General features: G+C 47.4%; 5 protein-coding genes across 11 annotated transcripts in view; 2 read left to right on the top strand and 3 right to left on the bottom strand.

Annotated features, from left to right (window-relative positions):
- Positions 1–17,474, top strand: part of Gaba-b-r3 (gamma-aminobutyric acid type B receptor subunit 3) — a 231,004-nt gene extending 213,530 nt beyond the window's left edge. For all 3 annotated transcript variants that reach the window (XM_077702698.1, XM_077702697.1, XM_077702696.1), the window contains 4 exons: positions 50–208; positions 1,314–1,397; positions 2,481–2,800; positions 10,232–17,474. In XM_077702698.1, coding sequence (XP_077558824.1) covers positions 50–208; positions 1,314–1,397; positions 2,481–2,800; positions 10,232–10,874 — 1,206 coding nt within the window. In that variant the 3' untranslated portion in view covers positions 10,875–17,474. The remainder of the gene's footprint in view (positions 1–49; positions 209–1,313; positions 1,398–2,480; positions 2,801–10,231) is intronic.
- A 13,006-nt stretch (positions 17,475–30,480) lies between these two features.
- Positions 30,481–40,543, bottom strand: Tim8 (translocase of inner membrane 8). The gene is made up of 2 exons (XM_077702695.1): positions 40,314–40,543; positions 30,481–30,878 (listed from the first exon to the last, which is right to left on the bottom strand). The coding sequence occupies exons 1-2, from the start codon at positions 40,407–40,409 to the stop codon at positions 30,702–30,704; spliced, it is 273 nt and encodes a 90-aa protein (XP_077558821.1). The 5' UTR covers positions 40,410–40,543; the 3' UTR covers positions 30,481–30,701.
- Positions 40,544–40,841: 298 nt separating this feature from the next.
- LOC144174177 (uncharacterized) lies at positions 40,842–54,740 on the top strand. Its single transcript, XM_077702694.1, has 7 exons — positions 40,842–41,049; positions 43,200–43,431; positions 45,062–45,187; positions 47,584–47,662; positions 47,739–47,770; positions 49,041–49,272; positions 54,377–54,740. Exons 1-7 carry the CDS (start codon positions 40,958–40,960, stop codon positions 54,427–54,429), a joined length of 846 nt encoding a protein of 281 aa, XP_077558820.1. The 5' UTR covers positions 40,842–40,957; the 3' UTR covers positions 54,430–54,740.
- LOC144174176 (short-chain dehydrogenase/reductase family 9C member 7-like) lies at positions 54,647–127,023 on the bottom strand. 5 transcript variants are annotated; one of them, XM_077702690.1, is made up of 6 exons: positions 126,556–127,023; positions 70,259–70,531; positions 60,101–60,254; positions 58,090–58,272; positions 57,165–57,297; positions 54,647–55,745 (listed from the first exon to the last, which is right to left on the bottom strand). In XM_077702690.1, the coding sequence occupies exons 1-6, from the start codon at positions 126,580–126,582 to the stop codon at positions 55,331–55,333; spliced, it is 1,185 nt and encodes a 394-aa protein (XP_077558816.1). In that variant the 5' UTR covers positions 126,583–127,023; the 3' UTR covers positions 54,647–55,330. The 5 variants fall into 5 exon arrangements, with proteins under 5 accessions (XP_077558816.1, XP_077558818.1, XP_077558819.1 ...); XM_077702692.1 differs by lacking the exon at positions 126,556–127,023 and adding an exon at positions 92,060–92,181; XM_077702693.1 differs by lacking the exon at positions 126,556–127,023 and adding an exon at positions 70,918–71,005.
- A 5,658-nt stretch (positions 127,024–132,681) lies between these two features.
- On the bottom strand, positions 132,682–135,114 carry LOC144175179 (uncharacterized). Its single transcript, XM_077704284.1, has 5 exons — positions 134,772–135,114; positions 133,944–134,190; positions 133,145–133,318; positions 132,974–133,066; positions 132,682–132,910 (listed from the first exon to the last, which is right to left on the bottom strand). The coding sequence occupies exons 1-5, from the start codon at positions 134,920–134,922 to the stop codon at positions 132,682–132,684; spliced, it is 894 nt and encodes a 297-aa protein (XP_077560410.1). The 5' UTR covers positions 134,923–135,114.
- Between the last annotated feature and the right edge of the window lie 8,328 nt (positions 135,115–143,442).

Genomic DNA, 143,442 nt, shown 5'->3' with positions numbered 1-143,442 from the left:
ATAAAATTATGATCAGGCCAGTGAATTCTTGAACTGTGTCTCCTTGCAGATCCATGCCATTATGAACAACGCAGAAGCGGACGCAGTGGTGGCATCGTCAGGCGTGCGAGTTGAGTTCAACACGCGACGCTTTGCCATCGATGAGCGCCGTGAGCTCTACTACCGCACAGAAGTACAGAGCCGCGCCTACGCTCGCGAGATCGCTGAGGTGTGTCTTGCACATCGGTTCTATTCAATCTGTCCTATTATTCACTGCTAGAAATACAGTCCAGCCCGCTTATAACGGACACTTCAAAAAACACACTTCGTTATTTCCGGTTTTCGCTATATCTGATCACAAAAAAAATATATGTGTACACATTGTAACGGGAAACGAAGATTTGTTCTTTATAGCCAGTATTTCATTAAAACTGGGTTCGATATAAGTGGGCTTTTTTGTAGTTACATCAGTTGTATTAGATCTATGTCCTAATCACTGCTAAAAATTGTTACCCCATTGCGATGGTATACACAACATTGAGTTGTGGGTAATGCAGCCAGTGGGTTTATGCCTCTTTGATGTGGCAGGTGTGTTCGGTTCTGATTCAGCCTACAATGTCGGAAACCACTTATGGTAGGGCACTGCCCTGCACCAGCATGCAGAACCAATCAGGCACTTTTTTATGTGGTTACCTGCCTTGAGTGAAGGAAAAGCTGCGGACCACTGTGTATTCACAAGCCTAACTTGAATTGCAAATCTGCACCTGTATGTGAGGCCCGCAACTTGGATGATGTGCCACTAAATTCACTGCGCTGGAATAGCGGCTGACTGCAGGCCTTCCAAGAAATGGTTCATACAGTGCAGGTTACCCAAGTGAATCTGTTCTGCACTGCTCCAAACAATTGTCACTCTTTGTTAACTGGTGACATTAAATTATACAGCCATTCCAAGATTTTACATGCAGAAAATACTTTGGTGAACACAGCAGGATTTTGGCGCCTGCTCTCTGGCATCACTTTATTGGCCTGGCATTGTGGCCTGGCTTTCGTGAAGCCTGTTTTAGCTCCTGGAGACCATACAATTGCGAAAAAATAGAAGAAAGCCCTGCTAGAAAGTGAAGTGTCTAAGAACAACAGGTGCCTGTCTATGAACGCCGAGAGGTATATACTGCCAGGATGAGGCCGCTGTCTCAAGAATTTGCATGTGCAAAATGAGATCATGTAGTAAGCAGTCATGCCTTATCACTGCAGCTAACACTAACAATCGCATCAGCAATGCATGTGGCTCTGTGACCATTATTTTTTCATACTTTACACCTGGTGATGTGATGCAGCTCGACGCTGAAATTGCACGGCTGAAAAGGCTACTGGGAGAGCCGCTCTCAGCAGAGCAGTCGTCCGACAACAACTCAGCTAAGGTAAGCGTGTTTCGTTAAAGAGCACCATAGCGAAAACTACATCTCAGGAATTGCATAACCAGCCACAACTGATGACTGTGGTGTCTAGTTTGTGGCGTGCTCAAACAAGCAGAAAAAAATGCGAAAAAGCACAGAATTCCAGCTTTAGCTATAGCATTTGGAAGAAGAGCAAGACTGTGGACACCATTGTACTGCGGGAAGTTCTGCTTGGCGATTTTCAGTTCAGCTCTGGGTGTGCTCTCTTTCTATTCTATGGCATTCTGATTAAAATGCACGGAAGCTATCGTGCTGAAGCACAAGTGGTCGTTAAAAAAAAAGGAAGAAAAGAAAGGAAGAAGTCAGGTATCAGAAAGCCCGTTTATCACCCAAAAAGTTTGCGCAGTCTTTCTTATCCAACAGCTTATCAAAATGGGAGTAGCATTGCTGAGCGCAGTGTCTTTGCCATGAAACGTGCCTAACTCCACGGAGTAAAGCCTCGCTGGACATTCTCGGTTGGGCCAGGTCTGCATGCACCATGTTTACTAATACTGGGGAGGTGTGCAATGAGAGGAATGATGGAGGATAGGAAGGCAGCAAAACATAGAAGGATAATTCAAGCATTTGCAAAAAAAAAAAAAAAAGGAGCTGAAAAATAGCGCACATGAATAAATGTGCGCTATTTTTCAGCTCCTTTTTTTTTCTAATAAACTAATGGTCTAACAACTAATAAAATGATGGTCCAGTGAAGCTGACTTGTCTGCAGAGTCACAATGAATCAATACACAAATTATTTGAAACAGTCACGGTGATCCTGTTCCTTACTAAACTGGGAAGAAACTAGAAGGAGAAGCATGATGCTGGATGAATAAACCAACTCTTTTGGGAAGAGGGAACCATAATCCCTTGCCCACGTCACTCACTTTCCTTCAGAGGGAGGTGAGGATGGAAAAGTACTGTCACTGACAGCAACAAAGCAAAAATATCCATGTAAGCAACTCTATGTAAGCAAGCTCCTCCCCTCCGACACCCTTGATCCCACGTTAGATCACGGCTCCAAACTGCTGTAACACAGTGCTTAACGCTCTCCTGCCCACTTGGCCGCAGTCCGAGAGCCCCCTGTCGTCACTGCTGGAGCGGTTCAAGCGCAAGCGGGCCTCACTGGAGAACAGTGAGGCGGGCATTTCGGTCATCGCGAGCCCGTCCTTCCCGCTGACCGGCCGCCCGTTGCCCGGCTCAATGCGATGCTGTGGCCCAGCCCGCGTGCACGACGTGCGCTGGAGGGCCCAGCAGCACCAGGCGCCGGATTCCCCCTCGTCCAGCATAGGCGCTCAGGCCGGCAGAAGGACCTTGCTGCAGCTGCGTGCCGAAGACTTGCTGCTGCCTGGACTACGGCGCCGGCTGTCTTCCGAGGAGCAAGCGAGCAGGTGCCAAACACATGTTCTTGAATAAGAATATACCATCTGGCCGACTAGCCCACTTTTCCCTCTATATATGAGCAAAGTGTTAAGCGTGTTTGCACAGTATTATGTGTTGCCACAGACGCTGCCGCCTCGCCTGAGTGCGCAATTACGCCAGCTTGCAATGGTGCGAAATAAATATAAAAAGTGATTCGGGACCATCTTTTGAAAAGAAGAGATTCAACGTTTGAAAAAAAAAAGATTTGTCATGCTAGAACTATGGCCACACACAATAGATATCCCATCATGTGGGATTGATTAATTGTGGAGTTTAACGTGCCGACGCAGCGCAGGCAATGAGGCGCGCTGTAGTAGAGGGATCCGGATCAATTTTGGCCACCTGGGGATCTTTAACGTGCGCCGAAATCTTGTACACACGGGCGTTTTTGCTTTTCGCCTCCATCAGAAAAGCGGCCGCTGCGGCAGGGTATCGAACCCACGTCCTTGTGCTCAGCAGCGCAACGCCTTAGCCACTGAGCCACCGCGGCGGATTATCCCATGTGGGAGATAGATCGGACGGGGCATACCTGATATCTGTAAGGGCACCTGCGCTTGGGCCCATAACCACATGTGCACATACGACACATGCCCTCATTCAAACGTCGTAGCAACTGCAAAGCATTTAACTAGCAATTCAGTCAAACATTGGCCTAGCTCGGCCAATGCAACAAAATGGCCAAATTTGGTCCAGGAAGATGAGCTTTCGCACGATATTCCATGGTTGGCACAGCCAAACTCTGTCATTTCTTATTTACCCTAGCATGTCAATGTAAAGCTGTATTCGAAACATACCACTTACAGTTCCCTTTTTAAACGTTCTACTTTTAATAAGACTTTTCCATGCGACTTTGAGGCTAATGGCTCCATTCACATAAACAATAACATAAGAGATGCTGATCCACAGCCCCTTTCCGCTGCTCCAAAGCCTCACCATGCTAAAAAAAAGAGCAGAGTCGCAGGTCAAGAAGCCATGGCAGTCAGAAGCATCACTATAGTTCTAGTAATTTTTAGTCATGGAAAGAACGTCTTTTCTATGTTGCAGTAACTGGGAGCTTGTTACATCCAGTGATTGGCTTGAAGGCAAGAGAACACCAACCACGCACAAACAGGTGCACAGCCACTTTCGCACGTCGTAGCCACACATGAGTTCTCTGTTTAAAAGTTGTAAGGATAAGACCACATCTACAATATTGTCTGCATTAAAGGCCAACTGTACTCAATTTTTTCTTTGAGCAAATTAGATCCAAATAAGCAGTCTATGCTCTTAAAATCACCATGGTGAAATCCTAACCTTTGTAAGCACGTACCACAATAGTTTGCAAGGACTGAGGCTTGGGCATGTTGGTTCATGACTAAAAGAAGGGGAACAGCGCAAATTTGACAGACACGAGAAGAAGGAGACGACACGCACAGCGCTGACTTACAACAGTTTATTCTTTACCGCTCGGGCACATATATACCACCACGGTTAAAAATACAAGGAAAAGCAAGACTAACACGATAGTGTCTCTTATCACCATTGGTCGTCACACATCACCATTCGCTCTGCGCCACAAAAACACGTGCTGCACTAACCTGGGGTCAAAAAATCTAATTCTCAAAAAATCTAAACCCTCTCCCAAAAAGAATTAGATTTTTTGACCCCAGGTTAGTGCAGCACGTGTTTTTGTGGCGCAGAGCGAATGGTGATGTGTGACGACCAATGGTGATAAGAGACACTATCGTGTTAGTCTTGCTTTTCCTTGTATTTTTAACCGTGGTGGTATATATGTGCCCGAGCGGTAAAGAATAAACTGTTGTAAGTCAGCGCTGTGCGTGTCGTCTCCTTCTTCTCGTGTCTGTCAAATTTGCGCTGTTCCCCTTCTTTTAGCCACAATAGGTACCGTTGTTCAAAGTACCTCCGAGCAGACAACAGTTGCGCCTGGCGGAGAGTCGCCGAAACAAGTTCCGAGCGGCCTGTGGCGGAGGTAGGGGAACCTGTCCCTTGGAGCTCACGCTTCTCCGGCGACTTGCACGGCGCTCCGCAGGGCGCATAGATGCATTCGTCAAGGGTTTCTCTGCTACACCACCGCGCTGTACCGCCGTCGCCATCACATGCTTAAAACTAACCGCATAGGCAGCAATGTCCACCTTTTTTTTTTCAATGCAATTATTATTATTATAATTCTTCATTCGGAAGGGGAGACTCATGGTCTAGACAGGGATGGGGAAGGCGGTAAAGAAGGTGAGAGCGTCTACATTCTCTTGTGTATCCCGGTGGTACAAGCGAAAGTCCACAGGGACATAACAGTCTCTCTTGGGTGAGCCCGGCCCAGAGGAGGCGATGCCCACTCCTGGAGGGTCTTTATGTACGGCGGAAGATGGGCTCTTCTCTCTGCCGCGAGCCCCGAGCACTCCCACAGCATATGCTGCATTGTGGGCCTCGTTGGCGCGTGACACGAGGAGCAGGTCACGATGGTAGTCTCCCTGGAGTTCTCGGGGGGTTCTCTCATGTGTCTTGAGCGTCGGGGAACGTGTGCCCGCCACTTTGCGAGCACGTCCTCCGTAAGAGCAGTTCCTGCTGTTATTTTGTGTAGCAGGACTTGGGCCCCCCTGGGAAGTCCTCCTGGCAGTGGTCGTGGGTCATGGGGTGTAGCGGCACGGAGTTTCGCCCTGCTCTCTTGCTTGGCAGCGGCTCTATCGTTTGCAGGGTCTGGGTCGTGCCGTGCTGGGGGAACAGGGTCTAATGGGTCGGAGCAGATACTTCCATCGTCGCTCGCCCATGCGTGGGCGGCCTCGTTCCCGATGCCACCCGCGTGTCCTAGCACCCAGTCCACCCGCACTACCGTGCGGGTGGACTGGGTTGTGCGAAGTCTCTTGTACGAAGTTGTGCAAAGTTGTGCAAAGTGCGAAGTTGTGCGAACTTTCGTTGTGCGAAGTCTCTTCGCAATCGCCTTGATGAGGTGGCTTGTGGATCCGATGACTGGGGCGCCACCGAGTCTGGCCACCGCCTCTCTGATGTGAGTATATATGGTAAATTCCCGGCCCCGGTGCTGCTCCGCCTGGTAGCGCTCTCAGATGTGGTTCGCCGCCAGCAGTACCGCCTCCAGCTCACATCGCACTGTGCTGGGCGTGGTGTCAAACTGAAACGTCCGCCTCGCCCGCGCTGGCCCATCTGCACAAGCAACGGTAACGCGGTCGGTGGTCGCATCGACGGCGGCGTCCACGAATATGGCACCTTTCTTGCAGGTCGGCTCGCGCAGCGGCGGCGGCGCGCTCCTCTCTGTGGTGGTCCTAACTGCAGACCCACGACATGGGTTTGGGGGTGCGGATAAGCTCGTCCTCCCAAGGGGGGATTGGCTTCGGCGGTGGCAAAATCGGAGGCTCGTCGCTCGCCGTGTCGTTGATGAGACGCTGGATGTATGCCCCGGCATCGGCGGCAGCTCGTCTCGTTGTGTGCTCTTTGTACTGCTCCTCTATGATGTGGCGTAGCGGAGGAAGCCTCGCAAACCGGTAGAGCTCCTCGGTTCTGGTGTGCCTGGGCAGACCCGTGATAGCTCGCAGGGACTCGCGGTGCAGCGTTTCTGGTTGCGCGTGTTGCACTTGGGTGAGCTCGAAGCAAACCGCCCCGTAGCATGCCTTCGATGTAAGCACCGCTTGGGTCAGCGTACGTATTCGCCCCGAGATCGAACACAGTCGGCCCCTGGCGGCGGCGGCGGCGGGACGAACCGCTCCTAGTGTGGATGGCGCTCTGCCGTCATCTGCTCGTTCACGCTGTGCGCGGCGGAAGACGCGTGCTGCATACGATAAGTAAGGAATATGTGCACTTGTTTCGCAATAAGCAGTGGCATAGTTACCTCTGCTTGCGGATTTTGTCTAGAAACGCAATAATCAGCGGCCGTTGGGGATACCGCGCTAGTTTAGCTCCACAAAACATCGTCGCCGTTGTCACCGCTTGAGCGTGAAACGTGTTATAAACATTGTTTCGACACTTTCCTTATTGATGAGTGCAGTCGTCTACCGTTTCAGGAACTTCAAAGGGTGCCACGTTAAATGTGGCACGGTGGTTATTTAAAGGATAAAAGTTTAGTACACGAAACGGGTAAGAAGCGACAAGACCCGTGCATACCCGTACATTTGCCCCGCCCTTGTTAAATTCTGTGTCCTTTTAGAAAGAAGAAACAAACAAAAACAATTACACTGCACACAATCCATGCGCTATCACCCATACATTACCAGGGTCGTATTTTACACCCGCAAGCGCCTGTGTGATCGAATTCTTCCCGTACCTTTTTGAAAATAAATACCATTTTTGGACAGTCGTTGCTTATAGTGTGTTGGTAATTTAATGTATTATTTAAAATACGTTTCTGTGGATGCGCATAAGTATTTCAGGGGGATTTCTAGATAAAATTAAGGAGTTGTGAGTTTGCATGTGTCCTGTAGCATTTCGTGTGCCATTTTTAAATACCCCATTTTCAAATCACAACATGAATCACCTTGTCCAAAAATGTGTTTCACTCAGCATAACCAAATGCCTATTATGGTCAGGTCTTAACTCCTTAAGGTGGACCCAAGTTTAAAGGAGGAAAACGTGCGTAATATAATTGCCGTTGTTGCGCACAAGTGCGGAGGGTGTGTGCCACGACTCACTGGATTTTTTCCCCCACGATGCTCGCTTTAAATACCATTTTGAAAAAGGCGAGCCACAATTCTTGGACAATCTCGGGCCAAAAGGGGGGTTAAATGTATAAGCTCCACAAAACATAAGCAAGTTTTCAAAATACTGGCGTTTATTTGTTGAAGTACTGCTTTTTCACCGCTACGGAACATGACGCCTAGCGTACTTCCAATTGCAAGTAATGCTGATCGCCAACGGTTGGTTTCTCCCGTTACTTTGTTTCTCACCTTGCTGCCATTGGAATGTTGGCAGACCCCCCCCCCCCCCCCACCACCCCCCCAAAAAAAATGAAAAGCGCACAAACTTTTTATCCGTGCCTTTTCTAACCAATCCTCAAGAATCAAATGCCAAGACATAAGCGAGGTTCAATTTAGAACACAAAGCAGTTACCGGGAACCCGTTGCGCTATTTCGTAACGAGAAATAAAGAGAAATGTTTCGCTGCATCTGCAACAGGGCAACTGCCATCTTTATGGTTCGTAAGCGACATTACGCAAGAACGCAAACACATCTCTCTGTTCTAGGCATCTGTTAGATTTTAAAAGGAATGCAGATGGTCAACAGTGCAGCCGTAACAGAAAATATGTGCTCACTGTAAGGTCCCAAAAGCTTGGTTTTACACACGTACTGTAAACCTGCTTGTCACTTCGCAAAAGTCTAGCTAATTTAACGTGATATGTTGATTGTACTGCGAGCGTTAGCAATTTAATTAGCAAGTTCGAGGCTTCGAGGCTTCCTGATTTCTTTTTATTTATGTTTTTATTGAAGGCTCAAAACCATAGTCAGGAAAGGGAAAGATCGAGCTTGCTACGAGCCACGGCGGACAAGTTCATTGTCATTATTGCGGCCGTTCTGAGATTCCAGATGGGTCGCCGCTTTTTTTGGCGAAGTAATGAAAACTTGAACATTGAACGTTGATGAACCGAACTACAGCATACCACTCTTGTCTGCGCCGTTTGTGCGCACATACGGTGCGAGAAAGGCACGGAGCGCGCCCACAGTGAGCATTCTCCCGAGCCGCTCAGCGCGACGCCGTCGCCACCTACATGTCGATCTCGCGGCGCCCATCCGTCGGATATGGAGCTGTTGCCGCCATGTAACCTTCAGCTGTTGGACCCACTCGTCGGCTCCACCCTGTCCGTGCAGTGGGATCCCTAGGATCCGGATCCGACGGGAAGCAGCCCGCTCGATGCGGCGATCCGCCTAGCCTGATGTCGATGGCCTCTCTAGTCTGCCCCGCACCACCTAGAACAATGTACTGGGTCTTCTCTGAAGAAGCGCGCATGCCTGTAGCAGTGAGCCCCCGTTCAATGGCGTCCAATAAAAGACATTAGAAGAATGAGGACGCATTCACGCGCTTGCGAACGTTCTGGAGTTAGCAAAACTTCTTTCACTTGAGAATAATATTTTTACTGAAACGAAATAGGATCTTATATAAATTATTGACCACTTGCACTTCCGCATCCAATATTTGCCATATTTAGGCTGGCCCAACGCCACCTCCGACCTTGCCAAAAGTTTGACGACCTAAATAGAGTTGTTGTAACGGGGGTATAAACATTTGTGCGACTTTTGCCTCACTCGCTAAGCCAACAAAAATCAGCCTTGCTCATGTTAACAGACGCATCTGCACATATATCGGCCGTCGTCTTCGCGAAATGCGAAAGCTAACGAAACTGCTCCTCTCCTAAACAATCAACCAGATTTTTTTTTTTTTTTCAATCCCCAAGTTAAATATTTACTTTAGTAGAGCGTTATATTTCGTTTGCTTGAAAGTAAGATGTTTTCAACAGCACATGTCTCTCCTGAAAGTAGAAAACAACGGTAGATAGGTAACCTTTTTCGTGCTTTAAAGCTGTGTAAGCACGTGTATAGTTTCAGACCACTTTTATAATTCGATTCTCAATGTGCATCAAGGCGAAAAACACTAAGCTGTTTAAAAATAGTCAGTGATCTCCGCTGACGTGCAGTTTGTTCCCTTCAAAGAAAGCGATGTGATAGCCGAGGCGCCGGCTAACCAAAGCTGCTTTTCGATATCGTACGAGCAGGTAGCCTTGTAAATAAGGGCCTGCTTTTTTACTCGCAATGCTAAGGATTGCTACTCCGGCAGTTATTCTGGTGGAAAAATAACTGCCGGGCGGTCTACTTCATCTCGATTGATAGCAACGCGATGTCGGAATTGCACCTAACTCCCCTATCCAGGACAAACGTTAGTAGAAGTTCCTCAGAGAAAATACTAGTGCGAAACGCGATGCTACCATGCGCATTTGAAGGAGGCTCTGAGCGGCTGCCGGTTTTGGTGCGGCCGCTTCCGTTCCATCACGTGCGTCACGTCCGGCCGCCGGTAATGGCCAACTTTTCTATCCAGTTTTGGTTCCGAAAACGCCAATGTCGCGAGCCGTTTGCGTCGCGCGCGTTCATGTTTGGAACGCAGTATTTTGCATTTCGCACTCTTTGTATGTGTACTATTAGGTGACATTATTTTTGTGTTGCCAAAAATACTTTGTTGCTCATGATGGTGGGTTATGGGATACATAGAGTGCTAGTTTTTTACCTACCTGTCACTCTGGTTGATATTGTTTTGTGCCAGTTTTTTTTTTACATACAGCTCATAACAGGCTTTTTATACGGGCACTGAAGCATGTATGGGGGTAGAACTAAAAATGAGGAATACTATTTTAAATGTTCTCTTACAGTAGCACAGCAAGAGCTAAATGATATTTTTTGACGCTACTGCAGATCCAATGAAGAAATTCCACAAACAAGGGGCAGCCTGCCAATCATCGCAGCTACATCCGACAGTGCAGCTGGTGATGGTCAGAGGGGTGGTGATGAACAAGGCTCCGCAGTGGCGCACGCCGGCTCTTTCCCCATGCTGCCACATCACTCGCAGTCTAGACTCGACTCCAGCAGCCAAGACTGTGAAGGTAACAACGAAGAAGAAGAGTCTGTCTACCAGTCCGTCGAACTGCCAGCTGTCAATGGCAACAGTTGTGCCACCAATAATACCACCGATGAGTACCGGACGTTGTCGTCCGACGAGTACCGGACACTTTCTTCCGACGAAGACACAACATACGCTAGCTGCCGCAGCCCCATGGTTGCCGCAGCTGGCACTCTAAGCAGGGGCGCTTCACCACAGCGTATCAAGTCATGCCGGACTTTGGTTGCTCCATGCACTTACGAAGGCCCACTTGAACTGACCCTGTTGGAAGAGTCAAGCAGTGGCGAAGGTGCTGCCGAGATCGAGTCGTCGGCATCGACAACACCCGTGGCCCAAGAGCCTGCATCGTTGTCAGCCGAAGTTGACGAGGACAGCTTTCAGGCTCAGCGCGAACTCTTCCTCAAGCAGTTGGACGAAGCCGAGTCAGTAGACGTCTGACAATTGGGATACCTTAGGTCGTCTAAGTTTAAAGCTATTTAGACAGCCAAGTGGCAGACCCCATCTTGCGCTTCATTCAGTCCTAACAAGAGACAGACTTCGGTTGTGCAAGCGACAAGAATATGGGCACAGTCTCAAATTCTCGGTGCAAATGATGTTTAAGGTGCACAGAGCGGTATGCAAATGCACAACTACAGCGACATCACTGAGGTGGCATCAAATGTGACCAAAACCTTATGCGTGGATCAGAAATGTGTGCGGCGCATGAAAGGTCAGCAGTCCAACTACATTATTTTTACGGTGTACTGCTGGTGTTACGTGGTGTGCTGGAATAGGTGTTTCAGTTTGGGATTTCCGACAGTTAGCATCTCCTGGAGTCCTGACTGTGATGATGCCTGTCCAGTAGACGGCTGTGTTTTCCCTACCACATCGAAGTGCTGCAAATGTGGAAAGAGTGCACTACAGCAGTTGGTCTGGCAGAACCTTCCTACAAAAGATGTCGACATCAACTGTCTGTGGTTCACATGCTTGTGTCCATACCGTGAAAGGAGCATTGAACAGATTATACCTCAGTGCTGAGGCCAATTGCTCCACAGGGCCTATTTCCCCCCAAGGGAGAGAAAACAGGAAATGACAATTATGTGGACATTCATGCACACTGCTAAGGTGAGGGGACTTGATGACTGATATTCTTCCATCTATGCATTCCCGATAGGACATGTCACTTGATGTCTGCATAAATATTTGCCCGTCTTTTGTTTGATGGCAATGAAACAATGGCAAAAAATGTTTATAAGCACCGTGATTTCAGTGAAAGGGCATACCTTAGAGCGTGGTAGCATAGTCTTTTGACATAAAGCAGTGTTCATAGCTGGTAAATGGCAGGTTTCTCACACAACGCCACAAGAATGACCATATCACCTCTGTATAGCGAGAAGATGATCAATCACCCATTTCTCAGAGTGACAGGGTTATCACTGCAATGCGTCTTTGTCCTCACTGTGTATTTCAATGTGTTGCAACCTTTACGGCTGAATACTCGTCTACCGAAGTCAACCGTCGTTAGTTGTGTCCTCACTTATGTCGGATGCTGGACAGTCATGCCCGTTCAAATATCACACAAATGGCTATAAGTATTTTTAAGCAGTGTTCACCCTGCCGGTCTTTCTCCCATCATTTTCTTTCGTTATTTATTTGTGTATTATTCATGTACTGTATGACATCTGCCATTCGAATACCCTGTCAGCCAATAGTGCGCATACATGTTGCTTGGTTGATCCACTACAACAATCAACTTTTTTGCACTGCTAGACTCTCGTGCGGTTTTCAGTACATATGATGTGAGCGATGTCAGTGTGCAGTGCACCAACTCAATCACGAGCAGTCACACATAACATATAACATGCGAATGTCAGGTATGTAAAAAGGCCATGAATGAGATGAACCGAACTGTGGTTTAAGCGACGATTTTACTCAAAGTTGTGATTAAAGGAACGATGAAGAGAGTAACAAACATTTGCACCTCATCAGCTGGGACGCGTGAGCCACATTCTGAGTTTGTATGGCTGATTAAACTAATTTCTTTCCTGAAAAGAAAACATGTTCGCAAATGCCATTTCCCTCACACAATCCAAACTGTTTATTTGCTGATGTTGGCTCTAAGATCACAATATAAGATCTAACAGATTGCGAGAGTCTTTAACTCTAAGTTGAGCTAAAGCAATCTAAAGGTTACCTAATAAGAACCACCAAATTGGTAAAGAATATGTTTTAAGGACCGAGAAAGCATTCAACTAGGTTACAAACCTGTGACATATCCGTCGCGGTACTTTGTGAGGCGGTCAAGAAAAGCACAATGCTTTTCATGGGAGCTAAGGTTCTAATGGCCCTCTAAGTAGCCGATGGAGGATTAGACGAGTCCAACTACACAATGCAGCCACAAATAAAGGTTCAACCAGTTCACTTCTAGGTCCCTCAAAAGGCTCCAGAACAGTGATAGGGAGAATGCAGACATTTCCCTCCATTTGATTATTCACTCAAAACGCAGTGCACAAGTGGGAAAAGAGAAAAGCCAGCAAGGTTGGGGCTCACGAGACGTTTTTGGAAAACGGCCTTACCATCCTATCTGTTCTCTCTACCCAAGCGCGAGATGAGTCAATTCTTTTTCCAAAAGAGGAATGTGTGGGGATTGTGGAGTGAACGGAAATGCAGAGAAACGAATGACTAAAGTCATTTGCTCTGCTTAATGGTCTATCCATTGTGCTGCATGCACGTCGAAAGAGCCGCAAAAGAAAATTAAACGCCAAGTCAGAGAAAAATTAAATGCCAATGACTTTTTCTAAGGCCCATTATTTGCAAGTGTTCATATCAATTCAGCACATCTGCAAGCAGTTTGTTGGATTGTGCTATCTCTGACCCCTCCTTTGTACAGCCATAATGTTAGTGACCGCAAGCAATCCTGGGGAAAGTTGCAGGACACTTGAATGACTGCAAAAAATACCTTCCTCTTCGATCCTCCCATCCCTTGATGTGACAGAGCCAGCCAATTTACGGAACAAGAGCCTTGGATCTACATCCTAGAGAGGGGGAAGAATGATACCTGTCGATGTGAGCCGTTTGTACGCAAAGCTGTGTTGTAAAGCATGCAGATGCGGCAAGCTGCACATGCAGCTAGAAGCAATGTGATTTTTGCTTTTCTTACATGATGCGGCACTGCTAACATTAAACATCACCTCTGGATTCCACGCTCTAATGATGTGTCAAAACATCCACATTGTTACAACCAAATGTTTCTTCGCCATTTCTGGCATAACGCAAGAACATTATTTGGGAAAAAAGCTGCATGTTCATAACAGCATCTGCGATTTCTTTCTGCAACGATATTACTTTGCTGTAAGCATTAGATCATTATTGTGAACCATAAAGTTGACATCCTTTTCCCTTCCCCAATTGCGCAGTCATCGTTTCCACCACATGCAATGGCAAGTTCACACGTTTGGTAGCTGAGTAATGCCCAAGGGAAAAAAAAAACAACCACCTGGAATAAGAGCTTTACTCTAATACAACCGAAGAAAAAAAAACCCAGAGCTTCTTTCACCAGTTTTGCTATACATAACTGCCCTAGTCTTAAATCACTGTAACCTAATGTTAACCCCCTTCCCTCTTCAGACAAAGCAAAGGAGCATCACGTAACGACTCATGCAAGCAATGTGCACCAGACAGCAACGTGCTTATCATATCTGGTGACAACAGAGCACACAAAAATATTCATGTGGGGTCACACACACACACAAAAAAAAAATCCAAGCTTGTTGGGCATGCAACCTTGAAGGCAAGGTTGCATGCCCAATGCTACACTCTGACGCTACACTCGTCTGACGCTACACTCTGACGCTACACTCGATAAAATGCAACCCTTACCTAACCCTAAATACAAAAAAAAACAGACTGGTTTGCAGACAAATATGCATGCATTGGGCCACATACACACACGCACGCACGCACACACACACACACGCACACACACACACACACACACACACACACACACACACACACACGCAGTTATGGAGCTAGTATTAAAAGCGTTTCTGGACTCCCCCGCGACAGCGACATATTCCCACTCCCCCTGTGTAGAGGAAGGCAGACTGAGGATTAAGCGAGACGTGAATGAGCACAAGCAATGTACAAATGATGTTGCTGCACAGTGTTGACGTGTAAGCATGAACCGTGCTTAACTAACACTGCTTGCATTCCTATAGCATAGTCTCAGCCCTTCATCAGAATGCAAGGAGAGGTAAGAATGATCACGGGCATTGAAAAACGGGGGCCCTGTTTTCCACCCGTTTGTTCGTTAGCTAGCAGGTGCTTGCACAGCATGCATGGTCTCACTGGCTTTAGAAGAGGCTGGTATAAAGTGCATTTCCTAATGCACCGATGCTTGTAGTATGTACTGTTTATTTCATGTTCACTTTTCACTGCAAAAGCTACAACTTACCTAGCTGTGCAATAGAGCGGCTCTGATTGTGCAGTGCACTGCAAGCTCTGTCTCCTAGGAAGCAGCAATTGTTTATGAATAAGCAATGTGGGCTGGAAAGGCCCTGCATATAAAATGCACACACCTGGTTTGTCAGGCAAGACTAGAGAAAGACGGCATATTATAGTGTCGTCACCAATACGGCTAGACTACTTTTTAATAATTCTCTCTCTCCCCTTTCCTTCCACCTAACCCTGCTCCCTCTGCTTATTGCTGAGAGAACTTTTATAAAGCAATTGTTAGAAAATAAACCGTGTTTACCATCACTGCCAGGCGCTACATTTTTTTTTAAGCTACATTCTCGCCGATAATTCGCAAGGGTTACCTGACAAGATCTGGAAAGAGATCAACATTGTTCCATCAGTGGCTGTACACTTTAGTAAAGCTTGGTGTCCAGCTAGTTGGTGGAGCATCACTTGAAAGGGTTGCACTAGGAACTTTTCACAGAAACTGACACAAAAAAAAAAAAACGGAAACTTCCTTGTGAAGACTTCACTCACAACATTGTCCGTCTTCCCGACAAAGTGTCTGTTTCTTTGTGTTCGTTTCTGTGAAAAGTCCCTAGAGCAACTCTTTCAATATACTGAGACTGTAACACTTTCCCCTTCGCAACTATCTTAAAAAGGTATAAAACTAAACATTTCAACCTAAAGACATGAGGTCGAACCAATCACTGAAGCCTGGATGCAAGTTGGGGAAATGAGGCCTCAATGATTGCTGAAACATCCACTTGCACTCCCCGTGCCCTTGCCGTGCCGTGCCCTTGCCTTACATGAAAGACAACCAATTTGTTACAATTACCACTGCATGCTGGTTTGCTTCTGGTATTCGTTAACATTACTGTTTTATTGTTTAAGCCTCCTACCATACCCAGCCTTTCTAAATATAGATACACAGGTTACAAATTTGCCCCTCGATAAATGTTGCCACCAAATTGCACCATCAACATTTCGAGTGCGAACTTGTTGAAGTTATTAATTCTATTCCAGTGGGACCACTGAAATTTGTTCAAATTAAGTGGAAAATAAAATTGATCAAAGTTAAAATACACAGCTTTGCACCTTAACAGAACCACTAAATATATGTTTGAATTAAGTTACTGAATCAAATTAACCGTGGTTGAATCAAAAAGGGTTGACAGTAACTACAACTGGATAGGTGCAGCTTAAACAATCCTGCCAACCAGAACCTTTGCAATGCACAAGTTATGCCGCCGGTACACACCATATACTTGTAATCAACGGCGATGACAATTTTTGTATCAGTGTGCAATGGCAGCCAGTGTGTGTGAACAAGGACTTCACAGCAATAACCTGAATTTTGTTATCAGTGTTTAAATGTCACCCTGACGTTGAAGACCACAGCGGCAAACATCTACCAAACGTTAATCGTTCACGAGCAGTTAATGTCCATATGGTTAGCATTCACAACCCATTCTGCCCCCCCCCCCCCCCCCCCCCCCTGATGGTTTGCAAGTTGTTCGCAGATGCCCAGTGCACAAGAGAGGGCCTGCTCTATCAAGAACTAGTGCTAAACTTCAAGACGGTGCGATGATTGTGGCTCTCTCCAAGGCCATTTGCATGCTTGCACTAAGCAAATGCTATGTGCACAATACCTGCGACCTGTTGTGGATGCATCGCAATAAAAGGACACTGATTTTTGTAAATGCCCCATCTTTCCTCAAGTACCTGCCACAACCTGTCTTTAGAATCTGGCCAGATGCACGCAACAGGCAAGAGAGTGCAGGCCAGCCCAACTGTTTAATAACAGCTCACCGTGTTGATCCAGAGTGCCTTAACATAGATCTGCTCCTTCACAACCACACACTTATACCCTCTGTGGCTTTCCTACAACGCAGATTACGGCAAGCTTCGTTGCCGAAGCCTTTGTGGGATTCCCGCTAAGTTGGATGTTTGTTGTTGTCGAGCTTATGTTGTGCCCTCCATGTAAGCACACAGGAAGGCTGGTGTCGACAAAGGCTGTTGCAACGCAATGTGCACCTAGACACAAAAGTTAAAAAGGGTGTTGGGACGCCAAAGTGTTTGGAATGCCGTTACCATGTTGTTGATTCACCTTGAAATAGTGCAACACATATTCTAGTCCAGGGTGACTTGAGGAAACGAATTTTCGGCAAGCCCTCACACAGCAGTTATCAGGCTATTCTACATTGATGCACATTTCCCTGTTTATAGCTGTGCACGCTTACCACTACTCACATGTGTTGTGCTGAATGTTGTGAATCCTCATGCTTGCATGTTTCCCTCTGGTCGCACACTCAAGGCAGAGACAGTGCTCCCATCATCTAACGTTCACTCAGAGGGCAAGTAACAGGGTCTGGCAAACTCATGATGTGCATCTTCATAAAATGATGTTTCAGCGTGCATACTCTATGTGATGACCCCCGTTGTTGTGTCTGCCACTCCTGGGGCATTCTGAGCAGCCTCCATGGAGAGTGGCCTTGCGAGACCCACAGATGTTCTTCGTTTAGGTCGTGCGAATGTGTACCATGATACCTTGTCTCGTGCACTTCTAATAAAAGTTAGAAGTTCATTCACCAACTCCTGCGCAGCTCTGCTCGTCTGCCATTCATGTGTTCCTGCATGCGTGACGAAGCTTTGCCTTCTAGTTAGTAGTACAGTCCCGGCAGCTGGCTGGGCATAAAAGTATTTTCCCATTGAATGAAAACTGAGCTTACCACGGTCAAAATGCACAGCTTGATACCACCACAAAGTCTATATATTATTTCAGATTACGCAATAAAGCCACACTAAGGCTGGAATAACTTTTTCCTATTCATGCCCATTCAAAGCAACAACAGTTAATCGACGTTCACAGATAATGACTTCTGCCACTATCCGAGTGTGCCTGACGATTGGCACAATCTAGTGTATAATACAGACACCAGTGTCTAACTTTTGCCCATCAGTTGACTTTTTCAACCAGCCACAATTTTAAAGCTCCTCTGGAGTCATGTGACTGGCGCACATAGTTACAGAGATAGAGTTGACAGTCCCCGGATTAGAACTTTGCCACTCTCTGCCGATTAGACAGCTGGCACTATCTATTGGGTAATAGAGACATCAGTGATGGACTTTTGCTTTCAGGTTGTTTTTCTAACCAGTGGTAATTTTAAAAGCCCCTCCAAAGCGCCAACACCGCATGCCGACATCTATGAAAATATAGCGTTTCTAGGGACAGAACTGTGATGTGGAACTACAAAGAATGAAAAGTAGAGAGAAAAACCGGAGTTTTCTGCGACGCACGTGTGGTGAGCTTATGTTTTACACTTCAAAGAACTGCTTTGCCTGATGGCAAAACGCTCACTAGGGGTAACTTTTTTTCCCCATAAGTGAAGAAATACTGCAGTTAGACAGTTGGTATTTCACTTTTCAAAGATACTATGCTTAAATAATTTATATGCCGAAAAATATGCGATTCCCAGCCACGTTGTCTGCTTTTCTGATGGAGGTGAAAAGCAAAAATGCCCGTGTGTTCGAGATTTCAGAGCACGTTAAAGACCCGCAGGTGATAAAATTAATCTGGAGCCCTCCCCTACGGCACACCTCACCGCCTGTGTAGCGTCCGAAAATTTTTTGTCTTGTTTCTTGGAACATAAACATTTTTGCATATTTTTTCTTTGGTCATAACATCTTTGTGCAAATGTATTTCTAAAATAAATGGTGTTTCACATGCCATAAAGCTTACACATGTTTCACATGCCGCAAAACTACCCAGGTAGCAAAAAACGCCTTTAAAACATCGATTTGGGAGATACATAGGTCGAAGCAGATTTCCAACCAAGTTATACGCACTTAAAACAATTGTGCGGGGACCAATTGTTTTTGGCCTAGCAATTCGTCAAAAAGGCGCACTTTTGAATTCCTGTTTTATCTAAGCGCTGTTGTAGTTGTGTTGGAAATGGCACCGATTTATTTGGTCTAGACGATTCGCCAAAAAGCCCTTTTCTGAAACGGCGTTTCTGCTGTGGGGGGAACAGGTGGCACCAGTTGTAAGTCGTGGGCGAGGGGTTGGGCTGCAGCGCATGCACAGATCGCTTTGCGGGGCCCAAAGGGAAATAAGTCCTGTACCTGACCGTGCATTTGGCACAAGAGCTCTGCAAACGGCGCATCAGGGCGTGGTCCGGCTACGAGACAAATGGACCTGTCTGATGACAGCGCACTGATATTCGCTTCATTTGGCGAGGTGAGTACAAAACCCATGCGGTGTCTTCGCTTTTTGAAATTTCATTAAATGAGTAACGGTATTGAAAGGTGCAGTTGTGCTTTGCTGAGTTAATGGGTGTGTGGCAGCGCGGTGCAAGCAGGACGTGAAAAATATTTTGTGCTTGAAATTGCTCCCGCCTTATCTTTCATTTTTTCATGCCCGTTCTTTGTCATGCTGATATTTAATGAAAATAATTTAGAGTTTTTGTGCTTTGTGAGGCCGGTCACAAATGCAGGCGTCGCTTTGGATGCAGAAGGGCGGGAAAAGTCATTGGCCAGTATATATTGCTTCACAGCGAAGCTAGTACCGCTTGTTTGTTTTCAGTGCTTGCCGTGCTTGCTTTCAGTCTTTGGGGAGGTATTCGCGTTACCAGTGCTAATCATGGCAGGTTTCATGGCTGTTCTCGTGGAGACGCAATTTCTTCATTTCTTTCAAGACAGGTTTCAAGACAAGTTCTTCCCTCCCTTACACTACACAATTCATTGGTTTTGTGCATGTCTGAAAACAAAATTGTTTGGTTGACATATTGGGATTCTGCCTTGCAGAAAATTGGGCATTACATTTGAAGTTTCGTTCCAATGTGGACGTATGCACGAGGTTCTTGAGCCCCATTTGAAAATGACGCTTAGTGCTCATTCAAGAGTCACGCCTAAGCCCAAGATTGTAGGGGAACTGGCACCCTTGCCGTCAACTTGAGCGGTCAACGGTTTCTTGAAGGACTTCCCAATCATCTCACCATCATAAGTCCATGTTATATAAACGCTGAGTGTTTCCTTCGGTTCAAACGCATGCAGAGGTGAAGAATGTACATGCACGTTTAATCAGCTCGGACGCGCCCCACTTGTGCGGGCAGCCAAGGCAACCACCGCTCACTGCTCCTACATAGTGGGGGCTCAGCAGAATGCATGTCTCGACACGTACTGGCTGGAGGCAGGGAGCAGCCGTGCATCACAGACGCGGGGGCACCAAGGGACTTTCATGCGTGGACATGTCTACTGGCGGAAGTGGGCGGAGCACATACTGCACATGCGCACCCGGCGCTGGCTTGTGGGAAATTCTATGTTCTTTGGACCCAGTGGGGCTGTTTTGTATATTTCTACTTGTCTCTGGTTTTCAAACTTCTGTGTCGTATGCAAAGTTTGACGGTTGCAGGTATAATTGTTTGATTGGATGAAAAACCAGCGGTAAACAGGACACACCTAGAAGAAAATGACAGGACAAGCTGGCCTGTATCCCGCTGTGTCCTGTGTTTACCGCTGGTTTTTCATCCAATCAAACATGTGTTATCTATTATTGAGAGCCGTTGGCTTGGTTGAACTGAAATAACTCGTTTTTTTATTTAACTGATTATATTTACACGGTGGCTCGCGCGGCCCATCGGGGAGCGCTCTTCTTGCTCTCTGCGGCGGCGGTGCGCGGGTGCGGCTTCCGCTCGCCTGCTCATCGCACCTGGAGCAGCTCGGTTGGCTCGGTGGCGTCATCCCGCGGAGGCGCCGCGTACATTCGGCCATCCTGCATTAACGACCGTCCCGGTCGGAACTTTTGTCTTCGTCCGATTCTGAGCTTTCCGAGTCGATGTCCTTCGCCCAAAGCTTCAGCTTGTCGACGGGGGCTACGCTTGAATATGCCCTTCGTGTCCTCCGGGTGTGTTGGATGTCTCTGATGCGGTAGCGGTCATTGGGAAGCTTCTCGGCTATGACGTACGGTCCCTTGTATTTGACCTTAAGTTTTCGGGATTCTCCGCTCGCTGTGGGTTCTCGCTCAACTAGAACGATGTCTCCCGGTTGAAACTCAGACGGTTCAGCTCGCTTCTTGTTGTAACGTGTTTGCTGCTTATGTTGGGCCTCACGAATGTTTTCCGTTGCTGCGGCTCTCTTCTCCTCCAACTCTTTGTCGAAATGTTCTGTGAGAGCGTCCTCCACGCAGTCACCCGTAATGTTCCGTGATCTGAAGTTGAACAGAAGTCCAAACGGTGTAGTCTTCGTGGCCTGGTGCACGGTGTTATTAATACCCCACTGCACCTGAGGCAGTGTCGAGTCCCAGTCCCGGCCGTCTTCTCTTTTGGTCATGCTTGCCACCGCCGGAGTTATCATGCGGTTGTACCGTTCCACTTGACCGTTGGCTCGTGGGGTGGCAGTTGCAGTCTTGACGTGCGTGATTCGAAAGCTTTCACACATTGCCCTGAACTTCACACTAGTGAATGCAGTACCTCTATCGGTGATTACCACATTCGGTGGCCCGAAAATGCTAGCAATTTCCTGAAGAAACAGCACCGCTGGTCCAGCCGAGGTGTTACGAACAGCTCGCAACATGACGAACTTTGTAAAGCCATCAACAGCCACAATTATGTACGCGTTGCCCGACTTGCTCCGAACAAATGGGCCGAGATGATCGATGTGGATCGTATGAAATGGCTTGTTGACCTTCTCGATGCTATGCAGCTTGCCTGGTTTTCTTCCGGCGGGTGTCTTGTGGAAAAGGCATTCAACGCAAGCGGCTATGGATCGCTTAACGTAGCGCTTCATGCCTGGAAACCAGTAGTTCTCTCTTAACCTTGACAGCGTCTTGTCCACAGCGAAATGCCCGATGTCGTCGTGACAAGCCTTCACTACCCTCCAACGTGTCTGACTTGGGACGACCCAGAGAAGCCTTTCCTGTGAACCTCCGTCTTGAAACTTCTTGAACACCTTGCCGTTGTGCAACTGATATTCGCTTTGCACGCGCCGATCTTCTTTCGTGAGGCATTGTTTTTTTTCTAACCTCTCCTTCAGTGCCATTATTTTGGGATCGTTAACTTGCGCGATAGCAAGGCAGTCTTCTACTTCCACGCACGTAGCGAGGATCTGAATGCCGCCAACGACATCTGTCTTTTCGGGAGGGTCGTGTGGTGAGCGGCTGAGTGCGTCGACATGCGCCATGGTCGTGCCCTTTCGATACTCAACATCGAAGGTAAACTCTTGCAGTCGAAGCCACCACCTGCCGATCCGAGGTAGGAGTGTTCGTTTACTCATCGTTGCCCGCACGGCATTGCAGTCAGTCACCACTTTGAAGTTTAATCCTATTAGGTAGGACCGGAACTTCTCCAGCGCCCACACAACTGCCAATGTTTCCAGCTCGTAGGAGTGGTATCTCTCCTCACACTCGGTTGTCCGTCGGCTGGCGTACACGACGGGATGGAGCTGCCCGTTAGCTTGCTCTTGTAAGAGAATAGCTCCCAGCCCATCTCTGCTGGCATCTGTGTGAACTTCCGTTCTTGCGTCGAACGAGAAATGAGCCAAGATAGGCTTTTCGATTAACCTCTTTTTCAGCTCGGCGAACGCAAAGTCTTGTTCTGCAGTCCACTTCCAAGTTTCGTCCTTAGAAGTCAGTTTCGTCAAAGGCTTAGCAATAGTGGCGAACCCCTTGACAAATCGTCGGAAATAGCTTGCGAGTCCCAGGAATCGGCGGACCTCGTGCACATTTGTCGGTTTCGGAAATTCAGCTACACACTGAAGTTTGAGAGTTCCTGGTTGCACCCCTTCAGCAGAAATGTCGTATCCAAGGTAGTCGACTCGGTCGCAGAAGAAGTAGCACTTACTCAACCGTAGCGTCAGTCCCGCTCTTCGTAGAGCCTCCAAAATCTTTCGCAGGTGCTCGAGTCCCTCGTCTACAGTTGTCGTTGGGAGCAAGATGTCATCCATGTAGGCGAGTGCCACAGAGTAACGCAGAGGTCCCAGAACCGCGTTGATCATCCGCTGGAATACCGCTGGGGCGTTGGCCAACCCAAACGGCATCCGGACGAACTCGTAGTGCCCGTCAGGGGTGACGAACGCTGTCTTGTGTCTGGACTCCTTTTCCATGGGGATCTGGTAATAACCAGACGCCAAGTCGAGACTCGTGAAGAAGCACTTTCCGCGGAGGCGGTCCAGCTGATCATCAATTAGTGGCAACGGGTACCTGTCCTTTTTCGTCACACGGTTAAGTGCACGGTAGTCGACACAAATCCGCAGTTCTCCTGTCTTCTTTCGCACGAGGAGAATAGGGCTGGCGTGGTCGGAACTCGAGTCGACAACGATTCCCGCTTGCTTCAGTTCTTCGATCATCTCTTTCGTGTGAGCCCTCTCTGCGAAGGAAAGTCGGTAGGGACGGAATCTCACTGGCTCATCTGTCGTCAACTCGATCTTCATTTCCGCTGCACTGGTCTGCCCGATCTCCAAAATGTTGCGTGCGAAGCAATCACGATACTCGTCGATAAGGCATTCCAGCATTTTTCGCTGGTGTGGAGTGACGGCAGGTCCAGTTTTTATCTCTTCGCGTGGCATCGGCTGTCGCTGAGCGACGTGGACGTTTATTTCTCGCTCCGGCATGTCGTCTGGATAGCAGATTTCCGCTCGTGCTACCCGCTCGTGTTCCTTGATGTCCAAGTCATGGTTTGACATGTTCATGATGGGTAGTCGTGTCTCGTACGCCTCGTCGACAGTTACGACGCAGCGTGGTATGCAGTGCTCACGTCCTTCCTGACACCTGAATTGTGCGTCGACAACCACATCTGTGCTGGGCATGCCACCCGTGGCGTAGAGCTTGACGAATCCCACAAACTTCGGCGGAACAACGGTTGACTCCTTGGCCCACAGGCAGACTGAACGTTGGGGCAGATCGGGGATCTCAATGGAACGCAGCGTGTCGTCGGTTTCGTGGACGTTCTCGCGCTCCTCAAAAATCCTGACCGTCTGTCGCCGCCTTACAATCGTTACGTGAGGCTGTTCCGTGAACGGCTGCCCAACAAGTAGTGGTATGGACTGCGAGCTGCTTGGTACCACGTACAGATGAACGTCAGCTGTCGCTTGGTCGACCGTGATGGTAGCACTTGCTTCGCCGCAAGGCGTCACACATCCCGATCCATACTCTCCAATAGAGAGCGGTTCTTTGAGTTTCGTGTAGGAGATTTCCAGCCGTTCTGCATCTTCCTGACGTAGGGTTACGCACTGGCTCCCCAAGTCGACGTAGGCACGTATTTCATGTCCGTTCAGTTTCGCTGGCATGAAATATTTCTCGTTCACTGCTTCGGTAGCGCGGAAGTCGGATTTCACAACGTTTTGAGCGACGCGCGGCTCTCGTTCCTTCTTCGCTCTGCAGTCTCTCGTTTCGTGGCCCACTCGTCCGCAAGCGCCGCATCGCGCTTTTCGTTGGGGAGAGGGGCAATGGAGAGACAAATGGCCGTATTCGTTGCAGTTGAAGCACAGCGGTTCCCCTTTCTCGTTGGAGAGAGGCTTCTTCCTCTGTCTGCGTGAGAGGGAGTCTCGGCGATCGTCGGCCATGCTGGCTCCGGTTGCCTTGGTAAGGTGATCGGCCCCTTCGAAGAGCCCCTTTTGATAGTCGGTGAAATGCTTGGCGTTTTGGCGGGAAGCCGACGAAACTACGTTTCCTAGACGATCTTCTAGACGCTTGAGACAGTGAAGCAATTCTTCGGGAGTATCGTACGTGCGAACGCTCACTGCTCGAATTGTGTCTGGATCATTCAGGCCGGTGATGATGTACTCGACACAGCCTTTGTCACTGATATTACACCGGCGAGCCTTGGCGAGCTTGTCGTAGTAATAAGATTCGATGGGCTCACCTTGCTTGCGACAACGGGCTTCCATTTCACGGTGGAGGCGTTGCATTCCTGATGTCGACGGAAATGCACGCTTTAGTTCGTCTTTCCACTGCACCCACGTTTTGTCCACTGATGACAGGGAATCGTACCAGGTCTTGGCCGGGCCTTCCAATCTGCATAGTGCGTTGCAGGAGGTCAGCCTGTCCGACCAACCGTAAATGTCAGCCAAGTCGTCGACTCGCCGAATCCACGCGTCGACGGTCGAGCAGCCTGATGAAAGGGGATCGAACGATGGCACCAGACGCGAAGTCTCTGCCGCGGGCGTAACGGGCGTGGCAGGCGTCTGTTGCGTTTGAAGGAGCACCATACCGTTTATCGCTTCCCTCACGGCTGCCTGTACAGCTGCTTGGATGACGGCTGCCATGTCCATCGCCGGCTGTGGTGTCGTGCAGTCACTTGGGACTTCGTTTTCGGATCTGGTGTCGCTGCGCGCCCCGTCGTCACCGCTGGCCTGGTTCGCGCCATCTTCGTTCGTTGTCGCTGAAGATGCTGCGCTTCGCGTCACAGGCCCCATCATAACTGCTGGGCGGCTTCTCACGTTCGGACGTTGTGATTTGATCCCGCTTCTGAACTGTTATCTATTATTGAGAGCCGTTGGCTTGGTTGAACTGAAATAACTCGTTTTTTTATTTAACTGATTATATTTACACGGTGGCTCGCGCGGCCCATCGGGGAGCGCTCTTCTTGCTCTCTGCGGCGGCGGTGCGCGGGTGCGGCTTCCGCTCGCCTGCTCATCGCACCTGGAGCAGCTCGGTTGGCTCGGTGGCGTCATCCCGCGGAGGCGCCGCGTACACATGTACCAACTAGCCCAGTCCAATGCCTAGGTATAATTGTTCTTTTCTGGGTGCAATCACCATTGCGGAACCGTTCCGGAAGTGTTACTTTGAAAGTTTGAGTTCTTGTGTTATCACCCCGCACTGTACTGAATCTCTTTTTTTTTTTTTTATGTTCCTCTGTTTTAGTAGAACATCCGAATGAAATCATCACCGCTGCCAAGCCAGTGACAAACCAATGCAAGACGAACCGGGACCTTGTGAAGAAATTTATAATCATTTCACACTAATCATTCTGAATCAGAATCAAACCGTAAATCATACATGACAGTGTTTGCAAGTGTGTCACACTGAATTCAATAAAATGTTTGGAGTGATTGTGTTTCTATGGTTCCGAAGATTGTGTAATGCACGGACGGTGTGCAGTGTGTTGTATTTTGTCATGCACTGCACTGTTTTCATTATTTTATTCGACAATGGTGTGTAGAGTGAGAACAAAAGTTACGTGATGGTTGTCTATCGGGCTACTTAACTGCAGCTTCAACTCTTTCATTACCACACCTATTCAAAATCATTCAATTTGAACGATACCTTGGGAGCCCCTTCTACAGCATTCCAGACGTTTCTGGAACAAGCAAAGCTATTTGGGATTAGCTCAGAAAATTCCCTTTCAACATCAGTTTTGTTTACATTTTTGCAACAAAAATGTGATTTCTGACACGCGTTTGCATCCCCTGGGTGTGGAAAAGGGGAACAGCCATCGCATGTCACTGCTACCAAAGAAGAAGGTGTGCCGCCCGTAATTACTCAGCACCAGCGTTTGATTTTTGTTATCAGGGCACAAATGGTGAATCAGAAGATGATTTTCAATCATCACATTTGCACTCTGACAGTAATAACCCCTAAAATCGACTGAAGATATCAAGCAGTGCCTGTTTGCAAAGTCATTTTATGATTTTAGGCACTTTTATTGCCTTTGCGCACGTTGTTCTAAGTTGTGCTGCAGTTCTACTTACCACAGAACCATTTGCGAACAGTTTACAGCAGTTTCAGTTTCGTTTCTGCAACGCGAAGTTCATATTTGACAATACTATGCAGTTACCCAGCTTCAAGCCTATCTGCCATGGTGCCTTAGGCATCCACTACTGATACTCAAAAAAAAAAAAAAACATGCCACCCAATTTCTGCGATAACAACTCCTGATGTAGGTCAAAAGACAACACCCAGCAACCAGATATCAGTTCCGACAAGGAGAGCGCTTTAAACCAGCTTTGCACACCGCCAGCTGCTCGCCAGCCAGTTTCGTTTCCATACGACGGTACCTCCAAAGGTCTAGTGTTGCTCATTAGTAGAACTTTCTATTCGGATAAATCTCCAACAGGTGTGGTATTGTTTCAAAAATGCTAGGTGGCACTGGAATGCAGAAGGCTCGTAGTGCTGAACTCTTTCATTGTGCAACAGCTACCCAGTGAAAGATTGCAGGGCACGATTATAGTGCATCGCACTTCATTCGTGCAAGCAGGACTACAATAGCGAGTCAGAAGGTGATAACAAACTGCTAGTGTATGTTTTGAGAGATAATTGGCAGTGAAAGTCAACAAGCATCAACCACCGAGTTTTGTTTTCAGCTCCATTAAGATTTTTCCGTATCACATGCTTGTACCGAACACTTTGCTGGCCGTAAATGCAAAGTAAGGCATTGACAAGATGGTTTTACGTCTCGTGGAGACAAATTGGTGCCTCTGATAATCTCCACCCACCAGGTTTCTTCCAGGGAACCACACAAAATTGTGCAATTTGAAATGGAGGATGGGCTTCACCGCACGGTGCAGGCACCACGAGTGCTAATGTTTTTTTTTATATCTGACAAACTGTTCTGCGTGAGTCAACATTTTTTCTTAGACATATTTTTGAAATGTTTCCCTACAAAATGAATAGTACGTATTAAAAATTTTTTCTACTATCAGTGGTTTGTTATACACAACTCCTTTACTATCATTTTCTACAACTTGACAAAAATGTTGATTTTGATATTATTTTCGCAATTGTGATGTATGAAAACATTTTAAAAACTGGTGTTGTTGGAAAGGGCATTAAATTAGCTGCAGGTTACGCTGCTGCAATTAGTGCCTAACAAATATGTTTAGCCGAAAAAAAATGTTTTCTTAGACCACTAAAAATTGGTAAATTTCCTGCAGTAACAAAGGGCTTAGTAAGCCAACAAAGAGATTTTAATGGTATCCCAATGACCAGCTTTAAACAGGAATTTTTCAGGCATTTACAAGACGTCCTTTGCTCCGACTCAGTAATAGTACACCCAAAACATATTTTACACATGTTTTTTTATACCTATTTTAAAGCTGATTTTCCTCGACATTTACAAAACCAGATTCAGATCGTTGAGAAAAAAAACATCTGCAGAATGGTGGGTGTCTTTTCTGGGTTGTTTCGTAGCCCTTTAATTCATCTTGGATATACACAGCATACACGTTTCGTAACCTTTTTGTGCAACCTGGGTTCGTATCGTTAGTTATTTAGTTAGTTATTAGCTAGTTATCAAGTTAGTTAGTATCAAAAAACTATAGTTACTAGGCTTCCCAAATCACTGCTTTCCCTGCAGGCAGAGAAGTGTTAAAGGGAAACTAAAGGCTGAATGAAAGTTTGTTTCAACTGAAAGATTCTTTGTTTTGTAGCTCCCTCGGCTTTTGTTCGGCGAGAAACGATGCATTATCTGCTGAGAAATAAGCAAACAAAGCTGGCATTTCTCTCTCCTGCTTCCCTTCCATTTCTCCGTGATGTTTCCATTGAGTCACAAAACAGGAGTGGACATCCGGTGCGGTCTAGAGCGTAAATAGTAGGCACAAGGCGGCGCTAGGCACTCTCACGCTGGCAGCGGTAGCTTTCCCTCTCCAAGCCATGGCCGACCTCGACAACATCTCTCTGGCCGTGGAGGCTGGCATGGACTTCTGTGACCAGACCCTGACGAAGCGAGACTGCTCTTTGACCAACGAATGAGAGCAATAAATGTTTACACCACCACCAACACTGCGATCAAGACGTTTCGAATATCTTGCAGGTGGGCTTGCCGTAGTTGGCGATGACCAGGTGAACGCCTCCCACCTCCCCATCTGGCGATCACGGCCTTCTCATATCCTCTAAGCGAGGGGATTCGGTGTTCTCTTCTATAGCGCGAAGCAGGGGTGAAATAAACATTCGCTTGCTGGCACCCGTGTCTTGTAGTCTTTGTGCGCAAGGCTCCCCTCAGGCCCAAAGATAATGCAAAAAATATATCTAAGCGGCGTAAGATTCACGGATTGTTTATGAACAGCGGCGGATGGAAGGGCGCAAGGTTGGATCGATCAGATAACCAACCACCTGCAGTAAGTACAGTGCACATTTTAGGCGTGATAAGGTTAAATTTAAACGGCACGCTGGCACACTTTACCAAAAGCAACTTCCATGCGCGGAGAGCCGCAGATTATAAGCTCAAGTGGGTCGCTTAACCACGTCTTGTTCCTTTTCGCTTTCTGCTGATTGCTTGCACAAAAGCAAGCGTTCACCGTTGTGGGCTATTGACCCACACATCACACCAAAGATTTTACGAAACGAAACTGAAAGCATGATGGCCGACTTGAAGCGTGAAGGAAGCAGCCTGTCTCGCAAAGTATAGAGCTGTAGTCTGTGTTTTTTGAATTACTGTATTTACTCAATTCTAAGCTACCCCTCTTTTCCACGATCGCAATGCCCAAAGTTAGGTGGGGTGCTTAGATTCGGAAAACATTAATTACCCCCCCTTCTTTCCCCCCCACACTTTTCTGAGGCAGTATCTCGACGAGATGGGCGCAAGGAGTAATGTTTCATTTGGCAAACATTTAAGAGAAAAATTTGCAGACAGTGAATCCACTGCTTACGTCTGACACTATGTCACCCTCACTACCACTCGAGTGCGTCGTACCGTTTGAGCCGTTGCTTTCTGTATCCCACAGCACGTCGTCTTCTGTTCCATCGAATGGTTTGTAATTGAACACTTCATAGAAGACCTGGCCAGAACATCATCTTGGACCCACTAACACGGGCCCTAAATCACCTTGCGATGGTTGCTTAGGAAAGGGGGTGCTACAATTTGCATGCAAACTATTTTCCCAATTTGTTTTCTGACAGTAGGGGAGGGTGCTTAGAATCGCAAAAGTACGGTTGATCAACTCACCGAAAGTTTTGATTTCCATTTATTACACGTGCTCAACCACTTAGGAACTGCTTATTTGAGGAAAACATTTATAGATGTTTCTCCAATGAGCTTTTGCCGTTCAGAATTATTGTGACATCACAAACCCGTAGTAACCGAAAGCGAATGGGGCGTCATCGCCTGTTTTCATGTTTCTGGCATTTTCTGCCTTATTTAACATTTCCTGGTTGCGAGGTTGGTGTTTTTAGGTTCTCGACAACGTAATCCATCAATACAGGCCACCTTGTTTCCACCCTTTAGTGTCCTTTTAAGGAATGTCGACTTAATGCTCATCAGCAGACAAAGTGAAACAGAGAAAGGTGACCAAAAAAGCTCAGCCATGCATCACGAAGTTCAGTAGACTTAGATTTTTGGCAACAGAGTTTAGGCAACCAGGGACTTGCCCAGGCTTCAATATAAATTCACTTAGCAAAGAAAATTAATTTCAGGTGTACTTTTGCAAACCGACAAATGAAGAAGGACAAGCAACTGGCTGGAATCCAACAAAACCTTTTAAAAAATTCACCATTTTGTATACCAATTTTTCCTTTGTATACAACAAACATTACAGATATAATTTGTGGAAAGCTCTGTGCCAAACTACCTCACAGTACTCAACAGAGTAATTAGTCACAAAAGAACTGTGATGAGCCCGAAAACTGTCCTTGTGAAAAGTACACACTTTCCACATCAACGCAGTAATTTGACGTTGATACCATTTCAGGGACTGACACCCAGTCCTTCTTTTAATTATTACTTGCTTTTTTCTACGCAGAAAAAGGTAAGGTACCTTGCTCCTTCAGGAGCATAATTTTGTGTCAACAAATTTTGATGCCCAGCTGTGATGGCGGGTGGCTCAGGTGACCAGCTGCACACTATGCTCGCAGAGCACGGCGCTTGTTTCCTCCAGTGTCCTACACAGTTTCATGCACCACTACGCGTGGCCAGACGCTGACCTCTGCAGCAGCTGTGCAAAGCGGTTGGTGATGGAGAGTGAGGTGTCGATGAAGCGCTCCACGCAGTTGGTCAAGCACGTCTCTGTCCGGCCGTCCAGCTTGTTGCTCGGTTTGTCCACGCACTTGTCCCAGCAGATCTCGTTCAGTCGGTGGACCTGCCAACAGGTGCATCGTTTCTCAGCCACAGCACAGCATTGATTGCCGTCACTGTTGGCAATAGTAACAAAGAACAGCAGAGTAGTTGTTAGGGCGAATTGGTACATAGCGGCGTGTCGAAGCGCAGCACAAGACGAGGGACAAAAACACAGAAGAGACACAGTGCGCTACTGTGTGCCTTCTGTGTTTTTGTCCCTCGTCTTGTCCTGCGCTTCGACACGCCGCTATGTAAAAAAGGAGTTGCCAGGAACCGAGAAGTTACTTTTTTACAGCTGGAACTTGAACATGAATTCTGTTTTTGTTTTGTTTTGTATCACCTGTATGTCCACTCCAGCAATAGCCCTGGAAAGGGCTGCAGTATGTATAAATAAGGAAAACAGTGACACTAGCCTCCTAGGTTAAGTAGTTATTTTCTGGCAAGGAAAGAATGACTCAAACAAAACTTTTTTTGAGAAATCTGGGCAGCCTTCCATCACAGCTGCACTTCAGCACAATAATTTTAACAGCGAAGCTGTTTGACAAATCATAACTTTTCGTGTCCGCAATTAAAAATACCAAGAAATTGCCGAGCGTGAGCACGTGAGAACGGGTCTCGCGGCAACTGCCCGGCAGTCAACAAAACCAAAAGTATGCCGAGCGCTCATGCATGCGTGCCTCGCGGAGACCGCCCAGCATCCCCTGCGAACGTTTGTCAAGCCAAGCCACTTAGGGAGATTGGTCAAGATTGGCAAAAAAAAACAAACAAAAACTCCAGCGTTCGCCGTAATTGTGCCAACACTTGCTCGGAACGAGAAAGACACGTCATAGCGTACCTACACACCTCCAAGGTGATGTCGAATGATTATCACTTCCAAAAAAGTGACAGGAGCTCACACTTATAGCAACAATGATGGAGTGAAGGTCGTTGCAGCAGCGAAGAAGAAGCAAATAGGCTGCAATTCTGGATTTAAACCTTCGTGATGGTCGTGAATGCTGCGTACAGCTTCGCTGCCTTCAAGTCTTGCACATTAGTGAGTGTGAGCTTCCTTAATTTGCTTTGCAAGGACACTGTTTTATGAAGTTAATGGGCTCACAGTTTTATGAAGTTAATGGGTTCCAGAAACTGAAGTTGAAGGCTTTACTTTGGGAGCCACAAAGTTGTTGTGTTCGTGCTCCCCAGCGGAAGCGCAGTTCTGTGTCGGCGCCTCCCGACAGCGCGCCGATTAGTGTCCCTTGCAAAGGGGCCCTTTCCCTTACCGGCGCCGCCCCCGACTCCACGGGGTGATGGACAATGCACGGGGAGACGCTTTGGGACCTTGCTTCGGAGCAGTCGCAAAAGCCGTGCTCTTCTTGGGTAAATAAACCCTATTTTCAAGTGTGCACGTGCATCAGCTTGTCAATGACTGCGCGGACATAACAAAAGTAAATATACAATTTTGTTTATTCTGGAAGAACTAGCTTTTGGTAACCAACTCAACTCAGTTCCAGCCCCAAAAGAAGGTACCAAATATTGAAAAACTATCTACAGTAGACTCTCGATAAACGGAACTTCAAGGGACCGGAAAAATTAGTTCCGTTTAACAGGAGTTCCGTTTACTGAGATGTTCTAAGGTGCAAATTTATGAACGTACACACTTCTAAGGGCATTTCATGAACTCAAACCACTAGAAAGTGACTGTAGCTGATATTTTTCAGAAAGCAAGAAAACTACAAGAAGCGTAGGCACACCATTCACAAAGTTGATTTGGCAACAATGAGTCGCTGTGCACTAAAAAGTGCGTCAATTATTTTTGTTTGAGTCCTTGCAACTGTATCTTCACAGAGGCTAGAGGCCTCAACTTCGCGAGTGCTTACGGGCCACCGAATTTAGAAGACGGCAACGTGGTAATGAAGGACGAATAGCACAACGATGGTCCGAACGAGGCGACAGGAGATGAGCCCTGTAGCCTCAGTGTCTAGAATCGAGACTGAACGACTGGAACAAGAACTGCGATGTTGCATTCGTTGCGCTAACACGGCTAACCCCTTAGGAGACGAGGCTTACGAGGCCAACACGGCTAAAAAAGCATGGAGGAAGAAAAAAAAAAAACAAGAACGAAACAGCCGGAACCGTAAAAAGCTGATTCTCATGCCAGTGGATTTCACAAGAAGTTCTATTTCTGGTTCCGTTTACACAGTGATGCGGAAATTTTAGTTCCTATTACCGAGAGTTTTTTTACATTATCTGAATACAAAACCAACCAAATTCCAGGCAACTGTTCCTTTTAAGCGATTTCCGTTTATCGAGATTCTACTGTAATTTCACATTACACGATGTCAACAGTGATGCAATAGGGGGAATACTAAAAACAGAGTTATTAGTAATGAGCATTAACTGCGCGCACATCATCGTTGTCGTCTTCTGGCGACATATCAATTCTTCCCCCCTAAGAGAAAACAGTAAACAAAGTCTCCATAGCGGTCTGGAGCCGAGGTGGGTCATTCGTCCACGTGGATCTGAACTTTGTCTCACTGATAAGAGTGCAGGCTGCACCTGAGTCGACTTCGAAGGTCAACGATTTGCCATGTACACGTAGCTGCATCATGACCTTCTGGGTGCTGGATATGTCCATTAAGGTGTTGAGCTCATAAAGCGCCTTGCTTGGCGACTCTTGAGAAGTCGTGTCCTGGGCTGATGCTGTTGTCGAAATTCCTTCACATGGATATTCGATGATGTTGTTCGCCTTAGTTCTTGCTTCTTTCCGCTTTTTGATACATGCTTTTTCGATGTGTCCGCGTTTCTTGCAGTAGTTGCAGGAAGCTGCCTGGAACTTGCAAGTGTCCGGACTATGTTGTGTGTCACAACGCCAACAACGTTGGTTCTTGTTCTCGGCGTAGCTGCTGTAGTGGCCTGTCCTTCCCGTATTGCAATTACTTGTACTGGCTTTGTGGATCTCTCTCCATTCCGCCTTCACGTTTTTCTGGTCTTCAACGGCGTTTTCAGCTCTCAATGCGAAGTCAAAAGCTTTCTTGAACGTCAAGTCCTTTTCTGCAAATAGCCGTTGTTGGACCTGCTCATTCCGAAGACCACAGACAAAACGATCCCGCAACATTACGTCCAGTGGTAGCATAGACGGATTCGCAGCCATATCTGTGCTGGTGCCAAAATTACAATCCGCTGCTAGTTTTTTGAGCGCTGCCACGTAATCACTGACCGTTTCGTCGTGCCTTTGGTCCCGTCGTTGGAAGCGTGCCCTGCAGAAGACTTCAGAAGGTTGCGGATCAAAGTGAGCCTTGAGCACCTCAACGATGTAATCGTAGTCCACTTCGCTGGGCTGCTTGGGTTGAACGAGGGCACAGACGATGTCGTAAGTCTGTTCCCCGCACAGCGTTAGCAGGTGAGCGCGTTTCTTGGAAGCGTCCTTGATGTCGTTAGCTTCGAAGAAGAATTGAAGCCTTCCATACCAGGATCTCCAGGAGCCGGAGCTGCCGCTGAATTCGGGTAGCCGACCGAAGTCGCACGTCGCCATGTCGTTCCGTTTCTTGACGTCGGTGACCTGCCGGTGAAGTGCCGGTGAGTCCGCAGTCTTCCTCGTCGCCAAATTGTTGCGTCCGCACAGCCATGGATGGCTGCCGACGATTTATTACAACTCAAGAGGTTGGAACATAGGCAGTAGTTCGGGCGTTGGAGACAGCACTGGCCAGCGTTCGACGCGTGAGGCGCGCTCGTGCCACAGAACCCAGTGCCTCTCTCGCGCGCACATCATCGTTGTCGTCTTCTGGCGACATATCAAGTAATGAGCATTAACTGCACATTAGCACTCAAGTGATACAAGCAAATGGAACTAAAGGCAACACTAAAATCATACAGCTTTGGCCAGGGGGTCGCCAGTCCCATTAACAAATCCCTGTGACGTTATAAGGACCCAGTGAGAAAGTGGCTCGTCAGTTGCCACCAACGTTTTTAGAGGGGCCTTGAAACTCATTTTGAAGGCTCTTTGTAAACTCTCACAGATATAATTATGTTGCAATGATTGCCACTCTCTTCAACACTTTTTTTAAATCATTGCTATCATCTTCCCCCCATCCCCAGCCCCTCACACAGGCAGTAAGAGAGTGAGCTGACCAGTTCTTGCCTGGAAACACAGCTATTGCTTGCAGACAGGGCGAAGATGGCCGGCCGCCCCAATGAAGTCAAGGACTAAAGACCCCGACCACATACATTCTCTCACCAGATCTTATCAAAGTGTCTCTCCCTCCCTCTGATCCTTCATAAAACGTTTGCGCATAATCACTGCGTTAACGTGTGGCAAAGCAGAGATTACTGCCTTAGTCAGCCTTTTTCATGCCCTACTGGTAACGTCAAGTGTTGTCTCTGAATCGTGTGCTGTTCATTGACCCCGATACTTTCTGTAGCTTACCCTTGCCTGTAGCATGCTTGTGCTCTACGGTGCACATGTATGCTTTTTTAGGGGCGAAGCCCTGTAGTCGTCTCACGTGGTTGTAGCATCATGTAGTCACGGTACTGAAACACCAGGACACTTGTTTTCCAATGCCTCGCACTAGAACGTTTCATCTTCGTGGGGCAAACGCGTACTAAAAGAACACACCAGGACACTCGTTTTCCAATGCCTCGTGCTAGAACGCCACTTCGTGCCTCAAAGAAACGAGACTTACAGCAAAGCTGTATAGATGGTATTCACTGAAAAGTTTAACTGTCAATTTTTTTGCTTGGCAACAGATGATACATAACACCAGAAACACCCATGTTTGTGCCGCTTCGGCACAGACATGGCGCAGCTTGAGCCACAGTGCCCACACCTCGCAGAAAAAAATGACATATATGTACGCCCCTCAAACACCTTTAAAAAGGTCAATCACATACATGTACGTCATCGCTGGTACGTTTAAAAAGCACGCCTTTTTCGATCATTGTTCTCGCTTGGCATATGCTGCCCCACTGTGGAAATATGGTAAATTTTTTCTTGTGCCGATGGCTCCTCTTTATTTTTTTTCGCTTTACTACAGCAGTGCACCCGCTATCACTTGCGCATCGCGTCCCGCGTGGGTGCGCAGTGGCTGGTTTCGATTTCGTCCTCCACGCGCTTCCCGCTTCTTGTGTTCGCGAAACTTTCTTAGAATTTTTCATACGTTAGTCATGAATAAACCATGCGTATGTAACAATACAAACAATTTTTTGTCACTTTATGATCACCCTAATAAAGTTACGACAATTATTTTTCGAAATAGGTTCACCCAAAGAATTTATATCAGCAATGAAAAAAATCGACCCTGGGGGGTCGCATTTGGCAAAAAAATTTGACCCTCAAAGGGTTAAATCCAGCCCACATTGGAGCCGAGGCATTACCTTGCTCTCGGTGGGGGTCAGTTTAGAACATCAAATGCACGTCGTGTGCTTACCACGGACAAGAACCGCCATCTCGCAAAGCCCGACCTAACCAGTTGTCCACATGGTTGCCCGCATGCGTGCCATGCTAGTGAATACAACCCATACCTCTACCCTTAATGGTTTCATCTCTGTGGGCAAAAACGCCAAGGCACCAAGAAAACACTTATACACTGCACACTTGGCTTCTCCCCAGGTTTCACATTACGGTTTCATCTCCGTGGTCAAAAACGCCAAGGCACCAAGGATACACTTATACACTGCATGCTTTGTCCCTCCACAGGTTTAACGTTAGTGAAGGTGGCCCAAAATTTTTCCTTGTTTTGAAAGGTATCGCATCATACACAGTCACAAGGCATGCATGCAGTTAGTAGAAAGGAATCGTCTAAACTGCTTGGGTGTGCAACTCCTTCCTGATCACGGCTGCACATATGTACACGTTGTGCAGCGCCTGCAAGAAACCATTTGGCAAAACAAGCTTCTCACCGCTTTCTAATTGTGCTTCCCTAGCAAAGCTAAAGAACTGAATTGCACAAAATGATTAGCAAATTGCCACTGGCAGCTGATACAACATCATTATCATCGGCAAGAATCAAGGAACCATCACCATCAAGATTTGCCAAAGGGAATAAAACGGCTTCCATCTTGTTGCATCGTTCATGGCTGGTGCTCTGTTTCATCCGCTCGGGAGCGACATAGCAGTAGCTGCCCTTGTTTCCCCTCTGTCTGTCTGCAACATACTTTAGAGACAGCATATTTCATTTTGCTAATGGATGCATCAACTGCTACAACCAATTGATAGCAATGAAGTGAAGACACAGGAGCACCAATGTTCAACCCAAACGCTCAGCGTGGTTTCTCGCATTGGTTTTTGATCAATTTAATGCCATAAGCAGTTCGCGAGCACTAGCCAGAGTGATAATCTGAGGGTAGAACTTCATGCGCAGGACTGATCCCAGCACCATATTTTAACAGGAATGCGTTTACTGAAGTGCCCCAGGTCAGGACTCACTGCACTGAACCAGCACAGCTCTCCCATCCACATCGTTCTAAACTACTCAGGAGATAAAGATACAAATACCCGCTTTTATTTTGCAATACCATCTTAACACTGATCATATAAGAAATATTCTTCGAGAGGAGATTATTTGAACTGTGCTGTACAGGCCCTTTTTTGCTCCACAGTGTTGGCATGAATGACAATCAATTTTGCCCAGCAAGCCAGTCACTACAAACCGACTTGCATGTTTCAAAAGATCGAGGCTGCTTTGCTAGCCAAGATAATTGCTGTCAGGTCAAACCAAAGTCACATATCCTTCAAAGTCTGTTACAATCAAGCACGTGGTTAAATAAAAAAATGGCAGTTGATTCTGATCGTTATCTTTGAAAAGTGTCAAGCACTTCATATGCAAAAATGGTCTTTGCGACTGGCCCAGACAGCATGCAAGCAAACAAACAGGCATCTGTACTACGTGACGTGCAGCTTTTATTCGTTTTTATGCAGCTTTTATCTCACGTGTGCACTTCTCTTGATTCCAGGTGGCTATGTAGAATAATCTACCAGCGGGTCCGCCAAACCATCCTGTGCAAATCCCCCACTTGGCAGTATGGCAAATTCACGGCCAATGGCAACCAGACAGTGCTGCCACTGCTACTGATTTATCAGTAGATCTGCTGATGTTGTTCAATTTCTGCTGATTTAGTGATAAGAGTGCAAAATCTACTGATTTTTTTGCTTTCTGCACATCAGGTTACCGAAAGCTACCACTTGAAAGCTACCACAATTTTGACCTCAGCTCGAGTTAATCGGGGCGTTGCCATTTTTCCGAGGACCTATTCTGATTGGTTTTTCGTCAAGAACTGAAAGTCAACCAAAAAAAGAATTGGCTCCAATCCACGCTGGAAGGTGGTTGGAAAGCAAAGCTTTAAACGACACCCACAGCCATTGCCCATGAGAAGTCACTTGAATTCACACACGCGGCTCTACAAAGAGTGAAACCAGAGATTTTGCCAGCCATTACTTTGAAGTCGCGGGGGCGGCGGCGGCGTCCCGAACGCAACAGCATCGTCGGCCACGGCCGGGCTAAAGCGGCGGACGCCGCCGCCTCGCCGCTGTAGCACGGCCGTGAGGCGGGAGAAACAAAACGGAGAGGAGCGTCTTTCGGAGGGTGAGACAGCGAAACCTAGCCATCCTTATATGCTAGCTTGTGGCTAAACCACCGAGCGACACGAGCGCAGACACCGAAACTATTCGGCGTGTGAGTGATTCCCATTTATACTTATTTAAGCAAGTTATTTCAGTAAGTTTTAGAATTGCGAGAGAGCTGAGGGAACTTTTATAATCTCTATTTATCAGAACCAGTTTCTCCTTTTGCCTTTTGTAATACCTCTTAAAACAATAGGTATTCACCAATTTAGAAAACGGGGTCCCATTCGTGGCAAGCTGTGGGCAAAAGGTAGCATTTCTCTAGCGGTCGGATGTCCGTATGTGGTTCCCGACATGCAAACCAATCCTAAAGTATGTTTGCCGCACGGCCACTTAATCCAATGGGGTGCGGGTTACCCTGGTGGTGCTGTCGAACAAGTTAATCAAGCCGTGCAAAGGCAGCGCGCAATGGACGCGAAGCTGCGCCAAAATAGGCCCAAAAACAACCGTCGCTAAAGCAGACGACAAAGCCGTACCGCCGACGCCGCCGCCGGCGAGCAGGCACTTTCGCGCGGGGAACGCTGGGTAAATTAGCCGTGCCATCTACAGTGTGCGCCGTGGATGAACCCCCCTCCCCCCGCCGCCGCCTCCGCCGCGTTGGGAGTTTGTTGTCCCGCACGCTACGAAAGAACCGTTGGCTGGCAGAGCTAGAAAGCTTTGCTATAAAAATGTAGTTTCCGATACGATTTCATTGCGAACCCCTCAAAATTCAGTAGGAATGAAGCAAATGCGTGTTTTATTGTAACAATTTAATTAACATAAGGGGTATAAATAAAGGGTATAAGGGGTATAAGGGGTATTCGGGTCAGTTTAATGAAACTCACCGGAATTAACCTAATAAAATCCGACGACAGTACCCGCAGTACACAGTTCAGCTGTTTGCGACGGCGACACGCACAAAGCATATAGTACCCGAAAAGAAATAAAAAGAAAAGAACCATAGTTGCATTTGCGTATCTTCCCCCTACGCGGCGCCACCATACACGTGCGCGTGCACGAATTGGCTAACGAGCGTTAAAAAAGAAGCTTGAAATGGGAAGTTGCTTTTTCTTACTTGTTCTGAATAGAAAAATCTGCTGATTACTGCTGAATTTTGAGCCAAATTCTAATGATTTCTGCTGATTTTTCAAGCAAAAATCTACTACTACTTTTTTTTTGCCTGTGGCAGCACTGCAACCAGAGTATGGTGGTTGCACTCAATGTTCCTGCAAATTTATACAGCAACGACCTGTTTCTCGTTATTATTATAACTGTTTAGTTTTTAGAAAAATCTGCAAACTATGAATAAAAATTCGGCCGAGTCCTCGACCTTCCTAGCAAAGAAGCGTAGCCGAAAGGTTATCATTGCCTTCTCGAAAGCAGTTGGGTGTCGGTGCGATTACCAGAACTGACAGACTATCGAATGCATTTCATTTCTAACAATGCGGTAAGGGTGCCTCCGCACACACGCGCACGAATTTAAAAAAGGGACGAATGCGGATAAAGGCGTTCGATGCCTAAAAGTAAGCAGTGACTAAAAATGACCTTCATTGTGCAAATTCACCCCTGAAAGCTAGCACACTTGGCAACAAGTGCCACGCACACAAATTACAAAAAAAAATGATCCAAAGTGTTGATGAGCTTTTAACGACACATGGGTAGTTAACAACGCGTAAGAAATGGTAGAAAATACTAGTAATGACAAACATAAACGAAAAACAAGCTGCCCAAGAGGAAGCCTCTCTGAGCATTCTCATTCACAACTCTACGTTTTTGCACACAGAGATACGCTTTTGGGCATCGAGACATCCGACCCAATCACAGATGATCGTGAACGTACGCAACAGCAAGAAAGGACGACGCCGAAACGCACGTGTTTCTCACCTGCGCCTGAAATTGTGCTTTCTGTTGCTCGACGGCTAGGAATTGCTGCATCTCTCTGTCCAGTCCTGCGTTGGCGTCACCTGAGTCGAACGACATGATTGTGTCTCTTTCTGTATATAATATGCTGCCTGATGCAATCAAAGACCGGTGTGATCGCAAATTACGGCTTTACGACAACAGCAACGGACACGGACAGATTGCCGGTCAGCCGGTCAGCCATTCAAAGGAACCGGAAACCTAAAAAAAATGATGATAATACAATAACACAAGTAATTTAAATATTAATGCAATAGGTAATCTTTAATTTGCATTCATCCAAGTACTTTATTTAATGTTGGTAATTTTTATTTTAGTCTGCTTAAAATAAAGTTGCGCTTTAAAAATACGTATTTTCTGCCTAAAAATTATTTTTTATCCAATAATAAACTTTAAACACAATAAAGCACATACTAAAATTACATTTTTATTGATTTGTACGTTGTAGTTGGTTAACTTACAATATTTTGGTGAACTAGGTTATTTGGTGCGGGACAGACAAGGTGGTGGTGCGGGGATTTTAAAGGACAGCCGCATCTTGTTTCGGTTCGCCCACTACATTGCGCTAATCGCCCGTGGTGTTTATTTGCGCCGTTACAGCTCCGAAAATGGCTACGGGGGATATCAAGAACAATCTGAAGGTGCTCAGCGCCGAAATTCGGAGTGTGAAAACTCCATCGGCGATCGTGAACCTCGAAGGGTAAGACAAAGCTATTAACCTTTCAACAACCCTGGTTTCAGATTACACGATCGCCGATTTCCCGCGAAGCGAGCAATGTGCGTTTATCGACCATGATCGTGATGCTCTTCAGATTGCTTTTAGCACGCATAATGAGTGGCTTTAATTTAGAAAGAAATGTATGTGTATTTTGTTTTAACAATGCGACGCATGACCAGAGATGCCATGGCAAACAGTGCGTGTCGTTGCCCTCATTATGTCATGCGTCGATATTGTCGTGCGTTGCACGCGGCTTTCTCGCTTTCTGCACAACTGCAAATACGTTATCAGCTCCGGCTTTTTTTTCCTTTTGTTCAACCGACATCCTGCATTCCAGCTCTGACAATCGCTATTTTGTACGCTTCTTTAAGCGGGAAATACGGGTCAGATATATGAAACCCTTGCGTTGGCGTTTTACATCTGGGTTACCTTTGGTAAAGCTGGAATATAGCCTATTGCGCAGTTTGCGCATAACCTAACTAAATGTAAATAATTGACGCTTGCGCCATTCAGACATAAGGCGTGAAAACTGGCTTGTCTTTAAACGGTCGTACAACGCGCAAGCTGAAAAAAAAACCACTGGAAGTTCAGTTGGACTTGTAAGAAACAGTATCGGACCAACTGGAAATGCAGTTGGTTCTAGTTTTTTCAATTGTGTTTTGGACCAGCTAACCTATTTCCCCCCGTTGCGTTCCTGACCTATTTACTTGTTTACGTTGAGTTGATTCGGTGTGTTTGCAGAGATCTGGTGTTGCGAAAATTAAATACAAGAATCCCGTCCTGGGTTGATTTATTTTATTTATTGGTACCCTCGTGGTAGCTATTACAGAGGGGATTAAGTTTGAAAAAAAAAAAAAAAAGCATGAAAGCAGGGCTATTTCAGCTAAAAAAGCCAAACTGTCTCAAACCCTGTACAAGATCACCCATGATTATAAGGACTCGTGTGGTGTCTATTCAGGAATTGGTCGATCCTACAGCATCACATTACCGACCGCCTGCCCTGCGTGTTACAGGGTATGCCAGGATTCTGATCAAACATATTCTGTCTGAATTAATTAAGCTGGCTGAATCAAAGCTGTGTTTGGTTAGCTCATATTGCAGCGATGCAGAAAATAGTAAATATCGTCTTTCCACGAGCCACACTGTACAACCCTTTGCAGGTGGCAGTAAAGTTACAGCTGTCACTAAACAGTGAGGGATCACTGTTGCAGCTGACATTTTATTGGCCCAGCTAAGGGAAACATTTGAAACCTTTTTCTTGCTGCCGCTGTAGCAGCAGCAAATAAATGTACTGGGGCTCACCGGTGCATAGTAATTAGAGGTCTGTACGCCATGCGGGAATGTGAGTTGAGGACCAAGAGAATTTATTTTTGTTTATGTACGTATGCCTGAGTGCTGGCGCCCTATGCTCCTGCAGATAGATGATTGGGCTATATATATATATATATATATATATAATGTTAAAAGCTAAAACACAAGGTCCTTTATTCAGGAGTTCACTCCGTGCCCATTGCAAAGCTGTTTGTGCATGGGTGCATACATGTAGAAGTCTTGCTGCATGACAAAAGAATTCCTGCTGCCCGTATCTGTTGCACCTGTTCACTCCAGTGTCTGGCAGATTGTAGCTCATGAAGGCAAAATACTATTTTGGTTCATTCAAAAGATTGCCTATCATAAAAAGCTTCATACAATCAATATAGATAATGAGGAAAATGAATGACATGGCAACTTGCCAGCCACTTACCCCTGCAATGTCAGAGAGAGCTAGCTTGTGGTTTGTCTGACATGGTGGCTGCTAACAAAAAGGTATCGCAAAAAACAAATCGCAGTGCATGCAGTTGTATATTGTGGTGCCTCTGGATACATGTGGTCACATCTCTCGAATGCTAGTGTGCAGATAATGCACAGCTGATCGCTTAGTGGTACCTCAACATGTCACCGCTGGCATTGTGTAACTGGAACTTGGAAGTCTCTCAGTATTCGGCTCCTCCTTGTAAGGTGAAAAACACCCTTCGGGGATCAAAATTGAGTGAGGTATCAAGGGATAGTTTTTTTTTATAAAACAAGGATGTATGTCATCGTTCTGGCACCTTTAAAAGTGGTACCATTTCCTCTTTATTTCGTGTACTCAGGATGATGGCTGGTGATGCCGAGGTGTACCTGCCAATCTACGACTACCTGTTCCAGTGGTACAACACCCGGCTGGCCAACGAAATTCTACGGCGAGACCTGAAGCTGCCCCCCTACAAGCACAACCGGACCAAGTTCCTGGAGACCATGTACCTGGTGCTGCGGGAGCTCTTCCAGTGGAAACCCCCACTGAGCACCGCGCAGTTTTTCTCTTCAGGGTTCGCAGAAAAGAAGGTTGCCTGCTCTCTTTCTTGCAATGATATGTGTTCGTGTGAAGTTTCACTTTCTCAGCCACGCTGTTGATCGAAGGCTCCTTCCACCAAACATTTGAAATATTATTTGAATGAAAGAAAATTTTCATAATTATTCACCGCATCAGGTACCACTTCTCACCATGCACATGGCGTCTCATATTGGTTGAGTATAGCCCAGCACTCCCGAAGAAAAGCGTTCAGGGGCTCATATTTCCGCTGATTTCATTTATGTACTTGTCATAATGTAACAAAGAGTGTATTTGCACAAAGTGGAGAAAGGTTATAAAAAATAATTTTGTCTGCACCTTCTTGCTTCTACCTGTGTGGTGTGCAAATAAATGATAAATGCCAATTTTTCACCACATTTTATGCACTCCTTAGGGCATGGCCGAATTTTTTTCCTCAGAGCTGCAAGAACATTGCCAGAAATAAATAATTGAATTTCTCAAATGTTACTGGATATAGGCGGCTGATGGCAATACAGGCATTGTAAGGTGAAAAGCACACAAAAAAAGGATAGCATGCGACAGGTATCAGCGGGCTTTCATCCAGATGCAAATTCGGATGTGCATACTTTCTTCATGTAGAAAGGGAACATGATTGGCCATATATAATGCTTTCATGGTAAAGGGGCTGCACTCCCTCTTGCTTTGACACGAGAGGTGGGTCATTACTATGACAGACATGATAATCTGTGGTAAAAAAAAAGTTAATTTCAGGTGAGAAGAGAGACCATATGGACAAGCTTGTTGAAAAATAGGAACGTTACACTTTAATCTCCCCAGAACAGCCCCTGTGCTACGTGAACGGTCAATAAGAGTAGCAAAGGACCAGCAATGTTAGCCCTTTGAGGTGGCTAATTTAGGGAAGCTTCTTGGGGGTGCCTGCATGAAGGTGAGGAGTTGGCAAAGCACAGACAGTTTTTAATGCTGTGAACTGTTGGACATCTGGAGGAGGCACTATGGAAAGCAGGGAGATGCATACCAGAAATGGCAGCATCCCCACTCCGTGGATGATGGCGAGGGTGCGGAGTACGGGGACTCGAAATGACATCCAAGTTGCGCCCCAAGTGACATTCGATTTGAGCCGTGAGTTGCACCTTGATCATTCCCTAAATGAAACTGCAACTCAAGGCTCAAATCGAATTTCGCTTGATTTTCACTTGATGGTGGTGTGCACACGGATGGACGCGAATGGACATTGGGAGGTCCTAAGGTTCTCCGCGCCGTTACAGGCGAGGGAGTAAGCCGTCTGACTCTCGGGCACTAATTCACTCACGGTCGTAGCCCAATGGGTGAGACGACTGACACTAATTCTGTTGTCTGGTCTACCAGACACAGGCTCGAATCCTGCCGGTGCCTGTGCGATTTTTTGCGATTGTAAATGCTATGCGCACGGATGCAGACAGACATTGTGCAGTCCTAAGGTACTCCGCACCTAAAAGTCTCAAGAATGCTTGCATGGGAAAGGGCGTTGACGCCTCGTGCTGGACTTGCTAATGCACTTTGATCGAGTTCTTAGTCACTCTTTGTGGAGCTGTTGGGCTGCCACTTGTGCATTTGGAGGAAAGGCCGATCTTGTGTGCTCGGGTTCCCTTCGTGCATGTGCAGGTGATCATGTGCAGAGACATTGTGAGGCTCATAAAGGAGTACAGCAACACCCAGAAGCTGCCCGGACAGGCCCCAAGCCCTGCCAGCACAGCAGCCAGGCCCCGAATGACGCAGAGAGTGCCTCCCGTATGGACCGTTTTTCTTTTCTAAATACAGTTGAACCTCGTTGAAGTGAATTATAGGCTGTAGCGAGCTAAATACAGACTTTGGTTGGTCACGCTTCATTTTAATGGCACCTATTCTTTTGTAACGAAAGTGAAACTGTGAGAGTGGTGCGCACTACCAGATATAACGAAAAAATATCTGACCAGTAACCCGAGAAAGCTACATGGAAAAACTCCCGTCGTCCGAAACTGCAGAAGTAGAAAAGGCCCCTTTGTTCACTAGCACTGGAAAACTTCATCCTGCTCTGTGGTGTGAATAGCCACCAGACAAAGATTACATCCTTCCTAAAAAAAATAGGAAAGCAGGCCTGTTTTGCTAAACGAACTTCGTTCTGTTTGACTTTCCCGTTTCGTGTTCTGGTTCTTTGAGCTTGAAATGCCGCAAGAAGGAAGATGAGGGCTACCTCGTTTATAGTAGGTTTGAAGATTCAAATAATGCGTTTTTGTATTGAGGATTTTTGCTAAATTACTGTCCCAATACTTCTTCATTATGACGTGGTTCGTCCATACAGCATAGCTATTGTAGGCTAACTCCCATTGTAAATTTTTTTTTTTTTTGCATGCGTAGACTGAAATGAGCCACACCCCTTCTTCGCACTTTGGCACACTCTCTCCATTCAACCACGTTTTCACCTCCAGCGTTTCCAGCTCCAACTGGAAAAATGTCTTTCTAGCAGTGCATTTCTGTTCAGAATTGAAGCAGACTTTAAGGAGATCGGTGTAAGTTTTGTGTTTGTAAGCTGGCTTTCCCACATTTTTCGTTGCGCAGTGGGGCCTACTCATTAAGGAAAAATAGACTAACTCCGCACAAATGCAATTGAACGAGAACACCGGCTACGATATCGGGCCACGGGGGCCAAATGTAAGCGTAATGCCTGTTGGCACCCTGAATACCGAAAGACAGAAAACACCAGGTGCCAGCGTAGCTACAATACTGCTAAATGCTTCCCCAGCATGACAGTTTTGTTTGAGCTGGAATTTTTGGCCAAACAATAAACCCTCAGACAAGCTCTGCTGGTCACCCACCTTCATTGAGGGGAATGGCTCTGAATTTGTTTTCCCAAGCCCCTTCAGCGACTTTTCGTGCGAGTCGCCTTTGAGAAACTGAGGACGGGAGGTTTTGGCCACTACATGAGCATGGTAGTAGAACACTGAATGCATACCGCTACATGGAGATAATTTCTGCACCAATCTAACTGCACAATCATTTTTTTGTCAAGAGGTTAAGGCTACTAATTTCACATCACTGTAAAGGTGCACATTTAATACCTGACGTCATTGCTAAAAGAGTTTCTTATTAGAAGCTGACATTATATGGCGTAAATAGGGTAGGATACGAAAATAGAAGACAATTAGTGTCAGTTGGAGATGAAATGGTCAAACCAATTGTAATGTGTTTGGTTATAAATTTTGTTTTTCCCTTCAATGAGGACAAAAAAATGAGTGGCTAGATTGCATCAACTAGAGTACGTTGAACAAAAAGGAGTGCTCATTGTGCTGCCACTAGGTGCAGTATTTGACCATCCCTATATTTAACCTAGTATGTAAAAAAACAAGCTTACGCTGCCTTTTGCACTTTGTCTAATCGTTCCTTGGCTAATTGCATGTTATCTCCCTGAGGCCTGCAAATGTACTGCTGCCTCATTAGATAAGATAAAATTTCATTCTCTCTACCCTGGCTTTTTAGTGTATTGCTCCCTTCCCTGAAAAATATCACGCAGATGCCGATAACCGCACCGTTCACCCTGACCAAACCTGTTGTGCTTTTTCTCTTCGACGTGCCGTATGAATTGGATGACCACTTTTTCCTCCTGCATATTCCTTCCTTGTGTCATGTGCTTGTACAGTTGGCACTATTTGCACTGTGGCAGCTGCAAAAAAATGTGCTTGGCATGCCAGGCATTCGAACACCACTACCCACAGCATGAGCAAAACCTTTACATGGAGGCACTACTTTCATGTCATTCTACAATGCGCTTACTGATGCTTGTAAAGGCTTTTTGGAACTGTACCTGTAGAATCAACACTGTAGGCATTAGCAGCCTCAACGCTATTATCAAATGTACCTGGACTCATGTGAAGTGAAATACTAAATACTGACATTTCATCTCAAACTATTTTGTTGCTCACCTTTGAAACGGGTTCGGAATACTCTGAAGTTAGTGCTCCCAACAACCTTTCATCATTTTATTTTACAAGGTACTACCACTACTACTATGCTCCTTTCACTCAGAGCTTTGAAATGTACTTTCGGTGGTAGGCATTCGTAGGATCTAGGTGCTGTTATTTAGCACCTGGTAAGCCCACTGCTTTGCAGTTGCATTGCTTCACACTGTGTGCCTCTATCTTCCAACGCAGGCCAAGTCCAGTGCTGCGGTCACAAAGGCCAGTACACAAGCAGCGACTCCAGCCAATGGCGCGCACACCAAAGAGAAACGTATGTACAGGCATCAATTACCTCCGGGCCCTTGCTCAGTGAAGAGTCTCTTAAACCATATTTCTATTTTCTTCAGCTCCATCATCAAAGGCTGTGCTCAGTGCAAAAGTAAGAAAAACTTCACCTGTTCTGTCTGTGTATTTCTTGCATGCACACGTGTCAGTCTTTGAATAAAGGTGATTGGCAGATTCAGCAAAACGTGGAAGTTGCGAGTCATTTTGCGAACCTTGGTTGTTTTCTTAAAAAATAGGTGTATTTTCTGTCAGATGATAAGGTCGTTCTAACTTCTGTGCACTGCACAATGCTTGATGCATGTCCAAACATTGTTCGTGATGCTTCTTTTAGGGTTTGCAGCAAGCAAATCAAAATGTTCAATATTTTCCCAAGCGGAAATGAAGTCTTTATTTTGGTATCAGTCTATGTACTTGTTCGACAGGTGCCTGCATTTTGTCAGAATACTGAGTAGCAAGACAAAGTTGCAGCCAGTACGCATCCTATTTGCGCATGTGAACGATACTGTCCTCATTGTGGTGCGCCACAGTCTTTAGGAAAAAATATGGAGACGAGGCCAACCATAATTTGCGTTCAAATAAGTGCCAACCTCCTTTCCAGCCTCTTGCTACAACTAGATGGCGTAAACATATGGTCCGCCAGGTATAATACTTAAGTAGTGTAAAACACTCCTAGCAATAACTTGGTCTTGGTCATTCACAGTGCAGTAAGTACAGATGAGGGCCAAGGGTAGAACAAAACACCGCACATTCCGAACAGGTGCCACTACACAATTAAGATCTAGAAGATCATCTGAAGGTGTTTGACTGGTATGCCAGCTAATTCATTCCAGTAATAAGCTATTCATTCCAGTAATAAGCTAATTCATTGCAGTAAAATGAACATCTCAAAAGATGTTCGTTTAGCTAGAAGAACCACTTTGGACCAAAAGAGAAGCCTACCAGCCCAACAAAAATGCTTCCGCAAGCTCAATTTGCTAATTTACTCTGTGCGCCTCTAATGCCTGCGGGCCTTTTTCTGCTTTTGTTTTGAAACATCACTTAGCATGCAAGCTTAGCACAGGACACAAGAAGAGCACAGGACAAGTGCTAGTCCTGTGTTTTTGTTCCATTCTGTTCCCTTGTGCGCTAAGTAATATTGTTTCACTACCATAAACAACTAGGCCACATTGAGGCTTTGAAAAGGCAGCTTTCCTTGTTTGTTGAAACCACACCCTCGGGCACAGTGTAGCCCACTGTAGCTGCGCTTGTGCTACTGGGAAGGCCTACAGGGCAGAAAACAGGTGCTGTGCTTTGCTGTGCAGCATTATATTGCCCCCCCCCCCCCCCACTCCTAGCTAGTCGTACAGAGTTCCTGTGTTGTGCAGATTGACACGCTGCTGCACCACCTGATGGAGGTTCAGAGCAGCGTGAAGGCCCTGAAGGAGCAGATGCTGCTGGTCATGAACCAGACGGAGACCATGCTGGACCAGGTGCTGCCCGTCGTCACCGAGATCGTCGACGAACTCTACAAAAAGGAGGCAGCAGCCGCCGACACCGAGCCTGACCCCGCCCAGGGGGGCGACGGCGCCACTACCAGAAATGACAGGCCGCACTCAGGTTCGTTCTTCTGAAAGGCTGCGTCTTGTCTACAGCAGCAAGCAAGTTATTTCCAGGAGTGTGCCCAATGCAGCGCTCACTGCGTAGGCGGAAAGTTTTCATTTTTCTGGGGGGGGGGGGGGGGGGGGGGGGGGGGGTGCTCTGCCTCTCCTTGACTTGCAGCCCATGATGATGATAATAGAATATGCCCATCATCTTGTATATACATACACACATAGGTACATACATGCTTCTAGTGTGCTGGTCCTCCTATGGTAAGAATTCAAAGGCATAAATTGGAAAGTATGAAAGTAAGCTGTCCACGTCTGCATCAATTCAATGATGGAGTAAGCTTATAGCCCCAATTTTAAGCGGAAAAGTAGAGGCAGCTCTAAAGAAATGTGAACTAGTAATGACACTTGGAGGAGTAGGGACGGTGGGCAGGGATCAGCATCGTCAGGGTGGGGTGGTGGGGGGGACAGAGCCCTCTTTGGGTAACACCAGAGGGGGCTTGGGGGTAGCCTCCGCCTATAGCTAACTGCACTAGTCTCCTGAAAGATGCACCATTGGTTCTGGAACTTCATTCAATGCCGTTTTGTAGAAGCCATTTCATCAAAAGATATTTCATTGAACTTGAAAATTTACTCCCATGTGAGCTGAGACTCTAAACCATGAAATTGAGTACTATAAAAAAAAGCAAGTCGCTTCCATGCTAACCCCTTGTCAGCCTTCTATTCAAAGTAACGTCTCTTGGTCAGGTATTCTGGATTATAAACACTGTCTTAACTAAAAAATGACTCATTTGAGGACAGTTACTCCAAGGCCCCACCATTTGTATTTGATATCATTATATTTAATGTTGGGATCACTATTTGGATACGCACAAAACATTTGCGGTCTGAGCATGCACCTCCACATAATCATGATGTCTCGCCTTGCGGTACTCATCGCTAACACGAGAATTTAAATGCAACCTCACCGGCCCAGACTGCCATGTCATTCCCTTCCTGCTGAAACACCATTTGATCCTTCCGGTATTGTGACGCTGTATTTCTGGAGAGCTCGGAACAGCTTGCTAATATTTTTTAAAGCGAAGCTTGCTATGTCTCAATGATGGCGTATGCTGCACCAGAAATGCACTGCAGGAAAGCCAACTTCCTCTGATGATGATGATGATGATCGTTGGTGAAGTGAAAGAAAAAAACGCTTCCCATGGTCAGAATCGAACCTGGGTATCTCAAGTTGTGAAGTAGACGTCTATCCGATTGCCCCGTCCCAACACAGCTGAAGCAGTTTTGATTTGGAGAGGGGTGCGTACAATTAAGTGTAAAATTAGGCAGAAAAATCATGCATTTCCCCATCTAACAATGACGAGGGTTAAAGGAGCCATGAAGAGAAAATACAAGTTGGGTTTATTAGAAAGACTGCTTAGTCCCGATAACAATGATACCAATATCATCGCAATCTTCGAACAAATAATGGAGATATTAAAGAAAACGTGTGAAGCCGTGGCGACCCAATAGGCAATTTCCCGCAACTTTTCGATGACGTCACGGAACTTTGTTTGTGCGATTGGCGGCCGCCTAACTGACCTGTCGCATTGACACATGACTGGACGTCTGTAATGGGGCCTCTAGTTCCATTTGACCGCATCACTTGACTGCTAACGTGCAGTTAACGCACAGAAAATTATATTTTATTGTTGGCCCGTAGGACGTCATTCTTGCTCATAACACGTCACTGTGGCGCAAAATTTGAAAGTTTTTAAATACTTCTTGCTTTTTTTTCATTAAAAAACGTCTTTTGTGGCTCTAATGGAGCTGAGTGAGATACTTAATCCTAGTTCTTTCAAATTAAACCAACTTGTATTTTCTCTTCATGGCTCCTTTAAACACAACGCTTTATTCATGTGAAACCAAATGGCAAAGGGTCATAGTCAAAGCAGCTGCAATCAAAAGTCCAAACTGTGTGTGTCAAAGTCAAAGCTCAACAAGTCAAAGTCCAAACTGTCTAGAAAGCGTCGCGCTCAACTCATTGTTGTGAGACGGAGGGGTGCGCGATTTATTTTCCTAGATTTGCACGCGACAACAATGTGTTCCAAGCCCAGTTTTTCTTGAGTCTTCCGTTCGCGGCAAATTAACAGCCATAGTTCGCTTTCACTTCAGCCGCATGTTTATGAGAATTGCTTTTTGTAGAGTGCGTACAGCACGTTTGCTTTTAAGAAACGATGCCTAGACCATCAAACTGGCCTTCAAGCAATACTGCAAATAGATGAAAATAGGACTTCAGGCAGAAGCGTTGTGTGTGTTCCGTGGCTATAGGGACCGGGCAGCTGGACGGGTGGCGTCACCACTCAGCGCTCCCCTCGTTAGTGGAATGAGCCGGTGCATTGGACTACGCAGCCTGCCGTTGTTTTTGCAGCGTTTGCTTCAGTGCTTTGAATTTTTTGGTGGTATTGTGAGCGGATATGTGCGGTGAAACAAAGTCTAGACAGATGTGTTGGGTTGTCAGATGCAATAAGGGCTACATAAACTTGTCGGACGTTTCTGAAGTCGGGTATGGGCTACAATGACATAAGCGCTTTTGGCAGCGATCTACACTTCGCTCCACCTGATATAGATACGAATAAAACTACTATTATTAGTATTCAGTGCTTCTTAAATGCTCTAACGGCTATGTAAACTTATTTGACGCTTCTAAGTTTGGGAATGAGCTACATTGACATGAGCGATTTTTGCAGCGCTCTACACCTGTCTCTGCGTGATCCGATTAGGAATAAAACTATTACTATTGATTTCTACCACTTTACATTATCTTCACTGGTTTAAATGACTACAGTTTCCACGCCAGCCTTAACGCTGGGATACCTCGATATGTGTGCTTTGAAGAGAAGGGCACTTAAGTACGAGATCGAATACCGTGTGGCCGTGGAAAAGTGGTGGCAGTTCACACGTTCTTTCTGTAACGGTGAGCTTTGTGCCTTCGGTTTTGGTGAGCGACACTGTGACAGCATGGGAGCCTGAGAGCCGAAGCAGAACTTCCAGATTTGTAGTGGTCATTTTATCAAGAGCCAAGGTCATTCAATCACCCAATAGCCCAAGCTACACACCATCCCCCCTCCCCTTCCCGTTTTACCACCTGCGTGGAATAAAGGCTGGCACCGATAATTAAAAACCGTGGCAGTGTTAACCTCAGCCTGTGTTTTTTAATGCTTAGGTATCCTTTACTGAGTACCTAAAAAATCGTATAATGCCTTTTGAAGAAACCAAAAACGCGCGACTATAGTTGCCTCAAATAGGGGCGCATCAGCCCAAGTCCTCCAGCACAGACGCATTTTCGACACGCTGGAAGCAGTTAGGATTTGGAGAAGGGTGCATGGAAGGGCAAAATTAAACAGCAAGATCATCCAGCCTCAACGACGCTGGTTGAATGCAAAGCTTTCTTCGTGCGAAATCGAATAAGAAATGGTCAAAGATAAAGATGCTGCGATCAAAAGAGCAAACTGCGTGCTGGTTCATTTCAAAGCTAAACCAGGCAAAGTTTAAATCCAGAAGGCAACGAAGTAAACCCACACCTGAAAGTTTCGCGACAAAACCATCATCGTCATTAGACGAAGAAGTGCATGATTTTTCAAGCGTAGGTGGCAGCTTGTAAAACTCGCCCGCAGCATTCAGTTGTGAAACTGAGGGAAGGTTTTTGGCACCCTCCTGTCTCTCATCCTTGAGCCACGGAGCAATTTTTTTTCCAAAAACCATTAACCAACTAGCCACCAACCATTGCAATTCTTGTAAACCAATGCTTTTCCACAACAAGCAATAACGTTCTACTATCATGCGGTAAACAATTCCCGATGGCTGTAGTAAACGTACTTCTGTGAAATTGATTCCCGATGGCTGTAGTAAACGTATTTCTGTGAAATTAAACATGATTCTACCTTAGTTAATGAAGTTAAGGAGCATCGTCGGTCACAATTTCTGTTTTGGGGTAAATCTTAGAAGGCACCCCCAACTTTGTCTTTCGCTTGTGCACGACGCCATTTCGTCGTCAACTGCTAAAAGCCAGCCCCGCAGCATTCCTAGACCGGCTGCAAACACCGGCTTTGTAGGACCATTTAGCTGCAATATACTCCTCGATACGCCAAACTGCATGCATGCGTGAAAACTTTGTGCGAAGAAACGGACTTGCACTTCCAGCTTAGCGCATTGAGCGTCGTCTGCTATTTGTAATTACTGAGTGTGGGCTGGGCGTAAATCACGCACATGGCATGCTTCATAAAGGTCACCTCCACACTCAAGATTTACCGATCCAAAAAAAGTCCTTGCGGTTATCTCCGCTTTGCAAGCCGCACAGCAGCAGAACGAGAGAAAGCCATGCACAACAACGCTGCGCTGACCGCCACCGGCATTCCACTGACGAGTGGTTTGCCACGGGCGGCGCTGTTCGCTGAAGCGATGATAGTGCCATACAGCAGCCGCCCGGTCCCTATAGCCGGCTGTGTAATATGAATTGCTTTATTTGGAATGCCACATAAAAGTGCCGACCAGAGCACAGCAATTTGTCCAGCTTTAAATCATTTAGGTAACCTTTATTTTGAGTATGCATGCCCGGCTTTGCTCCAACCTTTCATGACCACCCTGTCATGCATTCTGAAAATTCTGAATTCTGGCAGTTTAACGGGCTCATGTACCTGTGTCATAAAGCCAGGTGGGTGCTTTTTTTTCAGGACAAGCCCGAGGAGTATTCAAGTTAAGGCAAATTGCAGGCCATGTGTTATGTATGTTCTAAAAGCCCGTTTCATTTTATCTCTTCAGTTGAAGAGCATCCACCTACGTTAAATCTATGGAATCGTATTTTATCAATTAAGCATCATTGAAACAGTGTTAAAAATTACATCCTGGAGCAGAAGTCTACAACATAGGGCAGTGGCCTGTTTTGAGCAGTTCCTCTCCCATGTGAAAACCTTTGCAGCTAACGTACACAATTTCCAGAAAATTGAGTTTATAATTTGCAGTCCCGTGGTGTCTAAAAGGTTAATCATGACTGAAAATACATTGCTTAAGAAAAATTCAAGCAATTATAACATGCCTTTTCAGCCCCTTTTTGCGTGAATTTTTTTTTATTTCAGAACTTGCTGAAACTGCCTCCATCCAGTCAAAGGGGGAAGTCCTGTTGGACTAAGAACGTGAAGCCAAAGCCCAAGAGTACATTACGCTGCTTGCCAAAGTTGCTTACCACCATGTGCTACGGGTCATATGTTCCTGGCAGAATTCAGCATTGCAAGAGGGTCACACACACGGATAAGCAGCTATACTAGAAAGATAAGCCAACTGTCAGTGACAAAGAAAGAAAGGAAGCAATTGGCAGCTGCTGCACTATACACAGAGCTCACGCAAAATACAGTCTTGTCATTTTTATTTTTCATTTATCTACATTTTTTAAACAAGTGCCTTGTGCGGAAAACGAAATAAACAGTACCTTTTACCTCCATGCTTGACGCAAGAAGTTCTTTCTGTGAACTAAAATTGTGCACGTTATTGCTTCACACAGCTTACGCAAAAGGGAACTGCACAATTTAAAAATGATCATTTAAAAAACTGGATTCATGCATGCCAGAACCTCTGCCTTTCAGCAAAAAGAAAAGAAACGGCTTTCATGTGGCACAATTCTGCACCTCACCAAGTTCCAGCCACTTCTGTGTCTTCTAAGCAGAGTGGCAGGGGCGAAATTCAATCAAGCACACATACACAAAATGATGTTCCCACTGTAGATACTCACGTACGTGCCAAGAAAGGTCAGGTACCTGTCAGTATTCAGGCTGCTTACTTTTGCACCGAAACACAATTTCACACTGAGTTCATTTTTGTACTACACGCTGTATGTATAATCTGTATTGTTCAAGCATTGAAGTCATCTCCAGGTGCTTCGACACCACCAAGTCTTGGTCTTAGTCATAGCCTGCCAAGAAGCCAAACGCACAGGGCCAAACAGACACACAGCACGTAGTAGATGTCTTGGAGCAATTATCTTGTCTTGAAACCATCAAAGTACAGCTCTGGTGAACATTTGCTAATCTTTCGGCTCACTTTGCCAACTTCCGGGGCGCTAAGGTGGCCTTCAGCCTATTCGTGATCCTCTCGACGACGCTAGGCTTCATGGCGAGCTTGCCGTCAGGGCCTACCATGTGGTAGTGAAGACACACGTAGTCTAGGAAGTCGTGGAACACACAAGGGGTGCACAGGAACGCAACCACGATGAGCCAGCGAAAGAAGCCATCGCAGCGGTACACCTGCTTTGGGTGGCGGGAGCGCACAGCCTTTTCGAGAGTGTCCACAACCTCATCGACGTCGTCACGAGCGAATGTGGTCATCACGCCGACGGAGATGTTGGCCATCTCGCTGGCGTAATCGTCACCGTACACATCCCTGACTTCTTGGGAAAGCTTGCTCTCCTTGTACTTCTTGACGATGTTCTCTGGCTTGGGCAGGATAGCCGTCCTGATCAGAAAAGGCATTGTCAGAGGGTTAATTTTCTGGTAGTGCCATTTACAATATAGCCTGATGCTGATTTCCATAGGAGAATGAAGAGAAGGTTTTTATAGTTTGCTTTGATGTGTGAGAACTAAGTTCTGTTGTCTGAGGTCTGAAGGCATCAGGGATAATTTTTTTGAGTGGTGTGGTTTGTACACATGCATTAATGAGCTGTCTAACCAGTTAAGGTTGGACTAGCCTCTTGAACAGGCCTAGCCTGGCTATCCAGTGAGTGAGTGAAGGCAGCTAATGTTTTCCCAGAAGCATTGACTGGCTCATCAGCTAAAAGTACTGACAGTCGTGGACCAATGAAAACTGAGCAAGAAAATGTGAACCAGAACAAATGGAAGAATATGGAATATGGTTCATAGAGATCACCTAATGACGTGGTTGTGGTACATTCGGGAAGTCACATCCATATCCCTACTTCGCCACTTTTATGGTGCCATATGACATTTCAGCTTGCATGGAAAGAAGTTGCACTTTTTTTGTGTTCCAGATCATATTTTCACATTCGCATTTAATTTGTCCATGGCTGCAGATAGTAGAGATTGCTGTAATTACTGCGCACTTGCAGAAAATTTGAAGGACCAGTCCTCATACAGTGTTCAATAGCCCAGCATTACTGCTTGTGCCTACAAAGCCAATTGGGAAACCATCCGAAATGGTGCTGGTCAAGTACAACGTACTGTGCAAAGCTTTCTGGCCTGCTACAGCTGTTTGTTTATTAATCCTGTACTCCCACCGAGAAGTTAGAACTCATACTTTGACAGTCAACGTTACTGTGTGTACAGTACTTAGTTATTGTTACAGCTACCACAATTGGCAAATTTTAGCGACCGTAGTGAGCCCTAGGAAACCTTTTAAAGCTGCATTTGTGTTAGAAATCAAGTAAGAACTCGTACGCTGACAGTCAACGTTACTGTGTGTACAGTACTTAGTTATCGTTACAGCTACCACAATTGGCAAGTTTTAGTGACAGTAGTTAGCCCTAGAAAACTTTTTAAAGCTGCATTTCTGTTAGAAATCTGTTTGCTGCAACGTCAAAATCGCGACAGGCGGTCAGTCGTTGCAGAAAAGATGTGCTACCTCTGCACGATTGCTAGCACTCACATTTCGCACATTCCTTGCCTTTGCATTTTCTCATCTCGTCAGGACACGAGCACAGTATTCCTTACGCTACTTGTGCTTCACATGCATCGTGTTTCAGCCTACTCCATATCTTTTGTTTGATGCCGAGTCAACCACCACAGGAGTTGTGCTTGAAAGCGAGTTAAGCACGGATCGGGAAACGGTTTCATGACCTCCGCGGCTGAGGTACTAGAAGTTCTGTTTTGTGCACCTACTGATCACTGGCCAACAACAGCATGACTGGCACATGCTCACTTGTAGTAGGTAGGCTCCACAAGAGACACCGAGATGCCCCACTTCATCATTTCGCGTCGAAGGCCATCACCAAGGGCAACGACAGCATGCTTGGTCATGCTGTACACATTGTTCCACGTAGCTGTCCCTCGACCTATAACAACAACCGTACAAGTGCACCGTTGAACGTGGCAATGTTAACTCCTGAAAAAGGCACCATTAGTACTATGCCTTCTGGCTTTGTGTGCATTAATGTTTATTTCTCTTTGATGTTGCGTAATGCTTATGACTGTTGCGTAAATTACAAACCCAATGACAATTTTTTGCAACTGAAAGATACAACACTGAAACGTATTTTCAAATATTGGTATTTCAGGTGAGTATGCACATTGAAATAACCAGCAGGAAAATAGAAAAACCCAAAAAGAACAGATACAACGCTGATACAACACTTATACAACAAGATACAACACTGAAACATATTTTCAAATATTGGTATTTCAGGTGAGTATGCACCTTGAAATAACCAGCAGGAAAATAAAAAAGCCAAAGAGAATTAGTAGAGGCGGTAAGGAAACTTTTGCTGCATGCATTGACAGCTCAAACATTTTGGTTCTTTGAAAGGCTTTAATAGATCATACCTCCTAAAGCTAACAAACATTTTGGTTCTTTGAAAGGCTTTAATAGATCATACCTCCTAAAGCCTGTTCAGTTTTTGTTCAATGGCAAGTCATGCTTCGTTCATTTCTCAGTTTTGGTTCATCTCCTTCCATTTTTTTCGAATGCAAGGGAGCCCAACACAAAGGGTGAAGAGAAAGCGTTGCAGCCGCACTGCTGCATTGTTTTTGGCACCATTTTTGTCCTTCACAGAAAGCTGTACACTCGGGTGGTTTCTCAAGTGTTTTACCGCTTCGGGCGACATCACAGACCAGTGCGGAGCGCCTACCTGCATAGCTGGCGGTGAGCACAATGCGCCCCTTGGACTGGCGCAGCAGGGGCAGGAACGTCTGGATGGTTCGCACGCAGCCGAACACGTTGATGTCGAAGTGGTGCTGCATCTCGGCAATGCTCCACCACTCCAGCTCCATGGCAGCGAACACGCCAGCGTTGGCAACCACAGCCCACAGGCCTGCAAAGGTCGCAAGTCAAAAAGGATGTACTTACGAGTGTGCGTGCTTCAGGTGCACTGTCGAGATGTGCATGTACCGTATTTTCTGGTGTATAACTCGCGGCGTTTTTCTGAAATTTTCGTTCGTTCGTCTTATCCACCGGTCCGACTTATGTATGAAATAAATCCGGTACGTGGCAGCCACGCATGGTCCACGCTCAATAATTGGTGCCTGTGTGCTGCGTTATGTCAGCGCACGTTAACAGACACAGCTGTATGGTCTAAATGAATGAATTATTTGTTAGCGAGTCAGAGGAAGAAGGTTTCGATGGTTTTGCCTGAACGATGGTTTTACCTAAATAAACCATTTTTAAGGAGTTAGTTCTGTCTAGACTTTGGACGGTAGATGCCCGTGTCTCGCACTGCTTACCGGAGGATGAGTTCAGAAACGGTGGCCACCGCAACCATGTACTTTCGCCACACTTTCTAATGAACTGATCCTCTATGAGTTTACCTGATTAAGTGCGCTTTGTACACCGGTGCATCTTATACACCAGTGCGACTTATATATGTTTTTTTTTTTTTTGAAAAACTGTCGTTTTGAGGACGATGCGACTTATGCAAAAGTGCGAATTATAGACCGGAAAATACAGTACATATCTGTACATGCACATCTCAGTATATAGGTGTGCATGGGTGTAGCCAAGCCATGCCAAATGCATAACTCCTGCACTAGGAGGTTTTTCAAAATTCCTGCAGCGTGAAATCTTACTCTGTTTATTAAAGTTCTTTCTATGGCTTCCAATATACTGGTGGTGCACCAGGGGCCGATACCGACAACTATTCTAGGTTGTTTGTAGGAACTTTGATGCGGGTGATTTATGCGTAAGCAATCTTTGGCAAATTCCTCCAGGAATCTGTACATCTGCCATCGTTTGCAACGCGTGATACAATATGCTCCGGGTATACACGAGTCGTATGGGGTAATAAATAAGAGGCCCCAGTGTATACACTCCAAAGTTTTCTTTGCTTATTTTAAGAAACACTGCTTAAGACATGCTATTTCCGCATATTTCAATGATGCACAGGACACACTTTTTTATTTCCCAGCTCCCTAACTTTCACCTCAGTGAAAGTAATGAGGGTCCGGAAAGCGTGGCGCTCACTCAAGCAGGCTGCAGCACCCTGATGGGGGAGCAAATGTCACTGTTCCACAACTGAATTGAGAACAGTTTGTTTTTATGAGTGGACAGATGGCAAAAGGTGAGGAATTATTGGTTTGGGGCAGTGGCCTGAACCGCTCTAGGGCATTTTCGTAGTCTTACGTGCCGAAAGTTGCCAAAAGTGTCATTGTTTACGAGTCTCTGCCAACAACACCGCAAGAATAACTTCAACTTCAGTTACACGAGTCAAGTGCCTCACGGACCAACATTTCGCGTGCCACGACTTATTGCGGTGCAATACTTTGGTAGTACACTTTCAGGTCAGAGATATTCCTGTCTGCCTAGTACTTCTATTTGTGTTGACTGCATCCGAGAGTGAGCATTACTTTTTGTAAACGTTCGATGTTTTTCTTCTTTGTTAGCATTATATTTGTTTCAAGTTTCTGTGCAGACAAGTTTTGCATTTTTATGTCTCCGGTTTGCTGTGCGCATTAATGCCCCTGTTATTTTGTTATATTCATTCTCCACCCATAAGCTTCAGAAATAAATGTTTTGTTGATTGCGCTAATTGACTCAAAATAATTTTTTGCTTGTATACGTGCATTGTGTCTACAACGCTGGTCCAAGTGAACTGAAATTTTTGAGGGCGAGCGTGTGTTCTGTCAGCAAGATGTTCTGCGGCTCACCGTTGCCGTCAAGGTTCCGGCACACGTAGTCGTTGGCCTTTTGGAAATCCTCATCCTTCGTGACATCCAAAGGCACTATGTGTAGCTTGTTGGATGCATTCAGCTGCAGGTTTCTTGCACCTTCGCCTTGCGGGAACAAACACCCTGCGAATACCTGTATGCACAGGACAATGTTAAACGCTCTCACATCCATAACAGCAGCCAGAACTGCCTCGCAGCAGCCCACTCAGTGTGCACACAGTCAGAGATAAGTGTCGTAAGTGTTGGTACTTTGTTCCATAAAAGTTGTACAAGGGGGCAGATATTCTTACTTCAAAAGCATCAAGTGGCTAACTGAGCAAAAGAATCCCGGGCCATCTTCACTAATGTGAAACCTGGGGAGGGGCAAAGCATGCAGACTATCAGTGTATTCAAGAATTGTAAGTCTTTCTCTCTTGCCACATGGCCCGTGCTGATTGGGCACGCGCCTGCTGAGGTGGTGGCACCCTCTCTTGCGTTGAACATGATTGAAGTTTGGTGTAGTGGCAGGGGTCAGTGCGAACGCAGTGCAATGCCCACCCTGGAGGTTCGTCTTCGGTGATCAACGAGGCCCAAGAACCAGGTAAGTGTGTTTTTCTTGCTTCGACTAATCGCCCCCGATCAGGCCTAGCATCAAAAGCCGTTAGGTACTTGAGTGCAACACAAATTAGAGCCCATTTACAAACAGCTTCTGCTTGACAATTGCTGAAGAAGACAGAGAGCATTACATAAATCTTTAAATCATGTTAGTTTATTTTGAACCGGTTTTATCCATTATACACTTATAGTATGTGTTACGTTGTAGCGCGAGGCATTGGAAAACCAGTGTCCCTGTGTTTTAGTACTGTGACCACATGAGAATACGACATGAGACGCCGAAAGCCTGAGCACCAAAGGGGCTTCACCCCTGAAAGCCACTGTCCACGAAACACGCCACCTAATTTCCCATTGGTCATAAAAACGTGGCACGAAAATTTTCATTTTCTGTGAACATGGATATGCATCGGCCTGATGACCCAATTGACCTTTTTGCAGTCACGGTCGTCCTATCAGGGCCGCCATGGGACCGCCATGGGATCCGGACAGTTTATCGAACGCCGTTTTATCGAACGCCGTTTTATCGAAGTCGTTTTATCGAACGCCGTTTTATCGAACGCCGTTTTATCGACGGACGTTTTATCGAAGCCGTTTTATCGAAAGCGTTTTTCTCGGCCTTTTCGAGTAACAGAATTTGCGATACGTTTTTTTAATTTCCTCCTCTCTATGTAATTTGCAAATCTTGTCTCCACAGCAGGCCTATTTAAAAACATTTATAGTCTGTCTTCTAGTTGACTTTTATTTCCTGCGTGTTTTTTTGTTTGTTTTTGTGATGCGCGAAATATGTCACCAGAATTTTTTGCTGTGTTCATTGCGCAACTGGTACTGCCATAACGAATCTCCTTGTGTCTCTATCCCCTCTGATCCGAAGCATATCACGGCATTGTGGCGTATTGATTAAAATGCCTCGATATGCTTCGTACCTTTTTGTATAAACCGCTTTTGTGTCGACACATAATCTAATTATTTCGCCGCGTATGTTGTACATAAGTAAAGCACTTCTTGGCGCTTGAGGGTCCAATGTCAAAAACCTAACTGGAACGCTAGCAAAAGTCTCTCCCGATTTCTGCATTCCTAATTCTTAATGGGATCTGAGTTCAGTTGCTAAGAGGTTACCAAGCCTTGTACTACTGTTCTCGTTGCCTTGCATGAACTAACGAGAAAAACGTTAGGTACAAAATTGTCACCGTACTGCAGGTTGGTTCGTTTTCATCTCCCTCTGGTTGCACCCCAGCATGTCTGCTGGGGTGCATGCTCTTGCCTTTTTATCATAAGGCATAAAAACAGTAAGATCAAAATAGTAAACACCGAAAATGGAGAAATCATGAAGGTCTACTCAAAATACAGCGTCGTGACCCGATTACCTCTAAATAAAAATGGAAAAATTAAAAAAATGAGAACGAGCAATACTATGGCCCGTGCGATTATACCTGAACAAGGCACACAAAAAACCAACAAAATGCGCTGCCTGGTGTGTTCCTCCAAGGCCACCACGAAAACGTAAGGTTGGTGAATCAAAAGAGGGGCTAAGAGTGTTGACGCAAAAGTAGAAAATTATACGAAATCCTGTATTTTTTTATTTGAGCATGATTAACAAAAAACGTAAATTGTGGTGGGATGGGCAATTGTCCAGCTGTACTAGCTTACGAGTTTCCCTAGTGCGAGATGACCTCTGACGACTTGTCCTACTTGACGAGTTCACCTATGACGAGTTGGCTGTGACAGGTTCCCTTGTGACGATTCTCCTAGACTCCACCACCTCTGTTGGGGTCTCACTATCACTGTCGGAACCCCCCTGTTCCAGTCACATAGCACTAATCTTTCAGAAGTTCTTGGCCCAACATTTCTCCAGATGCAAACAGTGTGACCCCAAGGTCCGAGTAGGAGTCGCGGGTAAACCACGTGACTAGAACAATTGTGGGGTACAAGTCTCTGGATCACGTAATGATGAACCATGGCGCAAGGGATATATTTTTGAACACTAACCTAAACACGCCGATACACATCTAAGGAATATTGCGCACGGGGTTGGGGTTGGTACTATAGGGGCAAATTCTGTAATATAAACAAGGGGGTCATACATGCTTGAGTGAAATCAATAAAGACTCAAAAAGTAAAAATAATTCAATAAAACAAAGGTTATCGAAAGCACTGTAAAGGCGCGTCAACATATATAGATAGGTTTTTTTATGTAATGCACGGCAGAGACAATGTAGGAGGAAGGTTACTGCAGGTTAGGTTAATGCGATGGCCAGTTAAACAAAATAAACCCCGAAAATTACAATGCAAGCCGCAAAACCGCACTTTCGATAAAACGGACGTAGGTGGGTCGATAAAACGGCATTCGATAAAACGGCGTTCGATAAAACGGGCATTTTTTCGATAAAACGGCGTTCGATAAAACGGCGTTCGATAAACTGTCTGGGAACCGACCGCCATGGTGGACTAAGAAATGGCAGTTAGGCACGCCCCCCAAAAGTCTCGTCGTCGGAAATCTCGTCACAAAACACTCGTCCTTCAGTCCCTTCCACACCCACCTATAGCTGTCGGGACTTTCACATGAATGACACGGAAGCAGGTGTGCATCCCCGTGACTAATCCGCACTGGGCAAAGCGCCTTTTCTTTACTTTCTTTGTTACTCCCTCACAGAGCCATGTGCTCGCAGTGTGGTCAGCTTCAAATGTCTTGGCCCGTTTCCTTTAAGCTTTTCTTTTTTTTTGTGCGCACTTGCGAACTCGCCACAAGCTGTTCAAAGATAGGATGCAAAAACATGCAGTGCTAGGAAGCATAGCCGCCATTCGTGCAGCAAGCTGAGGGTGTGCTCTTCTATTTATATTGCCCAGGTGACTGCCGAGAATGGTGTATTAGCAGCTCATGCATGCGCAGATCGCTATTGGAAAAAAGCTCCGTTGTCTGTGACATATCATGTGGCTCTATCGCGCAAGCCTTAGAAATAATATAGCCCAACTGCTGGCACGCGAGCCGAGTTGAGGGAGGGGGGGTGGAGCTAGGTGTTATGAAACGACGTTGTTAGGCCTAGCGTTACGCTTTGAGGTCCAACATCATCAGTCAATTCCCGCAGCCTGATGTACAATGAATTTAGTATTGCTTGGCATCCTGTTCCTATAACGAATTGGCGAATGGCCGAGGCAGTCACAGTCAGAGAGAATGATGAGAGGATATGCGAGATACGAGCTCTGTACGTGCCACGCCAAGTTTAAATTTGCACTCGCGCCGCAGCCTCGCGTACAGCAGACTAGCAGTATAGTGTCTAGGCACTGTAGTTACAGTAATCGGCCCGCCACCGCACCCGGCCACTGCCGCCGCTGCGGCCAACAGCTGGCTACGGCCGCCTGCTACTTTGGGTGCCGAGGAGCCACTGAGCGGCCCGTAAGAATGCACACTGTGGGCGCGCTTCGTGCCTTTTTCTCGCCGTATGTGCGCACGAAAGGTGCAAACAAGAGTGGTATGCTGTAGTTCGGTTCCTCAACGTTCAGTGTATAGCATGGAAACGGCAGTCAGTTTTCATTACTACGCCAAAAAAAGCGACTACTCATCGGGAATCTCAGAATGGCCGTAATTGTGACAATGAACTTGTACGCTGTGGCTCGTAGCAAGCTCGATCTTTCCAGACTATGGCTTTGAGCCTTCAATAAAAGCATAAATAGAAACAAATCAGGAAGCCTCGATCTCTGAAATTCAGTTTACAACGGCAATCTCAATCGCTTTCACTGGTAGCATGACGCATTCTTGCATTTGTGGGATGCCCTGAAATGGTAACACTACTGCCCCGCAATTCTTTCTAAGAGCTTACGACATTTTTGTGTGTTAAAAAGACAACACAAAATTACTGAATTTTGATCAGCGCAGAGATATAAATGTAACCGCTGCAAAGGGTCTTTTAAATGAAATTTTAGCGACTCTGAAGGAAGGTTTGATGAATAACGGTTTCAGATCACTTATTTACGGCTTTCGTCGCAAGTGAACTCGCGAATTCAATTGTAAACGCACGCATTACAATCAACATCTCATGTTAAGCTAGGTTTTCGCAAAGTGACAAGCAGGTTTACAGTGTGCAAACCAAGCTTCTAGGACCTCACAGTGAGCACAAATTTTCTGTTACGGCTGCTCTAGCTGTTGACCATTTGCGTTCCTTTTAAACTCTAACAGGTGCCTGCAACAGCGAGATATGTTTGCATTCTTGCCTATAAGGTCGCTTACGCACCCTAAAGATGGCAATAAATGAAGTTGCGCTGTTGGAGATGTAGTAAAACATTTCCTTTTTATTTCTCGTTGCGAATCAGCGCAACGGGTTCCTGGTAACTACTTTGTTTTGTAAACTGAATATAGCCTTTGTCTTGGCATTTAATTCTTAAGGATTGGTTAAAAAATGAAATTCTGTGCATTTCATTTTTTTTTTCGGGAGGGGGGGGGGGGGGGGGGGGTCCTGCCAACGTTGCAAGAGCAGCGAGAAGAGAACGCATGTAACGCGAAAAGCCAAACTATGGTTATCAGTATTACTTACAATCGAAACTACACGAGGCGTCGTGTTCTGTAGCGGTGAAAAAACAGTACTTTAACACGTATTTTCAAAACATATTAACCCCCCTTTGGTTCGAGATTGTCCAGGAATTATGGCTCGCCTTTTTCAAAATTGCATTGAAAGCAAGCATTGTGGGAAAAAATTAAAAAAAAACCCCAGCGAGTCATGGCACACACCCATCACACTTGTGGTCAACAACGTGCATTATATTACGCGTTTTCTCTTCTTTAAACTTAGGTCCACCTTAAGAGGTTAAGACGTGACCATATTGGGCATTTGGTTATGCTGAGTGAGACACGTTTCTGGACAAGGTGATTCATGTCGGATTTTAAAATGATATATATGAAAAGGACACACGAAATGCCACATGACAGACGCAAACTCTAAACTGCTTAATTTTACCGAAAATCCATAGAAACGTATTTTAAATAATACGTAAAATTAGCAACTCGATACAGCTGAATAAATGTTTATTCCTCCTCCTCAGTATAAACAACGACTGTCCAAAAATGGTATTTATTTTAGAAAAGGTACGGGAAGGACACGATCACACAGGCGCTTGCGGGTGTAAAATACGTGTCCGGTAATGTATGGGCGATAGCGCACGGGTCGTGTGCAGTGTAAATGCTTTTGGTTGTTTCTTCTTTCTATAAGGACACAGCGCAATTTTTCAAGGGTGTGGAATTTGCACGCGTATGCACAGGTCTTGTCGCTTCTTACCCGTTTCGCGTACTAAACTTTTATCCTTTAAATAATCACCACGCCACCTTCAAAAAGTACCCTTCGACGTTCCCGAAACGGCAGACGACTGCACCCAACAATAAGAAAAGTGCAATGTGTGGAAGCAGTGTTTATAAAACGTTTCACACTCAAGCGGTGACCGCGGCGAAGATGTTTCGTGGAATTAAACCAGCGCATTAACCGCAACGGCCGCTGATTATTGCGTTTCTAGAGGAAATGCGCAAGCAGAGGTAATTGCTTACTGCCAAACGAGCACACATATTGGTTGTTTTGTCGTGTGCAGCACGCGTCTTGCGCCGCACGCAACGTGAAAAAGCAGACGACGCGAGAGCGCCATCCACACTAGGAGCGGTTCGTCTCGCCGCCGCCAGGGGCCGACTGTGTTCGCGCTCGGGGCGAATATCCGTTCGGGAATTGGACACTTGCTTTGCGTTCACTGCACAAGATGGTTGCGACTAGTACTTGTCCTCGTTTTTTCTGACGTACAGGGTGTTACGGCGATAAAACAGCGTCTTTAAACATTTTCCCTGGGCAAACATCTTCTCCCGACAGGACCAGACTTCACATGAAGGTCGCATTTTGGGGTCTTGTTTTTGAAAATATTCGAAAGTCCAGTTAGACCAGGTCCAAAACACCATTGGACCAATTGAAGAGCAGTTGGTGCCAAACAGGAATTTATAAACGAACACCCCCCCCATTGAAATTCTGCATAAACCCCTGGAACTTCCAGATTGGTCCAATGCATGTGTTTTGGCCTGGTACAACTAAACTTCCAATGTTTGTTTGTTTGTTCGGTTCGGACCCACCTGCTTATTTGAAAACTAATGAAAACAACATTTTTTAAGATGGCCGCCAGTTTTCCCTTAGGCTAGAGTGTACTAGAAGGATCATATAGTAATAGATAGAATTGATACAGTCGAACATCGTTAATTCGAACTTGCTTAATTTGTACTTAATTCTCCCCCGTGAAAATGGAAAGAGCATTTCTAGCAAGAAATCGCAATTTCCGGCTTAATTTCTGACTAGATTATTAGATTCTAGCTGGAATTGACAGCTTCTAACTAGAAAAATTCTTAGTCTAGCTAGAGACGATTATTTCCAACTTACGGGGTTTTTTTTCCTTCTAGCTGGATGCTAGCTGGAAGTAAATCTCAATCCAGCTAGAAATAAACTAGAAACTGAATTTCTAGCTAGAAATTCTGCTATTTCTTGCTAGAATATTTCTACCTAGAGGAAATTTCTGGTTCAATAATCCAGCTATAAAAAACATTTAACTATAAGCATTTAACTATAAAAAAATAGACCATATGGTTTATTTGAACTGACGCTGCGGTCCCGGCAAAGTTATGTCTATTTAGATAGCTTTCGTTAAGTCGAATCCCTTCTAATTCGAACAAATTTTTGGGCCCCTTTGAGTTCGAATTAAGGGCGTTCGACTGTATTTACTTTCTAAATAAGCAGTTATATAAGTACCGTTCTTTCTGGTAATAAACAAAATAGATGACATAATGCGAACTTCGTGTAAAGTTTGAGCGCAAACGGAGAGGCTTCCGTAACGGATATGAAGTCAGTGAAACCTTTGTATATCCCGGCATAGAACACTTTCGTGTTAAAATATAAAACACGAAAACTAACAACCCGAGGTATAACGTACTTTTAAGTAAGTAATTTTTTCCCCGCAAGAAAACCCTGTGTGCAGGGGTAAACCCTTTACTGGCCGCTTGCTTCATTGTACTGGCGTCACTTCCGTGACGGATATGACGTAAGTGAAATCTTCGTGAATCCCGGAATAAAACACTCTCGTGTTAAAAAATGAAGCAAGCTCACACCAACGCGTAAGACTTAAATGTAGCGAAGTTCTACGCAACCTTCACGACCACCACGACGATTAAATTTAAGTCCACAATTGTAGCCGATTTGCTTCTTCGCTGCCGCAATGACCTTTACTCCATCATTGTTGCTGTGTTAACTCCCTTCACTAAGTTTGGTAGTGATAATCATTAGACACCAGGGGCCTATGCTATGACGTATCTTAGTCGATCCGAGCAAGTGTTGCCACAATTTCGGAGAACGCTGCATTTTTTTTTTTTTGGCTAATTTTGGCCAATCTCCCCAAGTGGGTATGTTTGGCTTGACAAATGTGCACCTGGAACGCTAGATGGTCGCCGCGTGGCACGCACACAGGAGCGCTCGGCATTCTCGGTTTATCTAACTGCCCGGCGGTCGCCGCAATTAATCTAGGCCAATCTACCTAAGTGGGCGCACGCTTAATAAAAATGCTAGTAAAAAAGTAGTAACGAGCTGTGTTTACTAATTTCTTACGAACTTTACGAGCCCCAAAACGGTACGTAGGTACCACTAAGTATGAACCCTAAATGCTATCGTATAGTCTAGACCCTGCACTTATTAACTGCTACTTGTTTGATACTGACATTCACTAGTGATAGTAACAAAACTGAGTTATTGAACATAACTACAACACTCTTCCCACTCCAAATCACGATTAAAAAGTTTTTGCAAATCCACATGCTGACTATGCTATCATTAAATGTATATTTCTAAAATTTTCGCTGAAATATTTGACTTGACAAGCCTGGCCACTGCCTCTATCAGAGGACTTTCCGCTGCTGGCTATAGAATCAAAAAGAGCCGATAACCGAGAAGAGCAGATTAGAAGGTAACTAAGACGTTATACTCGCTCTCCCCGTGCATCCCATTGGTACGTTTTCTTGCTCAATTTATTTGTGATGCAAGTGCGATATGTGCGTGTTGAATGTCGTTCTGCGCGCTCAGCCGATCCACATTGTTATGCGTAGCCTTATGCTAGGTTATGCATGACCAGTTAGTAAAATCACTAACTACGTAGTGGATACTGTGACAAGTAACTGGTTAGTGTTCTGTTAGTAAGAGCCAGGACCTATCACAGGAAGCACCTGCTGTACACTCTGCTGATTTTCGTCAGAGAAGCCGGCATTGACGACTGCTTCTAGATGCCTTTCTTTCCCTGTTCTCCCCACTCCTCACATCCTATCCCTTTTCCGACTCTTGACCGAGGCCTCCCGTCATGTCAAGGAGACTTCTCTCCCTTTCTCTTTTTTTTTCTTTCAATAAACGTGTTCATTCAGTTTTTTTAGTGTAAGCTTAGCTTGAGGCACGCACACACGAGCGCTCGGCAATTTCTTGTTATTTTCAACTGAGGTCGCGAAAAATTACCATTTGCTAAATAGCAATTCGCTCTTAAAATAGGTGCTAGCCGCTGTCACGATGGGACTGTTTATGTCGTCGCGCGTTGCTGTAACAGTTTTGACTTTTGTACACGAGGCCTACAGCAGCACGAATTCCCAGCCTCAGGTTCGGCTCCCAGCACCGGAGGCTAAAAACTCTCGACACGGCGAAGCTACACTTGGGGCGGAATTCGCACTTTTGTCCATTTCATGTCCATTTCAAAGGGTCCGTTTCGGGCGAGCTTTGATTGGCTGAAAGCAGACCATCAGGCGAGGCATCGGTAGGTAGGTGGTTCGATGGAAAAGGAAAAGAAATGGACTGGGGATATTATTGAGCCCAGCTGGGGGCTCACCGGCATACAACCCAGTCCGGGGGGTGGGGAATATAGAAGGGGATAAATAGGATATGGTAGAGAAAAGGAGATAGGTAAAGAGAGAGAAGTTGAGGCGCCGCGAGGAAAAGAAGCGTTGCCACAGTCACTGGGGGCCACCGAGCATCGGTTCCTGCGCACGTCATTGGTCCGAGACTTCGCAAGTGCACGTGTACGTCACGGCTGAAAAGGACATAACTCGCAGTTCCACCGTTCGAGAGGAATCCTGCAGCGGCATTCTGAGTTTTGACCGTTTCGAAAATGTCCATTCGCATCAATTTCAATCGTGACGTAGTTTTACTTGCGAGGGCCCTGACCAATCAGAAACCGACGCTCCGCCTTGTTGGTGCTGCGTCCCATCGGCGTCGTCTGCTTTCAGCCAAAGAGTGACAGAACACTTTGAAATGGATATGACATGGGCAAAACCGAGATCCGCGCCTGTGCTGTGAGGTGGGTCGTGGTGGAGTACTTAGTTTTGACCTGGGATCTTTGACGTGCGCCGAAATCTCGACACACGGGCGTTTTCGCTTTCGGCGTCGATCTGAAAAGCAGCCCAACGCGGCCGGGATCGAACCAGCGTCCTCGCCATCATCAGCTCAACGTCTTGGCCACTCAGCCACTGGAACACTCGAAAGTCCACGCTGGCAAAGAGACCATGCCTACCTGGAAGCCGAGCCTGTCGAGGCGCACAGCGAGCCTGTAGCCGAAGCCGGAGTCGCAGCCCGTGATAAGGACCGCCTTTCCCGTCGACGAGACTCCCGCGTCGGGCAGCAGGCTGTTCATGAAGTACCCCAGCACGAAGAAACAGAGCACCACCAGGCCGATGCAGCACGAGGCGTACATGAGGGGCGCCCACAGCGCGGGGACCAAGCGCAGCGCCACGTAGGCCACCGTTGGCGCCAGGAAGTACGCAGTCATCTCGCGGAACATCCCTGCCTGCCGGGGAACGGAAGAACGGAAGCGGGCAAACGGTCAGGAACCAATACGACACAAGGCGGCTAAGGCTCCCGCTAGTCGAAAGCCTAACACATCAGCCGCACGAAATGCGCCGGTGTAAAAACCGTGCATACAATTAATTTGCCAGGAGAAAACGTAGCTGGTCCCAGCTGGTTTATGGCTAAATTCCCTGCTGGGACCAGCTAAGACCAGCTGGGCCCAGCTAGGAATTTAACCATAAACCAGCTGGGACCAGCTACCATTTTCTCTTGGGTTGGGAGAGCGGTTGCGTCAAGCATTACAGCAACTGTACTGCGGGTATCCTTCGCAAAACGGCTTATATTTCAACGTGCACGGCCGCAGTTTTTCCGAAAACTTGCGCGCACCCGTGGGCGAAGCACGCAACAAGCGGGATGAGGATACGCGCTGAGTTGCCGCTATCAAGATACGCAGAGATACGTCACCAGCAGAGGGGAAAAATGTGCGAGTGAGTACACATTTTCACCGGCCGATAAGAGCAAACAACAATAGTATACGTCGTGAGATAAACAAACACCGGTTCAGTCGAAGGCAGCGTAGAACTATGGGGGCTTGACTGCTTCACGCATGAGTAAGTGAAGGGATTGTAGCGTAGGCCGCAGGACGTTGAGGCACACGGTAGCTAAATACGACGTTGAGTAACGACGTCGACGTCGTATACGTCGTAAATACGACGTCGCAAATACGACGTCGAATGTGCGATCAAAATTGGAGGTGGGGACAGACCACGAGGGGTAACCTACAGAAGGAGTGTTGAATCAAGTAAGTATAGTAGACGCAGACCCGGCGTAAAGAAGGACAGCTTGCGCAGGCTCCAAAATTCCGCGATGCCGGCAGACTACCGGCATCGCGGAATTTTGGAGCCTGCGCAAGCTGCGCAGTAACATGTGATGGCTGTTACGTTCAGAAACAGCACAAACTACAAGGTAGCTATGACGATTGGGCACTGTGTCCCTGCATATATCTTAGTTACAGCGAACAGAGGAGAAGGTGACGTGGTGGTGACCGCGACCTGCAGGTCCCACGCTACGGTCTTTATTTAAACGTAACAGAAATCACAGGTGGCTCACTCTTTGGTTCCTTTGCAAGTGAACAAGAACCTGTATTTGCCTAGGGGCGAAAACTCCCCCTGGGTAATATTTCCCTATGAACGCACATGTCAGAAACCCCAAAAAGCTTACTCTGGGGCCATAGGGAAATACCGACTTTTTTTTTTCGATTGCATAAAAACCAGGACAGGCGTTTCCCGCGTCACTTTATGGCGTAAGCCTGAGATCTTTATGTTTCAAGCACGCGTGTTGCGAGATATAGGAAATCGTGAGGTACAAAAAATGGAGCGCGAGCCAGAGATCGCGCACCGGGAAAGGGAAACAACAGGGGCGGGCAAGGGTGGGAACAGCGCCCGCCTGCAGACCAACACCACCTGGTTTCCAGTTGGTGTTGGCCGGACGGTATTGGGCGAACTGGAGGCTCCTGGCAATGGCGAGCTAGCAGAACGAGCTTCGGAAATTGATGTCCAGGCGGCTGGTTATGTGGGGACGGGCGCAGATGTAAAGTTCAAAAACGTCTACCGCAGATCAACAGAAGGTGCAACTAGGCTTTCGCCTCCACATTCGTAGAAAGTTCTAAACATCAAGCGTAATAAAAAAATAAATAGATTACGAAATGCAATTTCTGTACAAAATTTAAATGCAATCTGTCCACTCCCCCCCCCCCTTCCCCCCCCCCCCTTGCCACCTCTTGCAATGAAAACCTTTCAAAAGAGGTCGACTTATTGCAAGGATGTTGTACACACCTTCACTGACCTATTGTTATACCCCCCCCCCCCCCCTGTACCATGAAATTCGCGTTCCGAGGGCTCACCTTGAGGCAAATATTAATTTTCGCTTTCCGCATGTTGAACCCGCGAGAATTTGTGCAGTTCAAAAAAAATGTAAGTGTAAAGTGGAGCGTAATATTTTACTATTAAAATATAAAATTATTTAAATCATCAAATTCTCGTAAATTGGGCACGGATGAAAATATTCGGTATTACAGATTGGGGATTTAAGGTAAAGTTTTCATCAAATTCTAAGCACAGATAGATATATTCAGACTATAAATGTTGGTGTGCTTTTGGCATACAACAATGTATAATACAGTCCCATGCAGTCTTGTCAGCAGAAAAGGTAAAGCCAGAAGCCGTGACACAAATAAAACTATATTCCTTTAAAAAAAAAACCGACCACACGTTTTGAGTTCTTTCTATAGTGCCACCCCTTTCCCTCCCTCCTCCCACGTGTGCGCGCCTATGTTAGCACCAAGGACTGATTCCTTACAACAGCCACGACAAGACGACACGGCTACCTGATTTTATGAAACTTCGGATGTGTACGGCGCGCCTGTCGCCCTTCTCACTCATCGCTGCCCACATCAAGAACTGGTGGTGCGACTGACCACGTGTGCGCCAGGGGAATTGAGACGTTGAACGTCTCTCGTTACGACTCCTATTCTTCGACGCACTCGTCACTGCTTCGCTTTACGCCGATTCCCACATGTGCGTGGGATAAACCAATTGAGTCTGAAGGGCTTAGGGTTTAGACGACCCAGCGGAATCGCATTACGCGCTACGCTTCAGTGCACCACATAGCAGGATAACGCACGCAGGGCGTTACGGTTGCATTCCTATGAGCTACATATACAACGGAGTCGAGTGCAGTTGTGTATATTTGCATCGACACGCAAAATTTTCGTTACTTCTTGCATGCGTGCACCTTAATCGCCTTACTTTGCCTTGTTAATTTATATGGCGAGAATAAGGCCAGCCATGCGGTCAGAATGATAGCATAATCAACTCGGAGCATAGAGGCTTTGAATATATTTTTTTTTCAACCGCGGATTCTTGGCAAACTTGTACGGCAAACAGCCAGCAGTGGAGCAACCTGGCGCGCGAATATCGAATGTAGCTTGTCTGAAGAAACAAACAAACAACGACGACAAAAACAGAAGAAACCGGAGCACGGGGCTGTGCTGAATAGCTGTCGTTTGTAGGGGATCAAAGTGGTCCTTAGAAGGAGCATTGGAGCGCATGACGCCGTCTGTTCTCGGCGCTTACAGCGAGGCACGCCTCGGCACGCTTCCAAGATCGCCCCGCATTTCATCCATTTCGAAAATAACGATGCCCGCGCCTGAACAGCGCGCCGCTAGTTCTGCAGCTCCCGTTTCGCCAGCCTAGCCTGATCGCCTCCGAAAGCTGCTTCACTCCTCTTGGCAATCTTTTGGTGTCCGGCACTGCAGGCGAAGAGAAATGGCGGAGTGTAAGGCGTCCCTGTGTAAACTGCAGCTCGGCAGATCGCTCACCTTCTCTGTTTTGCGTTTTCTCTTTACTCACGGCTTACCTCGCTTTGTAAACCGTATAGACCGGCGGGAAAATGGATTAGCTGTACGGCGCGTTTCCTTCTTTTCGGCGCCATGTTTGTTTTCATTCCTTTCGCACAGGCGTGCCCACCCTTTTGGTCTTATTCCTCGCGCTATTTTGTCGCTCTTTCGCGGTGGCCGTGCACATATAGCGCCCACACTTGACGCAGTCGCGTAAGCAAACACTTTCTCCTCGGACGAGGGATAGAAAGGATGGGCGCCCTCCTTCGCGTTCTCTATAGCTTCCCCCTTCGCACGCGGTGTTGTTTCTCGGATTTGTTCGTCTCTCAGGCGCGCATGTCGGTCTCACGCTCGCGTCCACTGTTTGTCCCGTTCGGCGCGTTTGCACAGCCACTTTATTTTCCTTTCAGCCCGCCCTGTCGTACGTGCTCCGAGGATTCCGTAAGTGGACCTGACCTTGCAAATATCAAGGCGCCGTGTATATATCGCTTTGCCCTCTGCGGCGGGGGGAAGGAACTAATAAAAAGAGGTCACGACGAAAACAGTCGTTACTCCACAGACGACACGCGCACACACAAAACGAAGCTGTCTCTAAATTTGAAAGAAAAACGTTGATTGAAAGTAAACATTCTTAAAGCTCAAAAGCTCGACTAAGAGAAAAATGCGGCAGGGAGGCATAAATGTTACTACGAGCAACGACCGTTTGCTTTCAACGGGCCCGAAAAGTGGAACAACCTGTTGGCCTATATCGGTATATTAGAATGCCGTGAATACAAATATACCCCTCACAGAAGCAGCAGGAGCTAAATCCGGCAATCCGGCTATCGACCCCCAAATCTGGTAATCATCGTTCCCCGCTGGAAACAAAAACAAAAAAATAAAAGTTTGAGAACGAACGCACGCAATTTCGTTAAATTTCGGTCAAATTTTTTTTAATATATCTAGACACTGTTATTAGAGTGTTATAGCAGAGCGGAGAACCAGTCGCGGTACTGCGCATGCGCATAACCGTTTCTTCCATCTCCGCGCATGCGCAGTAGCGCCGGTCACCTACCGGGTACCGTACCGCGACCGGTTCTCATCTCTGCTATAACTATATTGAAGCCTGTAACACGTGACCATGGGCGGCGTAGAGCATATATACCTTGGAAATATCCGGTTTTTTTTTTTTTTTACTCTATCAATGCAAGTCGACCTTCTCGTTCTCTCTCTAGGCGACAGTTCCTCTGAATTACAAAAGGCGATACCCATCTGAACCGGGCAGTTTGGTAAGAGAAAGAAGGTTGCACAAAACGATAGCACGCCGTTCAAGGCAATCACTTCCGCAACGTATACCCACGCAGCGGAAATGCGCCCAGGGCGTTTCGACGGGAGCTCACTGCACAAAGGTAACTTTCCGTTCCATTTCCTTCCTTAGTCGGGTCCGGCGGGTGCGCCTCCTCTCTGCAGGTGGGAATCATCGTTTGCCGTAAAGTTCAGCGCCAAGCGTGCCGCACTGCCGACGCGAAACTCTTCCGTAGTCGGTGGCGAACGTATAATAAGCGCGGTCGTTGAACTCAGAGGCGTTGTCCTTGTTGCGTCAGCGGTGCGGTAAATACACACCCGGCTGCCGATATTAATGCCGCGTGCCATTCCTTCGCCATGCCTCGCATCGAATTTCAACGCGGACGAACAGATAGACCTCAGCTGTGTGTCGTCTTCACACGGTGCACGTTCAGGAGTACATATAGGAGGGAAAAGGCAGGACGCCACGATGAGTAAAAAATATACAACTGTGAAGGCCTGCTAGAGGCGGCCGCGACATATCGAGCTCGGCCAGGAGTAGTAGCGAAGACTTTATTTAAAGCCTGAGGCGAGCTCCTTAACAGAACACTTCTTGGGTGATCCCGCTGTATTCTACGTCAGCCAAGATTCGTTGGATTTTTTCATCTCCATCCATCCGGGCTGCTGTTTGGATTTCTCTCTCTCTCTCTCTCTCTCTCTCTCTCTCTCTCTCTCTCTCTCTCTCTCTCTCTCTCTCTCTCTCTCTCTCTCTCTCTCTCTCTCTCTCTCTCTCTCTCTCTCTCTCTCTCTCTCTCTCTCTCTCTCTTTTTTTTTTTTTGCAGCTGCGCCAAACTGATGTTGACTTTCTTTGTGTATGTAAGTAAGTACGTTTTCAGCGGTGATGTCACAAATGAGAGTCACTACTCGTGACTGATTTGGGACATCAGCGTTGAAAATGTCGGGGACGTAAAATACGTGCTACCGGAACCTGCAGTATACTGTCAGATAGCCTCCAACAAAACGTGCTGTTGGGCTAGTTGGTACATACTGAATGGTAGGCTTAGCGGGAAAAAAAGACGATACTGAATGGTAGGCTTAGCGGGAAAAAAGACGAGGACGGTGGCAGACGAGACAGGCGCTGATAACGAATTTATTTCTAAAAGTACAAGCATATGTATGACAGGCATGCACTGAAGAAAAAAAAAGGAAGGAAAAAAAAAGATACACCACCGGCATCTGGCACAGCGCGAACATCAGAAAAAAGTTTGAAGAAAAGCCCTTCCCATCATAGATAGCAAGCGACAGTAGACTCACGCACATGGGCCCCTTTCTTTTTATGAAAAATGCCTCGGCAATCTCACGTGCAGTCACATCTCTGCTTCTTTCGGTTATTTTTGTTTTGTCCAGGTCAGCTTTGCAATCACAATCAACATTCTTAAAATATTGCGGCACGAGTGAACCAGTTCCATTTTCCATCGACAGGGCATGTTCTCTTAGGCGGTCATTGATGCATCGGCCGGTTTGGCCGATATACACTTTACCGCAAATCGAAGGAATCTCGTACACAACACCTATCTCACACTTGATGAACGGCTTGACATGCTTCTTTTCGCATTTTTTGCGTTTCACTTCTGGCGCTATTCTTGAACACAGCGTGGAAAGTTTTAAAGGGGCACTGACACAAAATTTTGAAGGCGAGATAACTTTGGAGATAGATTGATGGGAACACATATACATCATCTGCAAAATATCAGCGGTGAATACAGCCCAGGACATATTTTAAATCAATTTTAAAGTGTGCGAAACGCAACCGAGCAGCCAGCAGAGGACCACGCGCAATCGACATCCCGAGGTTATTGTGTAAATAAACAACATCCAAACACGTCACGAGTTTGTGTTTGCCACTTCCGCACTGCCGGCGTTTTTCGCCGGCTCGCCCGGCTCGCCGCTCCAATCGGAGGGCCGGAGGGCGGAGCTTCTGCTCTCGAGAACGAACGACCCGATCGTTGGCGGCGGAGGCGCCGTGATTTCGTTAGCTAATCGGGCAGCTGGCCGCGACCAAAGTTCTACAGCGATTCCAGGCACTCTGTTTCTATTACTGTTTATTACCATTGGATGCGAAAACGCGCCGGAGGCACGAAAAGCCCACTGAGCTAGCCGCACGGTCGCTGTGCAGGCGGCGGCCACGGCCGCGAAGTGGCCCAGGCCGGCGCAGGTAGCTCGAGTGATAGCTTGTTACCGCTGCACGAAATTGTCCCCAAGTCCCGGCCATGGTGGCTTACATGAGAAAGGAGTTAATGATGCGATGGCGGGTTGCATTAAAAATTGTCATCTGCACTGCTTACGAGAGCGGCACTCGAATATCCGCCGCAGTGCTAAGCTGAATACATCTGTAGGCGGACCTGTAGGCAGACCGGCCGGCTGCTCCTAGCGCGCGTCTTGCCACCCACCGTCTCGAGCGTCGCGTGTCGTTCTTTAGCCGCGGTAGCATTTGCACTCGCAGCGCCTGCGTCACATCCACGGTCGCTTTTTAATTAAGCGCCTCACGAGATCAGTACGTGGGGGCATTCGCAGAAACTGCCGTCGATGCGGATTCGACAGTGCTACGGCGGCTCTGCTCTGTGATATCCCTCCGACGGTCACGTGGTCAGCTTTGTTCACACAAAATCCACAAAATCCATCGTTTCGCGGCTCTCGCTGAAACCGAAACTGCGACTGGCCGCATTGAAAATGCCTCTAATTAAACAACCGTCGCACGCTGAAGCAAATGAGGTTTCTACAGGTTATAAGTAGGTCATTAGCTACTTATCGCAACAAAAAAAAAAAAAAACAAGATGCAAAATTTTTGTGTCAGTGCCCCTTTAAGGGCGCTGAAAACACAACCAGTACGTTGTACCTGGAAGCGACCTTCTTAAAGGAGCCATGAAGAGAAAATACAACTTGGTTTAATTTGAAAGAACTAGGATTCAGTATCTCACTCAGCTCCATTACAGCCACAAAAGATGTTTTTTTAACGAAAAAAAGCAAGAAGTATTTAAAAACTTTCAAATTTTGCGCCGCATGACGTGTTATGAGCAAGAATGACGTCATACGGGCCAACAATAAAACATAATTTTCAGTGCGTTAACTGCACTTTAGCATTCAAGTGATGTGGTCAGACGGAACTAGAGGCCCCATTAAAGACGTCCAGTCATGTGTCGTCGCGACAGGTCAGTTAGGCGGCCGCCAATCGCCCAAACAAGGTTCCGTGACGTCATAGAAAAGTTGCTGAAAATTTTCTAGGGGGTCGCGACTGCTTCACACGTTTTCTTTAATATCTCCGTTATTTGTTCGAAGATTCCGATGATATTGGTATCATTTGTTATCGGGACTAAGCAGTCTTTCTAATAAACCCAACTTGTATTTTGTCTTCATGGCTCCTTTAAGGTTGTGCGCAACTCGGTGCGAGTACGGTATGACCGCAGGTTTTGGCTCATTTGGCAAGCGCTCAGCAGGAGCGCTTTGAGGAGCACCTTTCGTTTTCCTTAACATACCCTCTGCCACGGCAGTATACGGATTGAGCTCGGAAAGCGAGCAGCTTGAAGCCTGGCCGTTTTGTGGTCAAAGCTGCTTCTGATAGCCTGTCCCCGACTGTTTCCAAAGCGTAATCACAACCGTTGGGCCATGACACCATTTTATTTGGAGGTACGACTGTGTGTTTTATAAGCGAGCTTTTTTCTACGATTAAGGAAAACCACGAGTCGGACTACTTCCGTCGCAGTTGGCATACTTTAGCTCATTCAGTTCCCAAGGCGGATTCGTTGCGGAAGGACGGAGGCAATTGTGATCTTCGTCCTTGTGCGCGACCAGTGGTGTATCATCCTGCCTCCCTGCCGCAAGTGCACAAGAAGCAAAATCGTGAATAAATGGTCCTCGAAAGGGATGCCAACCGACAGTGGCAGGTGCAGGGCATCCTCTCCGGCTTCCAATGCGAAACTGAATTGTCCAAAGGATCACTCAACAGATGCTTTGTTTTGTAGCGTGTACTACACTTTCCGAGGTTGAGCAGTTTCGCGTGGCTCCTGGAGAGCCGTGCTGCGCATGCGCGAGGAGCAGTGACGTCACACGGCGCACAGAACGTTGCTCGCTGCCCGGCGTGTCTCACACACCCCACGCGCCCAGCGTCTTCGCCAACCTCCGTTCCGCACGTGGCGGCCCGGTCCACTTGATGATCATGCGAGGGGTGGCCAGGTGTGGAACCGATGGCTCGTGCGTCGCAGCAACACCATCGTGCGCCTGTGGAACCAGCTTAGCTCTGAGGCGATTGGTGACGCTGCGCCGGAGCCGCTTGATAAATATACATGCGTCACATAATGCGTATACCGTGTGTGGGTCATCGAAGCAGCAGTAAGCATGATGATCAAGCTAATCCTATAGACAACAAGAAAGCTAAGAATAACCAGCTGAACTTCGCTACGTATATACTGGCATATATCCGACCTAAGCCACTGCTAATTTTCTATATATACATTTCATTGAAGTGCGGATAATCTTGCTACAATCGAAAAGGTTAGGTATCGGAGGCCGAACCAGCGCCAGGGCATATCTCGTACGCAGAATGCAGTAAGGTTCCTCTGCCGCTTAGGCGAACATACAAACACTTGTTTGGATGTGTGTGGCAAAAGTTTTACATCGGCTTATCCCTACATAGGAGTTTTCTGGGAGGAGGCTTTGTATTCCTCAATGCGCAATACAAATCGAAAGAGGGCCAAATAATGTGCACGCGGAATCGTAAACACGATAACCTTCGACGTCACTGTCCTCTCAAGTCCAGCAAATCACGGCAAAAAGATGCGTAGCTGCCGAAATGTTTCAACACACACCAATGCGTGAAGTTTCCCTTTTTTGACAGGTTAGAGTACGAGTGCGCGCTTGCGCGTATAATCCCAGTTACATATATGGCTCGTTAAAATGTAACTTTGCTACTCATTAATTATACACCGACAAATCGATGAAACTGCGCACAGTGGTATAAGGACGATTGTGTATTATTTCTGTCAGGGCTCGCAATTCCAAATCGTTTAAGAATCTAAGATTTTTTTACAACCACTCGAAGACTAAGGACTACGCTTATATCGTTGTATGGTTTTTCGTTTGGTAACAGATCACGTGCGCAGCAAAATTAATTGAATCCCAAGTGCGCGCTGCCAAAGACAACTTTTTTTATCCTTTGAGAGCGAGACCGTTAAGAAAAGATAAATAAGAAACCACTCTATGACGAAATATGCCATTATCGCTATTATCCGAGCACTCAAAAAGGGCGGGGACCGCATTTAAAGATCGTCTGAAGCCGGAGCTAGCGCGCCCGCAGAGCGACCAGTCTCCGAGCGCAGCGGTGAAACACGAGAACGTAATAGAAGAAATATTGCGAGACGCAGCACGAGAGTAAGAAAATAAAAACAAGCGCGGGAAAGAGATGAGGAAATTGAAAGAGGAAATTCTTCATTCGGTTCAAGCTGGGTGCCCGCTCGTCTCGCGCCGTGCGCACGCGCCATTGTGCTGCGCCTTTTATATATACCCTGCCTAGAGAATCGAGCACTGGACACGCAATCCGGCAGGAAATTAAGAGCCCGCCCACGGCCTTTGCTCCCCCTTTTTCCTTGTGTGGCTTCGTACGGTTGCTCCGGCTTTTGCTGTCGGACAAGGCTCAATCTGCGCATCGAAACTCCGTTCGAGGGCCTTGAGTGTTCCCTTGCGTAAACGAATAGCGAGCTATTAACGACCACGCGCGAGCTTTGCCGCACTGAAGCGGCATGATGCCGATGGCAAAATAAGAGACTGATGCGCCGTAAAGCTGTACTTGAGCAAAATTCCGAGAAAAATCTTGCTTAAAGGAAAATTTCTCTGAACTGGATCGATCCGAACAACTTACGAAGAAAGTGGACTTTAAGCCTCGTGTCAGGCAATAGCGGCGCGCTTCGAGGGATGAGACGAGAAGCGGTGGATGCTCACCACAGGAAGGTGGAGTGATGAGTTGAGAAAATTCGGGTTTAAGGACGAAATGGGCGGCACGGAATGAGGAAGACTGGAAATCTTCGAAGGAGCCCTTTTCCTGCATCATCAGGTAACGGTCGATGATGACGAATGGCGATGTTAGGTGACGACGATGATGATGGTAGATAAGAATTATGAGCGGGACAAAAAGGGGGTTTATATTGAAGAGCATAGTATTTAAAAATTTGGCTGCAGGAATGAATCTAATCGACGCTATTCACGGCAGCTTTCGCGTGGCAGCTGACTACAGCATGATAAAAAGAAGAGGAATTCAGCAACAGCTTCAGCAACAACAAAAATGGCGAAGCTGGTGGAGATTCATGACAGGAGCGCGAAAAAACTACACGCGAGGAGAAATTGACGAAACAGACGCTGTTAAAAGTGCTGTTCATTAAAAAAAAGCAAGCGTTCTGTACGCTCAAATCAGGCAAAATCACACATCTCACGTCCCAGGACAAAATGCCGACGATGAGTTTTAAGTGCACAACATGGCAAATACACAACAGCCTGTATTCTCAGTTCGTAGACTGCATACAACGTATAATTGTCGCCGGCGCACCAGTTTCATTTCATCCATTTTTGTTGCTGATTTCGATGTCTGCTTTTCCGTCCCTGCACATGACGTTTTCAAGCGTGTATTTCGCTCGGCGAGCTCCCGTCTAAGTTTTCCCGGCCTTTATTCTTCCGTCGTCTTGCTCAGGGAACAATATTCGCGCGCCAAAACACCGAACTCGTTAGCCGTACGCGCAAGGACCTGACAATCTCGATAATGAGAGCTTGTTCTAAGAACGCGACGAGTATCCACAGCTCGTAGAGCCCGTTCCTCTCTTCCGACTGAAGGAGAGCAGAAGCCGACAAGGCGGGACAAAACAGGATGCCGCTCCAGCCCAGCCGAGTAATTAGTCCGCGACTAAGCCCTACACACGCACCGCCGATGCTCGGTGCCGATGCGCGCTCGGGATTAGCGAGTCCCATTTTTCGTGCGGAAAGTTAAAGACAACCAAATGCGATGTCAGTCATCGTAGGCTAAATGGTGTTTGGGCCTCACCAAAATGCACCTCTTCCGAGCGCTATACAGTGCGTCTAGGCTGGTATACCCAGACGTCTCACGGAATGCACGATCACATATGGAAGTAGCAAAACGGTAGGTCAGTGTGAAACCAAAGCCACGAGCGCAATGTGTCAAACCTTGGACAGTTATAACGGCTGCCGAGGAAATTCCAAGAAAAAAGTTGACTGTTGTGTGTACGCTTGTACGGCTCGTCTATCACAGCGACATCCGTGGATATTTTATTATCCAGGGCACCTTTTCTCGGCGCGTCTCCACCGACGTGTGTCCGTCTCTGTGTGGGAGTCGCCAGCGTCAAGGCGCATGCGTCGCCTAGCACAAATCCGAAAAATATGCTTCTGCCAGGTCAGTTGCCTAAACGAGACCCCCATGAAGTAGGAATCGATGATGATGATGGTTGGTGTTTCATGGCGCAAGGCCAGCGAGGGCAAAGAGCGCCAGAAAAGAAGTTATATAATGAAGCGAAGTGATTACCATAAAAAGGTAGGTATAAAAACATGTAAATCGGACATAGTAAAATCAATTAAAAGTAATGGTGATGGCTGGTGTATAGGGCCAGATTTGATTATGCGTGATATGAGATAAGGTTTAAAAACTTAACATCTGACAAATAACCAAACACACGTTTCATAGAAACACTGGCATCGTCCCCTAGAAACAGCGATGGATGTAGTGGGATATGTTGTCTGTAGAGTTCTCTGAAGTGTTTGTGTCGTGTTGTGTGAAGTGCCTTGCATGTTATTAGTATGTGGACTACGGATAGGCCCTCCCCGCACCTGCTACACAGAGGTCTAGGAGATCCCGTGAGCAGGTGGGAATGTGTTGCATGCGTGTGGCCTATCCGTAATCGAGCCAGGGTAACTTCGTTGTGTCTGTTGTGAGTATCAGTGGTGTATGCTCCCAAGAGTGGCTTTATAATGTGTAGTTTGTTGTCAGTCTGTTGATTCCAGTGTGCTTGCCATGTTGTGCGAAGGTGTTGTCTGATGTGTGATTTGAGGTCGGTGTAGGGTACTGTTGTTATGTCAACGGTAGTTGTAAGGGCAGCAGCGGCCGCCATTCGGTCTGCGATCTCATTACCTGGAATTCCAGAGTGCCCTGGCACCCAGCACACGGTCACCTCAAGGTTTAACGCATGCACAGACATAAGAGTACTAATGAGAGCATTGACCACATGGTTTTTAGACTTCTGTGAGGATAATGTACGCACAACACTTAAAGAATCAGTATAAATTACAGATTTCGGAATTCGACTTAGAACAATATGTTGAACTACAAGAAGTATGCCATAGGCCTCTGCCGTAAAGATACTTGTATTTCTATTCATAGTTCTACAGACATTAAAGGTGCTACCATGCGCAGCACAGGAAACAGTTGTGGCAGTTTTTGAAGCATCCGTGTAAAATTCAGCACACTTATATTTGTGCTGCAGGGACAAGAAATGTTGCACAATCGCGCTTCTAGGCACTCTGTTTTTCTCGACACTTATAAAAGATACATCACATGATATCGGGCGAAGCTGCCACGGTACTAGAAGTTCAGTAGCGGAGGTTTTGATGGTGTCTGAGAACATGACATCAAGTTGCGACGCTTCTTCTCTTACTCTGTAAGCGAAGGGAGCAGAGACTGAAGGACGATTAGTAAGAAGTTGAGATAAGGATGTATCATAAAAAAACTGATGTAAAAGGATGGTGAGGCATTGATGAGATTTTAAAAGCATAAAGCAAGTCTGTGTAGGTTCGCTGACGTTCTAGGCTCCATTTGTTGCCCTCTACATACAGACTTTCGACTGGACTAGTCCGAAAGGCACCACATGACAAGCGGAGCCCTAGATGAAGCACAGGGTCCAGCATTCTGAGGGATGTTTTAGTGGCTGACCCATAAACAACGCTACCATAGTCCAGTCGTGAGCCTATCAAGCTAGTAAAAACACGTAAAAGAAGTTGTTTGTCAGCACCAAAAGAGATGTGCGACAGAACCTTCAGGATATTCATTGTTTTTAAGCATTTATGTTTTAGTTGTTTTATGTGGGGGTTGAATGTGAGCTTTTCGTCAAAGATTATACCTAAAAACTTGTGTTCCTTTTTGACAGGAATAGAGGCACTGTGGAGTCGAATGTCTGGATCTGGCCGAATGCCACGCCTCTTAGAAAACACAACACAAGCGCACTTTCCTGGATTACATTTAAAACCGTTGCTATCTGCCCAGCCGGCTAGCTTGTTCACACCAAGCTGCACTTGCCGCTCGCAGACAGACAAGTTACAAGACTTAAAAGATAATTGTACGTCGTCTACATAAATTGAACATGAAATCGACGGTGGCAATGCCTTCCGAAGAGAATTCATTTTCACAATAAACAAAGTGCAACTTAAAACTCCACCTTGCGGTACACCGTTTTCCTGCACATGAACACTAGAAAGTGCAGTTCCAACTCGCACACGAAACGTTCTTTCAGACAGGTAACTAACAAGCGTATTCACCATGTTACCCGACATTCCAAAGGACTTCAAATCGCTGAGGATGCCGTACCGCCAAGCAGTATCGTACGCCTTTTCAAGATCAAAGAAGACTGTCATACAGTACTGCTTGTGGAGGAAAGCATCTTTGATATACGCCTCTAATGCAACGAGTTGATCGTTGGTAGATCGCCCCGCCCTGAAGCCTGCCTGGCAGCTCTCGAGAAGACCGTTGTACTCTAAGAAGTACACGAGTCTCCTGTTTATCATCTTCTCGAAGAGCTTACATAGGCAGCTTGTCAGGGCAATGGGACGATAACTGGCAGGAGAGGAAGGGTCCTTCCCTTCCTTTAGGACAGCTACTACTATGGCCTCCCTCCAAGAGCGTGGAATGTGCCCCGAAAGCCATATTTTGTTGTATAGGTGTAGGAGTGTTTCAAGGGTGTCTGAGTGTAAGAATTGTATCATTGTGTAAGTAATCTTATCTGCACCTGGAGCTGAAGGTTTACATGTGGTCAAAGCAGCCTTCAGCTCATAAATTGAAAAAGGAGAATTGTAAGAAGTGTGCGACTTATTGCTATCACGCAGTGACTTCTTCTCCGCAGATGTTTTGTGATTCATGAAAGTGTTCGTGTAGTGTGCTGAACTGGACACGTGTTCGAAGTGTTGTGCAAGCGTGTTAGCCTGGTCTTCCAGTGTGTCCCCTGTTGTACTAACCAGGGGCAGGCTGTGTGTCTGTTGTCCTTTGAGCTTGCGTATACGTGTCCAGACTTTGTGTGTGTCCGTGTATGAATTAATGGATGTCAAGAAGGTGTGCCAACTCTCTCGTTTCGCCTCACGGCGCACACGTTTTCCTAACGCCTTGGCCCGTTTGAACAAAATGAGGTTACCCGACGTGGGGTACCGACGAAGGACACCCCACGCCTTGTTCTGGGCCTCTCGAGCCCGCCTACAATCCTCATTCCACCACGGCCTCCGCTGGTTGCGCGGGGCACCAGAGGCGTGGGGAATAGACTTTTCGGCGGCGTCGAGGATGTGCGCCGTGAGGAGTTGGGTAGCTTCTTCAACGTGTAGGTGTCCTATGGATCTGTGGTGTAGTTTGGATGTCTCTGTAAATGTGTTCCAGTTAGCTCGTGCTTCATTGAACCTATTATGGGAAGATGAACTGCTTGGGCCTTTACCTATATATGTAAGTGAGGTGGGGAGGTGGTCACTGCCATATGGGTCAGTACCCACACCCCACTCAAGACATGGAAAAAGAACTGCGGAGCCAATCGCCAAGTCAAGACATGAGTATGTGTTGTGTCCTATGTTATGGTATGTAGGCTGTTTATTGTTGAAAAGGCATGCTCCTGAAGATGTAAGGAATTTTTCTATAAGGCGACCTCGGGCATCCGTGCGAGAAGAGCCCCAAAGAGTGTTGTGAGCATTAAGGTCGCCTATCAGGATGTATGGTTCGGGCAGCTGGTCAACCAGCGCCTCGAAGTCAGAGCTTAAAAGTGAAACATCAGGAGGAATGTATATGGAGCATACCGTTATCAACCTATTAAATATTATTAAGCGTATTGCTACAGCCTGAAGGACGGTGTTCAAGGTGACAGGGTGGCATGCTAAGGATTTGCGGGCGATTATGGCCACACCGCCAGAAGAGTGTGTGCAGCCAACCCTGTCCTTTCTGTATACCAGGTAACTATTCAAGAAATTTGTGTGCTTAGAATTCAGATGTGTTTCCTGGACACACATTACACTTGGCTGATTAGCATGCAGTATTTCATATACATCGTCAAGATTTTTAAGGAGGCCTCTACAGTTCCATTGAATTATGTTTTCTCTTCCCATTATTTAGTGTGAGAGCTACTGGAGTGTGTATGTTTATGTGTCGTCTTTCGGGGCTGTGACTCTCGTCTTTTTTGGCTTGTCCGGAGGCTTTGGCGTCGGGACGCGTTCCTTGCGGTGCACCGCAGACAAGAACGGACCGACGTCCATTTCATCCTCGGATGTCCTAAGAGCGCCTGAGGGATCAGGCTCCTTGGACCGCGAACCCTTTGGGGCGCGCTTTTCCTTGCCCGCAACCACCGAGGGATTCAGGAACGCCTCGGATGGCGCAGGCGGTGCGGTGGGGGTGGGAGCTGCCGCTGGCTCCCCCAAGTCCATCTCCTCTGCGCCCTCGCCTGTGGCTTGGGACGCTGGAGTGGAAGTGGAGGATGCAACATCGCTTCCACCAGACGTGGTTGCCCCCACAGCCGCTGCTGGCTCAGCGAGCGGTGCGGAGGCGGGTTGGGCTGCCTGAGGCAACCCAGGGGGGGGCGGACGCGGGACCAAGTCCGACTCGCGGTACTGGGTCCCCGCAGAAACCAGACGCCGCTCCGCCCCCCGGCGAGCTGCGTCGGCGTACCTCCCCAGAGGGAAAGAGGCGAACCTCTTCCGCGCCTCTGGGAAAGTGATGTTTTCTGTTACCTTGATGTTGATTATCTTTTTTTCTTTCTGGAACATTTCACACGTGCGGGAGTACGCAGCATGAGGTCCATGACAGTTGCTGCACATTAATTGTTCAGCCTGGCAGTTATCTGTCTCATGATCTTGCGATGAACATTTCGCACACGTTGTTTTTCCACGACAGGAGGTGGTGCCATGCCCAAACCGTTGGCACTTGAAACAGCGTCGCGGGTTCGGGATGTACGGCCGGACAGAACAATGAATGAAACCTGCTTTGATGGATTCGGGGAGTGAGGAACGGTCAAATGTTAAGATTATATGCTTTGTCATGATTTGCTTATTATCTCGCCGCATGGTGATGCGCCTCACTGCCGTCACGCCCTCGCCTTTCAGACCTTCGAGCAGATCGGCCTCTGTCTCATTTATCAGATCTGGCTCAGAAATCACACCCTGAGAGCTATTGAGGCTACGGTGGGGTGTGACTCTGATGTCCAGATCTGCCATGCGATTCTGGGTAAGGAGGCTTGTGGCTTGCTGGTGAGTGTTCACCTCGACCAGGACTTCGCCGGTTCTCAGTTTCTTGGCTTTGAAAGACTTGCCCAGGATGCCTTCAAGGAATTTGGTGATAAGGAACACTGACTGGGAGGAGATAGGATTTGAACTGTCAAGAGATTCAACAATTAAGAAGCGCGGATAGTTATCTGGCTTTTGGGATGCAATTGTTGGCAAGGGTGGGAATGAAGCTTCGGTGCGGCCCCTTTTCGGGGGCCGATCACGTTTGGGGGGGGGGGGGGTTGGAAAATGCCATATGATACATTGGAAAGCAGGGAGACGGGGGTACTTTCTTCTTTGACCGTACCCTGGTAGCCAAAGAGGTCCCGGAGCTCCCTGCCTGGTAGACAGACAGGGAGCCCATCCGCCGGAGCTTGACCTGGGCTCCGACGGCCACCGTTCGTGGTTTCTAACCCTCCACCTATAAACACATCGCCGCGGTTGGATCCAGCTTATGTTTGGGGGCTCGGGGTCCGCGGTATCGCCAGTACCGTCACCAAGAATGCTCAAGGTGCCCCGTGCGGGGATGAAGTAGGAATCATACCTACTACTTGGCCACGAGTTTTCACTGTTAACATGGTATCCTTGTGCGCTTTTTAACACAAAAGAGTTTTATTCCGGGATACACAAAGATTTCACTGACGTCATATCCGCCACGGAAATGACGCCAGTACAACGAAGCAAGCGGCCTGCAAAGGGCGCACCCCTGCACACGAGGTCTTCTTCCGGGGAAGTAACCTTTAGTACTAAAGAGTACGTTGTACTTGGGGTTGTTCGTTTTCGGGTTTTATATTTTAACACGAAAGTGTTTCATGCCGGGATACACCAAGATTTCACTGACGTCATACCCGTCACGGAAATGACGCCAGTACACCTTTGCCGAAGCGACCCACCAGCAGGACGTTGCTCGCCAAGCGCACCCACAAGACAGCCGCCGACCCGCAAATCATGCTCAGCTGCACACTTCGGCGCACATTTCACTTTCACATTTTACCGATTCCTATGGCGGAGGAATCAACCACATTTTTTTTTTATTGAAGTTATGTGGCTAGTTTTAAGGTCAAGCGTGCCGAAGAGAATTTGGAATTTTATCATGGCTTGGAAATTTCGCAGCAAATAGAAACAAACCTCGAAAATACAAGCCGTTACTGCTATAGATCCACACCCACGCACACATGTCCACACGGGGGATATGCGTAAAACTGCCGCGAACTAGTTAGTATATTGTGAGGATACATGTAGTGTACAGGGTGTCCCAGCTACCATGCACCAAGATTTTAAAAAATAGTAATGGCGTAACTCGAAGAAAACTTAGTGCATTATGTTTGCAATATACTGTGGAGAAGCGGGCAGCATTTTTTTCGTTAATGAGACTTAACTACTTTTTTGTAATTAATTATCTAACTCGAGAAGTACTGTCCTAATCACTAAAGTGTCAATGAGGCAATTGTAGGTATTCACGAGGGGCATCTAACTGCGGTATTTTCAGCGACGAACTAATTGTGTACACATTTATTCTGACTGATAAAGAAAACCCGCGAAATATGAAAAATACCACGTGACGGCGCCTCTGCGAGCATCATAAAGCAATGCCCTCAAACAGGCTGCCTTTGAGTTAGCCAGAATGAAATAAACAAAAGAAAGAAAGAAAGAAAGAAAGAAAGAAAGAAAGAAAGAAAGAAAGAAGAAATCGCGACAGTCTGTGCCTTACCTGCACACGCGCCCGCGAATCTTGCTGTTGCTGCTCCTTCCATGCATGCCATTGTCAAGGTGATGCGCTGTCTCTTCGGGTGCGTGACAGGCGAAGCAGTTGCTTTCAATCAGCTTATTTGGGGACGCTGCTTTACAATGCGCACGGAAGCGCCGTTACGTGGTATGTTTCATATTTTGCGGGCCTTCTTTATCAGTCAGAATAAATTAGTACGCAATTAGTTCGTCGCTGAGAATACCGCAATTAGATGCGCCTCGTGGGTACCTACAATTGCCTCATTGACACTTCAGTGATTAGGACAGTACTTCTCGAGTTAGATAATTAATTACAATTAGTTAAGTCTCATTAACGAAAGAAATGCTTCCCGCTTCACCACAGTATATTGCAAACATTATGCACTAAGTTTTCTTCGAGTTACGCCATTACTATTTTTAAAAATCTTGGTGCATGGTAGCTGGGACACCCTGTATATCTGAAGCATGTATGTACAGAGCATGCATATACACTACTTTACCTGAAGCTCAGTAGACACATACACACCTGTGAATCACATGTTCATGCCCTGTATTTGTTATCTCGTTTTAAAGCGGAAACTTAGGACGTGCCGTACGAAATATTGTGCCCTGATTAACCATGCACAGCCAATCGTCAACAGCCGTTGCTGTAGGAAGTATAGCGTTGCAGTGATCGCCGGAGATTTTTCATAGCTTTTTTTTTTCTCATTTGTAAACAGGCTGAAAATTTCGGCTGCGATGTTTACGTCAGCGCATTTTCGCAGTAATGACGTAGTACAGGAAATGTACTGAAAAAAAAAATGTTTCCTAACAATGACTCTTTTCTATCCCTGTTTAAAAACCGAATACTAGCGGCGAGACGACAACAAAAGCTAAAAACGGGTCCTTCAATAAATCGACCGCAGAGGCACATCGCTTCTACTTTGATCTACGTGAATACCTGATAGACGCTAAAATTAGAGCGAACTCATTAATCACCCTGCCACAGTTTTTTCTTGCCTAAGAGTTCTTTTGCCTGGCTAAAATACGGAGTGCGCCTGAGTGACAAAAATAACGGGTGGGTTGGCCAAGACTATCGACATTTCTCCCGCCTACGGTAGCCACTTGAACGCAAGCGACGGAAACACAGCACTTGGCTTATTTTGAAGGCTCTCTCGGCTTTCATCTTTAGCATAGACCTAATACTTCGTGAATTGAAAGCATGTTTCTTAAGCTTGACAGTCGAGGGTCACTCACAGTCTGGTGGCGCTTATAGAGGCTGAAATATTTTAGCAAGACGGTGTTAAACTTGAAACCATTTGCATATTCACTGCTTTCAGCAATGCCTATTTTTGTCCGACAAAAAAGTAGGTTAAGCGCACAAAAAACAAGTGATACTACATCTTGCCCAAAGAAATAACAAAGGCAACTAACAAGTTGGTTTGCATGAATAGTTTAACTATCTAAGTTTATCAGCAATCCTCTCCCAGCGGCACATACGATATCCTAATCTACAGATAGTATCTGCAGTGCCACTTGCGATGTGACAAAGGCATTTTTGCAAATCTTTTCGAAGGACAAACACTTTCGCGCACAAGCTCGGAAGTATACGAAGGTTGCACACCTGCCACCGTTTGACAGGTTGCCGTTATGCTTTCTGCAATGAAGTAAAGCAACTATAGCAGCCACCTAGCCCTTCCCTTTGTGATGTCGTACATTAAGCTATGAGAGAAACGGGGAAAATTTCCCGCTTCATTTTTTTTTGCAATAAAAGCGGATTTCGCCAGTGATAAAAGGGAGGGAAAATGCCGAGAGATCTTCAAAAGGTCCTACTTGTATAAAAACAAATACTTAGCCTGCATTTAGATTACTATATTGGGAAGGCCTCGTTGGTTCCTTTACCATCACCTCAGCGAATCTAAGTTTGGAAGGGCGGTATAGAAGAAATGACCTCTACCTTTTTTCCCTATTAAGTCGCAGGTATATTTCGCGTCCTGTACGAGAGCTATAGAGAATACCGAAGAATCCATACGGCGGTCGTAATGCGAACGGTTTTGTTTACGTCCCTTTATGACAGGAAACAAAATAGTGGAAACTGTGCGCATTCGCTGTTTTGGCGGCAGTCCCTACGTGCAACCGGATTTCTGCTACGTTACCTACAGGATAACATCTCTTACCGATGTGGTCCGTGGTTTTGAACAAGTGCAAAAAAAGCCAAGTTCTGCCCAAGCCAGGTTCGCGAAGAAATTCTTCGGGATTAAAAATGCGACTACAGCGAGATTAAACTGGGCGATTGTTTTGATAAAGATGGATTGGATGGAGTGGAGTGGACGCGTGGCGAATCTTTCCCCTTACCCTGAACGCTTTGGCTGCTCCGGTAACGTGAGAAGGTGCGGAGCGGACTTCGTTTGGTTATGAAGCCGCATTGCGTCTGATGTGACGTCACGACCCCGCAGAATTCAAACAAATGTTTTAAATGCGACGCATCTCTTTAAAGAAATATCTAACAAGGCGCAGGTGCGGAGAATTATACGTGTCAATTTACGGCGCTTCAACGAAATATAGCCGCAAAAGTAAAAACAAAAGCAGCAGCACCCAAGGCTCCTTGAAAACTGAGCTCACCTGATCAGGAAAGTCTCGAACAAAAGGCAGGCTTGGGAGTGTGCTCTTTCAATATTTACGGATAACGGAGGGCTTGCAGCTACAGAACACGGCCCGCCTCGCTGGCAGAGATACAGGGGAGGCCGTTTCCGGACTACGTAGCGGAGTGTGCACTGGACCAGCTGCAGCTGCAGTGCAAACCGGGCGAATTTAGAATTCCCTCCCCCCTCTCTATGAAGGGGAGAAAAGAAATTGTCTGCTGCCGTGAGCTGAAATGGCGGGGGTCAAACCATTTGTAGTTTGTGACAGCTGGCATGACATCAGGGCGAGGTCGCGCGCGATTCTGACAATCTAGGCTGAAGGGACGAGCAAGTACCTTCATTTTATCTGTTGCTGATTGTGTGCGGAGGATACTAGTCATTGAGGTGCTCGATTCTGTTCTCTTCTAGCTGGTCACTTCAAGCGAAGTTTCCTTTTCAGGTCACTCCGTTAAACGAAGTCTGACCTTACACCGAATTGTATAGTTAAGCACTAAAGGAGGCATATGCGAGACGCCACTTAAACAGAATAGCGACGGACGTGTTGTGTTTTATTGCGTCTATAACAAATGCAACTATCCGCAAACTGAACTTCCTATAAACGGAATGAATGGCACCATTCGGTTTACATTTATTGTGACAATATTGCATTCGAAACACCTCTATAGGAAAAATGCAAGCTCAGAACAGTGAGCATACAACCCGAAAGTGAGCAGTACGGAAGGAATTTGGGTAGGGACACAGGTTCATTGAATAGATAAGAAAACTAAGGTTCTTCCCAACTAGGCCGCGTAGCTAATTAGCAAAAGAAAATTAGATTGCACAACAAGGATCATCTGGCTTGCTGCTGATAATGGCAATAGCACTTTCCCCATACCAAATCTCCGTAACAAATATTAACTCAGCCAACGTGCAACTAACAGCGTAGGAGTGTATCGACAAGCACACAACGCCGACCCTTGCCGACGTTTTTTTTTTTTTTTTTTTAAGACGAAATTCTTTCTTGGGTTACTTGAATGCGAAAATCATGGTCTGTCTGCAGCCTCGTGAGTATCATTCTTTCCATGACCTTGGAAAGGCAGCTTTACCTCGAATACAACAATATATACCCAGAAGTTATGGCTGGTTTTCGGCGCGGGCGTTCCTCCATGGACTGCGTGGTGGACTTGGTAAAGTTTGCACAGCAAGAAAAAAGTCGCAAACGCATTTCAGCAGCCCTCTTCCTTGACGTTAAGGGCGCCTATGACCACGTCGTTCATGAGGCTATTCTAGACGCCCTGGAGTACTTCGGATTTGGTGGGCGAGTTTACCGATGGATAGAAAGCTTCCTGTCCGGAAGATCTTTTCATGTCATGAAGGAGGATGGCCCCACATCACGGCACTTTATTCGACGTGGTTCAAGGTGCGGTGCTAAGTCCAACGCTTTTCAACGTTATGATCGTCAGACTTGTGCACGCTCTCCCCAGGAATGTCTGCGTCTCCATTTATGCCGACGACATTTGCCTCTGGGCTTCGGGGGTCAACCGACCACAGCTACGGGCACGACTTCAAAAGGCGACCAATGTAACGCGATCTTATACCTGCGACAACAACGTTTGAGTATCTCGGGTGGCAAGTGCGCGCTGGTTGCATTTACCCGCAAGATGCATGCTTCGATATTCCATCAAGATCAATGAGAGGTTGGTTCCCTACTCCAGGCATCACAAATTTCTTGGCGTCATCATCGACAGGGACATTTCCTGGAGCGCACATGTGTCTTTCCTTAAGAAGAAACTTACCACCATTGCCCACATATTCAGATTTCTTGCTCGAAAGACGTGGAGCTCGGTAAGAGGAATGCTGCAACTGTACTCCGCACTTTTTTTAGGAGCATTGCGTTACAGCTTGCCAGCAATTTCCAACACTTGCACCACTAACCTGCGGGTAATACAGAGCGCCCAAGCGCAGGCTCTGCGTACGTGTCTTGGTTTGCCGCGTTGTGCATCAACAGTGGGCACCATTTGCATCGCTCAGGAACACCCAATAGCACTGTACGTGGCTACTGAAGCACCACGCCTGTACATCAGGCTCCTCACGAGGCTGCCTTCTCACCATCTGGCGCAGCTTCCTCAAAATAGACCACGATCTACTTTTTCAGCCATTATCACAACGCACAGGGCTGGAATCCCTTCAAGGTACGCCCCTGCGGCAACACCGTCCTCCCCGTTGTGGTGGCTGGCACAACCTGAGATCCGTCTCAGTGTTCCAGGAATTCGAAAAAAAAGCCGACTTGTCACCATTGGCCCTTCAACAGCTTACGCTGCTGTTACTGCATGAACGGTACAACGGCCGGAAACATGTGTACACGGATGGCTCAGTAACGTCATCCAGTTCGGCAGGTGCGGTGTTTGTGCCGGCAGATTGTGCCACAACTCGATTCCGTGTTGGCTATACCACGAGCTCGACAGCTACAGAACTTGCAGCCATTCGTGAGGCTCTTGATCATGTCATCGGAGCTACTCTTCAAATTTGGGTGATCTTCTCGGATTCCAAGACTGCCGTATACAGAGCTTACGCGCAGCCCTGCGCTACGACCCCCTACACCAACTGGTGACAGAGATAAGAGAAAAATTCCATCAAGCCATCACAGCCGGCCATGACGTAATATTCCAGTGACTTCCAGGTCACTGCGGAGCCATCGGTAACGTGCTGGCGGACGAAGCTGCCCGTACAGGCCATGAGAGCGACCGCACCATTCTGCTTCCGCTTTCAAGGACCGATGCCGCCAGGACACTTCGCTCCTTTGCACGCAGGATTACCATGCAGCAATGGAACACACCGGACTTCTCGAATCCACGTCTGTATATTCAGGATCCTCTTCTTTAGCGCCGTATTCCGTATGGGCTGTCTCGACCTCAGTCAACTTTTCTTTGTAGACTGTGGTTGGGAGTGGCCTTCACGAAAGCCTACTCCTTCCTCATGGGGATGGCCACCAGCGCCCGCTGTGACGCCTGTGGGGCGGAAGAGTCTATAGAACATGTGCTGTATCGCTGCCCCGAATACTCGTCGGAGAGGAGCGTGCTTGCCACCGCGCTCAGCCGATTGGACAATCGGACATTTACAGTGGAAAGCATTCTAAGTCGTCGGTCTTTACCATCGACCTCGCAGAAGGCGACGAAAGCCCTTTTACGTTTCCTGAGTGAAACGAACTTGCGTGAAAGACTATAGTGCCCGAAACGGGACAAGAGTGCGCGCTTTCTCACTCCTATCTCTTCCTCTTCTCCCGCCCTTTTATTCTCTGAGCCCCATTCCCCCAGTGTCGGGTAGCAAACCGGTCTCTACACCTGGTTAACCTCCCGGCCTTTCCCGTCTTTCTTCTTCTTCTTCATGGTCTGTCTGTGTGTCTGTTCGTCCGTCTGTACCTCGATTCAGCCACCCGGACAAAGTGAAACAGAAGCTGCATAACAGGTTTGTGTATACCCACAGCCAAAGCTAAACGTCTGAGTCCGGTGGCAATGTTCACACTTGTCAACATCGTTGAACAATTAAGAACAAAACACTACGCAAATATGAGGCAGAAAATAAATGTATAAGCGATATTCCTTATTCCTTATATTCATAGAACCGTGGTTTCTACGATAGCGAATGAAATACTACATCCACTGCTGAAAAAAAAAAAAAAAAACCTCCGTCGCGTAGGTTGTGGTAGTTGGCGGTGGTAGTTGTAGTTGTTGTTGTCGTAGGGGTTGGGTAGTTGGGTTGCGAGACGAGAGAGAGAGAGAGAGAGAGAGAGAGAGAGAGAGAGAGAGAGAGAGAGAGAGAGAGAGAGAGAGAGAGAGAGAGAGAGAGAGAGAGAGAGAGAGAGACCTAAGTACGTAACGTGTTATTTATTGCCATCGTTTGCACCCCACCCTCTCTGCGGGGCAATCTGTTGGATCTTTACTATTATTCTTTTCTTTCTTATTATCCCTCTCGGGAGGGCAGTGCGCCATCGTCGAAGTTCATAAGCGATGGAAGCAACACCTTCAACCAGTATCGCGACGCGAGCCAACGTCAGCGTTGCAGTACCAGTTCAAGACATCGTGCCATCCTCTTCATCGACGGCGGCAGAAGACAAGGCTGCGAGACGGCGCGCTGCCGACGCCGAACGCAAGCGTCTGAAGCGCGCTGCCGACGCCGAACTTCGTGCACGAGAAGCCGCGGCCAAACGTCAACGTCGGGCCGCGGATCCTTCGCTCGGGCAACGAGTATATTCGTCGCGCGCGCAGTAGAGGGAGAGGAGGTAGCACCTGCTGCTGCAACGCCTCTTTCAGCGCCGGAGCACGCGCATGCGCGCCCGCACCTGTTGTTGAGAGCGAGGAGGAGCGGGGGAGGGGCGCACGTGCTGGCTGGCTGCGGACGACGAGTTACGGATGCTAACATCGTGAGTTAAAGAAATGCTCTGCATTAAAAAAAAAAATCACTGGTTGCCTGCTGTCGCCCGCGCCTCTGTGGCTCCTGGCGGAATTTTAAGAAATGAAATGGCAACAGTAACAAACGGTTCCACTACATAGGTTCCACGTTCCGCTTGGAACGCACGTGGAGTAGGGCAACGTGGTTCTATAAACGTTGAAGTAGGGCGCCTCGATTAACGCGCGTCGCCGCCGTACGGCAGCGCTGGCATCGAGGCACCCGACTGGGAGCAGTCGAAGGCAGTAAATTTAAATTGACTTGAGGAAACCTCCAGCGTGTTTATCTTGGAATGAGCGCGACGGAAGACGAACAGTATGAGAGGGGAGAGGGGAAGCGAAGGGAGGCATTTACTTCGCAAACGTCGACGAAAGACTATCGTCTGTCGTCGATATCTGCAAAGAAAAGATCAAATACGCGGCCAGTTTTTTCGCGTGTCGTGTATGGGAAATACTCGCCACCTCATTTTCGGGTGGAGCTGTTTTAGTGTTATAAAAAAAACTTCGTGCCTTCACGCGTGATTGCGTACGTACGTACAGACATGGGCAAATGAAACGCGATTGCGAAAATATGAACCAGAACACTAACAGCGCGATTTCTTTCCATGCGAGTGAAATCGACGCGTGGCTTAACTACAGTAACGAAGTTAGCAAATGCGGCGTTCCAAATATACCAATAGCGTGCCATTATTCGACCTCCGCGAACGGCATTTTTCAATTTCGAGGATTCCTGTTCACATTTTCGTGTTCGCATTCGTTCGTCCGTGACTACATCACGCGGACGATCAACACAAGAGTGAAAGGAGCAGATGGTGAGGTGGGATCGAATAGCTGAACGTCTCTGCATTCCCCAAACCTGGCAAGCAAACGTTCTTAAATCGACTGCGTTCAATCTTCCTAACCGCATGTATGGGAAAATAATTTTAATCCGCCGTCCCAGCCAAACTCAAACCACACCTAGACGAGCATATTTTCAATTCTCGTCCGGGATATCCACACAGGCCGTAGTGCGGCTAAAGAACGTGCAAAACAACAGTAAGAGTAGGAAACACTCGATCAGGCGCCATCCTCCCCTTGCAGAAAAAGAAGGGGTTAGTTCTTACCCTGTTGCCTTTTGACGTAACGATATGCCGACTGCCCCCCTCCTCCTTACGGGAATCAGGCACTCTCTGTAGGCGGATTATACGATCCAGGACATCAGCGGCTCGGATGGAGAAGTACTCGGTAGAAGCAGCAGCAAAAAAAAACTTACGTGCGCAGCACAAAAATCGGAATTGCTCACGGTCATAAAATTAACCCACCGCCAGGCATCACCGTCACTATCGAGAGCCAGTCCTTTGCAGGCTAGGGTTGCTACGTATGTACGGACAGATGAACACGAAGACCGCGTACAGGTTGACTCTACTCCAAAAAACGAATTAATCAAATACTCCGAATCATCCCAAGGATCAACTGCCACCGGCGCCTAAGGGGAGCGCACGTTTTGCGCATTGTGCAAGTTCTATAATCAGAAGCCGCATAACCTATGATGCACCTTATCCTTGAGTCGCCCAGGCAGAGACAGAGCAACTGGACAGCCCGGCCCTCAAAGCAGTAAAAAATGCCGACCGGCATCCATATATCTATGCCTCGACGACCAGGCTATTTTAGTTGAACCTTCGTAATACCAGGATATGATTAATAAAAGCTCAAAAAGTCAATCAAATAAAAACACTGAAGAGCATCCCCTCGAGGAGATACGTCCGCGGAAAATCGGGGTACCTAACGTCAGAATTCGCGCCTTCAGAGGCAAAGCCAATAGCACCGAAAGTAAGAGCGCGCATTACAGTAGCAACAATATACGGAAAAATATGCACGCCGAACCCTAAACCGGCAGGCGGGCTGCACGGGCCAAGATCCTCCACCGAACACACGGCAATGACCGCGGCACCTTCTATATTAATCCTGCAGGTACGGAAGCAGAAGAGTGTGCAATAGCCCTTGCGTCAGAACCCCCCCCCCCCCCCCCCCACCTTCCCCCAAAGGGAACCCAGTTATTCTTATATCCGACTCACGAAAAGCATGCCGATACTAAACACAGGTACGTATACCTCCCCGACCAACCGTGCCAATCTGCACCGTGTTGCATGCGGGACTCTCGCGAACATCTGCTACCGTTAAAGGAGTAGTGACACGAAATTTCAAAGCTGAGATAACTATGTAAAATGCTTCGTTTTTATCAGGAGATATCTTCCAGCAAGTTTCAACAGTAGCCGTTCTGTATAAAATATTTTAAATTCATTTTAATCTCTGTCCGCACGACAAAGCCCAGAGCGGGCCAGCATGACATCTGCCCCTTGCGCCGAACTGCCGACGTCGGGGCTCCCGTGACGTAGCCGACGCGCTGGCTGCAGTTCGCGCGCGCTGCTATACCGTGTGTACACGTCATGGTTTTGGGACTAACGTCATGCTGCCCGGGCGCGCGGGGATGGGGAAGACCTCGGCCGGTTTGGGCGAGCGCGTGCGTTCGGTCGCGCGCGCGTCCAGACAGGCAGCGGTGCGACAAGAATGGTGACGTCAGGTGCTACCTCCTGTCATGGCGGCCGCTCGGCGTTCGTTTTGTCGAAACCGAAACTGACACGAATAAACGACGCTTTAAGTGATTGTTTACGCTACGATTGACTGTCTAATGTGCCATTCTATTATTAGTGGGCTAATAGGCACCCACAGCAGCGAGAAAAAAAAACGTAACACGAATATTTTGTGTCGGCACTCTTAAGAACTCAGGGGCGCATGCCGAACGTGCACCCTCCGAATCCCCGTCGCTTCGGAGACACATTGGGTGTTTGGACAAGGCCGAAGAGCCGCGAGTGTTTCGACCACCCGCCGTGGGGCCTCTCGTTAAAAAAATGCATGTGTGCGGGCCGTCGAATTCGGGGGCAGTGAGCCGGGCTTCAGCCGGGACCAAGGTCGGGTTCTCGGAACCAGGCTGGCCGTGCGAGCAACTAGAGGCTTCAGCAGCAGAAATAGAACCTGGACGGTTGTCTTCGGGCAGAAAAAGAGAGCGGCTGACCACAGGAGCCCGTCCGGACGACGCAGGGCCAGGGGCCTAATTCGTTAGGATGTAGTGAAAATAAACGCCCACCGTCACCGGTTCGCAGACTGGCATTTTTCTCAACAACCAAAACAAGCACATCCAGTTAGCTCGTCTGATCTGGGCACCTGGGCATGCGTCTCTTCCTGGAAATGATTGCATCCATGCAATATCCCGAGGCTTCACCCCCACGGCCCTGGCGGAAGGACAACTCAACTTCGGCAAGACAGCATACCACTCGCATAATACATTTCGCATGCTACCCGACAGACCACTTGCTCCGCCACACGCGCAACTAACACGTTCCTTAGCTTCTCCCTCCGCAACGCTTTCTATGCAGCAAAGCACCCAGACCGATGCCCCTCCTGCGGAGGACACCCAAACCTTCATCACTCCACAATTTCTGCACCGATTATGACCTTCATCACGAAGAAGTTAGTGGCACCACCCCATGGCTGCTTGAAAAATAGGAACGTCACAGTGTTGAACCAATGGGCCGGGTTTTGTAGGAGAGAGAGAGAGAGAGAGAGAGAGAGAGAGAGAGAGAGAGAGAGAGAGAGAGAGAGAGAGAGAGAGAGAGAGAGACCTTTATTAGAAAAGGATGACCACTGATCACGATGGCCGAAAGGACTGGGTAGGGAAGGTGGTGGTGGAAAAACGTTTTTATTTGAGCCGACAAAAAAAGAAGAGAAAAAGGTGGTAAGAGAAAAACAAATTCTGGTCGTTCTCAGTAGAGTAAATAACTGGGCAGTTCTTGGAACCTGCAATTAATGGGCCAGTTCGTGGTGATTGCAATAAGGATCACAATATAGTCAAGAGTTCGTGCAGGTTTGCCAGTTCGTTCGGGGGAGGACCCACTCAAACAACCCGTACTAGACCGCTTTTATTTGAATAAACTGCTATTTAATATAATAGTTGCGCACCAGTTTGTTGGGGATCGGGATTTGGTTAGGGTGATTTGAATGTACGGTGCCTGGCGAAAGCGGGGCACCACCAAACTAGGTGTGTGAGGTCTGATGGAATCGTGGTATGGCAGTAAGGACATCGAGGGGGCAGGTCAAGGGTATACCCCTTGCGAAGCGTTTTGGGTGTGTAGGCTGAATTTGCAATGTATTTGTAGAAGAAAGTTAGCAGCTCCGGAGTGGCCACTTCACTGAACTGGTAATTCAATGGTTCAAGCAGACTTTTTTTGCCCCTTAACATACGCTCATTTCCTCAAGGTTCCTGCTACTTTTTTTAGAGCTGCACCCGGCTTTCTTTCTTTTGGGCAGGGGAACACGTGGCTGAATCAATCTCGCACGTCAGTATTGATCAATCTCGATAAATCTCGCCAGAACAATTGGCAAATGTGCCCTTGCGAAGCGCGTTGTTCACCTTGAGCGAGGCTTCGCGACAACGTATGCAGTTCGCAATGAAGGCCGGGGACACGACCCCGGCAAACGAAGCGTAGCATTGGGCAGATTAGAAGAGGGCAATCTGATTACGGCGCACGATAAAGATCCCCAGGTGGTCAAAATTAATCCGGAGCCCTCCACTACGGCGCGCCTCATCGCCTGCGTTGCGTCGGCGCGTTAAAACCCACAATCAATCAATCAATCTGATTACAGGAAAGACCTCTCTGACTGTCGAAAGATCGTATCTCTTTCAGCCGCGCCAAGCTTGACATACCAGCGACGATTATGAGATTGGGAGCCTCGTTTGTCAAGTGAGGCCGCAAGCAGTATGGTTTCCGGAATGCAATCCGAAAAGTACGCCACGCCAATTCACGAAGCGGAAACGATCGCTCATTCACCCGGGCGAAGGTTCTTTGCGATTATTGATAATCGGGAAACAAGAAACGTGTATAGAATCACGTTGCCCTACTCTATGAGCGTTCCAAGCGCAACGTTGAACCTATCTAGTGGAACCTTTTGTTGCTGTTGCGTTTTATTTCTTGAATGCCGCCAGGAGCCCCGCCGCGGTGGCTCAGTGGCTAAGGCGTTGAGCTGCTGAGCGCGACGTCGCGGGTTCGATTCCCGGCCGCGGAGGCCGCTTTTCTGATGGAGGCGAAAAGCAAAAACGCTCGTGTGTACGAGATTTCGGCTCACGTTAAAGATCCCCCGGTCTTCAAAATTAATCCGTAGCCCTCCACTACGGCGCGCCTCATCGCCTGCGTTGCGTCGGCGCATAAACCCTAAAATCAATCAATCAATGATGTGTATCGGATGCATAATGTGAGATAAAAGCATTCTTGTAAAAATACGCAAATATACCACAGTCATAGATGAAAACATCTGAGATTACATTCAGGCATTTTTTTTTACTTTGATGTAAGGGAAAATAAAGAAATGGTTATCTTTATCAACAAACTGCTGTAATCGGAGAGAGAGAGAATAAACTTTAATTAAATCAAGGAAATGCTTCAGAGAGGCGTCCTCATTAAGGATGCCTTGAGCTCGGGCCGCGTCAACAGCCCTTTCGATCGGGTGCAGCTGATCTTCGAGGCCGGAGCTGGCCAAGGCTCTCTCCCAAAGCTCCGTGGCAAGGTGGGTGTTGGGGGATCTAGGGTAGACTTGTCGCAGCCGCCCGCTATGTGTCTGAGAGTCCCAGGCTTTCCACAGAAGCGGCAAAATGGAGAAAATTGTGTCCGGCGAAAGAGATAATCGGAGAGACATAACCGTAGTCGTACTTGAAGCTGATTATTTAAAATTTGAAGGGATTGGAAAATTCCTCACTACATCTGTACAGGAAAATAGCTAAACAAAACACGACATCGTCTGTCTTCTGCCTTTATATCTGTGTTCCGTCGGTTTAGCGTTGCTCGGAGTAAGATGAATCAATGTATCTGTAATTAGACGTTCGATATTTTTTTAACCTAAGCACTACAAGAACCACTCACGCGCCTCTGGTAAGTCGTTTGTGCTAAGGCGAAAATTAAGGGGCAGTGCAGGATAAAATGAAGAGCAAAAGAATTGGTGCCGTTCCACTCTGTGAAGAATGATGACCTGCGATGTTGGGCGCAGTCCACGTTTTATTTTTGTAAATTGCGAAAAAAAAAACGTTTTTTTTTTTTTTAAATTGCGATTGAGCATACTTCCTATCCATTAGCAGAATGAATCTGTGAGAGACCCGAGCTTCATTCTAGCATAAACATATGAAGCGTAGGCATCTTACTGCTCGTGTAACCAACTAACCTAATCTGCTCCACCACTGAAGGAAGGATGAAAGGAACGAAGGAAGGAAGGAAGGAAGGAAGGAAGGAAGGAAGGAAGGAAGGAAGAAAGGAAGAAAGGAAGAAAGGAAGAAAGGAAGGAAGGAAGAAAGGAAGACGTTATTTCGTCCTTCGGTATCAGGTATTCGGGGAGGAGGAAGCCCAGAGGGCCTGCGCGACCGCCAGGGCCCGGGAGGTGGTCAGGACTTGGCCCGACTCCCCCGGGTCACGCAACATCTGCTCCCATATGCGAGGGAAGGGAAGGGGGTATTCGTTTGCAGGGAATTCGAAGAGGGAATGGTAATGGGTGTCGCGTGCTCCGCAGGCTGGACAGGTAGGGGCAGTAAAGAGGTGTGGGTGAGTGTGTACCAATTGTGTTCTGTGTGGGAAAGTGTGTGTTTGTAAGATGCTGAGCATGTGGCCTGCCCCCGAGGAGAGGGGTGGGTGCGGAGGTGGGTATCGGCAGCGAAGGAGGTGATAGCGCAGGGCAATATCCCTGTATTCCATGAGGGTGGTCGGCTTGCCTGCAGGGGCATCGCGTGTAGGCGTAGTGGAAATGACGACTCGGTCAATGAGTTCACGGGCACGTATGTGCACCACTCCATTACCGCCTACGCCTGTGTGGGCTGGTGTCCCCAACAGGGTCACGATATTGGATGGAGGATTTTTGGAGAGAAATGGGAAGGCCATGGGAGAGATGCTACCGCGAATAAAATTGCGGATGGCCTGCTGGTAGTCGGATAGGACGAATTCGGGGTTGGGGCGCTGGGTGGGCGCGATGGCAATGACTGCCTCCTCCGTAGTGGTTGTGCCGGTAGTTAGGATGGCAGCAGCCGTGACGTTTGGTGCTGTGTGTTGGCCAACAACAGCTACAAATTGTGATTGGTTGATTATAGGGTTTAACGCGCCGACGCAACGCAGGCGATGAGGCGCGCCGTAGTGGAGGGCTCCGGATTAATTTTGACCACCTGGGGAACTTTAACGTCGCCGAAATCTCGTACACACGGGCGTTTTTGCTTCTCGCCTCCATCAGAAAGCTACAAATTGTGCAGGTTTGTGAGGGTAGGGGGCGGCGTCAGTGTACACTGTGCATGGTGATGGTGGGTAAGTTTGGAGTGGGTGTTAGCTCGTGCTAGTCGCCGGGCTGCATGGAAAGTTGGGTGCATGCGGCGAGGAATGGGGCGGATTCAGACGCTGTTACGGATGTGAGGTGGAATGGGGAGCTGGGGAATTGGGATGGTGGGTGGGAGTATGTTCATAGAGTTGAGAATGTAGTGCTGTGTATAGGGGAGGATGCGAGGCGCGTGAGTTGGGAGATGTGGTGGGAGTCTAGGTGTTCGCCTATGGTATTGTGTATGCCGAGGTCGTGTAAGCGATGCTTTGGGGCGTAAGGGGGAAGCAGGAGTGCATGCTGTTGTGCCAGAGCGCCCAGCCCAAACTCGCTTCATCTGGCGACGTACGACGGCGAGGCCGATTCGCGCCTCTGTCAAACCGCCCGCGGCAGGCGTGCCCGAACTTGCGGGCGCCGCAGAGTCGCCTCTCCTTTTCCCTTCTCAACGGCTGGGCAGAATCATGCCTCGGACGAACGGCCCGTGGGCCGTGGCAGACACGCAGCTACATGCCTGGAGGCGGCGGCTTTGGCTGACACAATCGCTTCGCCTCCATTCGTCGGATTCAAACTTCGGCCAGCGAGAGTCTTGATTGGAGCGATTCAAACCGCTCGCGGCTGAAACGGACTCCCGGGGGCACAAAACCCGCCCGGAAGTACAGCGAGGGCGGTACTTGTCGGAGGCACCGAGTGGAGACGTGCTGTCGCCTTTGTGCGAGCCATGTAACGCTTTTGGTACCCTTTTACATACTGTATATAAATGTTGCTTCAAGTCTTCATCGGCTAGAGAACTTCATCACTCTGCTCTGCGCCGCGTCGATAGCGGACGGAGCAAGGCAACGTCGCAGCACAGGGGACTGCACTCGGATGGCTAGTCACAACAGTCGTGACTGCGGTAAGATGGCCCAATCCCAACAATGCCTATACGTCTTCCGGAGGAGGACATCAGGGGCGTCGAGTTGGGTGGACGTAAGGTTAAGGCAGGGTAGATGGTACAAGATACGATTGAGTAGAACACTGTACGAGACGGAGGCGGTCTTGTTCCGTGATGCCGTGGTATTTGGTGGTCATCCGTCTAATGAGGTGCGTGGTTTGGGTAACGTATTTCCTTACGTTCTGAAGGGTGGGTGTGGGTGATCTGTCGTGTGTGAAGGTGAGGTCTAAGAGTGTAAATTGCTGTGTGGGGGTATGGGTGGTTTGGATGGGTTTGGATGGGGGGTTTGGATGGGTTTTGTTGCGAGGTGGCGTAAAGGTAAAGAGAGCGCCCCCCATCCCCCCATTCCCCCAATCCAAATTTTTATACACTCTGATCCAATACCCCACACACAGCAACTTACACTCTTAGGCCCCACTCTCACACACAACAGACCACTCGTACCCATCCTCCAGCGCGTAAGGAAGGAAATACGCTACTCAAACCCGCACCTCATTATACGGAAGGCCACCGAACACCACAGCATTACGGGAAGCGGAAGACACCGTTTTGGGTCGCATTGGGCCGTTTAACGTCCACGTTTAAACCTCCCGTCCGCACAACGGACATGTTATCAGTAAAGCCATCAGTAAAGCCATCATCAGTAAAGCCGTCTCTCTTGTACTGACTGGGAAACATACCATTCAGTAAGCGAGGGTGAGGGAAGGATCCTGACTGGATCTGTCGATACATTACTTCATGCTCCCGCGTGAGTTACGGTGCGCGATAGGAAACTTCTGCCTATCCTCTCGATAGTACCGCACTATCTCCCTGCCGGTGACCATAGGTTGACTTCTGACCTCCTCCTCAACCGTAGCCCGGTATGTTAACACGCCGGCCTGCCGCCTGTCGGTGGGCAAATTGAGTAAAGCTGGTTAGCCGCAATGAAAACTAAGGGGAAGGGGGGTGAGGTTAGACGACATACGTACAAGTCTACAGTTTTGCAAGCAACTGGGACTAGAAAAGACAACATAATTTTCCAGCCATCCGGTAGCCTAAGATGCGAGGCATGGGGCTGGAAGTGGGTGTTAAATATATTCACATGTAAAGTTTACATAAAAAGCAAACGATAACGTAAAAACAGGTATGTCACAAAATTAATAGTAATTGTTAGTGAGTTGAAATGCGCGGAATTTCTGTGATTTCATATTATCACTCACATGGTTTCGTATACCTGCAAACGAAGAATGAGACAGCCACTTAGAGGCCACCTAAACAAAAAAAAAAAAAAAAAAAGATGCACCGGAGGCGTCTTGAGGGCGCGGCTTTAGTTGAAGCGTCCTTGTTATTACCTAAGCGTTTTTAAGTGACGTCAAGGAAGTGCAGATAAGCATGGGTATTGAGCGTGTGCGCACACATGCACGTAAATAGACAAATATAAATATCGGATTAGGGTAAAGAACAACAACCACGGCACATGTAGTTAAGTTAGGTTCTTTCGAAATCGGCTGCGTAGCTGCCTGGAGAAATTTTTACGCCATTACATTCCCGGATGACGCTTAAAAAGAGGGTAGCCACTAAGATTGCGGGTAAATAAAAGAAAACGCTTGCGGACACGAAGTAATGAGCAATGAATAGCGAGGAAAGTCACAAAACGTAAAAAGATATAACTCTTCTTTCAGAGTTATCCTGAGATTAGACACGGGACGTTAAATTCATAATGCCGTAACTAAAGCCCAGATTCTCCACTGAAGTAGTAGTTAACTGATGTTTTTACGAGCTGATACTGCGGCCTGTAACGGGAGCGTGCGCTAACTCGCGGGGTACGTACTTAGGCAACGGTATAACGCAGGGGCTTATAAGCGAATTATATGTGCCGGAAGAACACTTTCCGGAATTTTCTGAACATAAAGCCCTTCCACGGCGGTAACATTAGTCAGTTAGCCGAGTGCAGCAAATAGATGGCATGCAACTCACTCCGTGATTACCGGTGAGTGTTTTTCTGTAGTTCTTTAAACTTCGTTAATGGTCGTTAAGAATTATAACACCCGTCTCACAGAGGCAATTTTAAAATTCCTTTTGCCGAATGACGCTTGCCACGCACCATCGACCAGCACTTCGTGCACGCGTTATATTATAGCCACAAGATCGAGTGCTCCAGATAGTCTTGCGTAGCAGTCGTGATGCGCGTCGTGCCTGTTAAATGTCCGACTGAGCAAAAAAGCCAACGTCGGCAGTGTCTGTAGCAGCGAAATGGCACGTGAACCCACGTGACTGCAAAGCGTTTCACGTGACTGCGAAGCGTTTCATAGCGGGTACTTTGCATTATTAAAGGGACCCTGCAACACTTTTGATAAACGCTTTCACTCTTTCCTTTGCGTCTGGAAGCACTGCGAAAGCTACAGTTATCGCCAGCACGGAGCGGCACTGCATGATTTGCTCGTCGCATCAGATACGCCTTCCGCTGCTACTTTGTTTTTGTGGCTTTATCTTTAAAGTTGCTATCGAAAAGCGTTCATTGCTGAAACTGAAGGAAAACCGACCAACAGCCGCTATATAGCCTCAGTGACGTGATAAGGGCCGCCAAAGAACATCAAGACCGGGAAAGAGAGAAAAATCTTTTGAATCGAGTTTCCAAGTTATCTGATGAGCACAGAGCAGTAATTTTAGGCTGAGGTACTTTTCGAATCCCTAATCTAAGGGCTGGGTGTGTTGGGCGACTAGGTACTGTAAGCATTTAAGATTTCAAAAGAGGATGAAAAAAGTGTTGCAGGGTCCCTTCAAGACACACGAAAAGGACCGCGCTGCTAAGCAACACCTGGGAAAGCGCAGAGACTTGTGGAAAGCGGAGAGTACATCACGCATGCGCAGCACTGGCCTCTCACCCAAAGGCGCAATATTCTCAGCAATATCGTTGAAATCATTCCGGTCTGAAGCCAGCATGCTATATATACAAACGAAATGTTAACCCGCACCATTTAAACCGCAATATTCGATGTGCAAAGCCACCTACAACCCGCCTTCATTCACCACATCGCTCATCATTCACCATATCACCACATCGTCACCTCACTCGTCCGTTTATACAGCGACCTCGATTGGGGGCGGTCGCCCTCAACCAGGGGTCTACGTCACCAAACGTACTGTACGAGCTGCTATGCCTACACCGTACTACACTGCAGTCGCTAAAAGCTCTCAGTACTCAACATAAATGTAAATTTATGCGGCAAGCATGGGGCACATCTCATAGGCGCGAGACGCAGTATAAATAATGAGGCAACATGCATATTAAACAGAAACTGACTTGAAAACAGCTTTTGGATCAGTCGCTGGATGAAGCGTTAATGGACAGGGTCAAATGGTCAAAGGTTCGAATATTGCTAGAGGTGACTGAACTGAGAAGGACACACAATGAAAGCAAAAATGCCGCATACGAAGTTTCCCGCCACCGAAGAAATTCGCCCTTTTTCGTCGGAGCACCTGCGTTGCTTCTACGGCTTCGGCCGTAAACGATTATCGCGGCAGTTTTTGTTTTTGTGCTGACTACTAGACAGCTCCGTTTTACGGTCTGTTTTTAAAGCGAAGCTTCAGCCTCCTCACAGGGGCCGTTGTACGTCAATACGCTCTGAACGAAATCAAACTTTCTCTGACGATGATGACGAATGATCGTGGGGGAAGTGAGAGAAAAATTGCGCTTTCCGCGGCCGGAATTGAACCTGGGTCTCTCGCGTTATGAAGCCGGTGTTTATCCTCTATAACTCGATTTCTACATGGTCAAAGCGAACGCCAAGCAGCAGGTACCGATTCGAGTCGTACACCCCAAACACGAAAGTTAGGCCTACGGAGTGCACACGCGAGAGTTGCTGTGGGTACTCTAGATAAGGGTTGCGGAACTCCAGGGGAGCACATAGTCGCAGTGTGGGATTGGCCAACCAAAGAGTCCACTACGAGCAAGCTTCGCGTTCAACCGTCGTCGCCGTTAGACGGAGGGGCGGATGATTTTTCTCATCTGCGTTATTAATTAAACACTGCGTGGAGTTTGCGGTCGTACAGCAAGTGCAAGAAAAAAAAAACGGGGGGGGGGGGGGGGTGCCGCCTTTCAGTAGGAAGCGTTGCCACAAGTACGAAGAAAATATCTGGATAGATTTGGTATGGAAGCCGGGGATTTCACTTAACATCCGCAGATTAAGCCTTTTCGGTTTTTAATTTATTTCATCATTTTCCCCCACCTTTGCATGACACACAGAATTTGAACTGGATGAATGATCCGTAAAAGACGGCGAGTGTAGGTCGTTGCTGTTCCCGAAGTGGCAGAGAACGTCTTTGGTAGAAGTTATGCAGTCAGAAATGACAAAATTAGCCGGAGCCATGGAAAGTTGTCGGCAGGTGTAATGCTAACATTGTCGTCAGCTGTAAAAATTGCCCCCTCTAGCTTGTTTTGAGAGCCTGTCTGGTGGCGATTGGCGACGGGAAGTTTTCGGATTAATTTTTCGATGGGCTTGCCTATCTCAGCTTCCCGACGTTAATTGGCATGTGCGTACAGCCAAGTCACCCCTATCCCCCATTTTTCCATCTGACGCGATAAACTGCTGCCTTTTTCCAGCGCGCAGTCCATGTGGTACTTTATTCACAACACTTAATTAATTGGGTAGCACTCGGTATAACTAGTTTAATCAGCCACGCTTTAATGTTCCCTGCGTGTGTTGCCTGTTGCGTTACAAAAGTAAATACGGTGGACTCACGATAAACGGAACCTGAAAGTTAGGGAGAACTAAGTTGCTTTTAACAGGAGTTTTGTTCGCCAAGGTGAAACACTAATGGCGTTAAATCTTGACACATTTGCTGTTTCTGCGCCGTTGAAGAAAATACAATTACCTCTAGAAACTTGCAATTTATGTGTAAAAGGCACTGAAGGCCTTTTTGTGCGCGCGTTCGGGCGTGGGAGCTGATGTCACCGCCGATCCACTAGTGGCGGAAAGCTGTGGCAGCCGCTTTTGTTCTGAAAACGTTGTCCGCGGCAGCTAAGCAATGCAAAAAAAAAAAAAAAAAAAAAGTTGTTAACCTTCCTCTTGTTAGAAAAAAGAAAGAAATCTGGTGTTTGCAGTGTCGAGTTGTGTTTATGCGGAGACTACAAATCTTTCCGTTTAGCGTCCGTGTTTTGACATTGCGTGTTTTCAATACCAAGCAACTGAGAGTTGGTCCCTTCGGGATATTTACGTTCACCAAGGCTCAAGTTACAGTTGGCCCACCGAACAGGTGAAGCACCCCTTGTTTTCGGGCTGTAACTTGTACAAACATTTCGAAATTTGGGGTTCAACGCGCTGAGGCTATAACCCTGGGCTATAAAGCACGCCGTAGTGAGGGGCTCAGAATTAATTTTGACCGCCTTGGGATATTTGAAGTGCTCCAAAATCTTGAAACACAGGCGTTATTGCTGTTAGTCTTGGCTGGTTGTAACTTGTACGTGGACTTAAGATACTAGGCTAACCAAAGCTTATTGTTAAGCATTTGGCGCAGAAACTTCATCCAGGCACAGAAACTTGCACGTCCCTTTCACTTCGAGGTGTCGGATGTGATTAACACGAGTCCAGTGACGGAACTCCACGGCTTTATTTGGAGCCTGTAAACTGCACGGCCCCTCTTTGGATTTTTTCGCGGTTAATAAGATTTGCATTCGTGTCCGGATCCCAGGCTGAGAACACACCGGGGGCACGGAAGCCACAATGAAGTGTTTAAAAGCGCTGCAGAAAAAAAAAAGAAAAGAAAACAAGTGACAAAAACACATTATGCTTTGCCACTTTCCACATGAAACCAAATACCTGAAAGAATTAATTTGCAGGTATATACAAATGTTTTACGAATTATTTTATAGGTAGGCTTCTTTTAGACACTGTGTCACAGTCCCTGTGCTGGCAGTTGGCCGCAGCAGCAGTGTCGAACCGGAACCGAACCGGTATTTTTGCCGGAACTGAACCCGAACCCGAACCGTTATTTTTTGAGCACGCTGAACCCGAACCGGAACTGAACCGAAAAAAGAAATAACGGTTACCGGTTCATGCCGAAACGGTTCGACCCTCTGTTGTTGATATTGCACAGTCAATGCAATTCAGGCCTTTTTTTCTTTCACGTACCATCAACTTCGTACTTGCTCGCGCACTTTTCCCCCCAGACAATTGAACGCTATCACACTCTATGTAACAACAGGAGAAATGAATGAGCACCATTGTAGCAATGGTCTGTTGCTGCTGGAGGCGCGAGCGTAGTGCAAGCTGACCAAACGAAATGTCATTCTCGGCAGCTTGCAGGGGATATAAAACGACTTTGCCCTTCCCTAGCTGCGACTTCATTGGAGCAATCTGGCTGCACGAGTGCTCCACTGCGCAACAGCGAAAGCTCACACCCAATGTGTGCAAACTTTTTGCATTTCATAATTTGTTTAAAAGGTCCGACACCTGCAAATTATTAATACTTGACAAGTGTGACCGCAGGAGCTGCTCAGTGGCTACGCCGTTTGCTAAGCCGTTTGCCCAACTCGCTACATTGCTTCTACTTCTACTCGTTCCAGAGGGGAGTACTGCTGTGGACGAATTAAAGAGCGTCTACCCAAAAAGTCCCATCTCATGCTCCGCGTGTCAAATTTCCCTTTCATTTTGTAACCGCATTATCTGTTATAAGATTCCGCAATGTAGCACACGGAACGATGGTAGGGGTTCAGGCGGTACGATGACATACTGATTGTAATGCACACTTTCGGTATCGCAAAAGGAATTGCAGTGGTCAGAGCAATAATGCAGTGACTCGAGCGTTAACTAAAGCTTACTTTTAGCAAAAGTGTGGCTAAGACCAACGCCGCCTGTATAAACATTGCCTAACGCGTGAGCGAAAAATGGCCAAACAGCCACTCTCCTGTTGCTCTCTCCTACCCTTCCCCGCTCCGTAGCCTTCCAGCGTGCTTTCGTGTCCGCCAGCCAGCGCCGCTTCTCGGAAACTATGCAAAATAGTGGAAAGTTTGTTTAGTGTTCCCGAGGCGGCGCTCCTACGCCTTCTTGTTTTTCACCATGCCTGTCTGTCTTGGTCTGTCACTGATAAAACTTCCTTTGTCACGAAGGAAAATCCCTCGCGCTGCCGCAGGCTGATGCCGGCTTTGCGCGCTTATCTACTCGGATCACAGGCCCTGAAATTTTCTGAGTGGGGCATCCCACCTCCATCCCCTCCGCATTTAGGTATTGTTTTGACCCCGCTGTTCGCACTCTGCATCGGTACGCACTTCTAAAATTGAGCACTGTACTGTAGAAGCGCCCGGACAGCGTGGCGGGATCCCAGCTGCTTATCCTTTTGTTTCCTATAATTTTCTGAAGTTTACAAGCACGTGATATTATTGGAAAGTAATCGTAGAAGTGAGCGCCTGAACAAAAAACGTGCACGCAAGTTTTTCTTCTCTAAATACTCCAGAAAGAAAAATATCAGTAAAATAATGGCTGCCCCAGCAGAAAATATCGTTTTTCTGTTAGATATATGTCTACCCGACAATCAGTATGTTCTTACACTATTTCAGTCCGCCTCCGTCTTTATGTTTGGAAAAATGCAGCAAGCATGAAGCGATCGACACGTTGAACGGGATCCCCAGTGCGCCACAGAACTAGCGCCCCGTCGCGGCTAAGATGTACGCGAAACGGCACTTGAAGCCCAACAGGCAAGCTGACAGACACACGTCGTAGAAGTGGGTGCAGCGTTCGCGACTCGCGAGCAGTGACGTAAGGCGAGATGTCCGCCGGCACGCGCCACATAGCGGATCAGCGCCTGAACTAAGCGTCCCTACCCTTCCCATTGAAAAGCGCGCGACGCGTCAGGCAATGTTAATACAGGCGGCGTTGCTAAGACATATGATAAGGTGACAGCTAACAAATTATTCAGGGTGACCAAATATTCTAATTCATTGGTAGTATTTATGTGCCTGTTGTAGGATTTTTCTGTTTTGCTACAAATATAAAACAATGTGCGCCATTGGTATTAAGCGCAGGTATTTGAATGCGCCAGTACACAGGCCTAAATTTAAGGCTTCAAGGTTAGCGTGGTGGGCGATTGCATAGCGACAATTGGGATTTCAACAAAAAAGGAAAGGACAGAAAATATATGCCACCGTCATATCTCTTGGCGGTGGCTTTATGAATAGTCGCTAGGACAACATAAAGTCTGAGCGAGAAAGAAGGTGGTAAGTTGTCGCCACTTCATCTGTTTTTCTAGTATCTCGTGATTGTTTAAAGTTTGCTTTGCAACTGCGCCACTGCCCTTGGGGAACAGCAGCATTTTGAATTTTTGTTTGTGTTTTGATTTGACGGTCCTTTTAAACTAGTAAATGTTTTTTTTCTAATTTCAGTGATAATTCAACTCATCGAACCGGTTCGGTACGTGATTTTGTAGAACCAGAACTGAACCGGAACGAAATTATTTCACTCGAACCCGAACCGTAACCGAACCGGTATTTTTTTCGGTTCGACACCCTGATATATATATATATATATATATATATATATATATATATATATATATATATATATATATATATAGGGAACGAGAGGGCTTTGAAGATGGTCACCAGATAGAAATAATACTTTGGGGTAGGTAGCGGCCTCAGACCTCTGCCAACGTTTCGACAAGGAGACTTGTCTTTTTCAAGGCATCAGGGTTGAAAAAGACAAGTCTCCTCTTGTCGAAACGTTGGCAGAGGTCTGAGGCCGCTACCTTCCCCAAAGTAATATATATATATATATATATATATATATATATATATATATATATATATATATATATATATATATATATATATATCGCAGTTTGCTAATGTAGAATTGCACACAACAGAGCTGCACTGGGCGGCCATCCTCCCTTCTCGAGCTTACCTCTTCTCGGTGAGCTAACCTTTCACGTCGGACAAAAAACGACGTGCATGGAATGCGCCTTAGGCGGAAGCTAGAGTCCTTGAGCGGGCGAGTAGCTCCCAGATCGGAGGATAGATTTCTACAGGGTAAACAGGCCTGATGGCGGCTGCACACAAATACGCTACGCATTCTTGCGCACTGCCACGTAACGCAGCCCCATTTACTGGCCCGGAGCAATGGGAACGACTGCATCGCAACCTTTAACTTTATCTAAACCAACTCTTCTTCATACGCCTAAACACAACCTATTACTGGACGCGACCCGGTATACGATCGAACCGAGACCCTCCAACCAGCGCTGGCAAAGTAGTCGCTGGCATACAAAATAAACTACGGAGAAAAAATGAAGGAAGCTCACACCAACGTGTAAGAGTTGAAGGTTGCGAAGCTGGACGCAACCTTCACGACAATCACGACGGTTTAAGTTCACGATTGCAGCCGATTTGCTTCTTCGTTGCCGCAACGACCTTTATTCCATCATTGTGGCTGTAAGTGTGAGCTTCCTTCATTTTTTTTATATTGATTATTATTTGACATCAGCTTGGTGGGGCGTATGCTACGACGCGTATTTCCCGTTCCCAGCAAGTGTTGCCATGATTACAGCGAACGCTGGAGGTTTCTTTTTTTTTTTTTTTTCGGCCGATCCTGGCTATACTTGGATTGATAAACGTGCTCCAGGGACGCTAGGCGGTCACTGCGAGCCACGCGCACACATGAGCTCGGCATTTTCTAGGTTTTTGAAATGCCGGGTGGTCGCCGGGAGGCCCGCGCTCACGTGCGCTGGGAATTTTCTTTGAATTTTAAAACTGCGAGCACCATGCACAAATGATTTGGTCGACAGCTTCGCTGGAAAAAATCGCGTCAATAAGGTGCTTGTTGACAGGAAACCACCACGCATCAAGCAGCGCAAATTTGCGGCAATGTATGTCTGTTAAAATCGACATTTTTTAATGTACAAGCCGGGCGTCATGTCGCTTGTCAATCGACGCTCTGTATACGCCGGCCTACTCTTGGCAGCAGTCTCTTAGTTGACAGGTTGTGGAGATTAAAAAGGAAAGAGGAGAAGGCAATATCGTCTGGCCCCCCTCTCTGCCCCCTCTTTATGGTTTAATTAACCCGAACTGCCTCATGACGACTCAAGCTCACGGGAACAGCAACACTTCTCCGTCTGTATACTACGACGTCCCACCAAGACAAGATGAGAAGATTCGAAACCCGTCAGACATTCGACAACATATCCGCGTAGCCCCCCAAACCCCGAAATATGCATCCGGTTTTGAACCAACGGCGCGCGACACGAGCTGACTTAATTCATAAGAACCATCCCCACTTATGCACTTGATACACAGATGCAGCGCCCTAGCACATGCAGCCTGTGTCGTCGTTAACGAATAAGGCACAGAACTGGCATCAGCGACCATTCTCCCCACTTCCATCGACACTGCCTAGGAATTGCCATCGCTCTTGCAGCCGCAACGGGAAAGGAATTCCTTACTATTATCACCGATTCCCAGACCACCTGCAGAAACTTTCTAATTGGCAGCATCTCTAAGCCCGCGCTGTACCTTCTTCGACAAGCAAAAAGAATACCAGCCCCTCGAAGGGAACGAGGCGGCACACGCCGCTGCCCGTGCTCATGCGCACCGGGCCACGTCCACGCGAGCCTAGCGGCCCGTGGGCGGGAGTTGCTAGCACGGTACGGGGCCTGGGAATGAGGCTCCGCTCCCGTCGACGGGTCCCCCCCCCAAAAAAAGTTTGATAAATCAATCAATCAATCAATCAATCAATCAATCAATCAATCAATCAATCAATCAATCAATCAATCAATCAATCAATCAATCAATCAATCAATCAATCAATCAATCAATCAATCAATCAATCAATCAATCAATCAATCAACCGGGCCAGAAGGAGCAAAACAACCACCGATTTACCTTAAAGCCAACACCATTACACACATACACCGAAATCTTAGCCCACTACAAAAACGACCGCCGTCGCTTCCCATCACCCCATTCACACTAACACGCGACCAAGGAAGCAATTCCCGCGCCTACAAATCAATTAATATAATACCCCACTACACTTTACATCCCCGCCACCTGTAACTTCTGCGCTGTTGCTGGAACCCTGGACGACGTGGTATAGGAGGGCTAACTGACCGACCAAATGCTTAACCCCAAGCCCCAACCCTACCAATGAGTAGTGACGTTGAGCGGCTGACCAGCTCCGAGCTCTCGGACCAGCGCCGACTGGTGGAACTAGCCCGGACGGCCAGCCAGGATGAACTCATCCTAGACTAAGGATGACTCTCACTGGGTGGAGGCCCTAGGCGCAACCTCTTGCTCACCAGTATAATAAATGCCTCTCTCTCTCTCTCTCTCTCTCTCTCTCTCTCTCTCTCTCTCTCTCTCTCTCTCTCTCTCTCTCTCTCTCTCTCTCTCTCTCTCTCTCTCTCTCTCTCTCTCTCTCTCTCTCTCTCTCTCTCTCTCTCTCTCCCACACCAGCTCCGACAAGAGCCGGAACTCTGGCAAAAAAAAAAAAAAAGAAGAGGAGTACTCCGCAGTTCCCTTCGTTACCCCGCCCCCCTGCTCCAATATTTGCCTTTTCATTCTCGTTCCTTCGCGTCGATTGCAACACGTTCTGCTAAGTGATCTGCGCGGAACAACCTCACGTACGCTTTCAACACTTTGAGAGGCGATTTCGCCGAATTTTCTTTTGTGCATGTGTGGACTGTCATTCTGATTTTTTTTTTTTCTGAAATGAGCATATTAAATCTCTCCTCTGTGCACTTATGTACGGTATTATCTGCAGCGATAGCCATTAGAATTCTAGTACGCATCAAAAGCGTACGTGGCCCGCAGAATAAAGCTTCGGCTTTATCCTCGAAATGCCTGGGTGGAACAGTGACTGCTTCGGAAAATCCCTTTATAAAAAAAAAAAAAAGAGAAATAAAGAAAAATAGTCAGAATTCAACCTTGTCACGCATGGCCTCCGTGTACCGGGAGTAGCGTACTTTTTATCTGCCGCTAAATGATCAATGACCGGCCAAACGAACAACGAAGGTCCCGCACGCCGACTGCACGTGTCGCCCAGGGGCGGAAAAACATATACAAGCTCCAATACGAGGCGCGGTCCGGGAGAAGGAGAACAAGCGAAGTAGCACGTCCCCGGTATCGATGCAGCAAGTGGCAGCAGCTTACCGAAGCGCAGACGTTAAGCCTACTCCACTCGGCCAAACGCATGCAGCCGGACCGGCGTTCATGCGTTTTAGGCGGTGCTGTAACACATTTGGTGGGCGTCGCCCTTGTATTGCTCTTCATCATGAAGTGCGCCGAAGCCGGAACACCATCAAAGAGGCACGTGCGCTCTTTTTCGTGCTCTTGCCTCCGCTGGCATTTTCTCGTTCGGCGCACACGCTGTGTGAGGGATCGCGTGTCAGAAATCTAACTAGATATTGGAAGTTCAGCAACGGGGACGATTGGTGGTTGGTTGGCGTGTGAAAAGTTGGGGGAGAGTTCGCAACCACTGCGCAACCGGTGCAAACGCAATCCGCCCCGAGTCCCTCTCGACATCGCGATCTGGGTGCAGTGCTTTCTAAACCTTTGAAAGAAAAAAAAAACAATAAACGTGCGGCTCCTGTTGCGTTATGCTCTCATTGAAATGCAATCGCTGTAGGAACGCAGACCGGAGCTGCTAATCTAGGAATCTGCAGCTTAACGTGACGGTGAAGAAATAGTTGTATAATGCCCTTACAGCGCAACTGGGAAAGGAAATTAAGTTTAAATTTATCGTGCGCTTAGTAGGTTGTTCTGATAGCAACGTTCAAATAAACAGGAGAATGCCAGCTCCCAATAACACGGAAAAATATAACCGCCACCGTGTGTAAAGCGTCATGGGCAGTGAGGAATATATATGCTGCAGAAAAACACTCGAGGGTTCGGTTATTGCGACGCCGCAGTGCCTGTTGGAGCGGGCTGAGGCAGCCACATTTAGAAAAAGGTAATGTAAACTGCGCTTTCACAAGTACCTAGCTTGGCTCTTTAAAAATAAATTCTGGGCGTAGGTCGGTATGTAAGGAATCGAGAACGAAAGTGACAGAGTGCAGCTCTTCTTTCATAATGAAGAGAGAGAGAGAGAGAGAGAGAGAGAGAGAGAGAGAGAGAGAGAGAGAGAGAGAGAGAGAGAGAGAGAGAGAGAGAGAGAGAGAGAGAGAGAGAAAGTTGAATACACTCTTGTAGTTGTACCTGATAAAGCGTTTCCCGTTGCAACTGAGACAGGGGTCGTATGCGGGTTCGTGCTTGTGGTTTCAGCACCACTGACTTTTTGGCACCTCTAATCAAATACTAGTGCCCACGCGCATACCGAATTGAAAAAGAAGCTGTTTTAAAAATGTATGCCAGCGTTCAGATTCAGGCTATGCCAAATTTGTCACGCAGAAGAATCAAAGCTTTCGCTGAGTTTCGCCCAGCTAGTGCCTCGGCCAGAGAGAAAAAAGCAACGATGTTTGGAATGGCGTGTGCACACATCGCGGGCTGTAGGGCGGAACCCATATATCGTGTTGCTGTAAAGGACTACGTATAGCACGCTCTATGTTGTTTTCGCCATCATACTATCCCTGCACTTTCATCAAGGCTGAGAATAAACCGGAAGCCCTGCATGCGAGGGAGTCTGGTCTCCAAACTACTCATTTCCAACGCAAAGGCCAAAGACAAAAACACCAATCGCAATATTTAGAACAAATAAATAAATAAATAAATAAATAAATAAATAAATAAATAAATAAATAGATGAAATTCGATTTGTCCAATCCAGAGGTGTATGCAACTTTTGTAGCGTGAGCTACACTGGCCGAAGTTGAGCAGTTTCGCGTGGCTCCTGCAGAGCCGTGCTGCGCATGCGTGAGGACCAGTGACGTCTCACAGCGCACAGGTGGCGCGCCGGAGCCGGAACCGCCACCGCCGCGACTGGATTGCATTGGATCGAATTAGATTGAATTACATTGAATTAAGTTGGATTGGATTGGATAAAAATCGTCTTAGTAGCAGTAAGCATGACAATCAGCTAATCCTAGACAACCAGGAAACCTAAGAATACCCACCTGAACCTTCCTGGCATAACTGAGCTAAGCCACTGCTAATTTTTGACGATGTCTCCTGCGTGGCATTTCATGTACCTGGCGGTAAGGTCAACCGGTGTTTGTTTCTGCACCACACTGCGGTTATTGGCCGGCATAGCAGCGGAAACACGCACGGCCATCTTATTCACGTGTTGTCTAGGGTCATCGCCGCAAACAAGGTTTCGCGAGCTCAACCATGCGCCGTACCACGGCTTGGTTTTACACAACGACGCTGACCTCTTTAGCCATGTGCGCGGTTTCGAAAGCGCGCGAAGGCCTTCATGAGCTGGCGAAATGCTCGGAGAATGGGCAGTTACGGGGCCTTGGAACGCGCGGCAGAATCACAATCCATTTTCTCGTGTCATAAATCTATCGTCGTTAAGGTAACGCAGTGTGTTCCTTTCATTAAGAAAACGTGACGGAAGCTTTAGCGCTGTGCTGTTGTGCCGCTCGGCTGCCGGCCGGCACATTTTTGACGAAAGCGTGCCATTGCATCAGCAAACGCATGCTCGTTTTACGCCATACTATTTCGCACTGGAAGTTGCATTTCTGCGATGGCCATTTCAAAACTTATTTTTCGAATACACGGATTTTTTTCTTTTATCAGAAGATTTGCGCTGTCTTGGTTCTGTTCTACCACGTTTGGCACAAACTCTTCGGACGGAATGTGGACTGGAATGGTTACGTAAACGGTTTTAGCCATCAAGCACTCAGATAAACGAAAGAAAAAAAAATCAGTAAGCGTATTTTCAAGGACGAACAAGGCATTTCGCGTTTGAAAGATGTATACCTGTGGCAGGTGTCGGCGTTCCCGGGTTTCGTAAACCACCGCACCTCGTATCCTGCCAAGGTTTTTCCCCTTCACACCAGCTATGCCAAGTTACCAGCGTGAAGGGAATTACGCAACGCCGCCGCATTTTATGATGCGCATAATTTAACAATCGGCACCGAAATGGAGCCCTAACGTCAAGCCTTGAGCCCACGCGCTATCGCAAAAATTATCCTCGGCAGGATTCAGGTTCTTGACACATGTGCCTCAATAAGAGAAGCTGGGTCTCTCGAGGAAAACGAAGCTGCTTTGCAAGGGGAAATAAAATACTCGAAAAAGAAATATTGCGTTTCGAAACAAAGCAGGCGTCCTTACTTTCAAGGCAGTATAAAACTATGTTTGAAAAGTTTCTGAATTCCGGGTGGCGGACGATGCGATCGAACACGGTCGGCCCCGGAAGTACAGTTCCTGTGGGCGTTGCCAAAATAATTATATTTGCCGCCACCCGGTGACCATGCAGCATCTTATATGTTGATACGTTGGAACGTAAATTATACAAGCATTTGCCAATGGACAAGCTACCGGCGCCCGGCTGTTGGTTGGTGCCGATTTTAATAGTGACAGCAAATGCCCTTCATATTCGCCGAAAAACTAGCAGTAATTTTGTTTTGCAAGGAAGACTACTATGAGAAATCGAAACAAATATAAATCAAATGACGCGCTTAAGACGACCCTTTTGTTGCTAACAACGCGTTTGAACGCAGGGCCTACATAAGACTTTTTTTTTTCGGGACAATTAATTGGCATTGTTCACTTCTGTGTGTGTAGAAATATTTTCACATTTTGTAGCCTATACCGTAAAAACGATCCCACTTTTTAAGGGGATGTGTGTACATATTTTTTAACATAAAACTGTATCTCAATGGAGTTCAGAATACGACTTGTTTTACTAAGTGAAGAAACTACGCAAATAATACGAAAGGAGCCAGTGCAAGTACGTTGTGTAGAGATATTTTACGATGCGCGTTGCGCAAGGTGTTAAACGAGTTGTGCTTAAACACGGTTAAAGATGTACAGCCGGGGACTTAATTTTGCAGACCACGCGAACGCGTGGCAAAAGCCACCGATGCGCGCTCTGGAGGCCCGGCGCCTGTTGTCGAGACCGCCGCGGCGCGCATGCGCGTCCTGTTTTACTCGCAGGCACGCCGATTTTCTGGCTTCGTGCAGCGGTGCTGCAACGGTCACTCAAGCACCGCATAACGACGCCTTTGTAGCATTCCTTTCTTCCAAATGGCACAGTTGGGGCCTGACGTGACGATTGCGAGGGCTTTGGCGCAAGTGCGGCTCGCGTCCTGATAAACACTTGCGCGTGATGTTTTATTTGGTTTGTTTTGTGCTTTATCGTTTATAGACGATGAGACGGGCGGCTTGCGAACGGCGTCCCCGAATGAAGCTCGTACGAAGCACAGTCTCACGGTACCGCGTACCGACGACGAAATGCCAGCTATATGAATAGCGAACCTTTATTCACCTTGTTTATAGTGTAATTTGGCCACTGAACATATATTCCAGCTCGATCTCCGCTGCCCATAAAGTAGGCGATTTGCAAGTTTGATAAAAGAAACCATCCGTTTTATTTTAATGTCCACTTCCTTACTTAAAAATGATTGTAAGACATACCCATATGAATTGTCTGTTCGTTCGGCGCGTCGGCATTATTCAAAACGGCACCTGTGGTTCTCGTCGAAGAAGGCCATAACCTTATTCGCTATTTTTCGCCGTAATATTAATTGCTACTTCGGGCCTTTCGAATGTGTTGTCACTAATGAACGGGTGTTTAACAACTGAAAAACAATCAGCTTGTCCTCCTGTTTTCTTGCTGACCTTGTCCTTCCGCTCCGCTGGGCGTCTGCAAGGTGGCCCTTTTCTGATGGAGGCGAAAAGCGAAAATGCTCAAGTGTGTTCGGGATTTCGGCGCATGTTACACATTCCAGGTAATCAAAATTAATCCGGAGCCTTCAACTACGATGCGCCTTATCGGCTGTGTAGCATCGGCGCGTTAAAAACTCATAATCAATCAATGCAAGCCGACCTTGAAGAATTGCTCCGGCCTTGAAGCAATTCATCCCCGTAGGAATGAATTTCTCGGCTAACAGCATTTCTTGGCCTATTAGTAAGCCGGCAAATGTCCATTTGAAAAACAGCTTCTCAAAAGTAGCGAATAATTTTACGGCATTCAATGGGAGCCCGAGGTGCCATTTTTACAGATGCGACGGGCAGAGCGAACAGGCAATTTATGTGAGTACGTATATCTATCATTTTTAAGTAATGAAGTAGCAGCAAAAAACATCGAAATAATTTCTTTTATCAAACTTGCAAATCACCTACTTTATGGGCAGTGGAGAGCGACCTGGAATATATGTTCAGTGGCCAAATAACACAATAAACAAGGTGAATAAAGGTTCGCTATTCATATAGTTGGCATTTCGTCGTGGGTAGCGCGGTACCGTGAGACTGTGCTTCGTACGAGCTTCATTCGTGGACGCCGTTCGCAAGCCGCTGGTCTCATCGTCTATTAACGATAAAGCACAAAACAAACAAATAAAACATGACGCGCAAGTGTTTATCAGGACGCGAGCAGCACTTGCGCCAAAGTCCTCGCAATCGTCACGTTAGGCCCCAAATGCTACAAAGGCGTCGCTATGCGGTGCTTGAGTGACCATTGCAGCACCGCTGCAGGAAGCGAGAAAATCGGCGTGCCTGCAAGTAAAACAGGACGCGCATGCGCGCCGCGCCGGTCTCGACAACAGGCGCCCGGCCTCCAGAGCGCGCATCGGTGGCTTTTGCCACGCGCTCGCGTGGTCTGCAAAATTAAGTCCCCGACTGTACTTACACGCGATATGGTATTACGTGACTGACATCCCATGGGCGCTGGTTGGCACTGCTGGGCATGAATTCTTTGGGTGTTTCACGCTCCGGAGCTACGCTTTAGCTATGACGCAGGCCGTAGCGACGGGCACCGAACAAATTTTGACACCAGAGGACCTTTAAAGGGACCCTGCAACACGTTCTATAAACGCTTTCACTCTTTCCTTCGCGTCTGCAGAAGCACTGCGAAAACTACAGGTATCACCAGCACGGAGCGGCACTGCGTGATTTGCTCGTCGCACCAGATACGCCTTACGTGTCTGCATTGTTTTTGTGGCTTTATTTTTAAAGTTTCTATCGAAAAGCGTTCACTGCTGCAACTGAAGGAAAACTGGTCAACAGCCGCTGTATGGCCTGAGTGACGTAATTCGGGCCGTCGAAAAGCGTCAAGACCGGGAAATAGAGAAAAATATTTTGAGCTAGCTTCCAAGTTATCTGATGGGCATAGAGCAATAATTTTTGGCTGAGGTACTCTGCGACCACCTAATCTAAGTACTGGGTGTGTCGGGTGACTACGTTCTGCAAAGCATTTAGGATTTCAAAACAAGTTGAAAAAAGTGTTGCAGGGTGCCTTTAACGTGCGCCTAAATCTCGACATACGGGCATTTTCATTTTTCGCTGCCATCAGAATCGGCATAGAATATAACTTCGGTTCAATGACTTTTCATACGGAAACTGAATCGCACGTCCAGCATTACAGATTTACATCGTCGGATGTTCTCATCAGGTGCAATACTTTTTTTTCCTTCTCCGTGAACGATGTAGGGAAACAGAAGGTATAAATTGAATAATGAACTCATACTTCTTTCTTCGTCCTGTGTTAAAGTTCGCTAGAAGTATGAGTTCATTAGTCAGTAACCAACTCGCCCAACTCTCCGCTTTAATTGTATAAACTGAAGTCTTAGGACGCACCTGTAACGGGAGGCGGGCAGACATTTTAGCGGTACAGCAAGGCGGGGGAGTTGGTGGCAATATTTTAACATCGGAGCTGTTGTTGCCGGCCGTAAAGTAAACGGCGCAATAAAAAAAAAAAAATCGCGGGTCATCGTAACTCCCACCGTTTACCGCGCACGTTAGCACGCGTTTCAGGAGGAGCGCCCGTCGTCGTCCAGGCTTTCACGTGCACGGTACTCGTGAAGAAAAAATGCAAAGAAAACCGTCAACGTGCGTCCGCGCGTCAAAGTGGGAGCACAAGACAGCTTGCGCTACAGACTCCCATTTCGCGAAGCCGGTTGCCGCCGGTTATAGCGCGTGCTGACGCGTTGCACTTTTGGGAGAAATGTGAAAGCCTGCGGACAAAACGATCCGGGCCCGCCCGTCACGCATGAGTAACGCAATGATATGACGATGACTACTACTACCACAGTGAAAAGCGACGACGGAGCATGAAAATAAACCATTTTAAACCTAACGCAATGCGTGGTAGTGTGTCCTTCAGTGCTTACACAGAAACAAATCCCCCAGATCCTCTATGCTTCAAGCCTTGCGCGACTTCTTTTTCCAACCAGCGCGATCAAACGCTCGGAAGAAGCAAAAGCACCAGATGGGCATGTAATGTCGCTTTCTTTTTCTTGTGCTTGTTGCGCAGATTCCAAATATGACTGACCGTCCAGCAAACATTTTTGCTTCCGCGTGGGTGCCTAAGAACGCGGCACAGAGAAGGCGTCTGGGTTATTTCGCGCTTCCGAGGTTTATTTACCCGGGCACCGGGATGTTGTGTGCATGGACGTGTTTATTTCCCATTCTGAGTCGAAGCCATCGCGCTGCTAAAGAGAGAGTTTGAGAAATAAACAAAACTAACGGTAACGCTAGCTACGGTTTGCTGCACGCAATGATGTCGACCACTGGCCTGTAAGCTTCTTAAACCGATCATTCTCCGTATTACCGGAAATCAGAGGCTTCATCCTCACACGTTGCAGTACAACATTCGAGGCTCCATCTCTGATCGGTTCCAGCTGCAAAATTGAACCAGACCTTATCTTGTCATGGGACAATAAACACGCTAGTGCCCGAAGAATTTTCCGAAATGTCCTTGTTTGAGCAGCCATCTGAGAAGTGCCATCATCGACTACATTGAATTGGTCAGCGCTCCCGTACAGCTGCGGTACAGGTGCGGTACAATGTGACGAACTGCTCTGAATTCAAACACAGAAGTGCACTCTCACACACCTCGTTTTTTTTCAGAATCGTCACCAAAAATAACGAGACAGAATAACGTGTTCATGGTTTACAAATGGACCATACTCAGAGGACGATGGGCTTCGGTGAACACTAAGCTGCCGAAAAATGCCGGAAACGCGAGCATCGGTGGCTCCACGCCGCGATTTCCAACGTCACGAATCCCTTTGGCGATAAGGCAACCGGCGGAGAACTGCGCGTAGCTTTCGTGAGCATGCTGCCAGCTCGTTTCGCTGCTTTGTTCGAAAGGGCAGTTTTCCGGCCCATCGCGACTAACTACTGAAAAAGTTGAGTGGTGCGCTTAAAACGCACACATTTACTATTGAAGGTGACAGATTGTTTTGTGACAACATAATGTTTACAAGATGATCCTGCCAGACTGCACGTTCCGAACAGATAAACACTGACAAGCGTTGAACTTCTGACGATGCGAATTGCACCAAATTTCAAGAGCTTCCTCAAAATATTCTTTGCGGTGTCTGTACTTAATGCGAAATCCTTCTCCATGCATACTCTTATTTTTTGCAAGGATTATACACTAGGTTCTGTGCGAGCTACCGCTTCAGCGAAATTGCTGCGGGTACGATCTGCGACGTCTTCCACGTTACGTTGCAAACAATTTGATCAAGCCTAGGGACAGTTACTGGCTCCAGCGTTATCTGATGTATGCGCTAGCTTTCATGGACCTACAAACGCCAAAAAAGGGTGAAAAAGGCCCCATCCTGGTGTTAAAATAGAAGCTTCATTCGGCATTTTTCAGCGGCCCCATTAATACGTATGCTCCTAAAATTCACGCTCCTGAATTGAGCGTAAACCTGGGAGCGTCGTCTCGGACTTGTTCGTGTGTAACGTGCTTGAAAATAGCTACGACCGCGTCGTTTCGCATTTGACGGCCATAGTTGAAGGGCCTGGAACGACGAGATGCATTAGTGATGGTGTCCTCGATAAAGATTGCACGCAAGGGCGCGTGTAGAAATTTTATCGTTTTTCATATATGGGATCCTCGTTTACATTCTGGTCCAGCGTCGTGAATGCGCAATCTGCGGCCCTTTTATCCTTGATTTGTTTGTTTGTGATCCGAAGCTAGCATGCGAAAACGAGAAGAGAAAAAAGCGCCGTGTGGAAGGGGGGCGCATGCACAATGGGCAACGGAGCTTATATAATTGCACACCCGGTTTGTTTGTTGTGTATTCATTTGTGTGGGTGTTGATTTATAAGTGCTCCGTTTTCTGCAATAAAATACCCGCCTGATCAATCACTTCGTTCTTGATTTGCCGATGCTGCTCTGCGGCGTTAAGAACGTCCCTTCCCAAATATCTGTGGAAATTTATTCCCCTCTCAAGTGTCAGGTTTTCTGCAACGGCGTCCAACGAAAGAAAATACTCCAGTACGGCTTCGAACTGGCGTTTGGGAAATCCCACCCGTTATTAAGAGAGAACTTGCAAGTAACAACGTTTGATGTTGTGCAGCGCAAAGAGATGGAAAGAACACGAAGAGAGGCACAAGACGCTCCACGACATCAAGAGGAACACCAAGCAACCAGCACAACTTTCCATATAAACAACAAACCAACAATATAAATAGCGAGAGCGGACTCTTGGGGTAATGATTTGAGCGTTCGGCAATCAGTTTGTGTGAGTCATCAATGAAGGTACGAAACCTGAGTGAGTACGAAACAAGCGTTCCGACTGCAGTCTCCATATATCCGTTTCTCATGCCACACCACAATCAGATACATTTTCCACGTCGCTGAATGGGCAACAAGCGTCATCCTCGCGACACTGAGAGAAAGAAGCTTTGGGTAACGCCTCCTGCAATCTAAAGCCAGGACTCACCCATCCGCTCCTCTTGGTGACACGCATCCTCAGGCCTGTACGAGCGCGTCTTTTCGCGCGCCGAAGATAGAGCGAGCCCTTCTCTCGTATGCTTCACACGCGGTTTCCGCGGAAGTGAGTCCCACCGACCGCTCCACGCACGGTCCTTTCCCCGATGCTTCCTGGGCAGTTCCGCACAGCAGCCGGACACTTCCGCCGTCGGTGCGCCGCAAGCAGTTGGAGCCAACTGGACCGTTGTGGTTTTTCTTCTTCTCGTTCGCTCTTTTCGCGCTGTTTGAGAAAACACGAGGTCTGCTGTACCCGCACTAGGCCGCCCACTCCGCTGCCCTGCCTACAGACCGCACTGACACTATCCTTCGCCGGCCGGCCGGTGCGCCCTTCTTGTGCAGTTTTCGCACTAATCGCCATTCGCCCCCCTTCACTCTCTTTCGCCTCCTCGTTCGAGAGCATGGCATTTGATCTTTTTTGTTGTTTTCCTTGCGTCTCCCCTTGTTCTCGGAGACACCACCAGCTGAAGCACTTTCCCCTCCCCCTCTTCAGCCCTCTCCACCCCCGCCGGTCGAGTGGACGGCCTTGGCGGGGAAACCATCGGAGCCTACGCTCTGCACCCGTTCCCTCTCCCGGCAACCGAAAAAAGAAGAAGGAAACGGCTGCCGGAGCCAACTCGGATCCGCTCAGATAGCTGCCGATTCATATCGCGGACCCTGCGGCTGTTTGTTTCTTGTCTGCGCTTATTTAAGGCGGCGGCGCCGTAGCAGACGGCCCGGCGGAGTTACATGCACGGTCTCAATGGCAACGCTGCTGCGGGGCGCCAACAGGCAATACCTACCGATCACAAAGATACGGGGGTAAAGGGAGGGTCGAGCTGTTTTGAATTTTCGCGCCAAGGGGTGGAGAGGGCACGTTTTATGTGAGTGATAAGCCGGGCAGCTGCTCCGCCGAAAGTACCTCACAAGGAACGAACCGGTAGCTGTGTTGTAACGCTATAATCGCGTCCTGTCTCTTCACCGTTGTGCAAGCACCGCTGATACGTGTCTGTGCTGCTCCTACGAGAGCCACACACCTTTTCCCAGTTCGCTTGCATTTTTCTGGCACCTGAGCAGGTTTTACTGGGTCGGCTTTGGGGCGGACATCGGGTGTATAGGCACAGTTAAGCACTTATGTTGCGAGCGGAGCGCATTACAACTATATTTGAAAATGTTCAAATTCACGCCCCATGACAGCGGAACTGAAAACAAGTTTTAGTTCGCTCAGACGATTGAAAATCGCAATGTGGACGACTAAAAATTAGTAATCGTTGTTCCTGCTAACGAGTTAATTTGAAGTTGCACTTACCTTCACAGAGTTTTCGTGTAAAACCAATTGTATACATTCAAGCTTAGAGTTCAGTTTGTGAAAAAAGTCAGCGCAAGAATATTTATTTATTTATTTATTTTTATTTATTTATTTATTTATTTATTTATTTATTTACAGTATACTGCGGTCACGAAGGGCCATGAAGGCCGGATACAAGAGTACATATAGCAATACATATAATACATTTCAAATACATAAAAAAGCAGGAAGATGTAAAATAAACAAACAGAAAAGGACTCTACCCGCGAAATACCTTGGGTGCACAAAGGCAATGTTTTCTCATTTGAAAAACGAAAAAAAAAAATGACAAAATACCAAAAAGGTGTGACAAGAGGCATTAGTGCATTCCTAAATCAGTGAGCAGCGCATTTTCAACAGCACTTGCAGACTGTGAGGAAGCAATTTTTTCAGACAGTGAATTCCAATCAGTAAAGGTTCGCGGAAAAAATGAGTTCTTGAAAAAGATTAGTGCGCGTTTGGTAGGGAAGTAGATTACATGCACGCCGATTTCTCGATGTGCGTGACAAAAATGGTTGCATATATGCGCGCGGATTCACATTCAGTTTGTTGTGATAGGACAAAAATATAAAAAAAGTCTCGCTATTTCCCTGCGCTGCATTAGTGTTGGAATTTTTTTTTTTTTACCAGCATTATGGATGACGGTGAATCTGTTCTCATATGTTTGCTAAATGTGAAGCGATCGAACTGCCCGCCTCTGTACCATCTCGATATTATAGGTCTCTTCGATTTGGCTGCACTTTCTGCATCAGTTCCGCTCTCCTGCAGCGAGCGTGCAGCGGCAGTTCACGCAGTTCACGCGCAGCTCGACATTAGCGCCACCGTTGCAGCGTCTAAAACGAATAGAAAAGTGCAGGCCGTGCGGGCAGGCGCGGGGGCCATCGTCTGCGAAGGTGCGAAGTGCGGCCCGTCCTGTTGTGTGGGACCATCGTCTGCGAAGTTTGTACCACTGGTGCTGGGCGCCGCGATGTCAATCTACAGTCAAGCGCTTGTGGAACTGCTGGACTCAGACAGCGATGACGAGTTCGACGCCGCCTGCATTATGGCTGCCTGCGCCTTGGTGAGAACTGACAGGAATCGTGTACCGGGGTACTACGAGAACGTGGTTTCCACGTATTACGACTTCGAGTTTAAGAGGCTATTTAGATTGTCCCGGGCCACGTTTGACGCTGTTAGTGCGCGCTTCAAGTGCTCATCTTTCTTCCCAAGCTCTGTGCGTGGCCGCCCACAGATATCTGCTGAGGAAACCTGCCTTATAGCCCTTGTGTATAGGGACCGGGCAGCTAGACGGGTGGCGCCACCACTCGGCGCTCCGCTCGTCAGTGGAATGAGCCGGTGCATTGAACTACACAGCCTCCAGTTGTTTTTGTTGTGTTTGCTTCGGTGCTTTGTATGTTTCGGTGGCGTTGTGAGCAGACATATGAGATGAAACGAAGTCTGGACAGGTGTGTTGGCTTCTTAGATGCAGTAATGACTACGTAAAGTTGTCGGACGCGTCTAAAGTTGGGTATCGGCTGCAATCGCATGAGCGCTTTTTGCAGCGATCTGCGCTTGGCTCCACCCATTCTGAGTACGAATAAAACTACTATTATTAGTATTATTTTCTTCTTAAATGCACTAACGGCTACGCAAACTTATTGGATGCTTGTAAAGTTGGGGAAGGGCTACATTGACACGAGCGCTTTTTGCAGCGCTCTGCGCCTGGCTCCACGCGATCTGAGTAGGAATAAAACTATTAGCAATATTAGAATTCATTTCTACCACTTGAAATTATCTCCACTGGTTTCAATGACTACTGTTTCCACGCCAGCCTTAGCGCTGGGATATACGTGTGCTTTAAATTGAAAGGCACCTGCATACGAGATGGATTACCGTGTAGCCGTATAAATGTTGCGGTAATTTACACTTTCTGTAACCTTAAGCTTTGTACCTTCTGTTTTGGTGAGCGACACTGTGACAGCATGGGAGCCTGAAAGCCGAAGTGGAAATACCACGTTTGTGGTGGTCATTTTATCAAGAGCCAAAGTTATTTACCAACTCAAAAGCCCAAGCTACAAACCATCTCTCCTCCCCTTCCCGTTTTACCACCTGCGTAGAATAAAGGCTGGAACCGATAGTTAAAAAATGTGGCAGTGTTAACGTCAGCCGGTGTTTTTTAATGCTTAAGTATTCTTTACAGAGTACCTAAAAAATCGTGTAATGCCTGGTGAAGACACCAAAAACGCGCGATTAGTTGCCTCAAATATGGGTGCATGAGCCCGAGTCCTCCACCACAGACACATTTCGGACACGCTGGAAAAAGGTTTAGATTTGGAGGGGGTATGGAAGTTCAAAATTAAACAGAAAAATCATCTAGCCCTCCGTCTAATGATTATTATGATAATTGAATACAAAGCTTTATTCGTGCGAAATCGAATGGGAAATGGTCCAAGTCAAAGACGCTGCGATCAAAAGACGAAACTGCGAGCTGGTCTAATTCGATGCTTAACTAGACAAAGTTGAAATCCAGAAGGCAACCAAGGAAACCCATACGATAGAGCTTTGCGATAAACCATCATCGTCGTTAGACGGAGGTGTGCATGGTTTTTCAATCGTAGGTGGAAGCTTGTAAACCGACCGCAGCATTCAGTTGTGAAGCTGAGTACAGGCTTCGGGCACCCTCCTGTCTTACGTCCTTCAGCCATGCAGGAATTGGTTTTTGAAAAACCATTTACCAACTAGCCAGTAACCATTGCAATTCTTGTAAAGCAATGCTTCTCCACGACAAGCAATAACGTTCTACTATCATGCGGTATTTATTCGATCAACGATTGCCGATGACTGTAGTAAAAGCATTCCTCTGAAATTAAACACGTTTCAGCCGTAGGTAATGAAGTTACGGAAGCGTCGTCCGTCACAATTTCTGTTTTGAGGTAAATCTTCGAAGACACCCCCCAACTTTGTCTTTCGCTTGTGCACGACGTCGACGCCGTTTCGTCATCAACTGCCAAAGGCCAGCGCTGCAGCATTCCTAGATCGGTTGCACACACCGGCTTTGTGGGAGCATTTACTAATATACTCCTCGATTCGCGAAACTGTATGCAGGCATGAAAAAATTGCATGAAGCAACGAACTTTCACTTCCAGCTTGACTTCCAGCTTGGCGCATTGAGCGTCGTCTGCTATTTGTAAATACTGAGTATGGGCGTAAATAACACACATGGCATGCTTCGTAAACGTCACATCCACGCTGAAGATTTACCGATCTGAAAAATGCCCGTGGGGTTACGTACGCTTTGCAAGCCGCACCGCCGAAAAACGACAGAAAGCCATGCAAAACTACGCTGCGCTGACCGCCACCGGCATTCCACTGACGAGCGGTTCGCCACGGGCGGCGCTGTTCGCTGAAACGACGCTGGCGCCATACAACGGCCGCCCGGTCCCTATATGGGGACGCAGAGCTCAATGTACGCCATCGCGGACAAATTCGACGTGGCAGAATCGTCGGTTCACGCGTGTGTCGACCGTTTTGTGCGCTTCCTGCACTCAATCAGTGACGACGTGATACGCATGCCCGACAGCGCGGAAAGAACCCGCATCAAAACAGGATTCCTGGCCAAAAGCCAGGGGAAGGGACCCCGAAACACTGTCGGGTGCATCGACGGATGCCACGTGGAAATACTGAGGCCCAGTGAATCTGCGCACTCGTACTACAACCGCAAAAAATTCCCGTCCATCGTGCTGCAAGGCGTGTGCAACCACGAGAACAAGTTTTTGGACGTGTTTATCGGTTTCCCGGGCTCGGCCCACGACGCCCGCGTCATGCGCGAGAGCCCATTCTGCACAAGTGCACCAACGGCAGTGGACGGGGGATACATCCTCGGAGACAGCGCCTATCCACTGCTTCCGTGGCTCATGACTCCCTACAAGGACAACGCAAGCAACTTCCCAAGCTGGAAGAAGGAGTTCAACAAAAGGCATAGCCAACAGAGAGTGGCCATCGAAAATACCTTCGGCCTTCTGAAGCAACGCTTCAGGAGGTTGTACCTTGTTGACGCAAAGACTGTGGCGCAGTCCTGCTTCATTGTGATGGCAGCCTGTGTGCTGCACAACGTTTGCAACGAGGAGAGGGACTCCTTGCAAGACATGGAATGCCTGCCCGAAGTTGATGAAGTTGGGAATGACGACGTGGACCCAAATGTGGACCGAAGTCACTCAAGTTACAGCGAGTCCCTGCGAAGGCATATCGCAACCGAGCAGTGCTAAGACGCCACATTACATGCAGCTATTGCAAAGATTAGTCATTCTTTGCACCTTGTTGACGCAAGGACTGTGGCACAGTCTTGCTTCGTTGTGATGGCAGCCTGTGTGTGATGGAGAGGGGGTCTCCTTGCAAGACTTGGAATGCCGGCCAAAGTTGGTGTCGTTGGGAATGACAACATTGACCCAAATGTGAACCGAAGTCAGTCCGCTACAGCCAGTCACTGGGAAGGCACATCGCAACAGAACAGTGCTAACACATTGCATTGCATGCACCAGTTGCAAAGATTATGCGTAGCTTTTCATTTTCTCTATGACCCTATGTATCCAATAAAATCAAGGTTCTAAATCAGTCCTCGTTCTGTTGAGTGACAAAGATTGCCATGGCTAGGCAAGATGGTACTCCTGGTGTCAACTGAAAGTGCTATATGCAATCTTGTGCTACCTGTTTGTCCTTGCCGAGGATCATATGCACGAACACAGACTAGACATTTCTGCAACAAAACCGGCAGCTTTATTCTTTTTGCCGCTCCATTAGAGCAATGATGCGGGCCATTTTTTCCCTGTGGCGGTCCGCCATTCCAGCTGCGAGCCTGTTGAGGGCCTCAATGACGCTGGCGTTGCCTTGGCTGCGCCTCTTCCTTCCAGCCCTGGTGCTCGCAACCTGTGGCAGCGCAGACTCTTGATGGGGCTCCTCATGTGGCTCCCCAGGGCTCGATGGGCCTGCTTCATCTGATGCGTTGCTGCAGGTGTATTCACACATTAGATCAATCATACGCTTTAGTTCTAGCACTACAGGAACTCACTTGGCATCGCTGTCAGCAAACATCGTTCTCCCTGGGGCCAGTGTGATCTGTGGCCGTATGTGATGTTCCTTGTCCAGAACGCCAGACAGCTCCCTGTGGGATGCAAAGACTATTAAACATTTTTTTCCTCAGCCAAGTCTAATACGATGATGACCACAAAAAAAAACTTACTTCTCAAAATCGCAAGTCAAATTTGCACGCCCCGTAGACTTATTGTTTTTGGTGGCATTCTTATAGCCACGCTCGAGGCTCTTCCACTTGTTTTCAGTTTGTTTGGCGGTCAAAGTGTCCCCGAACTCTTCATTCACAAGCTCAGCGAGCTTTCGCCAAAGCATCTGCTTTGTACTGAAAATAAGAAAAATGCCATTCAGTGAACATTAGTGAAACAGTGCCATCAAGATAGCGGTCACTGCTGCAGCAGCAACATAATGGTTGTCATATGAATGCAAGCAGACATGGGGATCAGCATCAAAATTGCTCACTTCAGCACCAGGATTGCAAAATGGAATGCATGCCAAGTTTCTGCACCTATCCCACAGTAAACATTCTTTTCTCAAGTATCGGTACTGTTTCAGACAACACAGCCATGAAAGGGATTTGGCACCAGAAGCAACTGCACAGACAATCAAGAGGAAAAAGACGGTGCAGCTGGAAGGTAGACAAAATGAGGACTGGACACAGAAGTGCTTGATCATGTCTAACCAACGATCATATAGCCACCTTAGTGCATATTACCACAGTAGAGCCTAGTGCAACACTGCGAAACCAAATTGGTTTGCACTGATTCTAAAAGTTGTTACACGTAGATACTTCTCAAGTAGATACAAGCTGTATCCCTTCCGTCACAGGTCTTGAAGCTAGTGGAATTATTGCATTGCCTATCCTGTTGTAATGCCTCTTTTTAGTGAGTAAATTCTGCCTTAACGAAATAAAGTTTGGCAATTGTTAATATCTATTTAAGGTACCATACCGAAAGCCTCCTCTCGTTCCCACCAGGTCCTTCATGTCTTTATACTTTTCTATGAAGAACCTTGTCATTTGAGTGCTCCACTGCTTGGGCGGCACGGCTGCAGCACCGCTGTCATCGTCACAGGTGCCCTCCGATTGCCCTCCGGTAGAGCACGTCTCCTTTTGGGGTGGGCAGGCCGGCGCAGGTGGTGTCCCACTCCCGGAGGGCTCGCTGGCTTGCTTGAAAGCAAGGGTGAAACGCTCTCCATCTGAAAATGTTGATAACAGAAGCATTTGTGAGTTGTTCCATGCCGTGGTGCTGACAGTTGTCCTACACTTGGCATTCGATGAACGAAACGTTAGCTGTTACATCTGTGGATAAAGCACCGAGAGTTTTATCATCGATTTCAAACTTATTAGAGCTGCTTGCGGATCGAGCGTCCTGACAAGCTTTGTAATGAATCCACAACTTAGCATGCTTTGAATCCGCGGCCGTCCCTTGCCGGCATGAAACCTCAAATTGTTTTTTATTTGCCGATCTGGTATATAAAACAAATGACACAAAATTTATTTGCTGCAATTGCATAGACGAAATCAACATTGCGGGCACCAGCCGTGGGGTCAAATCCGTTGTTGAACGGAACACGAAGACAAATACTATTACTAATGAGCTAAGAATAAAGGCGCCGGTTGAATGCAATTAAAAAACCTGCGAGCAGTTCAATGTAGCAAGCAACTCACTGGAGTAAACTTGGCTTAAGTTTTTTTCCTTTTGTTTTTCTTTTGACCAGCGCGCAAGACCCACGTGCTAGCGGCGACTGAACACTCCACCGAGAGGAAAAAGACTGACCTGACGCTTCGTAAGTGTAGCCGTTTCCACTCTTCAGAAAGTCACCATTAATATCGTACACGATAGTCACATTCTTCATGACGCCGCCGATATCGACGTTCATTGTCGTCTGCTCGGCGCATGGCGGCACAAAGCTCTGCGCGTCCGCCATCCTTCTGCAGCTTCTGCACTCACTCAGCAGCAAGTGCAGGCCAGACAGGAACTCATTCGGAACTCGGCCTGCACTTTTCAAAATCGAAGAGGAAAGTGCAGAGGGCGCGCGCTGCACTCCAAAAACGAATACGAAAGTGCTGCACTCTCTGAACTCATGCAAAGAGTGCAGCCAAATCGAAGAGACCTTATGCTTATCGTCTTGATAGTACGGATCCCAAACAAAGCGTGCATATTCAATTATAGGCAGAGCAAATAATAATAACATTACATAAAAATAATAGCGAAGAATAATATCCCTGGTGGAGCAGGAGCATCCAATTTCGTAGTGCCGCCACTGTCTACAGCGGTCAGGAACCTCGCGGTTGCGCGGTCCAGCTCGCCGGAATTCACTCGATAAGCAGGTATTCTTGCGCGTGTTGCGAATTCGCCGGTGCTAAAGGAGTCTTGTGCAAGTGTGTAAAGCTTCTGATATCAGCCGGGCAACACAAAACGATGCATATTTCAATGCTTTGTATAACTTCCGCGGCGAGTGCTTTCAACGGCTTAAAATATAAACAAACAGGAAAAACAATAGAACATGCAATTCACGCAACGACGACTGACGTCATATTGGCCTCGAGGACATACCGTGGCGCCACATACGAATGACCTCACTTGTTGGACGCCGGGTCGGGTTGTCGTCTGTTACAGCACATTTCCTGTGCGCATGCGATCGCATTTTTTTTTGTGTGTGGCCACTGCCTCCCCCTCCACGTGGGTTTGATGCAAATTACCCGAAAAAGTGGTCTGCAGACCGAATAATCCGGGCAAGCAATCAGCGACTCGCTTGTTCCCGGCGACACCGCCGCGTTTAGGTAGTATCGCGACCCACAGCTCGTACGCAGATAACGCCAAGGACGATGCAACTGATGCGAAAAGTACGCTGTAAATTCCTTATGAAATACTTGTGACGGGACATGTGTACGAGACTGTGCGTGCAGGGAGACACCTTGTAACAGAGACGGAAACGCGTCGCTCACTTGTGATCTCACCGCGCGTACTGCTCGGATCGCCTGGTAAATGAATGACTACGCCAGAAGGGCGATCGGATTGCTTCGCCGCACATGCTTAAAAGTGCTGCTACGGTGTGCAGTCATGGCTTAAGCAGTGCCTTTTTTTTATTTGAAAGTTTGCCCTGCGGCATAACAGTCCGTTCAACGTTTTTCATAGTTATGCCCAGATTTGATTAACGATCACTGCTGTAGCCTGTACCATGCACGACTGTTTACTTTTCGCGACAACTTGTCCGCAATGTATGAATGTTATGAACGCGAGTTTTCAACGCCTTCGAGCGGGTTTGGACATGGCTATATTTAGTTTTCATTAGGACTTCGGCGTGGGAATAGATAATTGCAACGCGGGCTTTGTCTGTTTACAGTGAGCCTGACTTTCTCTAGCATCAATTTCGAAACTCACGATTGCTCACAAAGGGCGAGGCTGTGTACGAAGCGAAACACGTCGTTAATGATTTGGGGTAATGGGGAGTTTTATAATAGGAGAACCGAGCGTTGGGGGCCCACAAGAAGTTACAGGAACCCAAACGCAACACGCACGCGCGCGACGAGAGGGTCTTCTCCAACAGCTCACCGCCGGCTTCGGATACACCTAATCGAATGTTGGGAACTTTAGGCTTAGCATCGTGGCAGATATTTCATCGCCGCTATCGTTACAGTTGCGAATGACAGTCCCTTAAACAACTTTTCACCTTACTGTCACCCCCCTTTTTTGTATGAGTAACTTTGTATCAACGGTGATTGCCGTTTAAGCGATCGATGATCAAGATACCTGCCACGGCCTCGGCCGATGCTTGCGCGTAGGTATCGCCATCCTTCGGCACTCGCCACACTGTACGTGAACGGGCACGGCCCCCGCGATCGGCTGCCGGCGGCGCGCCGTTGCCAGCGGTGCCGGGAGAGAGAGAGAGAGAGCAACTTTTATTTAGCGTATTTATGCGTGGGAGTGGCTTCTCAGTCCAGAAGTCCAAACGCTGTCTTCGCACGTTCAGCCCTCTCCGTCAGCATGACCTGGTCGGCGAGGTGTGCGCTGGACAACGCAGTCTCCCACTGCTCGAGGTTTGGGCTAGAAAAAGGGGGTGGCAAGTCTGGGTTTTGACTGCATTCCCAAATTATGTGATACAGGGAGCCTGTTTGTCCGCAGAACTTGCAATGCGGTGAATGCTGGTTAGGGTCCGACCTCCGCGTCCGGTCGGCGTAGATCGCGGCAGATATTTGAGCATCGCTTTGAAAAACACAGCAGATGACACTACCTAGCACAATTTTTCACCACAATAACATCCACTTTCATCAATGTGGAATTACTTTTGCACGACTAGTGTGATTTTAAAAAGTGGCTACAAGTTGTTGCTGCCGCGACCTGAGTCGGTGCGGGCTGCTCTGTCAGCCGTGCGGGCAGGCACGGCGGGTGTGTGTGCGGAGCGTTTCTGCGAGCAGCAAACGCTTCATGATCTCCTGCTTTAATAAACCTTTGTTGCGAACAAGGGAAATCTAGAAACTTAGCTCGGTGATCGTCGTAGTCTACATTGTTGACCGAGGAAACCACCCGCAGCGCACGCTTCGGTCGCATACATCATTGTTTGCGGAGACTGTACCACAGTTGATACGGTTTGACAAGTTTGACGCAGTGAGAATTAACTTCAAACCATGGAAATTAACACGAAAATAGTTGTAGAACCCGCCTCCTAAGAGAAGTGTCACGCGCTGCAAGCCAACTACGCAGCAAGATAGGAACGGTGATCCTTCGAGTGACGTCAAAACGATCGCAGCGCCAGCCTCTCCAGTGCTGGGCATCGAGGCCAATATCCTACATTAAAACCTATAAAAATATTCGTTGGAGTAATCAAGGGCGAAGGGGTGCTGCAATCAGTTTGTACTTCTTAATAGGTGCATTGACTGGATACTTTTTCCGTACGTGTGTTAGAGGTGAAAGCCTTATATGTTTGTTGACACTTCCTCTTTCGCTTGCGCCTCGCGTTATCATCTTAAGTGTGGTCCCATAAGCGATACAAAAGTCTCCTACACAAAACCCCCCTGGTCTGTTATGCTAGCGAAAACGCACAGCCTCACTAAACGCCCGTTCCTGCAGCCACAAAAGCTCCCCGAAATCAACAAACACAAGACAGTCTACGCCTCGCTGAAAAACATTTGAATAGCTATCCTTTAACTTTTTGTTGTTCATCTGAATGCCCACAGGGCCCTTGCAAGCATTTTCGACGAGTCTCTGTGACAGAAAGTGGCTGTCTGGTAAAATAGGCAAACAATTCCGAGCTTGGAGAGCAGCCAGCTTAAGACAATGCGTCTGGTACAAGCGCATGCATGCAGCGCACGGAACAGAAAGGCCGCTAAAAAGGGCTGAAGTGTCCTTCGCGGCGTGATACGCCGGAACAGCGAGAGAAAGGGAAATATATTAGAGTAAGTGCACTCATGCATTAGTGTTTAACGTGGTTAGAAACGGCCGATGCGGAGTAATCTGGGCTGCTGCGCGTCCGCCTTGCGTGCTTAGTAAATGTGCACGGAACGGCGTTGATGAGGCAGCCACTGTCAGCTCTAGGCAGTCGTTTGCGGCAGAATGTTGCGGTGACTCTGCAAATCAGTATAACGATCATGCCAATTATAACAAAAACCTCAGAGATTAGAGAAAAATTCCATCGAGCCATCACAAACGGCCATGGCATAAAAAGTTGCAGAGACATCCACGCTTGGATCCTAAGATGTAAGGCGCGATAGCGATACTTCAACTCCCACGGAGCTTCTTCGTACGCAGTTGCTGCATTTGCGATCTGTTCTTCACGAGCACTAAAGGCCATCGAAAAAAGAAAGACTAGCAACGAGGGATTTTAATCGCCGTGTCTCAGAATTGACAAAGGCTTTGGAAATAATGGAACTTTCCCCGAATGAACTTGGTTCTGCCATATCGGCTCTCGTGTAGGATTGTATCCATATTTTTGGCAGAGGAGAGTTTCTATGCGGGGTCGCTGGATCGCTGTCATGTCTAGCATGGCGTACAATAGCTTCTTTTCAAAGGGAAAGGGGGGGGGGGGGGTGCCTGTCTTCTACACGATGGCCCCTCCAGAATTTGTTTTTCCGTCCACTTTCTTGGTTCTAGGAGAGGGGTTGCTCCAATTCTTAAGTTGAGGACATATGCATCACTATAACCAACATCATATAAATTTGTGGTACTGTAGGCTCTACAATATTCGGGTCATGATCAGTGGTTGCAGGAATATTATCGTTTCTTTTCGCTTTTTCTTGCTCTGCTCGTGGTTGGGCGTTTTGTTTGTGGACGTTTGGTTAAAAATTTTCTGTTTTTGGCGATTGTGGGTTTGGCACTACCTCTTGTATAGAACCCCGCCGAGCATTCTTACGTGGTTGTTCTCTGGGAGGATATTCGCACCTATTTTTAGGACAATTTTTAACTTGGTCGCGTGTCGCCATCTGTCGCTTGGCCCACAGAGTTTGCAGCGGAGACAGAACAGTGGGAATATTGAAAAGTACATTAGAAACTGCTGTGGTTAGACGCTATATAGCGGGCTTTAGTTTACTTATTTTCTGCTTATAATCTGTCTTCCTTGATTTCTGAGTGGCCGGCGTTAATCCTTTGCCCCCCTTTTTACTAAGGTCATCCAGTGTTGGTTCAGGCAAAAGTCCCGGTGGTAAACACGCCGCGGTGGCTCAGTGGGTAAGGCGTTGCGCTGCTGATCCCAAGGACGAGGGTTCAATTCTTGGCCGCGGCGGCCGTTTTCTCAGTGGACGCAGAAACCAAAATCTCCACTGTGTCGAGATTCAGGCGCACGTTAAAGAATCTAAAGTGGTCTAAGTTCGTCCGGAGACTTTCACTACGGCGTGCCTCAGAGCCCATGTGTAGCTTCGGGGCATGAATCACCGGAAATTTACATTTTTGATCTACTGGTGGAAACACGCTTTGATGTTATGGCGTCAGTTGTGGCTACGGCTGGCGACTGTGTCTGCCGGGCATGCTACCACTGAGTGGACATAGAACAAACTTCACCGCGCAGGCGCGGCACCTGCTGAAAACGCGTGTTCTTTCTTTCGTACCCGGCGTTGTATCATTGTCCCCCTTTCCAACCTTCTGTTGCCGCTGCACCACCGTTACAGATTCAGCGGAGCCCTCGAATTTTGCTGCCTCAGTCGTAGCTTCCGGGCGGCAGCGGTGACGTATTTCCGTGGACGCCTGATGAGCATGGCTGATAGCGGGCGGCTAGGAGCCACGGGGGAATCGAAAAAATGAGCCTAATAACGCTATCGCCTTAATATTCCAGTGGCTTCAAGGTCACTGCGGAATTACCGCAACGTGTTGGCCAATGAAGCTGCTCGTGCAGGCCACGAGAGCGAACGCACCATCCTGCTTCCGCTTTCAAGGTCCGATGCCGCGAGGACTCTTCGCTCGTAGAATCAACATGAAGCACTGAAACACACCGGACTTTTCGAATCACCGTCTCTATAAGCAAGACCCCCTTCTTCAGCGCCGTCTTCCGTATGGGTCGTCTCGACCCCAGTCGACTTTACTTTGTAGACTGGTTGGGAGTGGCCTTCACGAAAGCCTACTCCTTCCTCATCGGGATGGCCACCAGCGCCCAATGTGGGGCGGAAGAGACTATAGGGCACGTGCTGTGTCGCTGCCCCGAATACTCGTCAAGGAGCGTGCTTTCCACCGCGCTCAGCCGATTGGACAATCGACCACTTACAGTAGAGACTATCCTAGGTCATCGGTCTCCCCCATCGAGTTCACAGAAGGCGACGAAATTCTTTCTACGTTTCCTGAGCGAAACGAATTTGCATGAAAGACTGTAGTGCCTAAAACGGGGTAATGGGGTATAGAGTGCGAGCCCTCCCACTCCTATTTCTTCATATTCTCCCGCCCTCTTTTTTATCCCCTGAACCCCACTCCCCCAGTGCAGGGTAGCAAACCGGGCTCTACACCTGGTAAGCCTCCCGGCCTTTCCGTCATTTCTTTCTCCTCATCTCCTCCTCATGAAATTAGACCAGATAATAAAGGAAGCACGCGAAAGAGTGGTGACACTCCAAACACCTTTTCGCATTCCAGGGACGAGTTTTTGTGGCGATTTCCAGCCGCCAAAAAGTTACCTCCAATAAGCCTAATTGTGTGGTTGCAGTGGGTTCTCTGGTTTTACTTGTTTCATCACTTTAATGCCAGCATGAAGTTAACATAGTGGTTAGCTTGGAAAATTAGAGCGCGACTATGACAAGGACAACAGAAAAGACGACAAACACAAGCGCTCACTTTTTGGCATGCCGTAGGGAGCCAGTCCATACATGGTAAACATCGAAATGTGTCGTCATCCTCTAGATAAAAATTACTGACGTGCACAAGACTACCAGAAATTACGAAGTACAAGTACCAAGCGATTGCATTTTGTTATCTTCACTGTTCACTTCATACGTTTTTTTTTTTCATTACAACTGCAGCTTAACGAGTCACCCCATGTGGCACCCGTCTGGTTGTCGGGCGCTCAGCCGTAAGCCGCCGAAAATCGATGTGAAGCACACCAGCAGCACGCCACAGCAAACCGCGCATTTTGCGCGAAGCTGGCTCCGCAAATTCCTTCTTTTGTTCTTCTCAAGGTACCGCACGCGGCATTCTCTCGGCAGGCACCCACGTGAGCGAACTCGGAAACCGAGGCAGAGAAGCCCAGCAGCAGGCTTCTGATCACTGGCCATTGTGTGCGAAGCTGGTGGCGAAATACTGCGCTTCTTTATTTCGCCTTTTGAAAACTCCGCCACGTACACTCGGTCGGCCGCATTCTCTCGGGCAGCAGCCACGCTAGGCGGCACATACATAGGCAATTTCACCCCAAATTAACTAACACTTGTCGTGGTGGCAGCGAAGGACCCGAGCCCTCGCCTTGCTTCACGAGGAGCCGTATAGATGGGGTCGGAGCTACTACGTCACGGAGGCCAAGCCGTTTGCTGTATTATTTATCTCGGCATGTCAGCATAAATTTTGTCACTGCTGCGTTGCTCGAGTCAATTTGTGGCCTTAAGAACAATTAAGACTACAGAAAGAATTCTTCGTAACTGCTGCTTTTCCTTTCTGAATTTAAGAGCCCCACTGGGCACTAAGATGAGGGGACAGCACACGCCAACAAGGACACGTAGGATGTTGCTAGGCATGAGCGTGCCACGATCGCTCGCTATTTATTTTCTATCGAAGTCATTGTGGTTCTGTTATCCTTTGAGTCACGTCCTCTGCGCAAGAGGAAGAGGCTGCTCGTTTCGTGAACGAAGACAGAGAACAGGGCAGATTCTGTTGGATACCCTGCACTTTTACATACGTGGGGCGTCTGTTTGCGTGTGCAATTTGGCTTCAAAAAAATCTTTATGGTAAGGTAGCGTGCTATGCAAATGAGCGCTAAAAATTTTAGACCGGTGGCTCAGTACGCCTCCAGCATGAAAAAAGGTTTCTTTTTTAAGTAAAGGTTTCCAGACTTATTTCGTTTACTGACATCCAACACCCAAAGTATCATTGTGAGCATATGTGAGTCACTGTATCTTCATCTTAGTGCCCAGTGGGGCTCTTAAATTCAGAAAGGAAAAACAGCAGTTACGAAGAATTCTTTCTGAAGTCTTAATTGTTCTTAAGGCCACAAATTGACACGAGCAACGCAGCAGTGACAAAATTTATGCCGACATGCCAAGATAAATAATACAGCAAACGGCTTGGCCTCCATTGACGTAGCAGTTCCGACCCCATCTATATGGCTCCTCAAGAAGCAAGGCAAGGGATCGGGTCCTTCATTGCCACCACAACAAGTGTTAGATAATTTGGGGTGAGATTGCGTATGAGTGGGCCGCCTAGCGTGGCTGCTTCCCGAGAGAATGCGGCCGACCGAATGCACGTAGCGGAGTTTGGAAAAGGCGAAAAAAAAAAAGGCAGTAATTCGCCACCAGCTTCCCACACAATGGCCGGTGTTCAGAAGCCTGCTGCTGGATCTCTCTACCTCGGTTTCCGAGGTCGATCACGTGGGTGCCTGCCGAGAGAATGCCACGTGCGGTATCTTGAAAAGAACAAAACAAAGAATTTACGCAGGTAGCATCGCTCACAATTCGCGGTTTGCTGTGGCGTTTTGCTGGTGTGCTTCGCCTCGATTTTCTGGTGCTTACGGCTGAGCGGACGACAGCCACACGGTAGCCACATGGGGTGCCGTGCTTAGCTGCAGTTTTGATGACAAAAAAAAAACGTATGAAGGGAACAGGGTAGATAACATAATACGATGGCAATTTTCGGTCATTTCGTGCATGTCAGTAATTTCTACCCAAAACAAGGCGACACATTTCAGTGTTTACCATGTGTGGACGTGCTCCCTACGGCACGCCAAAGAGTGAGGCACAGTGCGGTTGTTTAAGGAACTCCTCCTTTATTCACATCGTGGCAGTCAAAGCCGGGCCACAGCACCCAACTCCGTTGTCGCCCGTCCGGGCGC

This window comes from Haemaphysalis longicornis, unplaced genomic scaffold, assembly GCF_048455015.1.
Source record: "Haemaphysalis longicornis isolate Haplotype H1 unplaced genomic scaffold, Haemaphysalis longicornis Haplotype H1 scaffold_3, whole genome shotgun sequence".
NCBI classification, from domain to species: Eukaryota; Metazoa; Arthropoda; class Arachnida; order Ixodida; family Ixodidae; genus Haemaphysalis; species Haemaphysalis longicornis.
Note: the sequence above shows the minus strand (reverse complement) of the source record. Positions and strands in the feature narration are given on the sequence as shown.

Bases quoted from the DNA above. Each gene is read 5' to 3' on its own strand.
- Tim8 (XM_077702695.1), bottom strand. From the start codon at position 40,409: ATGTCGTTCGACTCAGGTGACGCCAACGCAGGACTGGACAGAGAGATG. The intron at 30,879-40,313 runs GTGAGAAACACG...ACCTGTTGGCAG, and splicing joins AAGCACAATTTCAGGCGCAG to GTCCACCGACTGAACGAGAT.
- LOC144174177 (XM_077702694.1), top strand. From the start codon at position 40,958: ATGGCTACGGGGGATATCAAGAACAATCTGAAGGTGCTCAGCGCCGAA. The intron at 43,432-45,061 runs GTTGCCTGCTCT...GTGCATGTGCAG, and splicing joins CAGGGTTCGCAGAAAAGAAG to GTGATCATGTGCAGAGACAT. The intron at 47,771-49,040 runs GTAAGAAAAACT...TGTGTTGTGCAG, and splicing joins AGGCTGTGCTCAGTGCAAAA to ATTGACACGCTGCTGCACCA.
- LOC144174176 (XM_077702689.1), bottom strand. From the start codon at position 70,830: ATGCTTGACGCAACCGCTCTCCCAACCCAAGAGAAAATG. The intron at 60,255-70,258 runs GTAGGCATGGTC...CTGTGCATACAG, and splicing joins TCGACAGGCTCGGCTTCCAG to GTATTCGCAGGGTGTTTGTT. The intron at 55,746-57,164 runs GTGAGCATGTGC...TTTTCTGATCAG, and splicing joins GTGGAGCCTACCTACTACAA to GACGGCTATCCTGCCCAAGC.
- LOC144175179 (XM_077704284.1), bottom strand. From the start codon at position 134,922: ATGGCGGACGCGCAGAGCTTTGTGCCGCCATGCGCCGAGCAGACGACA. The intron at 133,319-133,943 runs GTATGGTACCTT...TCTTATTTTCAG, and splicing joins GGAACGAGAGGAGGCTTTCG to TACAAAGCAGATGCTTTGGC. The intron at 132,911-132,973 runs GTGAGTTCCTGT...ATACACCTGCAG, and splicing joins TTTGCTGACAGCGATGCCAA to CAACGCATCAGATGAAGCAG.